The sequence below is a fragment of the Brassica napus genome, chromosome C3 (assembly GCF_020379485.1).
Source record: "Brassica napus cultivar Da-Ae chromosome C3, Da-Ae, whole genome shotgun sequence".
NCBI lineage: Eukaryota > Viridiplantae > Streptophyta > Magnoliopsida > Brassicales > Brassicaceae > Brassica > Brassica napus.
Genome location: NC_063446.1, coordinates 54119232 through 54239803, shown reverse-complemented (window position 1 = coordinate 54239803; position 120572 = coordinate 54119232). Strand labels below are relative to the sequence as shown.

The following is a 120572-nucleotide window of genomic DNA, read 5'->3' as shown; positions in this document are numbered from 1 at the left end:
ATTTGATTTTAATTAATATATAAAATTCGTAAATAAATACAAAATTTCGAAAATAAATAAATAAAGTTGGTCAAATTGTGACCAATGAACATCTAACCTCGATGTAAAGTGGTCGTTACATTACGACGAATAAACATCGACATAAGAGGTAAATTGGTCGTAAATTTACGACCAATGTACATCTAATATATGAGACGTAAATGTGCGTCACTTTTACGACTAATGCTTTTACGATTAACTTACGACCAATTGTCTGAGTCGTACATGTACGTCTGATTTACGACTAATTCATTTAGTCGTAATATTACGACCAATGTGCCTCTAATAATTACTTACGACCAGCTTCTAACAACCAATCGGTTTTCGAAGTTAATTGGTCGTAAAGCCCATATTACGACCAAATAGCTACTAATACCGTAGTCGTTTAGGTGCTCCTTTCTTGTAGTGACATAAATCACAAAATTGCCTCTCTAAAGATACCATTGCTATCCCTAAGATTTTCTTATAACTTCTTGAACGTATATATATTGACAAACACTATAAGGATGTTCCAAGTATTTCGTAATTGTTTCTACGCGCATATCTTTCTAGTATCCTAAATATTCTGAGTTTTGCATGCAGTTTGAGAAAAAAAGAATCTGAATAACCTGTTCCAACAATCTATCTACATTGATGTAATATTCCTTAGTGATTTAGCTCATATATTAAAAATACAAGTTGAAGAACTGTATATTTCTAAGAAATAATTATAGTATTAGATATCGTAAATGCTTCTCACGTTTGAAAAAATTACATCTCATGACACATTCTAAACTAGACGCAACACAGAATGCTCAACTATAGTTCTCTGCCAATTTGAAAATATCATTTCAGATATAAAATTAATTAAAAGATATATATGTATATATATATATACGTCTTTAATGCAAATTGATCTATTACCAGCTACTAACATGTTTACGAAAATATAAGGAAATTATTTGTAAGCACCATAAAATTTTCAATGATCGAAAAGAGTTATAGTATATATTTAGGAGGAATTTAATAAGTATAGATGGCACTAGACATTAAAATTAAGTAGTGAAGGATTAGATATTATCATAAAGGTTTTGTCAAAAAGCTTAAAGTGCGAGGTTGTCAGTTGTAACCAGCTGAGCTTTTACAGATAAATTACAACTTTCTTCATTTTCTTGGACCACTTGTCTCTAGCCTTATAATATACTTCCCTATGCTCAAAATGCACCAAAAATAGACACATAGAGCTGACCAATATCTCATATGATAATTTGTGTTACAAGTGAAATTAACGTATAATAGTAATTCGAATAAAATATAAAGGTATGTGTAATGCTAAGTAAAATAAAAATGCTATGATAAGCATAATAAGCCAATTAATATTTACATCCATGTATTTTAACAATTAAAATATCAAACCAAAATTCTTATAAATACTTAGGAATTTGTTACTCTCATAAAAAAAACTCGTAGTTACATACTCAAATGTAAAGTCGCAGAATGTATGTGAATGCAAAGCAAATATAAAACAGCTTTTTCGTTTTATTATTTTTTTTAACTTTTTTTGTTTTTTTTTATGAAATCACCTTACGTTAAGATCTCCTTATATATATAATAGTAATCCTTAACTAAATCTATTACATAATGATCTAGGAATCTTATATCTATCCTAAACCTAATAGATCTAGTTATCCAAGTTTCTTTTATGAATAACTTGTTTGCTAAGTAATCTTCGAAGCGTATCCAACATTCTCCATTTTAAGCTTCAAATCATCCTCACTAAGGTCTTGAACTTGAATCTGCTCCCTCATCTCTTGATTCTTGCTAAGACTTTAGTTAGGATGTCCGCTTTCTAATCTGTTTCGGTTACATGTTCCACGCCAATCTCGTCTTGCTCAATTCGTTCACGAATGAAGTGAAACCGTTTGTGAATGTGTTTGCTTCGACGGTGAAACACATGATTCTTAGTTAGTGCAATAGCTGATTTGTTGTCAACACGAATCATCGTCTTCTCCATCTTTGTACCTGTAATCTCTCACTTATCAGATCTTGTAGCCAAATGGCATGTTTCACAGCTTTCGTTTCAGCCATGAATTCTGCTTCACATGAGGATAGAGCCACTGTGTCTTGCTTCTGAGAACACTAGGTGATTGGCATTTTTCTGAGACAAAACAAATGTCATGTTGTACTTCTTCTATCACCAGGATCAGTGTTGTGACTACTGCCACTATATCCAATGAGCTTCTTAGATTTTCCTTGCTTGAATGACAATCCATACCGGACCGTTCCTTTAAAATACCTCAACACTTGTTTTAGTGCATTGTCGTGTGATGCTCTCGGCGAATGCATGTATCTACTTAAGATACCAACCGATAACGCCATGTCAGGCCTTGTGTGCATAAGATATCTGAGGCATCCAATTCTTCTTCGGTAAAGCGTTGCATCGATTTTGGGTTCGTCTGATCCTTTGGCGAGTTGCAGACCAAACTCTATTGGTATATACGTTGAGTTGCATTCATCCATTGCAGCCTCCTTCAAAATACGCCGATCATAAGCTTCTTGATTGATCATAATGCAGTTTGAGCTCTGTCTTACTTCCAACCCAAGGTAATATGTCAATAAGCCCAAATCATACATCTCAAAGTTCTTCGACATGTCCTTCTTGAAGTTTTTGATCTCCTTAACTGAGTTTCCAGTAACAAAGAGATAATCGACATATGTAGCCATGATTAGTAGCTTTCCTCCATCTTCCTTTCGATACACAAAACTTTCTGTTGAGCACTTTTTGAATCCAAGTTGTTTGAGAATTTGATGGAGCTGTGCGTTCCAAGCACGTGGAGCTTGTCTTAATCCATACAATGCGTTGGAGAGTTTGAAAATCTTATGTTCTTCTCCCTTCTTTTCAAACCCTTAATACTGAGAAACATAGACATCTTCATTCAGTTCACCATGTAAGAAAGCCGTTTTGACGTCTAAATGATGAATCTCCCATTTATTTGCAGCAGTCAAACCAATCAAAAGTCTTATCATCTCTAGTCGAGCTACTGGAGAAAACACTTCATCAAATTCAGTTCCATGCTCTTGTACATATCCTTTTGCTACAAGATGTGCTTTGAATTTGTTGATTGATCCATTTGCATTTCTTTTTATCTTAAATACCCATTTGAGACCGATGATCTTGACTCCGGCTGGATTTTTGACTAACGTCCAAGTGTTAGTCTTGCTGATAGAGTCTATTTCATCTTCACATGCGTTTGTCCACTGGTTTATGTTTTTTGCTTCATGGAAGTTAACGGGTTCATCGTTGATAGAGAGAAGTAGCAACTCACATTAAATCTATGAAAGTAAGATGCAGTCGTCAAGATAACTTGGTTTGCTTGTTTGACGAGTTGATCTTCTTGATCCCTGTGTTGCAGCTTGCTCGCTTTCTTCTTCTGTATGTGTTGATTTTGAGTTCGCGTCGAGGTGCTCTGTTTCGTCAGTAGTATTCTCTCCTTGATATATGCCGATCACAAACGGTCCATTCTCTTTGTTTAGTGTCGATCCCCAAGTCATACGAAACATTCTAGAGTTGAACTGCTCGTCTTTATCGGCTCCCTTCCAATTCCAGCAAGCTTGCTCATCAAAAATCAAATGCCTACTTACGACTATCCTCTTGAAGTTTGGAATATAAAGCATTTAAGCCTTGGAACCCGGTTCTATTCCTATATGAACCAACGTTTGAGAGCGGTCGTCAAGATTCTTGAGGAGGGCCGAATCCACCTTTACATGTGAGATACATCCAAAGACTCTAACATGACCGATGCTTGGCTTTCTTCCTTTAAGACATTCATACGGAGTTTTATTCTCTAGAGCTCTTGTAGGCACACGGTTGATAAGATAAGTTGCATGACGAACATATTCGCCCCACATGTAGTCTGGAACAATCATTGCTTTCAACATGCTTCTTGTCATCTCCATCAACATATGATTCCTTCTTTCGCCCACACCGTTTTGTTGTGGAGTGTAAGGTGCAGTCAAGTGACGTTTGATACCTTCCTTGTTGCGAAATTCTTGAAAATCCTTTGAGGTAAACTCTCCACCTTTGTCCGTACGAAGAGTTATGATTTTCTTGTCGACTTCTTTCTAAAGAAGACTCTTGAAAGTTTTAAATCTTTCAAACACATCACTTTTCTCTCTTAATAAGATGGATCACATGTATCTTGTATGGTCATCTATTATAACAAAAATATATTTGTTATGTGATGGGGTTGCAGGGGATATCGGACCACAAAGATCAGCGTGTAATAACTCCAACGCATGACTCGATCTATACGCAGTAGCAGAAGGAAACGATTGTCTAGTTTGCTTGCCAACCAAGCAAGAGTTGCATATCTGCCTTCTTGTATTTCAGGTAATCCTTGAACCATCTCTTCTGCTGCATGGATCTTATGGTTTTGAAGCTGATGTGTCCGAGTCTAGCGTGTCATCTCCACGGTTCTTAATTAATCTTTGTGAGTAGACATGTAGGGCTTCCGACCTTGAGAGAGACTTTGTAAAGTCTGTTCGAAGCCCTTAAAACTTTTATTAGCAACCTTCCACTTGGATCACGTAACATTAGATAGTTATCTTTCATACGAACGCCACAGCCTTGTTCTGTTGCCTGACCTAAACTGAGTATATTACTTCTCAACTTAGGAATACAATATATATCTCTTAGTAGTTTATGTTCCCACGTTCTACCTTGGAGAAGTATTGAGCCTTCGCTGTTTATATCCACGCACGAACCATCTACGAATTTTACTCTCCCTTTAACGTTCTCATTGAGCTCTGAGAAGTAAGACTTCTCACCTGTCATGTGATTACTTGCGCCGTTGTCCAAGTACCACATTCTGTTTTCTTTCTTACTCGGCTCAAGTGACTTTAGTAAAACTTTCTCTTCGTTAAGAAATACCGCTTCATGCATATAGAGAGCAACATCAGTGTCCTCCATTCATCTTTGTTGAGTTCTTGATCGTCTTTCTTATCGGGACAAACAGAAGCAAAGTGACCTTTCTTTTTGCAATTGAAACAAGTGATTTGAGAGTAGTCCTTCTTCTCTTTGCTTCTCTCGTATGAACCACTTCTTCCTCGTCCTCTTCTTATGTTGCCTCGACCACGTACACGATTCCATCCTCTGCCTCTTCATCTCAAATTGTTTGATCCACTTTGATCATACGAGCTCTCAGAGTTTGAGAATAAAAGATTACCTTGCTGCTCATATGATTCATCATCTTGAATATGTTTTTCGTAGGCTTTAAGTCACCCAACAATATCCTCAAACCTACTAGTATTTAAATCTAGCACTTGTTCAAGAGAGACTATGATCTGAATATACTTGTTTCGAGGAAGCCTATTTAAAAACTTCTTTACGATCTTAAGTTCTTCAATACTATGTCCCAACGAGGCCGCTTTAGATGCAAGTTTAGATAGCTTTTCTGAGAAGATATCTATAGAATCCGAGTCATGCATCCTTAGACGTTCGAATTCGTTCATCAAGGTCTGCAGCCGAGCTTCTCTTACACGATATGCGCCAAGATTTCTGGATTTTATAGCTCCCCAAATCTCTTTGGGAGAACCTACTTCACCAACTTGCAATATTAAATTCTCGGGAATTGATTGAAACAAAAGAGCAGTAGCGATACCGTTCTTGTCGTCTTCAGATGATCCTGGTTCAATTGCTTCCCATACCTTATGGACTCGTAGAAGAACCTTCATCCTCATCTCCCAAACCGTGTAATTCATCGAGCTTAGCATCAGACAGACCACTGCACCGGGCACAACTTCTCGAGTCTTCAGCAACGCATTTGTATCCGCCATTGAACGTTTTTAACAATGCACTCACAATAACCTGGCTCTGATACCAAATAAAGTCGCAGAAAACGTATGTGAATGCAAAGCAAGTATAAAACAGTTTCTTCGTTTTATTATCTTTCTTAACTTTCTTATGCTTTCTTATGAGATCACTTTACATTAAGATCTCCTTATATAGGTAATATGGATCCTTAACTTAACCTATTACATAATGATTTAGGAACCTTATCTTTATCCTAAACCTAATAGAATTAGTTATCTAAGTTTCCTTTATGAATAACTTGTTTGCTAAGTAATCTTTGAAGCTTATCCAACAAAATGTGTATTCAAATTCAGAAATATATTGATTACGCCATTATGTTAAAGAAAAACAACCAAGTGTGAAAACTGAGATTAAAACCGAGCTAACGAAACATATAGGCTAAAAGGTTATAAAAATTTTAAAAATTATTTATCTGAATGATGATTTATTAATGTGACAATAATAAGTCATGTAGTAGTCCTAACGTTAAGCAGTACACTTTGAGGGAGTTTTGGTGGAGACAGTTAGCTAGAGGTTGATTTGGCATCTTTATCAATATCAGTTCGATTTTTAAAAAACCTATTTAATTCATAAGTTCAACAAAGAATAAAGTCTGGTTTATTAGAAGATAAAAGTTAACGATGAAAGAGACATCATAAGCTTGCATCCATAATCAAAGGAAATCGTATTTGATCGATCAACAAGTAAGGATGATTCAGTCTAGACAGTATTGAATGCCTTGAGACGAGAAGAACTGCACTCGGGTCGTAGAAAACATGTGATCTCATATGAGAAAACCGAATATATGACTTTATCAACATGGACGACGGGCTGTTTTTCTATCGCATTCAGACCACTCTCTGATTATAAATTAAAGGTTTAATCGACTGAATAGAAAACCATTTTTTATTTCTATAGTTTTTTTGTAAATCAAGAGGTGTATGAATTTTCAGTCCAAATAATTTTTCCAGGCCCGGGACTAGCCGGCGGTAAACTGATGACATGGTGTAAAACATTCCTTCCGAGAGGAATGAACTACAGGTGCAATAGAACTTATTCCAAACACCAAACCAATAAATTTTGTAAACATAAGTGAGTTCAGTCCTTGTTGTATAACGAACTCGATTCCTTAATCGAACTCACTTTTCGATTCCAATTTACTTCTAATATAAACAAGATTTTCTACCTGTTTAATCCTTAATCTATTTTTAATCACTCACCTAAATTCCACGTTCAGAAGAAACGCAGTAACATGCATACAGCGATTGGTAAAGCTGGCGGTTTGGTTTGTATACATAGCGTTGCGTTTAAAGAGACCACATGGCGTTTGCGGTATCGTTTGCACATAAATGTGGCTATTGATATAGACATCTTACCATTTAACATTTTTGCCAGAGGCTCTAGTGGCATCTTTTGTCCAAACGTTACACCTTTAATTTCTACTAGATCCTTTCTCCGCGCGGATAATATATTTAAATTTATTACATTTATCATTTTTATTTGTATGTGAATTTTTGTATATTAAATTATATATAACTAATTTTTAAATTTGTTTTTTTATTTATTTATTTTTAGTTTGAAATAAGTATTTCTATTATATGTAACACAATTAACTAATAAAATATGAAGAGTCAAGTCCGAGATTTTAGAGTTATGTAAAAAAAAATATGTATAGAACATAAATTATCTTAGTTTAAAAGATCGGAATCTCGTCTCGAATAAATTCACGAAAAAAGTACTCCAATAACCTACTTAAAATATAAAACCCCCTTTTCAAAAAAAAAAGCGTACTTAATAATATTTTTTACGTGTAATAGTTAAAAACTGACAATTGAATATCGATCTAGAATATTATTTTAATATATCTAACGGTAAAATATTAATTGTAATAAACAAATTTTGAATTTTGTAATATTACATGAATTAGAAGTCTTTAAAATCTAAAATCTATTTTATTAACATAATATATTTTCTATTCATTTATTATTTTGACGTTACAAAATATTGCTTTAATTTTATTTGTATATTAATTTTTTAATAATTTAGTTTATTTTAAGTAATTTTAAAATTATCAAGAATATAATATATTTAAAATTATTTATTTAAATATATCCAAAATGATGTCTCATTTTTATGTGTGTTTGCATTGAGCATATTTAATTTGTAGTTTGTATATTTAATAACACTTTGTTGTGTGTCGTTCTTGTTGTAAATAGAGAGTTTAGAGACTGAATTCTTCTGTGTTATTATTAATGATCAAGGGGGTTTCTTTATATAAGGATTACAAGATGAAGATAAAAGGAAAGTGTGCATATCCTTTTCTCTAAGCTTTGTGGTCGTATTTCTCTCTCCTGAAGTCGGCTCTCTCTCTCCTCTCTCTAGGCTTCGGCCGTCCCTCCATCTTCTAGGTATTGGACCGGTCATGGACCAGGCCTGGTTAATGGCAATCCACTCCATGATTTATAACAGTTTTATGGTTTTAATAAATGTGTTGTCATTTCATTTTTATTACTACTAACATGATTTTTTTAGTGATCTGTGATAATGTATTTTTAACGTTATGTATTATATTTTATTGTATATTTTCTAACTCTTCATGCTGGCATTTTTTTTAGAATCATTTTAATTAGATAATAAGTTTAAAGATGTAAATAAAACTGTGTATGTTGTAAATTTAGACTTTTTAGTGTAACTGGGAATTATCAATTATGGAAATTATATTATGATTTTATTTTACTAAATCTTTCTTTCTGTGTATATTTTTTGTTTTATTTTGTATTTTTACAATTTTATAGCCTTATTCTTTAATTGAAGAGAATTGCTATTTCCAATTTTTGTTTCATATACCTTAAAATTCTTCGGTTGATTTTTGTTTGTTTTCTATCTCCAATTACAATGTACAGTTCGTCCGTTTCTTTTTTTTTGAGATCAAACTACTAATATCATCATATAGAAAAGTTTAAACTCTAAGAATGAAGTGAGTATTTGTGCTAGATAAAACTGATTTAGCCACTGATATAGTGAGATATTATAATATTAGAAAGTATGAAAGCTCTTCTCTCTTGTCCTACGCTGAACATAATTAAGTTGTTGTCAATTGATTCTACATTTGTGATAACTGGAAACACATCTTTACATCTTCCTTACATCATCCTTAATTGGTTTACGGTTCGATAATTTCTAATATACTAAGAATAACATAATATTAGGTGTTGATTATCTCCTTTCAATTAGGAATGCACAAAATGAGAGAAATTCAAGGTGAGACCACTTTTCAATTTTGTCCTCATATCTATATAGAGTTAGTTTATATATTACTTTATCTGTTTCAAAATGTAATCAGTTTTAATTAAAATCTATAATATTTAAAAGTTATTACTTTAGAAAACTGTCATTTAATATATAAATTTAATCAATTACACAGTAATTTACATAATTTAATTGGCCACACAATATCCAATAAATATAAAGTTACATTGAAATATAAAAACAATTTATATAGTGAAACAAAAAATACTTTTACACCATTATATTATAAAACAAAGGAAATATTCAAATTATATTGAAACATTAGAATAGTAAGAATCAGAAAAGCTGAAATCTCAATGTCGATCCTTTACGTCGGTCATGCCTTAGACCATCTCCAATGTATTCCTCTATTTTTTTTCTCTAAAATAGAGGAATTTCATAATATAGATGGATTTGTCTCCGGTGTATTTTTCTATTTTCTCTCCTAAAAAAATATATTCTTGATATACTCTTTTCCAAGTTTACAAATAATATTTTTTATTTGTGAAAGTTGAAAACCAGCCCAATTTATTTTAGTATTTTACAAAATAATGATATTATTTACAATAAATATTTCTTTACAAACTATTATGTAAATAAAAAAAATAAAATTATATTTATATAAATAATATATTTCACAAAAAAAAAAAAATTTGGTTATAATTGTTTAAGTAAAAAGTTAAAAGATCATTTTGTAAAACCAAATAGAGGAGGTGACATGGAAAAAATAAAGTTTCTCATTGGCCGATTATTTTCGCCTACGTGGACACTCTATCTAAGGCTTATATCCTCCAGTTTTAATTAAAATCTGTAATATTTAAAAGTTATTACTTTAGAAAACTGTCATTTAATATATAAATTTAATCAATTACACAGTAATTTACATAATTTAATTGGCCACACAATATTCAATAAGTATAAAGTTACATTGAAATATAAAAATAATTTATATAGTGAAACAAAAAATACTTTTAAACCATTATATTATAAAGCAAATAGAATATTCAAATTATATTGAAACATTAGAATAGTAAAAATCAGAAAAATTGAAATATCGACGTCGATCCTTTACGTCGGCCATGGCTTAGACCATCTCAAATGTATTCCTCTATTTTTTTCTCTAAAATAGAGGAATTTCATAATAGAGATTAGGGGTGGGCATATCGGTTTAGTTTCGGGTTCGGTTTGGTTTGGTTAATTTGGGTTTTATAAAACTCAACCCAATTAAAACCAAAGTAGCTTTAGTTTGGGTTCGGTTTGGGTTTACTTTAGTTCGGTTTGGGTTTACTTTAGTTCGGTTTGGTTTAGATTTAGTTTGGTTTTCTTTAAAAATCTATGAAACAAAAAACAATTTAAAGCTCGATGACAAAACTCTTAACCACGTCGAAAGAAGAAATACATAATAAGCAAAGATCGGACTATTTGTAATCTAATTCATGTAACAAAGACTTGTAAGCATTCCAAAACCTATTAACTAAAAGACTATTTGCATCTACATTTTTGTTTTTATTGATCCTATAATAACTTTGTTACATAATTTAGAGAATGAAAATTGGAGAAGATGAACGAAACGAGATGGCAACGATTTAGATGTTTATAGTCTTTAGGTTTTGTTTTCAGTACAATCTTTAGGTATTAGGATTATTTGAATCATATTTGGATTTTTTTTAAAAATATATAGAAGTTAAGAAAAAATGAAAAACGAAATTTTGACTAAAATTTACAATATTTTAACACACACACACACACACACATATATATATATAGGTAAAAATATATTGGATTATTGGTTTAGTTCGGTTTGGTTCTGTTTGAATCCAAACCAAACCAAACCATTCGGGTTGAGTAAAACATGAACCAATTGGGTTATGTAAAGAGAACGGTTTGGTTTGGATCGGTTTAACTTCGGTTGGTTCGGTTTGGATCGGTTCGGTTTGGGTTTTTTGCCCACCCCTAATAGAGATGGATTTGTCTCTGATGTATTTTTCTATTTTCTCTCCTAAAAAAGAATATTCTTGATATATTCTTTTCTAAGTTTACAAATAATATTTTTTATTTGTGAAAGTTGAAAACCAGCCCAATTTATTTTAGTATTTTATAAAATTATGATATTATTTACACTAAATATATATGTTTACAAACTATTATGTAAAGTTAGCTAGAAATGCACGTTCTTTGCATAGACCTTTATGTTTTATTGGTTGTTTTATTCCGGTCTGGCTTCCCAGACCACCTCAAGTTTGAGTAATAAAATATCTGTTTGCTGCAAAAAAAAAATATTATGCAAATAAAAAAATATAATTATATTTATATAAATAATATATTTCACTAAAAAAATATTTTCGGCTATAATTGTTTAAGTGAAAAGTTAAAGGATCATTTTGTAAAAACAAATATAAGAGGTGACATGACAAAAATATTGTTTCTCATTGGCCGATTAATTTCGCCCACGTGGACACTCTATCTAAGGCTTATATCCTCCTTTTATTACTTATTCTAAGGCTTATATCCTCCAGTTTTAATTAAAATCTGTAATATTTAAAAGTTATTACTTTAGAAAGCTGTCATTTAATATATAAATTTAATCAATTACACAGTAATTTATATAATTTAATTGGCCACACAATATCCAATAAGTATAAAGTTACATTGAAATATAAACAATTTATATAGTGAAACAAAAAAATACTTTTAAACCATTATATTATAAAGCAAAGAGAATATTCAAATTATATTGAAACATTAGAATAGTAAAAATCAGAAAAGCTAAAATCTAAACGTCGATCATTTACGTCGGCCTTGCCTTAGACCATCTCCAATGTATTCCTCTATTTTTTTTTTCTAAAATAGAGGAATTTCATAATAGAGATGGATTTGTCTCCGATGTATTTTTCTATTTTCTCTCCTAAAAAGAATATTCTTGATATATTCTTTTCTAAGTTTACAAATAATATTTTTAATTTGTGAAAGTTGAAAACTAGCCCAATTTATTTTAGTATTTTATAAAATTATGATATTATTTACACTAAATATTTCTTTACAAACTATTATGTAAATAAAAAAATATTATTATATTTATATAAATAATATATTTCACTAAAAAAATATTTTCAGTTATAATTGTTTAAGTAAAAAGTTAAAGGATCATTTTGTAAAAACAAATAGATGAGGTGACATGGCAAAAATATAGTTTCTCATTGGCCGATTATTTTCGCCTACATGGACACTCTATCTAATGCTTATATCCTCCTTTTATTAGTTGTTTGATTCTTTTTCTTTATTTTTACTACTTTTCATTTTCAGCATAAAATATCTATATACACTAATAAAAATACACCGTATAGCCACGAAAAAGTCACTAACAAATCGTTGGTACATAAGCCAAAAACCGTGGCTATCTGATTACCAGCCACGATTCTATGTCGAGAAATTACCGTGGCTATAGCTTCTTGACTATGAAAAACCGTGGCTTAGCGTGGCTTATTAGCCACGGTTTCACCACGATTCTTTCGTGGCTTTTTTAACCACTGTTTTACCCTGTCTGGATCGTGGCTATGCCTAGCCACGAATATTGCCACTATCTTTTCGTGGGAATTTTTAGCCACGAAGATTGCCACTATAATTTCGTGGGAATACTTAGCCACTGTTTTTTCTTGTTGGTATCGTGGCTATGTACTCACGGTTTTGTCGTGGCTAGTGTTAATCATGTTTTTTTTTAATTCTGGTTCTAATTCAATTTCTATTTCAATTTCAATTTCAAATTTTAACCCTAAAACACAATTTAAATTAAACATGAAATTATAATCATAAGAATGTTGGTTTACAAAAGCTAAACATAAGAAAATTAGATATTAAAGTCTTAAGAACAAAAGGATGGTACATAAGAGATCAAAAGATGCTACACATGCATCTAAAAGCCAAAAGAGAGTTTTAAGATTAGATAGAAAGATGCTAAACATGAATCTAAGCCTGAGTCGAAGGGTCTTGAGCCTGAGTAGAAGGGGGTTGTTGCTGAGGGTTAGCTTGGGGTCGAAGTGATTGGATGAGCTCAGTGATTGCAGCCCTTGTTGCTGCGAAGTCCTCCTTCATTGTTGCCACATCCTCCTTCACAGCACCTACATCAGCCTTCACTGCACTTACATCAGCAGTCACACTTTGCAAGCTTTTCTCTAGTCCACTCACACGCAACTCCAGCTCCAAGTTGCGGGCCAGAGAAGCAGGGACTCTTGCAGATGGTGGATGTTCCCTGTACTCGGCACTGCCGAGTCCGTAGACATGCCTCCTCTTACCTTTAGCATTCTGAGAGCAAACACAAAGCATATTCAGTCAAAAACAACTCCACATACAACAAGATGAGTCTATAGAGGAACCAGACTCAGACAACACCTAATTCCAACTCCACAGACAACAAAACTCCTAATTCCAACTCCACAGACAGCAAAAATCATAATTGCAACTCCATAGACAACAAAACTATCAACAACAAACACTTGATATATTTTTATTGGAACCTAATTCTATAGAGGAAACAAAACACATGACAAGAGTTTGAAAACATACCTTCAGATAAGCTTGGTTTAACAAAATGCGAGAAGGAGCTGAGGTTGCTGATGGACTTTGAGGTGATCCAGCTTGAGTTACCAGTTCTTCCGCACGATAGTCCCCAAAAGTCCCATCCTTTTTCGCGTGTGTCCTCCTGACAAGGTCTGTGTAGGATGGAAGTTCACCAGTCTCAACCGTCTGCCAAAAAAAAGGAAAAAAAATTATTTAGGCAAATGTGTAAGAAATAAAGGCAAGGGAAATTACCATATTGTATTCAATTCTTGCAAAACCAACCGGTCCTGCATTGTGCTTGTATACCCCTTTACCCAGAGGGTCAGACTTGCGGCTTTTAGCAGCGTCTTTGCTCTTCTTCTTGGCTGGTTCTGTCGCCCAATACTCCATAAGGGTCGTCCAGTCATTCTCATTGATGTACTTTGGCTGCTTGTTTTTCCTCTTCTTGGTGCTAATCCGTTCACCAATCGAAGTCCATGTTTCCTTCTTCCAGAGAGCATAGACCAAGTCATTAAACTGTTGCTCCCAGTAGAAATTTTGCTACAAAAGGAAAACAATACAGTCGGTGTTATTATTATTTTTTTTTTTGAAACACAATACAGTTAGTGTTATCAAAGAACAATTTTAGAGGTAAATTTAAGTTGGTAAATCACTTACCACAAACGTCTGCCACCATGAATCCCTCCTTTCGTCAGGGACAGACCTCCAACTCTTCCAAGGTCCCATGTAGTATGCTTGCCATGTTGCACGGATGAAAGCATTCACTGATGGGTCAATAGAGAACCTAAAAAGACCACAAACATCAGAGATATCAGAGAGAAGCCTAAACAATCTAATGACAGTTAAACACTAAGAGAGAAAGCTTACCATAAAGCTCCATTGAGCTTATCAGGATGGAGGTGTGGCTGGGATATCCTAGCAGGAGCATTGAACATGGCATTGAGAGACATTTGAGGATAGCTATTTGAACGGGAGGATGAAGCTTGTCCGGTTGCAGCCACTCCCGTAGCACCAGGAGGCATAGGAGGAGATGTCCCTTGTCCTCTTCTTGAGGTCATCTGCAGTTAACAGAAGAAAAAGTTAAAGAAAGTATAAGTTTAATCGAAAACCCACAGAGACAAAGAGAAATTGAAACAACAAAGACACATAAGAGTGTCTAACAAAACTATGAGACAGAGACAATACTGCTAACTAAATCGCTTTGGCTTAATCGAACAACTCTATCATAGAAACAAACCCTAATCGAACAACTATGAGATGTAGAAGAACCATTAGTTTGAATGTTATACAATCGAAATAATAAAGGCAGAGAAAAAAAACAAAATAAGAGAGGCAGAGACAAAACCGAAAGAAATTGAAACCCTAAGAAACAGAGACAACTCTAAGACAGAGACAATCGAGAGAAATTGAAACCCTAAGAACATTCAAGTGACAGAGACTGAACGACGTGATCGAAACCCTAGATCGAGAAGACTAAGGAAAAAAAAAAGCAATCGAAAACCTAGATTGAGACGAGACGATTCTCGAAGAAGTAATAGAGGGTTACCTTGAGAGCAGAAGGGAACGAGAGACGTCGCGGCTTGGAATCAGAGACTACGAGTCTTCGAATCGGAGAAGACAATTGCTTTCGTCGGTGGCAACTCGGGAGAGAGTTTGTTTTTTTGTCTAAGTGTTGAGAAGAAAGGGGAAAGGATTAAAACCCTTTCAGCATAGCCACGATCAAACCGTAGCAAACCGTGGCTCGGTTTTAATATCAACCGCGGAATGAAAAACAAGTGTGGAGTCAAAACTAAATAAATTGGAGGTAAACCGATTGGATTTGTCATCGCCACTGTGTAGCCACGAAAGTTAGCGTGGCCTTGTTTAAATCACCTTCGCGAAACACCAAACCTCTAACCCCTAAACTATAACCCCTAAACTCTTACCCATCAACCTCTCCTCCTACAACAACAACATATCTCAACCTTTATACATATTCCATAATCTTACAAAAATATTATACAACCTACCAAATTATTTTTCATCCTTACAATATATTTTACAACCTTACAAATTATTTTTCATCCTTACAATATATTTTACAACCTTATAACTTATTTCTCATCCTCACAACTTATTTTTTTTAATACATTCAACCTTACAACATATTTTACATATTTTACACTCTTAGAATATATTTTTTCTATTCTGAACCATCGTCTGAATCACGGTCTGCTTCTACATCACCATCTGATACATATTCATCGTTTGGAGGATTCACCGGAGCAATATCATAATCGGACACATCATCAACAACATGCGTTTCCACCCGTAACAATGAACTTTCAGCAACCTGATCACGTCTATCATCTTGCCATGCCGTTAAAGCAATTTCAGACGTTTCTCGGATTCCTCGGGGAAAATTTTTGGCGCAGGCCCACCAGTCATGGACTGATTGTTGACGTACCCGTGGATAAGAAATAAAACATGCTTGATCACAGTTACCTGTTAGTGGTACAAAAATATCATAGTTTCCAATCATGGCTTTTCAACAATAATCAAATCTCAAAAAAATAAATATTTTTTTTCACTTATCTGGTAATACAAAAGGATCATATTTTGCATACTGTCTTCGTGGTGAGACATCAACAAGACCAAATGGATGTATTCTCATACCGCGATTTTCCGTCGTGTCAAACCACGAACATTTAAAAAACCATAACTTTAAAGCCAACATCACCATGATACTCCACCATCATAATCTCTTGTATGAGACCATAGTAGTCTGTCTCATTTGTTCCAGGTACACATACACCATAATGTTGAGTTTTCTTATTTTGACCATGGTTATGAGTGTGGAAAGTATATCCACGGGTGTGGTATATTGGCCAAAACCTATAACTACGCCTAGGACCTTGTACAAAATCCAACATCCACATAGGAAATGTGTAAAACTGAGTCGCATCATTAATCTGCAATACAATAACATTTTTATAAATAATAAATTTAATTAAATGAATTCTGGAACTTAATAATAAAAAAAAAAATAACTCACATAGTCTTTGCACCACTCAGCGAATTTGGTGTCTTTCGCTTTTTGCATTACAGCCGGAGTAATGTCAGAAACACTTAGAGTCATATATTCTTCAAACATCCTGCACACATTTAAATCTTAATTATGTAACTAAAAATATGTATAAATATGTATTTATATTAAAATTTTTATAATAATGAACTACCTTTCATATGGAGCAAATGTATCACAGTTGAGCATCATAAATGTCTGAAGAATGGTGTTATCTTCATCATTCAACCAACCAGTTGAGCATTGACCACTGATTCGCCCTTCATGGTAAAACAAGGGTGGTATATCCGGATAATTGTATGAAAAGCGAATATCACTCGGACCTTCTGGAATGCTCATGATTTCAGGATGTCCAAAAAGGGTAGAGGAAGCATTTGAAATCTCCTCGTTTATCCATTGTGCAACTATCAAACCTGCAATGTGTCCTTTGTTTTTGACAATCTTCTTCAAATGATACATGTATCTTTCAAATACATACATCCATCTAAAATGGACGGGGCCACCTAAGGCTACCTCATCTGGAAGGTGCACAAGAAGATGTTGCATAACATCGGAGAATGATGGAGGAAATATCTTTTTCAAATTACAAAGCTTTACACTGATATTTGCCTTTAAAAGGCCAACATCTGACTCTTTCAAAATCTTCGAAGAGATATCTCGGAAGAAGAGGGCAATATCTGTAAACAAAAAAATAAAATTAATTATAGCATAAATTATAGTAAATTATAAAATGATACAAATAAATAAATACCTCTAATCGCTGTGTGAACATGTTTTGGAAGGAGTTCAGCGAACGCAAATGGATATAGTCGTTCCACTATGACATGACAATCGTGACTTTTCAGTCCATGTAGCTTTAAATTGCTTTCGTCAATACATCGACTAAATTTAGAGGAGTATCCATCGGGAAATTTTATGTCATTTTTCAACCACAGAAGGAATGCTCTTTTTCCCGCATTTGGCAGCCTGAATATTGGGATGGGCATCGTTCCATCCTCTTTCATCTCTAAATCTCGCATTTTGCATAGTCCTGGAAGATCCAATCTGCTTTTGATATTGTCTTTCGTCTTTCCAGGAGCATTTAACACTGTGTTCGTCAGGTTATCGAAGAAGTTTTTCTCAATATGCATGAAATCAAGACTATGCCGAAGTAGATGATTTTCCCAGTACGGTAACTCCCAGAAGATACTCTTCTTTACCCAATTGTGAGTAACTCCATATCCAGATATTTTCTTGGATGGATTATCATGTCCATTCCCTCCACAATCAACAGATTTTGATAAACCTTCTATATTGTTTATCCTTTCACGGAATATTTCTTTTCCGGTCAACCACGGAGGAGGAGCATCTAAAACTGTTTTCCCCCGTCTAAATGCTTGAGTGTTTTTTCTGTAAGGATGATCCGCATCTAAAAACCTTCTGTGGCAATCAAACCAACTATGTTTCCTTCCGTTAGTTAACCAGAATGCACCAGTCTCATCTTGACAATATGGGCAGGATAACCGACCATGAGTCGTCCAACCTGAAAGCATCCCATAAGCTGGAAAATCGCTTATCGTCCACATCAAAACTGCTCGCATTTTGAATATATCTTTCATTGAGATATCATATGCCTCCACACCATCCTTCCATAACATCTGTAATTCTTCAATTAATGGCTGAAGGTAAATATCTAAGCTTTTTCTTGGATGTTTCGGCCCCGGAACTAGCAACGAAAGGTAAAGGAATTCTCTTTTCATACACATTCCCGGAGGCAAATTGTATGGAGTTACAATAACGGGCCAAAGGGAATGTGCTTCTCCATTCATACCAATCGGATTAAACCCATCTGTTGATAAGCATAGATATATATTCCGGCTTTCAGCAGCAAATCCAGGATATACCTCATTAAAGTGTTTCCACGTTATGGCATCAGATGGGTGATGCATTTCGCCTTCCGGAGTCACATGCTCCTTATGCCACCGCATATTGGAAGCTGTCGCCTCGAGTTGGTACAGACGTTTCAGACGATCTGCAATAGGCAAGTAAAACATTCTCTACTTTGGCTTGTTTTTTTCCTTTTCCATTGTTCGGATAGTAGCGATCTTCTTTAAAAAACTTACAACTAACCAAATTCGCATCTTCCTTCCAAAATAGCATACAATTCTTCACGCAAACATCAATCTTATGTAGGGGTAACCCAAGCCCTCGTGTCAGTTTCTTTGTCTCGTAATATGTTGCTGGAGCATTATTCGGCTGCGGAAGCATTTTTTAAAAAACTTCAGAAATCTCATCTACACAAGCTTCCGCCAAATTATAATCCGTCTTCAGTTTCAGCATCCGCGAAGCAAGAGACAACTGAGTTATTCCGTCTGCACACCCTTCGTAGAGAGGTTGACTGGCTGCTTCAAATGCTTCAAAAACACTATCACGATATGGCTCTGCTACCTCCGTCTCTTCTATAGGTTCCGGTATGTATGGTGGCGCAATGTCCGCTGGTACTTCCGGATTACTCTGGTAGTGATCTTCATGAGCATTCCAAGTAGGATTCTCCCACATTTCCTCTTCGCGCCGTTGAATGATTCGCTCCAGAACTCTCACCAACGGTGTAGAATTTCTCTCCATGACTTGTCCAAACGTAGTAATTTCCCTTAAAACCATATAAGAATAGATGTCTTGAGACAACTTTTGCATCTCGTTGCTTCACATTTGCAAATCGAGCACACGGACACAATAACGTTTGCCGCTCTACGTAATCCGCTTGATTACACGCAAATTGAAGAAATGCATGCCTCCAAGAAACACTTCTGAAACGGAATTACTCTCAGAATCAATCCTTTGATACATCCATTCCCTTGAATCAAAGTAGAAAGACATAGTTTTGTTTAGAAAATTTGGTTGAAGAACAAAAGTTATTAATGTCTCATGGGAAGTGTATATATTTCAGAAAATAGCCACGCTACAGCCACGCAATCTTCGTGGCTAGTTAAAAATATCACTGACACACGAACCTTTCTCTGCTTTGAACTGTAAAAGCTAATACTAGCCACAGTTTAGCCATGATGAAAGCGTGGCTTCGTACATTTATTCGCTTTTTGATGTCGGCAGAAAAAAAACAAAACATAGCCACGAAAAATATAGTGGTAAATTCGTGGCTATGGCTCGGCCACGAAAATTTTGTTGCTATACCGTGGCTTTTCTAGCCACGAAAATAGTATCGTGACCAGTTCGTGGCTAGATTTCGCGTTTTCTGTGGCTCTGTTTCTTTCATGGCTGTAACGTGGCACGTTCGTGGCTTTTTTTATACAGCCACAGTTTTGTAGTGGCACTGCCGTGGCTATGCCGTGGCTATGCGGTAGATTTTTATTAGTGATATTGATATAATTCCCTTATATGAGTAACTACATTGTGAGTTGTAGTAATGCGTGTGTTTTTAAAGTCTCAAGAGCATCTATATATTTAAACTAGATTATATATATATATATATATATATATATATATATATATATATATTTGTATGTTTGTATGATGCTTAGGATGAAAATATGGAGGTAATTAGTAGATTTTTCCGTCTACTCTTAAAGAACCCTAGCTTGACACTCAGTGATTAACTATCTGAATTTTATTCTCAGTTACATGTGCTATATTTTTAGTGACAGCATATATAATAATAACATTGTCAAGTTTACAGCACTGCGGTTAATTTATAACAAAACAAAACAAAATATGTGTATTCTATGGGTTCACAAATGAAAACAATATAACAAATACATTTTTCAAAAAAAAAAAAAAACAATATAACAAATACGTCTGCATGTGTGTGTATATATATAAATGAGCTAGTTTCCCGATTTTCTGGTAGGGGGCAGATGGAATCTTTTCCATTATAAGAAGTCATGGGTGGGTGACGTCATAAATATTCTTCAATACTATTATATTTAAATTAAAGGAGATTTTTGATGAAAAAGGTGTGGATAACAAAGGGACTTGTGTCGCATCATATCAATATTGCTTTTCTATCGACCTTACCACTATTCGTTACTTATTAAGGGTGGAGGATTGTTTATTGTCTTAATCATAGTTATAATATTCATTAATAGTTTAATGCCGTATCTATATTGCTTTTGAATTTCACCGTGGGTAGGTGGATTTAATCAAACAGCGCTATAATTTGCAAAGTGCTACCTTTTGGTAGTTCAAGAAAAAATATTTCTTATGATGTCATACCGGGTAAAATTATATATACATCAAGTATTTATTCATAACATTATAGATTGATCTCAATCTTACAACAGTATTTCTTCTATCTACATAAGTACATATAGGCTATATAGCCTATAGCACATGTATTTATTCATATACGCAAAATAATATTTAGAGATTAATTTTACAAATGTGTTTTATGATTTAAGTAACTAACTTTCATGTATATTCGAACATATTCTATTCCTCGTGGCGACAAATTCAAAATAAAACCTAAGGGCATGATTAACCCCCGTCTCTTAGTCGGAGTTCTTAACTCATTATCTGATATTTTTTTGTTTTGTTTTTTTTTCACATTTTTCGGTTAAAAAATAGTTTTTATATCTCTTATTTAAGAGACGTTTCTTAGCTTTTTTAGTTAAAATCTAAAAAAGCTAAGAAACGTCTCTTAACCGAAGCTAAAAACCCACCTAAGAGACCGGGGTTAATAATTGTCTAATAAATGCTCTTTAAACCAAAAAATATAGATATACATACATAGTGCTATGAGAAAAGGATATTGATAGGTGGGAACACATTACACGTTGAGACGAATAATCTTATCTAAATAAAACCGGGAGAATTTAACATTAGCCAATTAAGTCAAGCCACGTAAGCAAACGAGTGATCAAAGCTACCCAAACACGTGATTCTTGACCGACGGCTTATCAGCTATCTTTCATCCGACGTGGAGTCAACAAGATAAATATTGTTCGAGTTTTAAAACTGAAGAAGAAAGTAAAGTATCCGGTTCGGTAAACCGGAGACCATAAACCGGGACTTGTATATAGAAAACTGAAAACAAAAGAATCAGTCGTAATCTAAGGAACACTCACCACCATCTTCTACATGAAGCCCATCGATTACTGATGATGGATCGGCTTGTAAGTACTTAAGTTCGCTCCTGTCATGTTGTACCCTTCCTGTGATCTCCAAACACAACCCGTTCCTGTTTTTCTTGTTGTCTCGCTTGGAGGCGCTACCAATGTTTGTCTTCTTCTCGGTTGGTCCCTGATCTAAGAAGATTGGAATGAGTTTTGCCGTTGGATTCGGTTTTATTCTGTTCACGGGTCTAGTCTCGGGTGATCCCAAGATCCTGTTCCCAGATTCTAGTTCTGATATATCATCTTCGTTCAACAGTACCTGTGAGTCAAATCATGAATCAAGACTACTTCAAATGAATCATTCGTCAATGCAGAATAACCAGGACAAGCAGAATAAATGAATGGTAACATTGCAGAAAAAGTTGAGTCAGTGAAAATGAAGTTCAATGAAACATTTCGATGCTAGGGCCTTACTATGATTTTATTTTATGTCTAAAATGTTACATCCTAGTTTCAAACGAGTAGTAAGCATGGCATGGGACTTATAAGAAATACCTTACGGCCGACTAAATCGAATGTCATAACCACTTTGCTCTTTTTGGCTCGTTCAGCTTCTTCAATCTCTTCTCGCTTCTTCCTCAACAGCTCTTTCTCCTGAGAGTAAAACAACCCACATATATTAAGTCAATGGGAGAAACAAACACACAGTGTAGTTTACCAATGGAGACACTGTATATACCTACCTCTTGAGAAACCCATTTACTACCCTCACTTTCATAGTAATCACTCTGGTCATCGATAACCGTTGTACGTGCGGCAGAATTTCTATCATACTCCACAAGCCTTTTCGCATAGGCTTCAGCTGCCACATCAGCATCAGATACTGGAGTAAACCCTTCCTCCAGCCCAGCGTATGTACTTCCTTCTTTAAGCACAAGCGCTCCGCAGAAACTGCAAGGCCCTTCTCCTTCTTGTTCGCACACTATTTTCCCACAGGACAAGCAGTTGCTCACTAATCTGTGCCTGCGAGCTTGGCAAGCACACGGTTTGCCTTGCTGAAACACTATCGATCCTTTAGCTGCATCCGCCAGTGAAATCACTTTCCCCCCTTTCTTCTTCTTAGGGTTAACTTTAGGGGCCGGAGCTGTTGGTTTCGCAGTTCCAGGTTGCTGATTATAAGAGGTTCCCTCTTTCGGTGTTTTCGACGGCTTCTTGGTTCCAGTAGAAGCGCCATAATCAACTTTTGGTTTAACATACATCTGCAGTTCAGGACCTGAAGCGTTTGCCACATGAGTGGATGGTTCTTTGTATCCTCTTCGCTGTAGATATTCTGCAATGATGCTTTTGCCTTCTTTTCCAATAATATTCTGAACAAAAACATCAATCAGTCCTACTTACTTACTCTGGACTAGATAACTTATGTTCTCAATCAGACTTTGGCGATGCACAACTCTCCTTAAGCAGCCTCCCTCAAGTACTGCATTCCCATCTAAATTACTCAATGTTTGCGTTAATAAAAGCTAGCTGCTACATTCTTTTCAATAATAATGTCTGTATCCTAAAGTTATTTCAACAACACTAGCAAAGAATGGTGTTCAAGACATGTAAAGCTAGTACCATATCTAAAGAAAAGATTCAAACTATGTAACTCATTCAAAGTCAAAGCTTGTTCACCTAATCTGGTTCAAGCGTTTCTCTTCCATACTAAATGAAAAAATTCGATTTAACAGACGAAATTGAACGACCTATATCTACAAAATCACTAATTAATTTCTAGAAACCCACTAATCAATTTGGAATCAAATCGGCGAATCCGAAGAACCCACGAAAGCATTAAGGGAGAGAAAGATTACGTCGAGATACTCCTTGGCATCGACAGGCTGAGCGAGATCGCAATAGGAGACTAGACCGGAGATTACATCGCGATCGAAATTCAAACCGGACTCCGGTTTCTGGCAGAGATCAAGCAGCGATTCCTCTAGCCACCGCCCCACCGCCGTCCCCATCTTCTTCTTCTTCTCCAATTGATGATCAAAAATACTCTTTTATGATTTTATTTATTAACTCTAGGCCCATTGTTTCAAGTTTAGCCCTTCTTAAGCTCGGCCCAAAATTCAGGTGGGACGACCAAAAGCAATTTTAAGTAAGGTTTTTTGAATCGGGAATTCGGCAAAAAAAACACCAACTTTGCTGGAATTCCCAAAAAAAACTTGTACTCGAGCCTGCCCAATAAAACCCTGAACTTTTGTTGACTTTTTTAGTTTATTAAGAAACTTACGATTGACTGACCAGATTAACACACCGTTAACTGACAGTTACGACAGTGTTAACTCACCGTTAAATACTGCCGTTTAGTGAAACTACGTCGTTTCATCCAGTTGTTTTGTTTAAGACAAAATCTCAAGTCGCTGTCGTTTTGTTTAATAAAAATTGTTTTTGGTTGGACTCGAACTCCTGCACTCGTGGTCCTTAGGGGGGTTTTTTGTCACTGAGCTAGTGGACTTTTCGGAAGAATACCATACATATTTAGTTTTATTGATCAAAAGATGTGGATGATCGATTTGGGGATTAATCAAAACGTAACCCTAATTTCTTAGAAACTCAAATCGATTTGGGGATTTTTCTTTGTCTCTGTGGATGGTAAAGACGAAGTTCACAAGGAATGGAAGGGAGGTAATGATTTGGGGAGCGATGAGGAATTTTGATTACGGGAGTGAAGAAGCGGTTCAACAGTTGAAGAAGGGTGAAAAAGGTGGTGATGGAAGTGTGTCTGAACCAAAGGGAGCGGCGAAGAAGGGTGGAAAAGGTGGTGATGGGAGTGTGTCTGAAACAAAAGGAGCGGCGAAGAAGGGTGGAAAACGCGGTGCTTCTGTGAGTTTGCCATCGCCGGAGAGATCGAGGAAGAGTAAAAGAGTTGAAGGGATATCGATGTTGGCATCTACAGAGGCGTCGAAGACAAGGCGTGGGACACAATATGGGTCGCCTGTGTCATCTCCGGAGAAGGTTACGAGGCGTGGGACACCATATGGTGGTTCAACTCCGTCTCCTAGACAATCAAAGAAGCAGAAGGTTACTGGTGTTTTAACTGTGTCTCCTCCTCCTGGAAACTCGAAGAAGAAGCGGGTAGATGGTGATTACAGAGAAGAATGTCCCCAGAGGGAGACAAATGAAGAAGAGGAATTTGGAAATATAGAGGGGACAATTGAAGAAGAGGAATTTGGAAATATATAAGATGATGGTAGGCGAGAATTAGATGATGGTCTGCTTGAATTAGAGAATGAGAATGGTATTGGTGGCATTGAGGAAGAAAACTGTAGAGATTTGGGTCTATTGTTTGGTGATGAAGCAAGAAATGATGACTGTGAGGTTGATGAAGACGAAGGGGATGATGATGCATGGGATGATGATAAAATCCATGATCCTGTGTCATCAGATGATGAGAATGAAGAGGAGATGATACCTGCGCAAGCTTACAGAGCAGACATTGATCCAGAGGAGCTCCTTCAGCTTGGCAAGACATTTTCAGATGCTGAGGACTTCAAACATACTTGTCTGAGGTATACACTCAAAACCATATACAACATCAAGTACTACAGATCTAGTAGCTTGAAGATGGGTGCAAAATGTGCTGCTGAGATGAGAGATGATGAGGATCCATGTCCCTGGATGGTCTATTGTTCTTATGATTAGAGGAAACAAAAGCTGATGGTAAATACATATGTCAATGACCATAAGTGTGAGAAAACAGGGCAGTCAAGGATCTTAAGAGGTCAGCAATTGCAAGTCTATTTGCTGAGAGGTTAAGGCTGAATCCTAAGACCACAGCGAAGGAGATACATGCTGAGATCTTGAGGGAGTATCAGATGGAAGCCAAAGAAAACTCGTGCATTAAGGCCAAGACGAAGTTGATGAGAGAAATGAGGAAGACACATGATAAACTCTGGGATTTACCAAGCAGAGATCTTCAGGAGCAATTATGGATCAACCATGGACATTGAGACCATACTAGGAGCCACAGTTGGAAGCAAGCAGAGGTTCTACAGGCTCTACATGTGTTTCCAAGCACAAAAAGAAGCATGGAAGAAGACTTGTAGGCTAGTTATTGGCTTAGATGGAGCTTTTTTGAAATGGCACATCAAAGGACAGTTGTTGGCTGCTGTCGGAAGAGGTGGAGACAATAGGATTGTCCCTATTGCTTGGGCTGTACTGGAGATAGAGAATGATACAAACTGGGATTGGTTTTTGAAGCGTTTGGCCTTGGATTTGGGATTGGAAGATGGGAAAGGATTTGTTATAATGTCTGACAAACAAAAGGTAAACACTTTGCTTTCTTGTTTGATTCTGTGAATGTTTGATTCTTGTTTCTGATTTTTTTTTTTTGTTTCTGATCTTGTAGGGATTAGTGAAGGCAGTTCATACCCTCCTTCCAGAACCTGAGCATCGGCAGTGTTGTCGACATATATACGAGAACTGGAGGAAAGGTGGAAAGGATCTAAGGTTACAGAGGTTCTTCTGGTTGATTGCAAGGAGCTACACTCCTGGTATGTTCAACTACCACATGGATGAGCTTAAGAACTATGATCCCGGCGCACATGCATCTATGATAAAGACAAAGCCAGAGACTTTGTCTAGAGCTTTCTTCAAGATAGGCTCCTGCTGCAATGATAATCTGAACAACTTGTGTGAGTCCTTCAACAAGACCATCAGGGAGGCTAGGAAGAAGCCTCTGCTCGACATGTTAGAGGAGATAAGGCGCCAATGTATGACTAGGAACTACAATAGGTCTAAGATGGCTACCGACAGGAAGACTAGGTTCACCATGAAGACACATAAAGCGTTAGACAGGGTTGAGAAGAAGTTGAAAGAGTGTATACTGCGTTGGGCAATTGGGCCAGAGACTGAGGTGGAGCATAAAGATCAGTCATATGTTGTGAGTTTGGAGAAGGAGACTTGTGCATGTCGAAGCTGGCAAATGAATGGTATTCCATGCATCCATGCTGCTAAGGTCATCCTTGGTGCGAAAAGAAAACTTTCTGAATTTTTTGCTCCTTGCTACACAACTTCTAGGTGGCGTGAAACGTACAGTTATGGGATCAGTCCGGTAAATGGGATGATAGAGTGGCCTCAGACCAATAGATTAGGTGTGATTCCACCACCTAATCGAAAGGGCAATCCTGGTAGGCCTAGAAACCATGATAGAAAGAAGGGAGCTAATGAGACAGTGTCTACTACCAAGCTGAGCCGTGTGAACAGAGTTATAACATGCTCTAATTGCAAAGAAGAAGGCTACTACAAAAATACATGTCGGAATGCTTCTGTTAAGAGTCCAGCTAAGAAACCGAGAGGCAGACCAAGGAAAAATCAGGTTATGTTCTTAGTTTTTTAGCTATTGGTAATGTGTCTGCGTTTTTTGAGGTTATTGACAATTCATTTATATGGTACAGGGAATACATTTTAAAGAGTCACAAGCTGAATCCTCACAAGCTCACTCTTCACAAGCTCAAGCATCACAGACAGGAGCGTGGGGAAGATGGTTTTAGATCAATTTAAATGCTTTTGAAACTAGAACTACTCTTTTGTTTATCTATGTTTAAATGCTTTTGTTTATCTATGTTTACTCTTGTGCTTTTGGAACAAGATGGTGTCTCTCTCGGAATGCTTTTGTATGATGGTTTACTCTATGCTTTTGTAACAAGATGGTGTATTTTGGTGTGTTCAATGGTGTCATGTTTAAATGATTTTGTTTATCTATGTTTACTCTTGTGTTCAATGTGTTCATGCTGGTTTCTTCTTGGTGTGTTCATGATGTTGTTTTAACTACTATCAATTTACATAAACCATAAGTCGAAATCTTTAGAATAACATAAACAGTCTTACAACATTAGACTCACATAAACCATGAGTTCAAATCACTGAAACCATTACAATTACATAAACAGAGTCTCCTAGTAGCTATTCAAAGACAACCCATTTGCTTTATCAAACATGATCAACACAAGACATGTGACAATGCTTAAGAAAACCATCACAAAACCCACTTTCATGATCACATTCAGCTTCTTAAGTTCATTGCTCACCTTCCTAACATCTTCTTTCAACTCTTCCTCTGCAGTTTTGAAGCTTTCGATCTCCATTTTAATTTTCATGAGATCCGATGCAAAGCACTCAACTTTTGGCAATGCATCCTGAACCTCTTCGTAGATAGCTTCATCTACCCATTTATACAAGTGATCCTGGACAAATAGAATCATGACTGACTATTACATCTCACTACCTAGCCATTGAAGCTTTTATGTTCAAACAATTTCTTAAACACAATCCATTGCACCCATAATCAAATAAAACACTTACATTTCGAAACGTTGGGCATCTAAAGAAGGTTCTTCCTGGATTCTGCTTCGATTTTGATGTGTATATCGCAGTGCTTTGACCACAGTCGTATTTCTCCGGAATACCACGAATACCCATCACATTGACAGACGAATCCTCACAACACGAACTCATCATGCGATACTCGAAGAAGGAAATGTGAGAATCGAGCTTGAAGAGGAAACACGATTTGAGATTTTGGGAATTTAGGGTTCGTGTTCGTTAAAAGATTGAAGACGAAGGAGAAAACGTCGTCGTTTCTTTTTGATTCAGTTATCATATTTCAGAGTTTAAAAATAACTATGTTCGTCAATCCCTTGAAAAGTCCACTAGCTCAGTGGCACAACCCCTACCATTGATCACGAGTGCACGAGTTTGACCCGCGGGAAGCACATATTTTTAATAACAAAGCTACCTAAAACGACGTCGTTTCATTCATTTGTCTTTAATCAGACAAAAAGATTAAACGAGGTCGTTTTAATTAACGCCCACAATTAACGTCGCTTAATGCCGTCTAAAATATCTGTTAACTCTGCTAACGGTGTGTTAGTCTAGTCAGTCAATCCTAAGTTGCTTAATAAACTGAAAAAGTCAACAAAAGTATGGTGGTTTTTTGGCTAGCCAATATGTTCAGGTTTCTTTTGGTTTTTTTTTGAATTCCCTTTTTGAATCATATTTTTCAATCTTTGTACTTATACATATTCCAATAGTTTTTATAAATTTCTTTTTTTTTTAATCATTTTAATCCTTAAAAAAGTAATACAAAATATATAACTAACATTAAATCAAATATTACCAAAAAGGTAATATTACATCAAATAAGTATAATATAAAATAAAATAAATGAAAAAACATAAACATATAAAATACTACACATATTACAATAATACTAATATTTAAGTAAATTTGATCATGAAACTCCGGAAAAGAACTTTTTTAAACAAGACAAAAGCATGTCGTAAATATGTTAAACGTACCATTAGAGTTTTATTAGGGCAACATTATCGGGGTATGATAGAGGAAGTCGTTAGGATTTATTTGATTTTATCAAAATAAAAATTGTATAATATCGCTGGGACGGACGCGGTTTGTCGTTGGCTAACATATTTTTTTTTTCGTCCTTAGGTGATACGTGTCGGCAAGGGAATGGTGGAAGCGTTTTGGTTTGGGCAAAACCGAAAAGAATCGAGAATCAACTTTTCACTTCTTTCTCTTTCTCTCTCGCGGTGATCGAATATGCGATAGAGCTCTCATCAACGGCGCATCTCCTTCCCGCCGACGGATCTCCCCCCGATTCGATAACAGAACCACAGATCTCCTCCCGAGCGTCTCCTCTAGACGGTTTGCATGTGGAGCATCTCTTCTGGACGCATCTCCTCCCGAGCGTCTCCTCTAGACGGATCTCCTCTCGATCGTCTCCTCCCGACCTTTATCGCTGCGAATCGAAGGTGAAAGGGTGATTTTAGGGATTTGCATGTATTTATACTTTGAATCATTTGCTTGATTTTCTATAGATTTAGGGATTTCGTATTTATATTTTCGTCTCTTTAGTCTTTGATGATAAATGATTCATTTGTATTTTGTGATGTTATCGTGTAGATTTAGGGATTATGATGTAGATTGTGTACGTGAGATGAGATGAGTTTATCGATTCAGTAGACGTGTAATGTGTTCTTCGCATCTAGTAAATGTGTTCTGTTATAGACGTGTAACGATTCAGTAGATTGTGTATTGTGTAACTATTTGTTGTTTAACTCTTGAAACTGAGAAGTGTGTTCTTATGTTTCCGAGTTTATTAGGTGAGGTGAGGTTCGATCACGAGGATTGTATTAGCAAGGAGATCAAAGAGAAACAAACATTTCCTCCACACTTGAAGGTAAACTTATTTCTCTTCAGCTACCAAGTAATGTAGTTTGTACAATAGTTAAAGGCGTCTAGTTTGTTTGCAAGGCCACACTTTTTTGGTAGTGTCGAGTCTGTTTTGATTGTGACCATAGTGTCGAGTCTGTTTTGATTGTGACCAAAGTGTCTAGTTTGTTTGCAAGGCTAGTTTGGAAAGTAGTTAATGCACTTGTAGATAGGTATTGTGGTTGTGTAATATACAATAACTGAGATGTACTTTTGTAGTTAGGTGATTATGGGAGTTTTAATTATCATTTTCAACTATTTAACCCTTCTTTCACGAGTTTATCTCCATCATCTTCGTTCTCTTTTTTCTCTGGTATAACTCTGTCACATTCCTTCTTCTATCTTCTTTATTCTGTCACATTCCTTCTTCTATCTTCTTTATTCTCTCACATTCCTTCTTCTATATGGATCCAAGGAATCCGTATAGCCAGTCTGTTGGTTATACGGGCCTTCTTTACAGTCAGCACGAAAGTGTTAATGATGGGAACTCTCCTTATGAGAGTTTTCCTTCTGGATCTTCACAGATCCCTCAATTCAGTTCTCAACAGTCTGTTGCTCCAACTCCACCCACAGATCCACCCGTGGAGCGTGGGAGGAGACATAAATGGACCCCGGTCGAGGACGAGATGCTGATAAGCGCTTGGTTAAATACCTCTAAGGACGCTATAGTCGGCAATAACAAAAAATCAGGCACTTTCTGGAAACGTGTAGGAGATTTGTTCTTCGCAGCTCTTTGTGGTGGAGATTGTGTTGAAAGTAGCCAGCATCTCCACTATAAACAGAGGTGGCACAAAATCAGTAATGACACATCAAAGTTTTGTGGTGCATATGCGACTGCAGAGAGACAGATATCCAGTGGTGAACATGAGAACGATGTACTCAAGGTGGCGCATGACATTTTCTTCGCGGATCAGGGGTCCAAATTCACACTGGAGCATGCGTGGTGTGTGTTGAGGTATGAGCAGAAATGGCTCAACCTCAACAGCACTAAAGCTTCTGATAGTTCTAAGAGGAAAACCGTTGAATCAGATTCCCAAACTGAAACCACAGGTGTTGGTGAAGAAAAGATACGTCCTGAAGGTGTAAAGGCTGCAAAAGCTAAACGTAATGGGAGTGGGAAGTCTGTTGATTACTATACAACGGTACTTGAACTGAGGAAGGTGGATTTGGATAGGAAAGAAAAGCTCCAGAAGCTTGCCATATTAGACACACTCCTGGCCAGAACGCAACCACTCAGTGAGGCTGAGGAAGCAGCCAAAAACAAGCTCCTCGCCGAGTATATTTAGAGAAATATCTGCTACAACCTTTGTGTGTTTTCTGTCAATTTGTTTTGTCTGTTTGGTTATTAAATCTAGGTTGGTTATTATGCTTTAAATGTGTATGGTTTCTATGTTTACTTGCTTGTACTAAACCCTTTATCAATTAATCTAGCATTGTATGTATGTTTACTTGCTTGTTAACATGTTTACTTGATCGTATGAGTGTACATGTCTAATTCTTATCTTGTATTTTTTTGCAGTTTTCGGATTACACATGGGTCTTCACAGCTATTCACAACCTTCACAGGATGAGACATTTGGTGGGGCTGAGTCGGACAGTGACTACAACGAAGTAGAGTCTCTCATTCAGCAAGACCAAGCGCAGTTAGACCAAACTCTCATTCAGCGAAACCAAGCTCTCATTCAGCAAGACCAAGCTCAGGCGTTTGTGTATCCTCCGCAGCCGGAGGTTGAATTCGGATTTCCACAGATATGCTACTGTGGGAGTGAACCGAAGATAGCTACGTCTCGCATCGAACCAGGTCGCAGATACTACACATGTACAAATGCAAATGATGGAGAGTGTCATGTGTGGAAATGGTGGGACGAGGCTGTAATGGAGGAGATGCGCGCCAGGGACAGACACATACTTCAGTTAGCCGAGAAGGTAGATTCTCTGACCTTCTGCAGTCACCATGATACTGAGCAGAAGCTTGTTAGGTTAGAGAACATGGCGTGTGAGTTGTCCAATAATAAATCTAAGTCTACCTTTGATTACTTAGTTGCGGGTATGATTTTGGTCTTAATTTTCATAGGTCTCATCCTTGTATTTCTCTAATGGCTTTGATTATGGTTATGTGTTTGTAATGACTTTCTTTGAGAGACAATGTCGCCAATATGCATGTTTGTAATGACTTTCTTTGTAAACAATATGCATGTTTAAAATTCAGAAGAAGTGTATCTAAAAAGTAGTTGAAAGGTTCACATGTTGTGTACCTAAAAAGTTGTTGAAAGGTTCACATGTTTAAAATCACAACTCCTCTAACTTCATGAGCCTATAAATGTGACCAACATATTCTCGTTAAAATTACAACTCATCTACTTCCTTCTCATATTAAAAACATTGCCTTTTTTTTCATTCGAAATGGCTTCATCTTCACATTATCATTATAACCAAAATGACGATGATGATGATCCATTTGAAAATATTTTTGAAGATTTCTTACAAATCCCAAATATTATTCCCGTACCGAGAGAGCGAAAAAGACGTATCTTTATTGAGAGAGAGCGGGAAGAAGGCCAAGACCAGCTTTGGAATGATTATTTTAGCGATACTCCAACATTCCCACACAATGTTTTCCGGAGACGGTTTCGAATGAACAAGACATTGTTCTTGCGTATTGTTCATCGTCTCGAGCAAGAAGTGGATTATTTTAAACCATCACAAGATGCAACCGGTCGGTCTAGCCTAACCGCGCTCCAAAAATGTACCACAGCAATTCGTCAGTTGGCGTATGGTGGTGGTGCTGATACCGTTGACGAATATGTCCGACTAGGTGAAACCACGGCAAGAAAATGTTTGCACCATTTTACCAACGGAATCATCCACTTGTTTGGCGATGAATACCTTAGACGTCCTACACCAGAGGATCTGCAAAGACTACTATATATAGGAGAACAACGTGGATTTCCAGGAATGGTTGGAAGCATCGACTGTATGCATTGGGAGTGGAAGAATTGTCCATCCACTTGGAAAGGAATGTATTCACGAGGAACCGAAAAACCAACAATTGTGTTGGAGGCGGTGGCTGATTACGACCTCTGGATATGGCATGCTTTTTTTGGAGCACCAGGTACGATGAACGATCTTAATATTCTTGATCGATCTCCAGTTTTTGATGACAGTATTAACGGAATAGCACCAGAAGTTAACTTCTATGTTAATGGTCATACGTACCATTTGGCCTATTATCTCACTGATGGGATTTATCCTGACTGGGCGACTTTTATTCAATCTATCCGTCTACCACAAACTGAGAAACATTCAAGAAGCAAGAAGCTGTACGGAAAGATGTTGAACGTGCCTTTGGAGTCCTGCAAGCTAGATTTGCCGTCGTCAGAAATCCATCTAATTTATGGGATAAACACAAGATAGAAAATATTATGAGAGCATGTATCATTCTCCATAATATGATTGTGGAGGATGAACGGGCATCAAGGACACAATATGTGGTTCCTGGATTTCAAGAAAGTGATATGGAAAGATTTTCCGTCAATATGCCTTCGCCGGTCGGCAATACAATGGATCGTCGACGAGCGTTCGCAATATACAAACCCATCATAATTTAAAATATGATTTGATTGAAAATATATGGCTAAAATTTGGACATCGTCCAGATAACATGTAATTTATAAGTTTTTAGGAATTTAATAAAATGTTTGTTTCCATTTAAATTTTTTTTTGTTGTAATTCTATTTTGCTTTCAATTTAATGCTAAACTTCTTTTTTATGTTTTATTTAAAATGTATCTTTTATATCTAATCACACATTAAAATAAATGTGTGAAAATATGCTAAGGATTTTTTTTGTCCTACCAATAATCAACAAAATTAAAAAAATCCTTATGCATTTGTCCCTAACTAAAAAATAATACTAATTTATTATAAGGACAAAATTTTGTCCAACCAATAATGTTGCCCTTACTAAGGTGCGATTGAGTGGCTACAGATTTCTTTTAGTGCATTTTAAAGAGTATTCTTTTTTTCGGAGGTTCTCCATCTATACGATTTGTTTGTTCCTTGATGTCATAGAAAAAATCATGTCGCTATTGAAAAGAAAAATTGCAATACCATGACAATATGCATAATAGCAGATCTCATGAACAAAACATCTGAACAAAAATGTTATAATATATTACAAATGTAAACAATATATTTAAAATGTTTATTATAAAATCAAAGAAAATTTAAAAATGAATTAAATATTAGCATCGATAACCATAAAATTTATCAAATGACAAATGAGTTACATTATGATAAAATCTGGCTTGAAAATCCAACAACGATATACAACACCATATAGAAATGAAAAGCACGGACATTCTTATATTTGATTATCGAAAAATGAAAAGACACTAGCACGGGAGTGCGGGTTAAACTTGAAAATGTATTAATTGATCATATATGAAATCATTATAGAAAATAATTCTAATAAATAATTAAGTAATCTATTTAAATTTAATGATGTAGTTTTTATTTTTTCATTTATATACAATGTTTTACTATAATATAATACTTTATTTATTAATTTTTTTTAATAATATTTAGTTGTATATTTTATAGTCATTGTATAAAATATATGCTTTTAATTAATTTTGGTAATAATAGGAGCTACCATGTTAAATATAAAAGTCTTAAAGTTTTCTTTTGAGAACATAAAAGTTTTAAAGTTCAAAATAAAGTTTTTCTTTACTCAAGGTGCGTTGGGCTAGTGGTTTAGTGCTTGGAGTAGGTTCCATTGCACCCCTAGTTCGATTCCCATGGGGAGGGGTGCTTTACGCCATGTTCACGGTATCAGCGCCGGCCGGCCCCGGGCCTAGGAGGGGATTAAGGCCGAAGGCCCGAAACCATCCTGGTAAAAAAAAAAAAAAAAAATTTCTTTTGAAGAATTTGACTTGTAATTATAGCTAGTGTGAGAATACATGCAAGGATATATCACAAAGAGCTCAGATTTGTTAATGATTTTGCAGCTAATCAGGGGCACATCTAGAAGTCTTCTTAACTGAGCCACTGAAAATTTACTGTTTTTACATGTAAAATGTTTAATATCAAAACAACTATGGGTGCACGTGCCACCACACTCCGTAACGTAGCTTCGCCCCTGCAGCTAATACAGAGACAACATAAGAATGTCTCTTTTCCAGCATTAACTCACCTAGCTTCTTGTAATAATCAGTCATTGTTCGCTGTATCTTTCTCTTGATGGTATCATAACAAACAACAGAGAATGGCAGTTTAAAGGGATGAATTAGTTATAAGAAGCTTGCTAAAGTGACAATGTTCAGAAGCACACAACAAAATCACTTGATGAAAAGAACTCAGACACAAACTGCTCCGTACATATATTTATCATCCAGACAACTCTTGTAACCTGCTTTGCCACTATTAGCATAACTGATTGATTAAAAGTTACAAAAAAAGTTAAGCTTTCAGGTCAGATCAAGCTGCTTTGTCTAACTTAGCTAGAAAAAAAAAGAGCAGAACCTGCGACCTCCGTTTCGAAGCTTTGCAGATTTCACTAGATTATTAGGACTCTAGATTGTTCCCTATTTGCAGTCCCTTTAAAACTTATCTTGATCATCCGGAGTGAAAACCCCATATTGATCACTAAGGGGAAAAAACCATTAGCATAGAAAATCAGTATTTTGGATTACCAAAAACTGAGATAATGCAAATAAAAGTCGAAATTAAAAGGGGACATTGAAAATTAGCAATGATAAAGAACTGCTAATACAAGGTTAATCTATTGTCTGCAAAAGACATAGTATTCAAAAACAATATATTCTGCAAGCATAAGTATGTTTAATAGAGTAACCACAAATTATGAAAGAAGATATTACATAGACCTCAGATATAGTTGCAAATTTTGAAGAGGAAACAATAATCATTTCAACTTCTGGCTCAGAAAAATCTCTCCTTGATCGAGTTTAAATCTTTGACAACTTGAGTTATTGCCAACCGGTTTGCAGGAGATTCTTCGCAGCACCTAAGTCCCACCTCCAAAACCGATGCCAAGCACTCAGCATGAGGGAAACCGACTCTAAGACCGCTGTGAAGAATCAATTTGTCTGCAATGTCCAGTACTTGCTCAGGCAATGCAGACTTGGTGTAACTGTGTAGGGTAACATTTCCTCCAAACAACTCATTGGTTGGTCTTTTCCCAGTGAACATTTCTAAAAGGAGAACTCCAAAGCTATACACATCACCATGTACTGATGGCTGTCCGCCTAATCCATATTCTGGACCATAGTTCACATAAACAACAAGAACAAGATTGTAATGAACAAAGAACATACTGATCTCATTCATAGAAACATGTGTGACAGTTTTACCTGGTGCGGCATACCCGATGGTTCCTCTCACACCAGCCGAGCTGAGATAGTTGAGAAATGACTCCTGGTCGAACTTGAGGAGAAGACGGGCGAGACCAAAGTCGCTAAGATGGGCGGTTAGATCATCGTTTAGAAGGATGTTGCTTGGTTTGAGATCGCAATGAGCTATAGGTTCATGACAATGAACATGTAGATATTCCAAAACAGAAGCCACATCTACGGCAATGTCAAGTCTTTCAAGAAGTGTCAAGGTTCTTGAGGGCCTGTGAATCTCTTCCACTTCCTCCGGGTGCAGCCACATATCGAGGCTTCCATTAGGCATGAATTCATAAATGAGAGCTCTGAATTCGTTACCTTGGTAATCAATACTCGAACAAGCCGTCAATAGTTTCACAAGATTACGGTGTCTTATGTCCTTCAAAGATTCACATTCTGCCAGAAAGCTCTTCATTGCTCCACGTCTCTTCAGATTTAGAACTTTCACCGCAACTACATCGTTCTCTGCTGGGAGCAGTGCTTTAAACACAGTACCAAAACTGCCTGATCCAATACAGTTGCTCGAAGAGAAGCCATTTGTCGCATTTCGAAGATCTCCATAACTTATCTTCTCATGGAAGACCTCCAAAGTAGAAAAAGTTGTATTATTGGTCTGCTGCTGCTTCTTCTTCTTTCTTTTCATGAACCAACATAATGAAAGTAAAACTATGAACACTAAGAAAATAAAACTTATGCCTAGGCAAACCCCGATCACAATTTTTTTCGAAAGAGAGGAATGCTTCTTCATCATTGATGGTGCATGCACAATGCACGGATCTAGTTTCAGTTCCTTGATGTCTCCACATAGATTTTTGTTTCCATATACCAAAACTATAGTAGAGTTTTGAAAGTTTCCTTCTGTTGGCACCCTTCCTTCGAAATTGTTAATGGATAGATTGAGATACTCCAGCTTGAAAAACTTTGAAAAATACTCAGGTATACTCCCAGTGAGATTATTTTTTGACAAATCAACTCTTCTAACACCCACTAATCCTCTGATATCTGGAATGGTTCCAACAAAATAATTTTCTTGCAGATAAAGTTCTTCCATCGAGAGGCATTTTCCCAAGGTTTGTGGGAGTTGTCCTGATAAGCTAGTATTTGCAAGTGATAGTATAACAAGACTTTGTAATCTTCCAACATTGTTTGGTAAAGAACCGGTCAAAGGAGTATCTTCTATGAATATGTGAACAATGGATGAGATTTGCATGATTTCCCGAGGTATAGTTCCATTCAACCTATTACATCCAATATATAAATATAGCAGGCGCCTACAATTTCCAAGACTCGGAGGAATTGGTCCTTCAAAACTATTGTTGTTCAGATAAAGTGTTTCTAACTTAGTCATGTTTCCTATAGAGGATGGTATGACTCCTGACAGCCTATTTGAATCTAGACTTAAATAACCCAATTCCAAAATCATCCCAAGGGAGTTTGGGAGTGTTCCTCTCAACATATTACCATACAACTCAAGTTTACTTAGGTTTATGAGATTCCCAATGTCATGAGGAATGCTACCAGAAATGTGATTCATTTGAAGCTTCAACTCATTGAGGCTTGTGGACAAATTTGCAACGGAGGTAGGCAATTCACCCCCAAGCCTATTGAAACCCACACTTAAGATAAGTAACTGGGTGCAATTGGACAAGGCATCAATAAAGTCAAGGTCTCCAAAGGAGTGATTTCCCAGAGAGTTTCCATGAAATAATAAGACTTCCAAATTTTGTAATTTTCCGAAGCTCAAAGGAATACCTCCTGTTAGATTGTTGAACTCCATTGCCAATATTTCAAGAGTAGAGATATTGGAAAGCGTTGTTGGAATGGCTCCTAGGAAATGGTTATTTCCCATATATAGCTCTTGAAGATTTGGTAGCAAAATGCCAATATCAGGGTTGGGTCTACCCGAAAAACCGGTACTGAAGATGTTTAACATCTCAAGTGAGGACAAATTGTAAATGGAGGGAGGAAAAATTCCTGAGAAGTTGTTCATTGATAACGAAAGAAAAACCATTTGATTCAGTCTAGCTACCTCACTCGGGATTCCTCCTTCTAATTTGTTACCGGTAAAGCTAAGTTGCATGAGTGATGTCAAGTTTCCTAGAGATGCAGGGAGCTTTCCCTTCAAGTAGTTTCGACCAAGATATAAATAAAGAAGGTTTGTTAATGACCCTAGTTCTGAAGGAACACCTCCTTCAAGCTGATTTGAATCTAACTCAAGGTCAAACAATCTAGAGCAATTGAACAGATTGACTGGAATCTCTCCTTTAAGAATATTAAAGCTCATATTCAAGTACTCAAGTCTAAACAAGTATCCCACTTCTTGAGGGATGGTTCCACCAAAAGAGTTACTAGAAAGATCAAGTGACATGAGAAAGGAGAGGTTACCAATAGATGGTGATATCACTCCGCCTAATTGCAATCCTCCAAGGTCAAGACCAGCAACTCTTTTGTGTTTGTGGCCACATGTAACTTTGTTCCAGTTGCAAAGAGGGACTGAATGATTCCATGAGGACAAGAGAACTCTTTTGTCTTGAGAAACTTGAGACTTGAACTCCAACAGTGCTTGCATATCAGTTTCATCGGTAAACTCATGTGCTTCACGTAATATGAAAGCATTGAAAGAAAGTAAAATAAATATCCTCATCATTCTCCAATTGTTTTTTTCTTCTTTTTTTGTTGAAGTATGTTGGTGTTTCTAGTATTTTGCAGGAAAGTGAATATAAAGGACGAAGCAAATGCAAGATGCATGTACCTTGTGTGTTACACTGTAGCTTAAAGAAAAATAGAGAGAACAAATTGGCTCACAACCGCACATAGTGGTAGCTCCAAAAAATGGCGTGGATTCTTACCGTGTGGACCCTTGATATCTAACTCAATAAGTCTACCGTCTAAAAGGACAAAACAATAATTTGTTTTGTGACTTTTATATAGACATCATGTGGATGTGGTGGCTGACTTATTTGTCCCGTGATATGTCTGTAATATGGACAATTGCTTCAAACACACAAATATTACCATCACAAAGCAGTCATCATTTTCCTGAAGACATAGCATTAATTTTGATATTCAGCCACCATAAATGTGACAAGCTTTTTACTGGATGCAAACTTTGTAGAGGAAACCGATAAGAAAAACACTTTAGCCTCTGCTTGTATATGGCTCGCATCAAAAGACAATACTATAACAACAGTTCCATTGTACAGTCAGGTGAGAACCATTAGCTTGAGGAAAGATGACAGAAAAGTAGTCCTAAGTCGTGACATCACTTTGTAGTCCAGTAGTTTACTCATCAGGTAGAGCAACCATAGAAATAGATACAAGAAAGGTTGAAGCTTCAATAGAGTCCTGATAACTGAAAAAAAAAGAAGAAGAGAAAATTAGCTAAGATAACCCAAAAAAAAATATGATTGGCTAAAACAACCTATAAAAACATAAAAACAGAACATGTTCACACTATCAACTAGTTCGACCGTTGTTGAAACAATGAGCACTCTTTTGCTGCATAACTTCCATTTTGCACCTCACAATTCTCTAAATTACAAAATCTCCCCTCTTCCCAGAAGATTATCTTTCACCAATGCTCGCCTTTGCATCAAGAACAATCAAATCTCCTGCAACAGTTTGAGAATGGATTCGTCTGCGAACATTTCAGGTACGTAGGAAAAGTCGATTCCATTTTTGTCACAAGATTCTGACTTTTGTTATTTTCTCTTTCATTCGCAGCTTTTGCACAACAACAGAGAATCGAGATTCCGAATAGCCACAACGAGAAGCTCGTGGGTCTGCTTCACGAAACCGGGTCAAAAGAAATTGTTATCTTGTGCCATGGATTTCGATCGAGCAAGGTTAGCTTTGTGATTTAAACAGAATGTTGAAGGCAAAGACTCCTCAAAGCTGTTTGCTTTATTCCAGTTAGATAACAAAGTTTGTTGCTTTCTTGAAAAATGTTAATTCCATAGACCATTTGGCTAGTTAGAACTTTGTACTGGTTACATATGTTGGTAGGAGTTATGTTTGAACTAACTTGTCTTTGGCCTGTGAACATGTATATGCAGGATAACCAAATCATGAAGAATGTGGCTGCTGCTTTAGAGAAAGAAGGGATCAGTGCTTTCCGTTTTGATTTCTCTGGAAATGGGTTTGTTTAGATTGCTTTGCTTTATCATTGATAATAAAGTTTATTGATTTCATTTTTTTTTTGGGCTGTGACTGCGGCTGTACGTTCTTGCAGAGAGAGTGAAGGGAGTTTCTATTATGGTAACTATAACTATGAAGCTGATGATCTACGTTCTCTTATCCAACACTTCTCTGACTTGAACCGTGTGGTTCCTATCATTCTTGGGCACAGTAAAGGTTAACTAAGACAGGTTTCGTCTTCTGCCTCGAGACTTTCAACTTACTCTTTTGATGGTTAAAACTTTTTAAAATGAATAGGAGGTGATGTGGTCCTCCTCTATGCCTCCAAGTATCATGATATCAGTAATGTAATCAATCTCTCGGGACGTTATGATCTGAAGAAAGGCATAAGAGAGCGCCTTGGGGAAGACTTTTTGGAAAAAATTAAGGAACAAGGATTCATTGATGTTAACAGTGGTATTGTTATTATAGCTCTGTTGATTTTTCTGCTTTGTCTCTGATAAAAAGACTCTAGTGTTTCTATCAATATGCTTTGTGTTTTACAGGAAGATCCGTGTACCGTGTTACGGAGGAGAGCTTAATGGAGAGGTTAAACACTGATATGCATGAAGCTTGCCTCAAGATTGACAAAGATTGCAGGTGAGTTTCGTCCAGTTGTCTCTAACTCATATTTGGATGAAGTTGGTATATAGACATTAAACTCATGATTGATTGTAATGGCAGGGTCTTGACGGTTCATGGATCGGATGACGAGGTAATAACTGTTGAAGATGCTAAGGAGTTTGCGAAGATTATACCGAACCATAAGCTGGAGATTGTGGAAGGAGCTGATCATCGTTATACCGGTCATCAAAGTCAGTTGGTTTCTATTGTTATGGAGTTCATAAAGACAGTCATTGTGAAGAACTAGTCTTTCTTTTTTTTTTTCTTTTTTTGCCTTTGAGAAATGTTCATGATACACATTTAATACTTTACGTTTTCTGCAATTAAAAGGGAAACATTGATTGAGTTAGTAACAATGAAGCTCGTACATTGTCTGGAAATAGCAAGCATAAGTATATGTTTAAAAGAGATAAAAAAATCACAAATTGTGAAATGTTCTATGACCTCAACGTTTGGCTGAGCCTTCTGGATCTCTCTGACTGGGACTAACTCCTTTGTGGTTTGACTCATTCCCAACCGGGTCTTAGGAGATTCTACTCAGCACCTAAAGTGCCACCTCGAAAACTTTAGTCAAGCACTCAGCAAACCACGCTGAGACAGCTGTGATGATAGTGTCTTGTTAGGGAATTTAATTTAGAACAATTATCTTAAAGAGATAATTAGCCAAATATACATAGTGAAGACCCAAATTGGGGAATTACACATCGACTACCGTTAATGGCCGAATGGCCTGTGTCATGCCCATCGTTGGCTTGAGCGGACGATTATACCCCGCGTTATGAGGAAGAAACCAGATAGGTACTCTATCGATGCAAGGAGTAGAAAAACCTTTCTTACGCTCTTTTTCTTTCTACAATTCTTTCTTTCATTTGACACTCTCTTTCCTCTGCAAATTCTCATCTCCGTTGACATTCTCTTTCTTCTTACTTCCATTCATTTTCTTTTTGTCTGATACATTTTTTTCTTCATCTCTTTCGTTCATTTTTTTTTTATTTTCGTTTCTTTCCTCTTATCCCTATTCTTTTTCTTCTTTCGATTCTCTTCGTTTCTTTTTTCTTTGTTTCTTTTGCTGCTTCTTTTTCTCCCTCTCTTTGAACATCTTCATTGATTCTTCATTTTTTTGATAATACATGATAGGGTTCGAATGCGGCTTCGGATATCGGGTAAAGTGCCCATCCCTAATACATAAAATTTTGGATGCCAATTTTCTGAATCTACGGAAAAGTTCAAAAATGATTTGACACCAAATCTAGATAAAACCAATAAATTTCATGATAGTGATTCCATTGATTTTGAAGGTTAGTAATTCTTATGTTTGTATTTCTAGTGAATCATAGTTAGGACACATTTGTTACCATATATTTATAGAAATGTGATAAAGGTCAAAATGTTAACACTATATACTATAGAGATGTTAAGATAGTCATTTAATTGGCAAGTTAAGTGTTACATGTGGCGCGTTAAACAAATCAATAGCATAATAATAATATTTATAATTTAATATTAGTTATTAATCTAATATATTATTTATCCTGTAATAAATAAGTTAGTTACTAAAACTAAATTAACTAGTAAAATAACAAAGTTAGCATGCAATAATCGTTATTGTAGGTTGATAATAGTTGATGTATCATTTAAAAAATATAGTACCTGTTAACATATATATTAGTTGTTACTTATCATGTAGCACATATAATAAACATACATATTAACATAGATCTAATATTTTGTTTCACACAGTAACATATATATTAGCTGTTAATTCTCATGTTGCTTTTCACTGGAACATAGATCATATTTGTATGTGGTAACTGGTTATTGCCTATCTATCATTATAACACATTAAGCTTTGCTATTATGCATCAAACAGTTTTAATAGCGAAGAATTAAATATAATATTTTTAAATTAGTTGATAATTTAAATATTATTTAGCAAAAAAAAACAAAAGTTGCTATTAAATTCGAGTCATTTAGTTGGCTTACTTGTCTAATATCACGTATTTTCAGGAGAAACAGAAGGGTCTCATCGATTGGTTTAATTCGTTGGATAAAGTCATGTTTCAATGGCTTTTCTCTTCAATTGACTGATATTTTATAGACATCATGCAAATGTTAGGTTATAGGGGTAAAAATGAAATCTAAATAATTTTCTACTTATGAAGGATAATTCTCTAATTATGGTCACATCCAATGCTATGGGAACCAATTATCTATATCTTAAATAGTATTTTAGCTGTTCCAAAAATCTATATTTTAGTATTTTCATACTTATTAAGAAAACATATAAAATTTTAGTTACCAATGCATTATTCTCGTAAGTAAATATTCTCCATAATTTTTAACCAATAAAATTTTAACAAAAATAAATATATTTTTAAGTTTACAATTTACCATTAATTAATATACTGAAAATATGAAAATGTATCTTTTTGAAACAATTTTTTTTCTAAAACACATATCTTTTAGAACCGAAAGAGTATAAAATAGATTTATCACAAAAAAAACAAGAGTATCAAAATATCATTTATTAAAGAGAAAATAATTAACTTACGATTTACCAATAATATATTTAGCATAAATAAGCAATTTAAAATATTTGAAATGTTTTAAAATATTTTGAAAAATAAAATAAATATTAAGTCTGTAACTCTGTATACTGAATCATAAATCCTAAACTCAAACCTAATCTCTAAATTACTATTCCCAAACTTAAATTATAATTCTTAATCCTTTAGTTTTAAGAATACATCTGTTTTTCTACTTTTTGAATTTATTTTGTAAATTTTCTCCCCTTATGTGTTATTTATGAAGGGAATTTGCATCAGATAACTATAGAAATATATTATATTAGGTTGATATAATTCCCTTATATGAGTAACTACATTGTGAGTTGTAGTAATGCGTGTGTTTTTTAAAGTCTCAATTGAGTCTTCTTGAGGCTAGAGACCAGATTCATCGACTGAGGGAGGACAAGAAATCCCTTTACAATAAAATCACAGAACTCCAGAAGCAATTGACCGTACAAGCAACCGCCGAACCGGCTCACCGCCCTGCTGAAGAAGAAATCGATCTAAGCACCACGCAGAACTCTGTTTACAGTAACCGTGAGAAAATGTTGCGCCAGTCTTTCTTAATTTCATGGGGAGGTTGCATAGCAACTACTGCCATCATGCTCTATTCGTTGAAGCCATATATCTAATGTTCCAGTTGTTTAATGTTTGAAATCGTCGTTCCCTGTTCACTATTTATGTTTGTGATGTTATGTATCGCCTTTGTAAAAGTTCTAATCTAATGTTGTTAACTGTCTTAATTAATGCAATTAAGTCAACTTCGTGTGTACGCGTCATACGGTGGCCTAATGTGAAAGATATAAAACATGACTAATGTATTTGATCATATATTTTTCATTACGTCACGTTCCAAGAGTTTTTTTAAATATAAGCCATTTACATATAGAATACATATGGTACCAACTATAAGTAAATTTTTTAAAAAATTAAGCTCCATATGACGTCTTCCCAACACCTCTCTAACATTATCTCTGCACAAATCTGCATACAGTGGTGCACGTAGAACGTCAAAGAGGGCTATTTTGGCAAAGCAAACCCAACCCAACATTATTCAAAATCTGCAAATAAATTCAAAATCTGCATCCTTATCTAGTTACCGGCCACATTTTGTATATTCAGCTATATATAAGGTTAAATCTCCAAAATAGCAATTTTCTAAGTTTATATCACAAAAATAGCACTCAAAAACTAAAATGATCAAAATAGCACCTTTTTAAGTTTATCCTTTGAAAATTTTAATTTTTGTATTGTTCAAAATTTGAAATCTTATCCCCAAAACCTCATTTCTCAACTCTAAACCCTAAACCCTAAACTCTAAACCCTAAACCCTAAACCCTAAACCCTAAAATTTAAACCCTAAACCCTAAACTCTAAACCCTAAACCCCACCCTTTAACTATAAACCCTAAGTTTGTGACTTTTGATAAAACATTAAGTGTTATTTTTGTGACTTTTGATCTTGAGTGCTAGTTTGGGAACAAAAACTTGATTTAGTGCTATTTTTGTCTTTTTCTCTATATATAAATACATTTTATTATTATCGTATGATACTTTTTTAATTTGTATTAATTAATTTCTGTTGACGCACCCTATACAGTCTATATCCCTGTCAAGTTTTTTTTTATATAAGTACCAAAAGCATATTATTATTGGTAGTCTATCAAAAAAGTTTTCACCAAACATTTATATTAATATAGATTTAGTTATTTATTTGTAAATTTTCTAAAGTCAGGATATTAGTGTTCAATGTATTTTGATTTTGAAAGCAAAGAAAAAACATGTAGCTTTAAAAAATATTTTATAATTGGAAAAAGTTAGTGCTTAAGAAAAAAAAACAATTTTAGCTGCATAAATATTCTACAACACTTGGAAGAGTGAGTTTGGTGTCAACGTTGAGATTCACTCACAGTTTACCAACCATAACCTGGAAGAAAGGCAAACAATTAGAGAATGGATTCGTCTCAGGGAACTTCAGGTATGTAACAATGGGTGCCGTCTCAGATCGATTTGCCTTAAGATTCTGACTAATAAGTTCCTGTTTCTTTTTTCAGCTTGTGCAGAAGAACAACAGAGGATCGAGATTCTGAACAGCCACAACGAAAAACTGGTGGGCCTGCTTCACGAAACAGGATCAACTGAAGTTGTGGTCTTATGCCATGGATTTCGATCAAACAAGGTTTTGTATAAATTAGATGATTTAAGCTGTCTTGTCACTTACCCTCTATCCAAATTTGAATCTCAAATGTAAATCTGCAAGCTTTCTCTGTTTTCTAAGCTGAGAGATCTTAGATCAAAATTATGTATGTTGAAGCCAAAAACTCTTCAAAGCCTTTTTTTTACTTTTTTACAAGTGGATAGTAAGAAGACTTCAAGGGGGGTTTCATTGTTTTAGCTGACTCTCATCGTTTCATATTTAATAGTAAGTGAACTGAAAACCTTACCACAGTTTCCTCTTCCTGTTTTTATTTATAACTGGTTCTTGAAGAAGTCATTGACCATTATAACTTAGACACTTCATGATTGCATATGTCTGTATGAATAAACTTGTCCTTGGCCTTCTGAAACTATGCAGAATGACACAGTCATGAAGAGTGTGGCTGCTGCTATTGAGAAAGAAGGGATCAGCGCTTTCCGTTTTGATTTCTCTGGAAATGGGTTAATATGTTTCTCTTTCTTCCCCCCCCTCATCCTTGATTGGTGAATTTGGATTTTGATTTGATTTTCTTGGAGATGCCTTCCATTGTTGCAGAGAGAGTGAAGGCAGTTTCTATTTTGGTAACTACAACCATGAAGCTGATGATCTACGTTCTGTCATCCAACATTTCTCTAACTTTAACCGTGTGGTTCCTCTTATTCTAGGCCACAGTAAAGGTAAGTAGAACCCTTCCATCTTCTTCCTCGAGCAACAATGATACTCATCTTCTTATTTTGCTCAACTTTTAAATGGATAGGAGGTGATGTGGTCCTCCTTTATGCCTCCAAGTATCACGATATCAGTAATGTAATCAATCTCTCCGGACGTTATGATCTCAAAAAAGGGATAGGAGAGCGACTTGGGGAACACTTTTTGGAAAGACTTAAGCAACAAGGGTTCTTCGATGTTAAAGATGGTATTGTTACATTTGTCTCTGATATAAAAAAAACTCTAATGTCTCTATTAATGTGCTGGTGTTTTAAAGGAACATCCGTGTACCGTGTTACTGAGGAGAGCATACTGGAGAGGTTGAACACTGATATGCATGAAGCTTGCCTCAAGATTGACAAAGATTGCAGAGTCTTGACGGTTCATGGATCAGAGGATGAGATAATACCTGTGGAAGATGCCAGGGAGTTTGCTAAGATCATACCGAACCACAAGCTGGAGATTGTGGAAGGAGCAGATCATTGTTATACCAAACATCAAAGTCAGTTGGTAACAATAGTAATGGAGTTCATAAAGACAGTCACTGTGAAGAACAACTAGTCTTCTTTTTCTTTGTTTCCTTGAGAAAATGTTCATGATACATGTTACATACTTTTTCTACGCTCAATCCTACTTCTGGTTTGTAGTTTTCGATTTACTAATAAATGTCCAACACTTGCTGTGGCAATGCGAAAATGGTGCGTCTGTGGAGCTTAAAGTTTCATCCAATAAGAAAGATTTTAAAACATAGTTTTGCATCACTATTTGAATAATATGTGAGATTATGTTTGAAATATAAAACTCTTTTTAAAATCATAAAATAACACACTTAAAAGGGATAACTGAATATTAAATTTACTTTTATTAATGTTTTTAACCGTGTTTTTCTTAATATTAACTTAAATTATAAAAATCTCTTTTTCAATTAGGGCTACGTTTTTTTTCTTGACATCAAAAAGCTGTTTTATCACTCAAAGTCTCAAATTCGATGTGGTCCAGAAATACAGAACAACCAACGATAACTAAATTCCTATGAAAACTAAATTAGGTTAGGGCTAGCCCCTTTTTATCAATTATGACTATATATATATATTAACGTTCAGTTAAGCAACTTCAGACAAACATTGTTTCCCAAAATAACGTATACCAGATGATAACCCGCAGGCATACGCGGAGTGAGTTCTTGTAATAATGTTTGATTTATGAAATGATTTTAACATTTGGCATGCACTAAGATCTTTATCGATTATAAAATGACGAATATAAATGTTGGTCTCTTAAATATATCATCGTTGTTGAAGAGTTAACGTATAACATCTCATTTTAATTATTTTTAAGACTTCATATGCACAAAAGGAAATTATGTTTTGCGTCTAATACAAATCACCAAAACCAAATAGGCAACACGGATTGTATAATGACGAAAGGAGATTAGATTTTCTGCTCTCGATTTGTTTACTATTAACTATCTATAAGTGATTTCATTTTCTACCTCTATAGAATTGTGTTTTTGTTTCGTCTTTGTTTCATTGATATGAGCTAACTTTTTTTTTTTAACTTCTTTCATGAATTCAGTGAATTACATAAGTGTCAATTAAAAAAAAATGATCATCTCTAAAAATTAGTTTCACTCCATATACGTATCTAAAAATCAAAATTTTGAAAAAAACAAATCACCGGTAAACTATATTAACAGATTAGTAATCAAATCTAATATATCAAGCTGTTATAAAATATAAGTGCATACTCGAAATAAAATGTTTTTCTAGTATATATTCACCACCTCTGTCTAAAAATTATCTAATTAGAACAACAAACAAATTATTTTTTTCACCAGTTCGGGTAATATCTGAATCCGAAGGGGTAATATCCGAATCCGAATGGATATCTGAAGATAACCAAACATAAGTATACTTAAATCTATATTTCTAGTTTATTTCTCTCATTTTATTCAAAATATTTATATTAATAATTCTTATTGCTAATAATTAGATAATATACATATAATTATGGACAAAATCATGTGCTACTCACTTAAAATACATATCAAATTCTTGTTTCTTGCATTAACAAAAGTTGCATCTAAAATTTCAAAACAACAACTAAATTAGTGTCTTTCTATTTTTAAAATTTTATCTCCAAACCTATTAATAGTTTAATCTTTTAAAAATTAAAAAAAAAATAGTTAAGTTAAAATATATTTTAAATACAAAAAACTTAAACAATGAATAATTTATTTATTTTTTCTTCAAAATTTAAATATTCGAACCTGACCCAAAATATCCGAGCCAAAACACAAAATACCAGAACCCAACTCGAAGTGTAGAAATACCCGAACAGATTTTATACCTTTGTACTGAAATATCCTATACAAACCCGAACGTGTATCAAAATGCCTACCCCTATGATACATGATCATTTGTATCTTGTTTGAACAAAAAAAGTTAAACCATTGATCACAAAATTTTTAATGTGAGACTTTTACCATTTTTAGTAATTTATAGTCGTTTTTAAAAATTCAAAATATAACATATAAGAAAAAATCTAATTGTTTTTATTATATGCTTAATATGATTGTTTAATTTATTTTAATAGTATAAAATTAAACAAAAAAGAGAGAGGTTAGAATTTTTTTATATCAAATATGTATTATTCATAATCATTAATTGTCATATATATGTTAATCATATTAGGTAATTCCGTAGGTTTTATGTAAAGAAAGAAAAAATCTTATTTTGTACACTATTAATTAATTTGATAGTTAGTTTAATAGTCCATATAAACATATACTATTTTTTTTTGTCAAAAAAAAATAAAAAAATAGTATATGTTTATATGGACCAACTTATTTTTCTAACAATTTTAAGAATCATTCTCGTGATGACACGTGGCTACGAAAACATGTTGTAATGTTCCAGGATTAATATATAGGGGATATCAAACTATACATAATCTTATGAATACAAAACAATAAACCGAATTAAATGTAACTAATAAAATTAATCGAATTTTAGTTTATTTAGAACATGAAACATTTATGTTCAGTTGAGATGAAAACAACCAATCTCGTATATCTAAGAAAATAATTGATTAAATTATTTATAAGCAAAATCAGGTAGGCTTGGACGTTTGGATCTTTAGGTTGAATTCAGATCGGTTCCTTTCGGATCCTAGACATTTGGATTCAACTAGATATATAAAAAAATTTGGTTCAGATTCGGGCTATAATTAAAATACATGTAATTTTCGAATCCGTAACGTGTTCGAGCCGGGTTCAGATAATTCAGAAAGACCAAAATAACCGAATTCCATTAAAATTTTGCTGAAATCCATCATATTTATCTTAAATTTTGTAAAATAACCAAAATAAACTATTAATAATTTAAATTAAACATTTTTAAACTCTAAATTTGACATTTAATATTACTTGAAAATGTTACGAAAGTAATAATGGAGATTGCTAATAAAAACATTTCAACTAAAATATAAACTAAAATATATAAAATAGAATGAATAAAATCATAGTTTTGGATATTAATGTTTTTAGGTTGGATCCATTCGGATCGGTTTTTTCAAGTCTGGTTCTTTTCGGTTCTAGTTCTTTCGGGTATAAGAATTTTGGAGCCAATTAGATACTTATAAATCTTTGTTTCGATTTATGGTTGGATATTTCTGGGTCAGTGCCAATTCTATTTTTTCGGATCCGCGTAAAATTCTCAGGCCTAAAATTAGGTGTTTGTTTTTTTAAAAAAATATTATTTTTGTTTTTTCATACTTATAAATAAATAAATAATATTAAAATTAATAAAATAAAATATTAATTAATTATTATAAATGATATATTTTATAAATATTTAACTCTTAAATATTATTTGACCATGACTTGAAACTGGTAAGCTTGCAGCCTAAAAAAGGTACGTTCAACTCTCAAGTATTAAGCCCATTGGGCTTTACACATCGTATGAGAGCCCTGAGTGTGATGCGGTGCCAGTAGAAAGTGGAAGTCAACAATGAACTACTACGAAAAAGGAAACTGAGCATCTTCTTCGCTGCTCGATGGTGATGGAACCAACACTCTAAAACTCTTCGTCTCTTTAGAAGAGGCTAAACATGAATGTTACATATTTGACAATTAAGAGGCATTATCCTCTTTTTATCTTCATGATATATGTATGGAGCTGAACGCACTGTTTAGATATTATAGACTAAATTCATACAAGTCAAAGTCATGTAATCATGCAGAAACAAAATAAAAATGGTTAAATCTTAACTTATCTTTTGTTTGTTTTTACTGTTTCCATTATATACTTTTGGTTTGCGTTCTTCTTCTATGGTGCCCAATTCACACGGGTCAAAGGTCTTCGTTGTTGTACATGCACCACGGTTGCTTTCATTATTAATTACTTGAGCAGTTGAAGGAAAGCACAAGAGAAAGCACTAGATTCGTTGTGTATGTGTGTGGGAGAGAGAGAGAGAGAGAGGTGTGCATGAACCTGACAAGAGCTTCTGATTCTTGAGAGAAAGAAAGAATGGATTGAGATCTGAAACGCTTCTTTTTTGCATTTTTCCTGTTTCAAATCTATGGATACATAGTTGCTTCTGCTTTCCACCATGAATTCCCTGTTGCATTACCTAATTGCATAGACCAGTGCAATCGTGCTGGTGTTCGTGTTCCTTACCCTTTTGGGATAGGCAAAGGTTGTTACAAGAGCAAATGGTTCGAGGTTGTCTGCAACCACTCATTACACCTCTCTTTTCCTTTCCTGCCAAGCATCGGACTGGACGTTATTTCGTTTTCCCTTACAGATGACTTTATCTATGAGGACCGTTCACACAAGAGCAACGGGTTTCAAATTCAGAGTCCAAGGAAGACTTCAGGCTGTTCATATGGAAAAAAAGATGTCCAATCTTTGAATCTAACGGGGAGTCCATTCTTCATATCAGACAATAACAAGTTCACGGCTGTTGGATGTAACATCAAAGCGATGATGGTAGGAACAGGGCCTCAAATTGTTGGATGTGAAGCGAGATGTGGGAAAGAGACTCGGTATTACAAAGATGCTGACAAGAGCTGCGTCGGATATAAGTGCTGCCAGACCAAAATTCCTCCGGGTCTTCAAGTGTATGATTCAACCGTGGAGAAACTGGAACCTTGTAAAAACGTATGTCAGGAGGCCTACTTATCACAAGAGGACTTCTCTACGTACACGCTCACCTCACCTGATCTAACAGAAAATGTTATAGTGACCATGGATCTGGAATGGCGTCTTGAAGTTCCCCCCAACATCGTTCCAAAGAGTTCACATTGCGAGATAAGTACAAGCGTAATTCGCACGGATGATCAGTATAAGTATCAATGCAGGTGCAGATCTGGTTATGAAGGAAATCCTTATTTACCTGGTGGATGTCAAGGTGTGTATAAGCTTCCTATTAAATTCAAGTTTATTTTGGACTTCAACTTAAAACCAATATTAGACATTTATACCCGGTGTCGAGGGTTAAGTACGACAGTTATATCCAGTCAGAATGTTTATATTAATTAGGAGTTTATGGTGTTTAGGATATGAGCTCTGATATTATATTAAATTTGGAATTATTATGAGATTCCAACTTGAAATCAATTGTTCACGCATGAACGTGAAGCAGAGTATTAATAAATAAATGAAGTCTCACATCGATAGTTGGAAAATAATTAAGTAATATATATAAGATATTTGTGCTACTTACAAAGTATTTTTAAATTGGAAACTATGACCCGAATTTTACATTTCATTGTCACTTTGGATACAGAGCTTGTCTATAGCTTCTATCCAATACTTATGATAATTTAGTTATGTATTGTTTTGTCCGTAGACATTGATGAGTGCAGAACTATATATGGGGTGTGTGGAAAGAACAAGTGTGTGAATGTGGCTGGATCATTCAGATGTGAAAAAACGTGGCCTGCCATTCTAGGCAAGTTATTATAACACTACTGTTTTCTGCATAGTCCCATCGTTTTCTAGATTGAAAAACTCTGAATAGATAAACTTACAATGCTCAAAGAGTTCTTCTGCAGGTGGAACTCTAAGCTCTGGATTGTTTCTTATAGCTGTTGGAACGTGGTGGCTATGCAAGGTTAATAAAAAGCAGAAAGCAGCCAAGCAGAAGAGGAAGTTCTTCAAACGAAATGGAGGTTTGTTATTAGAGCAACAAATGTTCTCCCTCCACGGAAATGTCAACAAAACCAAACTGTTCAGTTCCAATGACCTGGAGAAGGCAACAGACAGATTCAACGCGAGCAGAATACTAGGGCAAGGCGGCCAAGGCACAGTTTACAAGCGAATGTTGGAAGATGGGATGATCGTCGCTGTCAAAAAGTCCAAAGCATTGAAAGAAGAGAACCTTGAAGAGTTAATCAATGAGATCATCCTTCTATCGCAGATTAACCACAGAAATGTTGTTGGGATCTTAGGATGTTGTCTTGAGAGGGAGGTGCCTATTTTGGTGTATGAGTTCATCCCCAACAGAAGCCTTTTCGATCATATACAAAACCCATCAGAAGATTTTCCAGTGACTTGGAAAGTACGCCTCTGCATCGCCTGCGAAGTAGCTGATGCACTATCCTACCTGCATTCAGCCGCCTCTGTTCCAATTTATCACAGAGATGTCAAGTCAACAAATATCTTGTTGGATGAGAAGCACCGCGCAAAAGTATCAGATTTTGGGATTTCAAGATCCGTTGCTATAGATGATACTCACCTGACCACAATAGTGCAAGGAACAGTTGGATATGTAGACCCGGAGTACCTCCAGTCAAGCCACTTCACAAGGAAGAGTGACGTCTACAGCTTTGGAGTTGTGCTCATTGAGCTCTTAACTGGGGGAAAACCCGTCTCCATTCTGAGGCCACAAGAAATAAGGATGTTGGGAGTTTACTTCCTCGAAGCCATGAGGAATCACAGACTTTATGAGATTCTAGATGCTCGCATCAAGGAGGAATGTGACCAAGAGGAAGTCCTTGCAGTAGCCAAACTTGCAAGAAGGTGTTTGAGCTTGAACTCAGAACATCGCCCTACCATGAGAGACGTCTTTATCGAACTGGATAGGATGCAATCCAAGAAACAAGGCGCTCAAAACCAAGCAGAAAATTGCGAAGAGCACACACACATCCAGATCGCAATACCCGAGTCTATGTCTCTCAGTTACTATTCTCCGTATACAGTCGTGGAAAACAGCTCATTCTCACCGGACTCAAAACCAATCATGATTCACAAGACACTGTGACTGGAAATGCAAAACCACTTATAATACTTCAATAAACTAATGATATTCACAAGGTCTTATTACTTGTGTGAACCATTTGTATAACTCTTTCATTTTCTCTTTCACGTGTTTGGTATATACACATGATAGACCTCTGTGTAAGAGAAGAAGACGCATAACAAATTATAGATTACTAACACTCAGTACACTGTAAGAAAACATGAACACTTACTTGAGATATTTCGGATGTATACAAGTCCAAGTTCAATTCCAAAACTAAGTAATGCACTTATGGCACGACTATCCACTGGTAACCTTTCTTGCAGTGTCATCTCATAGCATGGCATACTAAACTCACTTCACATAAAACTGTTTGTATTCATTTCCTGTGAATTTAATAGTCGAGCAAACAGTCAACAGTTTTACCAGATTAACATGCCTTATGTCTTTTAAGGATTCACAGAGAGGAATTAATGTTTCTTTTGTCGTCAATGTTGACGTTTACTTACAGTTTGGTCCTAGACCGGTAAATGTCTCTGAGACGACATGGGTTATGGCGGTATTCCAACGCTCAATATTTCTGGAAGATCAAAGAAATAAACTCGGATAACATAAGAGCAATGAAAGCAAGTAAAGGAAACTGTCTCATCTTTCTCATTTGTCAGGAAAATATAATTTTCAATGTTCAAAAATAAAATTAGTAAGCATTAATTTTAAAGTTCATTCTATAAGTTTTTATAGTTTACAAGATTTTAAAATTTGATATCATTTTTATGAATTTCTCTGTCTGGATTCTAAGCCCTCTCCAACATATTTTAGATTCTGTTTTTAATAATTTGATCATCAAAATCCATTAGCCTTCATTTCAAATTGACTCAATATATAAATGATTTTGGGTGACACCAAATTTTAACATTTATGAGGCATGATTTACAAATAAAAATCTAACAAGACGATCTTTTAAAGCATAGTTTCGAATCCTTAATTGAATAATATATGGGATTATGATTGAATTTAAACTCTTTTAAAATTATGACACCCCCTTAAATCGATAACTGAATATTAAATTTACTTTTATTAGTGTTTATTTAGAAAAAGATTCCGTAACATTACCTCAACTAGATTTAGTTAGGCTTTTTAATACCCAAACTTTTTTGCTACACAATTTATCACACTAACTAATTATTTTGTTCATTTTAATACACAAAATTTTAAAATGATGCTCATTATAATACCTAGACTGTGTTTATTTTAATTAAAAATATTAAATTTTTCAAATTTCTAAAATTCACAAAAGAATCTTTAAAATTATAATTTTACCTTGAGTCTTAGAAATAAAAGTAACTAAATTGTGTAATAAAAGTTTTAAGTTTTATATATCAAATTTATTTTGTTTTTGGAATAGAAAACAAATTTATTTTTTTCCTTCAAAATTAGTTTTTTCTAAATTTCAAATTTTCAGTAATTTAGTTACTTTATTTTCTTTAACTTTAAATAAAAGTAGAAATTTTTTTAAAAAAATTCTTAGATTTTGGAGTTTTTTTTTAAATTTAGTTTGAAATTTATTAATATTTTTAATTAAAATAAAAAAAGTTTAGGTATTAAAATGGGCATAGTTTTAGAAGTTTGTATAATAAAATGAGTGAAATAATCAGCTAAAGTATTAAATTGGATAGCCAAAATTTTTGAGTATTAAAAAGCTTAAAGAAAATAAGGGGGTGATTGATAGCGTCTGTAGAAGCTGTGGACAGTTGTTTTAATTTCTAGAGCCATCTTTTAAAGCTATCATGCTTTTATTTCAAAAGTTGTAGACTGTTGTAAAAACGAAGGTTTTAGGTCTGAATATTTCTATGTTTCATTAATGAATAAGTGTTCCCTTATATAGGGGATTACAAGATAAGTAAAAAAGAAAGTATTCAAAACCTAAACCCACTAGTATTAGGAAAACTACTAATATATAATAATGGAAAGATAACAATTACAAGGAAAGAAAAAGGAAAGATGATTTCCTTTTCTCCAAGCCGCCTCTCTCTCTCTCTCCATGTCATGGCCGACTCTCTCTCTCTCTCTCCAAGTCGTGGCCAACTCTTTCTAGTTATATGGGCCGGTTATGGACCGGGCCGGTTATGGACATCCACTAATTAATTTATAATACTCCCCCTTGGATGCCATAACCATTCAGGATCGTAGTACGCTTCATGTTGCCTCATTAAAACCTTATCAGGAAAACCCAGTGGGACAAAACCATGATGAAGGAAAAAGAGTACAACACGTACTACTCCCCCTGATGTGGACCTCAGTGGAGGTTTCTTCAGTCTACGCATCTGATGTGTGATCTTTCATGAACGTGCAGGTAGGGAGTAAACAAATCGGCCAAGTTCATTACGGAACCGCAATTGGATTACTTTGACCTTTCCGGTCTCTTCTCATGTCTTCTGACATCATGTGTGCGTGGTCAAGAAGTGGACTTTTGACTGTCGACTACTCTTAATTAGGTCGGACAGACTAAACACACTATGGACAATATATATACTGAGCATGGTACTTATGAACTTATAGTCTCAGGTCGTAAACCTATGTTCCGGTGTATCTACTACACGGATGTGTACCAATGTCCCTGTCCATAGATCTTTCTTTATTATCATCGACTATGCACTAATCTGATCGATCCATATTGAGTCATAGACTTCTTCTATACATGTTTATAACTTGTCTCATGAGTGTTCTAGATCAAGATGTGATCAATGATTATTGCTGTAATGAGTTTTATAATCTCATCAAGCTATGGCTCTTCGGCCGAACACACTCATGGATCTCGATCAGTAATCTCTCTTGCATTCGGTAATGCTATTGCAGTCTTTTATCCATACTTTGATGGTGTCCCATGACCTTTGTTGCCGTGGATCATACCACGCACCGGAAGATCTATTAGGTCATGGACCTCGACTACACGAGCTTATGGACGGCAATCATGATGGCTGATCTTTCTTTTCCACTAGCCATGATCAAAGAAGAAGGGCCGGACACCTCTAGCCAGACACCCACACAGATTTAATAAATAATATGTATCAACCAATTAACCTCTCTTTAGGCTGGTTTAGTATAAAGTAAACACAAGGAATTCAAATCTCTTTTATAAGTATATGTATGGACTGAATTTGGATTGTCCTTATACAATTCCTTTACTAGTATTACATACTATATGCAGCTGCTTTGTTTCAATCCATGAACAGCTTAGGAACAATACTGTTCTTTATTCATGTACAGCTTAGGAACAATGATGTTCTTTATCCATGAACAGCTTAGGAACAATGTTGTTCTTTATCCAGTGATCCATATGCTGCTTACTACATCAGTATCTAATTTCTTTCTTATGACCAGACCTTTATCAATTTCGAATTTGTGTAGCAGCATCCACCACATAGGAGTTTATCTCCTTATAATCTGTTCTATGGTCTCTGTGAGTATCCTTGTGTAACAAGCTATGATCTAATGTTGTTAGTAGGAAAACATGAACACTTTTACACCTTGTGATCATGTACCATCTCTCACGGTTTCTTATTCCTCACAAGACTCATCTATTTCACTGGTTTATCAGATGGCGTTTCTGTATATGTGTATGGCCAATACGCCTATCTCTTCTTTAGATACTTTAAACCCCACGTTTATCTTTTCAATCTAATCTTTAATCCTTATGAGTACTATTTCGTGGGTTCATGATCCTCGTTTATATCTTAAAACTCAAGTGCTACTCTCTTATGTATCTTTATACAAATATATCTCTTATGTGTCGACACTTATGTATATGGTTCCATTGTGTTCCAGACATGATCTAATCGATTTGAGATTTCATTATCCAGGACCTTTGTCACCTAGAAGCTTGGCGTCCCAAGCTACATGGTTTGGCACATTAGGTGTGTAGCTGCGCAGCCTTTTCTCAATGTCTGGTATGGTTTCTCTTATGACCTCGGATTTGTCATTCTATGCACCTTTCTCTTTTCTTTCCGAGGTTCCTTTATCTTATGGAACACATTGGTCTATCTTGTATAGACTCTGTAGCAACTTGATTGTGTCTCTTTCTAGGACATCAAAATCGTTTCGTGCTAAGCTGGTTATGACTTAGTCATTCTTTTCTTTTCTTTTTGGGTCAGTGTCTGGCATCTCGATTAGCTAGCTTTATATAATCTTTTATCTTCTTTGTTTGGACGTCTATAATCATATTCTCTAGTCCGAGGATCTTTGCCAAGACAATGATGGTTGATACCATACTATTTCTCTTTATCATTCTTTTCTTTGTACCAGCTTATAACTTTCTCCTTCTAATGTTGGATAGTCGGATTCATTGGTCATGCAATCCGTGTACATGGCCACAATCTGATCACCCATATTTGGCTCAAGGTCTCTTTAAGACTCGTGGGAGAAAGTCATTCTTTTATCCAACATATATTCTCAATCCTCTTCTGAGGTTCCATCTTAGACGGCACATATGTATGTGGTGGTTTATTCAAAGTCTCTTAAGATGGTGTATGTCTGGTTTATGACCCGTATTCAATCTGAGATGGGAATATCTATGCTCACTTATATGGCCTGATGCATCTTAACTTTATATACTTGTAAATTCATGATGTCCCTAAGCTTTAGGATGGATGTCCGAACCTTATAGGTAATGGCCTGCACGGCCAAGCCGTTTATAGCATGGTCATAGACCATGGTACACGAATTTGTAGTGTGGTCATGGATTTAGGGTTTTATCCTCTCTCCCCCTCATGAACATACTATAATTTCGTGATGCTTAGGACAATCAAGCCTAATGAGTTTCCCTTGTGTACATGTTTCACAACGTGAGAAATTTATGGGATAACTCTGTGTGCCTTTCAAAAACAATCTTTGCATCAAGTTTTAGACTAGGATGGCTAATCCAGTCGTGCCATAAAAGTATATAATTTCGTGGGATATATCAGTATGGTCACCACGGCTCTTGCCTCTTATCATACTGATCTGTAGCATAGTTTTGATTAGTAGAGTACGTAGGTATAGTCTTGACCACTTTCTTATAAGGTCTTAGGCGTTTTCTTTCTTTAAATATGAAGGAACTTGTTTCCTTTTGCCCATTGTTTCTATTTGGAAACCATTTTATTATAACTCAATAGGTCATACATTCTTGGATGTATATAATGCCCTTTAGGCAATGCCTTGGCCATAGATTTCTTACTAGGCTACTATACCCGTACTATAATGCCCTTTAGGCAATTTCTTTATCAATAAAATCATTCACATTATCAAGCAAAATCAGGCAAGATATAATAGCAATGAACTCAAAGCATTTCATAAAACAATAAGACAAGATGTCGATTTTAGTCTTTGAGACAATCAGAAGTCTCAAAATCCAAGAGGTCCTCCTTTTCAAGGTCGGAATCATCATCAGCATCATACCCGGTATCATGAACCATATGGGCTTCCGGGTTCTTGTTCTTAAGGCTCTCTTGATAGAGCTCACATAGATGTTAAGGGGTTCTACAATTCTTGGCTCAATGGTTACTCATCCCGCATCTGTGACAAGCTGATTTGGTCGAGTTAGACGGTTTGGATATGCCGCCTCGACCACGGCCATAACTGCCTCGGTCACAGCCATAGCTGGAACCCCGACCACGGTTATTGTTGTTTCCTAACCGGCCATATGAGTAGTTGTCACGGCCACGTCCTTTGTTTCTACTACGGCCTTTGCCGTGTGATCTCTTATCATCATGGACGTGGTTGCATTCTTTGGGATCTTTCTTTTCAGCCTCATTGGCTTCTGGTAATGATGTTGTTCCGATGGGTCTCATCTCACTGTTTTTCATCAGGAGTTCATTATTAGCCTCGGCCAAGAGTAGGCACGAGATCAGATCAGTGTATGAGGCGAAGCCTCTCTCTCTATACTGCTGTTGCAGCAACACGTTCGTCGAATGGAACGTGGAGAATGTTTTATCAAGCAACTCTTTCTCGGTTACTTCCTCACCACAAAGTCTCATCATTGAGACTATCTTAAACAATACTCAATTGTATTCATCCACAGACTTATAGTCCATGAATCTGAGATTCTTCCACTCATGTTTAGCCTTTGGTAATAGCACCATTTTCTGGAGATCATATCGTCGCTGTAAAGCGGTCCAAAGGTCTAGTGGATTCTCCATTGTGAGGTACTGATCTTTTAGACTCTCAATGAGATGGTGGCGTATAATACTTATAGCCTTGTACCGATTCTTATCAGTCTCTTTGTTGCCCTCGATGATAGCATCACCGAGTTCCTTTGACCTCAAGTTAATCTTTGTGTCAAGTGCCCATTGCAAATAGTTGTCTCCGGAGAGATTAAGGGCAGCATAGTCTAGGTTTGAGATTTTCGACATCTGAATCACATTATCATTCGTAATTTAGGGTTTCACAATGTGATCATGTGGCCGCAAGGCAATCAATAATTTTCGGCCACAATCAAGTCTTATACAATCATGTTTCAAACAATCTAATCGACCATGGTGCGAACAATCATTAGATTATATATGTGACAAATAGATCAGGCCACACGGCCATACAATTTTATGATGCAAACTATTCAAGTTTATACGATCTATATGTCATGCTGGTTGATAATTAAAACAAGACGAATGCAATTCATATTCAGTTATATATGTTATGCAAAGAACCTTAATCAATTGGTTTCAATTATGAAATCTAGGGTTTTGATTTAAACAATACTAGAACTCGATTTTAGCAATATGTGATCAAGGTTTCAAGGCCTTTAGGATTTAATTTCGAGATTCAGATTATACAATCAATCTATCAATCCTACAACCTCATATCATCAATCATTCAATCAAAACAAGAAAAATCTAGAAACCTCAATGATCAATCGATCAGATAAGGACATCAAACTAAACCGATTTAAGCTTTAGGGTTTCTAGGGTTTCGATTCCAGATTTAGGGTTTCTTAATTCAGATCATAACAATCAATCATGTTCTAGGGAATCGATTTCAATCTAGTGATTATGAGATGATCAGTTTTAGGTTATACCAATTTTTAGGGTTTTATCAAGAACATAGGATTTCCATAATAATGGATTAGGGTTTTAGGGTTTGATCATTATGTTCTCAGATTAAACGGTATACCTTTGTTTGTAGGGTTGAAACCGGACCACCAAAGAGAATGGATGAACCTCGAGCTGCACACAGACGGACGCGAGCTGGCTGTCGTCGGATGCGAGCTGAACGGGACGGGACGCGTCTGCTTCCAATCGGGTTCGCGAACTGCTTCCTATCGGGTTTGCAAGCGGCTGATCAGGATTGCTAGCTTGTTAATCGGGAATGCGAGCTAGCTGTGATGCGAACGGGAAGCTGAGGTCGTCTAGGATCAGGAACACCTTAGGGTTGGAGCTGATCGGATGCTGACGAGTTGGAACGCGAGCTGGGACGAATTAGGGTTCGTCGGGATTAGGTTAAAGTCGCCGGCTAGGTTAGGGTTTAAGGGGTTGGCGATTTTAGCTTAGATTGCAGAGAACAATCGTGCTGATAACGTGTTGTAAAAACAAAGGTTTTAGGTCTGAATATTTCTATGTTTCATTAATGAATAAGTGTTCCCTTATATAGGGGATTACAAGATAAGTAAAAATGAAAGTATCCAAAACCTAAACCCACTAGGATTAGGAAAACTACTAATATATAATAATGGAAAGATAACAATTACAAGGAAAAGGAAAGATTGTTTCTTTTTTTCCAAGCCGCCTCTCTCTCTCTCTCTCCATGTCATGGCCGACTCTCTCTCTCTCTCTCCAAGTCGTGGCCAACTGTCTCTCTAGTTGTATGGGCCGGTTATGGACCGGACCGGTTACGGACATACACTAATTGATTTATAACATAGACATAATTTTAATTTCTACAACCATTTTTAAAAGCAATCAAGCTTTTATTTCTACATTAAAAAAAGTAATATGTTAGCTTTAGAAAGCACTTTCTCTAGAGTTTTTATTTAGTGCTCTGAAAAAATTTCTACAGCAAAATAAATTAAAGCCAAAGCTAAAAATTTAAAGCTTAAATCTTAGAGCAAAAAATAGAAAGTTACAGCTTCAACCAATCAAATCTTAAGTTTGAGTATTTTTATTGAATTTTCCTTTTATTTAACAACGATTTTCCTTTTTCTCGGTCTTAAAATTATTTAAGGAAGCGATAAATATCCTTTTTCAATTAAGTTTAGTCTTTTCGGCGATTATGACAGTATGTATAAAGTATTCTTAGAGCATGATTATCGGGGTATTTAATAGGGTCTCTTAATTTAATTAAAAATTAAAAAAAAAAGGAAAATACAAATTAACATAAGCGACGTCTCTAAATTAGGGTACATAGGAGACGTCTCTTGTAAGCCACGTGTCAGGGTGATAGCAGTTTTGTAGCTTCTTCAATGGCGTCTTCTTCAACTACTCTCATCTCCTCCTCCTCCTCCTCCACTAGGATTCTTCTCCCAGCCAAGTTTTCGCTTCCATCTCTCTCCCTCTCTTTCCTTCCAACTCTCTCCTCTCCTTCCGCACTCGCTTCTCTCCGGTTTGCTCGACCCTCTTCCCTCACCTCAATCCGCTCCACTTCTAGCCGGAGCTTCGCCAGACCGTAAGTTAATTATCTAAATGTCGATACTTTCTTCGTCGGTATGATTGGGTTCAGCCTCCATGAGCTTATCATAAGACTTGGCTCTCTTCCTTGGTCCTTAGCTTTATGTATCCAATTTTATTGGCGATTCATAGTCTCTGTAACTATGTTTTGTGTAGATTTCACTTAAAGTCCAGAACTTTATCGACATTTTGTTCATAGGATTGTTAGTTTTATTGGCTATTCACAGTTTCTTTTAACTCTGTTGTGTAGATTACAGTAAAATTCCAGAGAATCTATTGAGAACCTTTTTTATTTTTTGTATGGTCTGGAACAAAGTTGGAATGTTCCTTTCTTAGCTGTACTAGTACCTGCTTAAAACAAGAATAAAATTGTAAAGCTTTGTTGTGGTTTCTCTGAATGTTGAGCTGATTTTGGACGAGACTAATGGTGTGTGTGTATATGATAATCAAGCTTGTGGCATTGTAGTTTGGATAGACTGATTCAGTTCTTTCTTTGTTTTGATCTTTTTTTGCAGGAGCATCATGTCAAGATGCGATGGTTTAGTTTCAGTTGTAGTCTATGGAGACCAAGAGAAGCCAGCATTGATCACTTACCCAGATGTAGCATTAAATTGTAAGAGTAGTGGTGAAAATATGAATTGGTTTATATTCACTTTCACATAACCTGATGTTAGATTGTTATGTTTGGCTAGACTTGTCTTGCTTCCAAGGACTGTTTCTCTGCCCTGAAGCAGTGTCTTTGCTCCTCCATAACTTCTGTCACGGAGTGGAGGAAGTCTTGTAGTTTTCTGTCTTGTTGTCTTGTAGCATTTGGAGTAAGTCTTGTAGTTTTCAGTCATGTTTGATCACACACATATTCTCTCATTCTCAACCAACCAAGATCATCTTGTGTAGATATGTTTTTCATAAAATGTTTAATTTTTTTTAAAGAATTCTTAATTAAGAGACTTTGCATTGGAGATGGTAAATATTAAAATCTCTTATCTATGTCTCTTAAGTCACTTTACTACGTAAAAACTATTAAAAAATAATTAAGACACTCTAATAAGAGCTTTGGGATAATGATGCTCTTAAGGGTTTTTCACTTTTTCGTACGACGACACCTTTGATTTGCTATTGATCCAATAACAATCAAACCAGCTCGTCCAGCAAAGCAAACAAAATTGAGAATGGATTCATCTCCCAAGGGAAACTCAGCATGTGCGCAACAACAACACAAGATGGAGATTCAGAACAGCCACAACGAGAAGCTTGTTGGTCTGCTTCACGAAACTGGGTCGAGAAGTTGTGGTCTTATGCCACGGATTCAAATCTGACAAGAACAACACAATCCTCAAGAATGTGGCTGCTGCCATAGAGAAAGAAGGAATCAGCTCTTTTCGTTTTGATTTCTCTGGAAACGGAGAGAGCGAAGGAGGTTTCAACTATGGTAACTACAAGTACGAAGCTGATGATCTACACTCCGTCATCCAACACTTCTCTAACACCAATCGCGTCGTTACTACGATTATCCGACACAGTAAAGGAGGTAACGTGGTGCTCCTCTACGCCTCCAAGTATTGCAATGATGGTAACGTCCGCAATATAATCAGTATATCTGGACGTTATGATCTGAAGAAAGGAATACGTCTTGGAGATGGGTAGAGTTGTCAACTGGGAGGGCCGACCATGGGCTAGGCTAACGTAACCATGTCCAATTCATTTTGGGCGGGTTATGGACATCCACAATTAATAAATGGTCCAATTGGACAAAAGACCAATTGGTACATGGTCCAATTGGGCGAAGACCAAATGGACAATGGTGTCTATGGGCTTCCTAAATCATACTTTCATGAGTTTAACAAAAGAAAGCGTAGATAGCTTTACAATTTAACCCAAAAAAAGTTTTATCGTTAAAAAATATTAACGATTTTGACGGAAAACATAATTTCACAATTTTGACGGAAAAATGTATTTCATAAATTTGGCAGGAAAATGCAATTTCTCGGTTTTGGCGGGAAACAAAATTTCTTGGTTTCTGCGGGAAACAAAATTTTTCGGTTTTGGCCGAAAAAACGCAATTTCTCAGTTTTGCGGAAAAATGCAATTTCTCAATTTTGGCGGGAAAACGCAAATTTTTCGGTTTTGACGGGAAAACGCAATTTCTCGGTTTTGGCGGGAAAACGCAATTTCTCGGTTTTGGTGGAAAAACGCAATTTCTCGGTTTTGGTGGAAAAACGCAATTTCTCGGTTTTGGCGGGAAAACGCAATTTCTCGGTTTTGGCGGGAAAACACAATTTCTCGGTTTTGGTGGGAAAACTTAATTTCTCGGTTTGGGCGGGAAAACGTAACTTCTCGGATTTTGGCGGAAAAACGCAATTTCTCGGTTTTGGTGGAAAAACGCAATTTTTCGGTTTTAACGGGAAACACAATTTTTCGGTTTTAACGGGGAACACAATTTTTCTGTTTTGGCGGAAAAACGCAATTTCTCGGTTTTGGCGGAAAAATTGAAATTTCTCGGTTTTGACAAGAAAACATAGTTTTATAGTTTTGACAAGAAAAAAAATACTTTTATAATTTTGGAAAGTAAACATAATTTCAAAATTTTAGAAATCTATGCTAATAAAAGAGACTAATCGAGGCTCCAGAGAGCGTCCACATCGTTTTAGAAACCCTCTTCGAAAATAAGACACGTGGCATGACTAATATTATTACCTTATTACATTAAATCACATTACCATACTACATATTATTACCATATATACATTAAATCATACGAAAAATATAAGTAAATATAGATTTAAATATGTAAATATATAGTATACAAATTATATATACAATAATAAGTAATTACACAATTTAAGAAAATATATAATATACGAAAATAATATTAATAAGTAAATATATAAATAAAAAGGACTAATCGAGGCTCGAGAGAGAGTCCACATCGTTTTAGAAACTCTCTTCGAAAATAAGACATGTGGCATGACCAATATTATTACCTTATTACATAAAATCACATTACCATACTACACATTATTACCATATATTCATTAAATTATACGAAAATATAAGTAAATATAGATTTAAATATGTAAATATATAATATACGAATTATATATACAATAATAAGTAATTACACAATTTAAGAAAATATATAATATACGAAAATAATATTAATAAGTAAATACATAATTTAAAAAATATATAAAGCATTAAAAATTTATCTTAAAATGTAAATACACAATTAAAAAAAATAGAAAAAGTACATTAAACCTTAAAAATCTATCTTAAAATGTAAAATATAAATATTACGTTAAATCTATCTATACTAATAAAAGGGACTAATCGAGGCTCCAGAGAGCGTCCACATCGTTTTAGAACCCTCTTCGAAAATAAGCCATGTAGCGTGACTAATATTATTACCTTATTACATTAAATCACATTACCATACTAAACATTATTACCATACTAGATAAGGCCAGTGCGTTGCAACGGGTTTTATTTGATGTTTTAGTAAAAACATAAAAATAATAAATTATTTTATTATAGATTGAGGATTTTTTTTTTTTTTTGCATAAGCTGTGAGATATTTATTTTATAATTACAAACTCATTTACACACATAAATTCCTATTAGTATTTGTATTTATAATCATGGTGCATAGGTAAATTGTTATCAACTTTGTATTTAAGGCTAGAGAAAACACTCATACCGTATTTAAGGCTAGAGAAAACACTCATACCTAAAAATTTAAACTAAACTCAACCAAAGTAAAAATTAAAATGAAAAAATTGAAAGCTAAATAAGGTCAATCTAGTTAGTGACAATATTATACGAGAAATTACTAAAAATACCACATTCTTAATACCACTTTTATTTTCACTTTTAAAAAGAAAAAACACTTATAATCATAAGGTTAACTAATCTAGACTAAGAGTTTAGAATTGAGGGGGTGAGGTAGGTTTTAGGAATATGAAATTTAGGATTCTAATAAATATATAAATAAATAATTATCTTTTAAAAAAAAAATTATGTTAACTAAATATAGTTAACTCATATAAGTTAACATAAATATATATATGTTAACTAATATCGAGCTTCATAAACTTAATTATTCATTTAAGGATTTTCAATCATATGGCCAAGATTAACCAAGCAACCATCATCATAGCTAAAACTAATAGAAATAATACAAATTAGTATATTAAATTTTCTTCAACTAATTAGAGTTAACTAATAAAATAAACATCCAAATTTTTTTATTAGAATTTAGTTCAGAAGATGCTGATAAAACAATTACACCTGGATATCTCTTGATAAAAGACTTTCATGATAATAACAGTATTATCACATTTCACAGCGCAATATATATCTTCAAATAGTTCTACTTGTCCGGCTCAAAATGTTGCTTGTATTTCAATTTTACTATATAGAATAGAGTTTTTGTAGAAAAAAAAAAGAAAGAAAAACTGAAATTGCTTAACGGAATTGGACTAATAATTCATAGAGAAAAAGTGCTACAGTTATTTATAAAAAAAATACCTCCTTAACAATTAAGTTAGAGTAACTATTTGAACATCAGCTTTTTCATATTATTGATATATATGTAACAAAAAAAGTTATATATATATAAATGCATGAATATTATCATCTAATCAATAGTTTCTTGTATCTTTAAGTTGAGCAAAAATTTTATAGTTGAAATCAAATTTTTTTCAAAGAGTATTTGAGGTAATGGTTATTTCACAAATATGCAGTTGTTGTTCTCTCAATCACTCTTATCTGAAATTTATGATCGGAGATTTTATAGTTCTTACTGCAATCTTGCACATTATAAATAGAAGATGTCGATAATAATTCCTTCACATAGTTCGTCTCCAAGCTTTTCAAGAAGAGAATGATGCACACAACCCTGATTGTATTTTCCTATATAATAAAAATCAATTTGAATAAAAATTTATAAAAGATTTTTTAAAAAATTACCTTTATTAAGTATGAGATATTCCTTCCTATAAGTTCATTATTCTTTTTTCAAATTTCTTATCTTTTAATATTTTTAACTGATTTAGTGTTAAATAACCTTCTCAATTCATTGTTTCCTTGATAATGCATGATAGCAAATTAAATAACAATTTCAGTTAGAAAATAGTAAATATATTTTTTTCAAACATAGTCTTATTGTAAGAATTGTCTAGTTAACCTTTTGACTAAACCCTGATTACAATCAAAATCATAACACTTGTTGTTGATTTTAAAATTATTATCTAACTCGCATAACCATAATAAACCGTTTATACTGCATTGATCAATCGTTGTTGACGTAACATAATAAATTGATGTTGACATTGACTTACTATGACAGAATAACCAATTTTATATCGTCTATAGGAACTAACACACATAATTGTGCCAATAACTTACGCATAACAATATCATATTTTACGATAATTATAAAGTTATATAATAAAAAAATGTACCTAATGTTTTTCTTGTATGAGAGAGTTTCTGATTTTAATCAATTATGTTTGGTGACAAAATATTGGAGAGTTTAATCTTATATATAGATGTGAATAATCGTAATCCTTTCAGTTACAAAAAAAAAAAAATTGTAATCCTTTTTGGATTATGATTTCTTAAACATAAAATTTACTATTTAAATAAGAAAGTTTATTATTATATGGAAATATTTGAAATACTTGTTTTACATTTTTTGTTTAGATTTGAAGAAAAAAGAAAACTACAATTAAACATTCTTTAACAATTTTATTTTGTAGAAGATTTTATAAAAGGATAATTACTATCAAAGAAATTTTTACAATTATATTTTCTTTATGATTTTAGAAAACGAAAAATTAGTATTAAGTAAATTATTATACATATTTTTTTGTTTAAGAATTGTAAAAAGGAAAAAAATTAGAAAAAATGAAATTATTGTCAACTAAAAACTATCAAATAATCTTTTGCTATTATCTTTGTTTAGGATTTTTAAAAAGGAAAATTACTATTAAATAATTCTTGTGTTATTATCTTATTATACTTATATTATTAATTATGATATATTAAGCAATTATGTTTGGTGATAAAATATAGGAGAGTTTAATCTTATATATAGATGTGAAAAATTGTAATCTTTTCAGTTACAAAAAAAAAAATTGTAATCCTTTTTGGAATATGATTTCTTAAACAGAAAATTTACTATTTAAATAATAGTCTATTATTATATGAAAACATTTGAAATACTTATTTTAATTTTTTTAGATTTGAAGAAGAAAAAAGAAAACTACAATTAAACACTCTTTAACAATTTTCTTTTGTAGAAGATTTTATAAACAGATAATTACTATCAAACTAATTTTCACAATTATATTTTTTTTTATTTTAGAAAACGAAAATTATTATTAAGTAAATTATTATACATATTTTCTTTTAGGAATTGTAAAAAGGAAAAAAAATTATAAAAATGAAATTATTGTCAACTAAAAAAACTATCAAATAATCTTTTGCTGTTATCTTTATTTAGTATTTTTTAAAATGATTTTTTTTAAAAAAAATTAGTATTACGTAAATTATTATACATATTTTTTGTTTAGAAATTGTAAAAAGGAAAAAAAATTAGAAAAATAAAATTATTGTCAACTAAAAACCATCAAATAATTTTTTGTTATTATTATCTTTGTTTAGTATTTAAAAAAAGGAAAATTACTATTAGATAATTCTTTTGTGTTATTATCTTATTATATTTATATTATTAATTATGATAGATTTTAACACATGTCATCATCTTAAATTTTTAATTGTCATGTGTCATCTTCATGTTAATTGGCAATTTTGAATAACCAAGCTTTATATAATAAGATATATACATTAAATCATACGAAAATATAAGTAAATATACATTTAAATATGCAAATATATAATATACAAATTATATATAAAATAACAAGTAAATACACAATTTAAAAAATATATAATATACAAAAATAAAAATTAATAAGTAAATACATAATATAAGAAAATAGAAAAAATATATTAAGCATTAACTATTTATCTTAAAATGTAAATACACAATTTAAAAAAATAGAAAAAGTACTTTAAACCTTAAACATCTATTTTAAAATGTAAAATATAGATATTAAGTATACATATAATATATGAAAATAATATTAATAAGTAAATACATAATATAAAATTGGAAAAAGTATATTAAGCACTAAACATCTATCTTAAAATGTCAATTAAAAATTTAAAAAATAAAAATACTACATTAGACATCTATCTTAAAATGTAAAAATTAAATACATTTAAATATGTAAATATGTAATATATAAAAAGTAATAATAAGTAAGTACACAACTTAAAAAATGTAAATACTACATTAGTCAAAATAGAGTTGGTATAAATTAATCTATCAATAATAGGAATCTAAAAGAATGTGAAAGAATTATCTTTTCATTGTAACATTGCATTAGTTTTTATGAAATTGTTAAATTTATAAGGATTTATCATTTTACAACTAATTATATGTTTTTCATATTAAAAACTAAGTGTTTTTCATATACCGTCAACATAAATATAAAAATCTATTTTTTCCAAAGAAACCACATGGTATTACAAAATAGACGAGAAATAAATATAAAATATAATAAATAATAAATAAATATATAATATCAGAAACATAAATATTACATAAAAATTCTATCTTAATATTATCATTTAATATAAGAAAAATAAAAATATATAAGAAGTAACTATTCAATATAATAAATATAATTATAACATTAAAAATCTATCTTAATATTATCATTTAATATAAAAACAGGAAAATTAGAATAAGTAAATGTATAATATAAGGAAAATAATCAATAAATAAATATAAAATGTAAGAAATAAAAATCTTATATTAAACATCTAGTGTAATATTAAAATTATTAAATATACATTATAGAAAACATATATATATATATATATAATATAAGAAATAGAAAAATTACATTAAAAATATATCTGCAAAATATATAATAAAATAAATAATAAGTAAAGATTGCATTAAAAATCTATTATAATATTATCATTTGATATAAAAGCATAAAAATTAGAATAAATAAATATACAAAATAAGAATAGTTAGATAATTAACATTTGAAAATCAATATAAAAGCTAGAAAAAAATAAACAATAAGTAAATATACAATATAAGAAATAAAAAAAACTAAATCACACATCGAACTTAAAAATATATAGTAAAATAAATAGTAAGTAAATATAAATATTACATTAAGCATCTAGCATAATATTAAAATAAGAAAATATATAATATAAGAAAAAATCAATAATTTCGAAATATATAATATAAGAAATATAAATATTTCATTAAACATCTATCATAAAATTATAATTTGATATAAAACAAGAAAATTAGAATATATAAATATATATATACAATATAAGAAAAAAAAACAATAAGTAAATATAAAATATAAAAGTGGAAAAACTAAATTAAACATATATATTAAAATGTATATTAAAAAATAATAAATAAATATACAATATAAGAAATAGAAATATCACATTAAGCATCTATCATAATATTAAAATAAATAAATATATTATATAAAAAAATTAAATATACAATATAAGAAATATAAAAACTACATTAAACGCATATATCAAAAAATTTGAATATATACAGTATAATAAGTAAATATACAGTATAAATTATACACATCTATCATATTAGAATAAGTAAATATACACATCTATCATATTATTAAAATAAATAATAAGTAAATATAGAGTATAAAAAATAAAAACATTAAATTAAACATTTATCATTATATAACCATTAGATATAAAAGTAATAAAATTAGATTAAGTAAATATACAATATAAGAAACAATAAATAAAGCCCTTTCTAAAAAAACAAGAAATAAGTAAGAAAAAAAATATAATATAAGAAATATAAATATTACATTAAACAACTATCGTAATATTAGAATAAATAAATATGCAATATAAAAAAACAAAATTAGTAAATATGCAGTAGAAGAAATACAAATATTACGTTAAAATTGATTTTAATATTGTTATTTAATATAAAAGAAAAAATATTAGAATAAATAAATATATAATATAATAAAAAAAACTAAACAATAAGTAAATATACAATATAAGAAATAAGAATATTACGTTAAACATCTAGCGTAATATTAGTCTAAGTAAATATACAATATATAAGAAATAAATAATAAAAATATATAATATAAGAAATAGAAAAATTATATTAACTATATATCTGAAAATGTTAAATAAAGGGGATAATTTGAAAAATACTCTATTTGCAGTTTGAAATTTGAAAATTACACCTTTTATTTTATTTTTTGAAAACTACATATTATTAGATGTGAAAAACAGTTTTATCCACTTATATATTTTAATAAATAAAATTAAATCTGAAAGTAATAATAATAGTATAATTATTTATATTTAAGATAAATCTATGTTTGAGATGAATGTGTTATTTATTATTTAAAATTTTAAAATAACAAATTGTTTTCTTATAATTGATTTTAAAAATAACAATGATGTTATGAAAGAAACAAATTATGATGTGTTGGTATCTTTATTAAGAAGTTTATATGTATAAGCTTTAATTTTTTTTAATCTTAGACAAACAAAGTTGCACAACAACCCTAATACCCCATATACAAAAGTAATCACGTCATTTCCTACATATATATATATATATATATATATATATATATATCTTTCGTAAATTTATTTCTCTGATATTTTTTTTTTAAAACGTTTCTCTGAATTTTAAACAGAAAGATATGCTTTGTGCAAGAAGAGAAAATGAGAATTTAAGAAATTGAGTTACACTTAATAGATGAAAAAACAAAAAAAAACTTATGAATGAAAAGAAGAATAAACTATGAAACAAATAGACAATGCTTTGTTACAGAGAAGATACTAACCTACGAGAAGCTGGTTTTCTTTTGTTTTCAATAAAACTGTAAGATATGCAGTGGTGTGTAGATATATTATTAAGATTTTGATTTATCTTATTTTTTGAAATTATTAAGTTTGATTAATATTCAAATTGGACAATTTAGTCAATTTTCATATACAAAAGTGTAGTTTTCAAAAATTATAAAGAATGGTGTAGTTTTCAAATTAAAATCTCATATAAGTATATTTTTTCCAAATTTTCTCTAAATAAAATAAATAATAAGTAAATATTATTAAAATATATTTTAGTATTAGCATTTGATATAAAACAATAAGATTAGTTAAATAATTAATCTTTGAAAATCAATATAGTTCCGCGCGTAGCGCGGATTATTCCCTAGTAAAATCTAAACTAATAATTGAAAAATAATTATAAATATTATTGGGTGTCCATGGACATGTCATCTCTATTGGTTTTGGACATTTGTTTGGACCATTACTATCCAAAACTGAAATGGTCCAACTGGTCAAGCCCAATTGGGCCCTGGACGGACCATTTGACAGCTCTAGTGTATCATGAAAAGCAACTTCCGCAGCAGCTAGAGCAGCTGCTACCTGATATCATAAGAAACATTGCATTGTCTTTGTCTGTTGGAATTAGCATTCTTTTTTACAGTTTTAACAGAGACGAGCATAAAACTAATCCTTCAAAAAAAAAAAAAAACATTAGTAGCAGAGCTATTATAGCATTCACGTTCATACATGGATGGATCTAAAATGGCTATTAACAGGGAACATTGATTTCATTTGTACGTATAATAAAACATCATTCATTCATAACATTTTCTGCAAACACAAATATGTCTAGTATTAGTATAGGAATTGAAACCACAAATTTTGAAAGACCATAAGACATGCCTCTTAGAATGAGTCGTTATTTCATAGGGTACAAATATAAGAGGGGGGAAATCATGAACGCTTCAATGTCTGACCCTTGTTAAAGAACCTCTCTTTGATTGAGATTAACTCCTTTGCGGCTTAACTCATTGACATTCGGTTTGTAGGAGATTCTTCGCAGCACCTAAGTCCCACTTTGAAAACCCAATGTTAAGCACTCAGCAATCGGGAAACCGACTCTGAGACCAACCGGTTCATCAGCCGCATGCATTACTCTTTCAGGCAAGACAGATTTGATGTAGCTGTGGAGGGTAATGTTCCCCTCAAATATTTCATTGGTTGATCTTTTTCCAGTGAACATTTCCAAAAGGAGAATACCGAAACTATACACATCACCATGTATTGATGGTTGTCCTCCCATTCCATATTCTGCACCATTATTCACATAAACAACACCATGCAATATAATTAATTACACAAATTTTCTTCATAAATATTACATATGTATGATATTTTTACCTGGTGCAGCGTAACCAATGGTTCCTCTAACTCCAGCCGAGCTAAGTTGGTTTAGGAAGGACTCTTGGTCAAACTTGAGTAAAAGACGAGCTAACATGGGCAGTTAGATCATTGTCTAGAAGGACGTTACTTGGCTTAAGACAGTGAGCTATAGGATCATGACAATGTACATGAAGATAGTCTAAAACAGAAGCCACATCTATTGCAATTAGGTGATATCACTCCACCTAAATGCAATCCTGCAATGTCCAAACGAGTAACTCTCTTATGACTGCGGCCACATGTAACCCCATACCAGTTGCAGAGAGGGAATGAGTGATTCCGCGAGGACATGAAGACAACTCTTTTGCCTTGAGAAAGCTGAGACTTGAACTCCAACAAGGCTTGTCTATCAGTTTCATCGGTAAAATCATATGCGTCAAGTAACGTAAGAGATGAAAGGAAGAAGTAAAAGAAAGATTCTCATGTTTCTGAAGGAATATGATTGATAAGGGACTAACGAAATGCAAATGGTGGTAGTTCAACTTAAAAGGAGAAAAGGAGCAAGACTTTTGCAAAAATGGAAGCCAAGTCAAGTGAAGTCAAGTGAAGTCAGTCCACTATCTAAAAAGAACAGAATCTTGCCACTAAAGTCTTCATGCTTTTAGTTGTCAAAAGTGACAATCTGGGTGTTTACCGGTAATAGCAACTATGAAGCTCCTCTATGCCTCCAGTAGTATCAGCAATATCTTATGATCTTTAGACAAAAGGCAAACGCCATGGAGGAGCCTGATGAAGAGGTTAAAGACTGATAAGCATAAAGCTTGTCTCAAGATTGACAAAGGGGGTAGTCTTGACAGTTCAAGGTTCGGATGATAAGAGGAAGATGCCAAGGAGTTCGCAAATATTTAACTGAATCTGGCGTGTGGTTCATTTAATCAAAAACTTATTTACTTGGTTCTTCTTTGTCTTGCAGAAAAAATAACCATAATAATAACAATAATAAGACTGTACATAAGATGCCTTGAGAGCTTTGACAACATTTGGTAGAAGAGAAGTAACAATTTAACAGATTCAGAGAACACAAACATACTGAGTAAAATGATAAAACATTTGAAGAAGAAGCATAAGTAGGTGGAAGTTTTGACAACCAAGTTCAGGCTTTTTTTGGTATTAATAGTCTTACCGGAGAATCATTGCTGGGAGAGATCAGACTGGTGTTGGGTTGGATATTGGCGGCGGCTGCTCTGGTGCTACAGCAAAGTGTAGTCCCCTGCGTTGTGGCACACCACCGTGTATCATGAAGGCAACTTCCGCCGCAGCTAGCGCAGCTGCTTCCTGATATCATCAGAAACAAAATCAGCATTTTTTTTTACAATGTTAAAAGAGTTATACAGAGCATTTGTCATGTTCATACCTGTCTTTGCCTCCGGCGCTGGAGAATACCGATGGCCCATGCCATGATATAACATGGGAGGAGAAAACCAGCAGCACGAAGAAGGAAAAGCTGTTGTGTTGAAACCAGAGAGAGAGAGAGAGAGCAAAAAGAATAATTGAAGGTTAACAAAGATACACAAAAAAGAAGTGAATTCAGAAAGGGTATGAAGTAAAGAGATGTTCATACAGAGAAGAAGGCAGTGGGATCGTCCTCGTCATCTGGGTTAGTTGTGAGGTTTAGTGCATCACGTAACAGTAAAAGTGCCATCAGCTGCCATAACAGTGGAGCGCGTCACAGTTAAAAAAGAGATGATTGGAGAAACATCAACAAAAGAGAAGTGGGAGCTTACGATGAGAGCAGCAGAGCGACAGAAGGCAGCACCGCTAGAGTTAGACTCAGAGTACTCGTCATAGTCAGCTTCCAAGAAATGTCGTTCCGCCGCAGCCATTGCTAGAATGCGCGGGTCGCTCAAGTCCAAGTGAACTCCATTCTCCCAGTCGTCACTACAGTATAGCGTTTCCAAATCAAGAGAAATGAGGGATAAAGGATGAAGGAGGTAATCAAAACGAGATTAAATATACCCAAAGATAACGAGAAATATGATGGCAGCAGTAAGGAAATCTCAAAAGTATATTATCCTTCTAATTGTTTAACCAATAAACAAACCACTAATTCAGAAAAAAACTTACCCAATGTGAATTATAGTTTCATCAGGAGGAGGAGGTGGAGGTGCTGTATATCCAGATTGATAAGGCTGTTCATAAGAAACAAACAAACAAACAAAACAAAAGAGAGCTTTTTACAAGTGGTAATTGGTAATCCCTTGTAGTTAAAGCACTTAGAGCATCTGTAACAATATGGAACCTTGTAAAGTGGATTTCATTGCTTCATCAAAGCTTAATATGAGATTTGCATTTGTATTGACATATTGAAATTGATTCATTTTCATCAACCCAAAGTTAAATCTAATTTGCATTTGCTGCACCTTATAAAGTATGAAGCCTAGATCTTTATACTGACACAAAGATTTAGCAGATTAATGATTACCTGGTGGCATATTTCGCAGATTATGTCGCCTTTCTCATTACACCAACGCTGAACACACTTGCGGTGAGCATACTGTGTAACCAAGAAAGTAAAAAAAAAAAACAAAGAAGAATGAAGCAAAATGGATTTAATATTAAAAACTTATAAAAGAAAATCGAATTGTTTTTATACCTTCAAACTGCCATTGCAAGCACAAGGAGTCTCCAAGTTCTTAGTGATATCTTCCTCCTGGCAAATACGGCACTCAACAGATTGCAGAAGCGGCTCCTCTTCTGCAACAACAGCATAGTACTTCCTAGCATCTTCAGCTTCATCCGCAGATGAAGAAGAAGCCACATCTTTGCCTTGAAGCCTGGAACTTTCTCCAGAATCCTTTTCTGATTCCAAGCTCTCGGCCGTTATCAGACGATCGGTACATAAACTCAAATGATCCGACATCTTTAAACTTCAACACCAATGATTGTTGATCTGTAACAAGAAGCTCCGATACTTTAAGAAAATCAAAAACCTCAAATTCTAAAAACAAACAAGGAGAGATTAAACGATTCGATCTACAATAATGAAACCCTAATATTCTACAAATGAAAATCAAATCGCACAAGACAAAATCGAACAATAAATAATAGAGGAGAGATACAATAATCGAGAGAAATCAACATTACCTAGAAATGATTCTTGAACCAAAAATTAAAAAAAAAAAACTCTTTCGAAATCTGGAACCTTTAACCTCAGACGAAACTCTTAAACTTCGTGTTTTGTTTCCGTGTTCGGTCAGAAAAAAAAAATCAGAATCAATGTAAATATATTATGGGAGCGCGTGTGTATGTATAAAAGATCTCTCTCATACGTGTGTATTGAAAAGAGGTTCGGTATGTACGAGACGGAGCTTTGGAGCTTCGTCTGTGATAACGTCTGTTAAACGGCTAGTTAAGAAAAAGAAAACAGCCTTGTTACTTTCTCATCTCTCGTCAATTTAACCAAACGGTGACGGAAGTCATTGGGTTGAAATTGTTTTTACATTCATGTCTGTAATCATTTATTTACGTATTCTCATTCCTTTTTTAATTTTTAATTTAAGATTCACTAAAATCAGATTTTTTTTTTGAACAATGTCTGAAATCAAATTACTCCCTTTTCTAAATCTGTTTCTAAACGTAAGTAGTTTTATCAAAAAGAATTTGTTTCTCAATATAAATAGTTTACATATTTTAATGCATTTTTTTATTTATTAGATATTGTCTGACCAATAAAATAATATTAAATTTTTAATAATTGGTTGAATTAATTGGTTAAATGATATATTTTTTTAAATAATAATTTTTTAAATATTCGTGTTTTTGATTGTAAGCAAAACTAATTATAATTAGAAACGGAGGCAGTATTATTTTTAAATCAGATTCGCATTATCTGATTCACTGAAATCAGATTAAGTAATTAAATAATCGGTCCATTCAACGGCTGAAATGAAATAATGTGACATTAAAATAATTTATTTTGCTTCTTTTTCAATAGAGTTGGCAAATTGGACCGACCCAAGTTGGATAGCTTTTAATAAGTTGAATATTCTAGAGACGTTCCCTGATTTCTTACTACAGAACTGTTTTGACTTTTGACCTTTTCCTTTTTGGCTAATTTGGCGGATTAATTTATCCTAGACAATGTTTTAGCATCAGCGTAAGAAATCTATAAATTGCTGGCCGAGATCAAGCAGAAAATCACATCGGAACTGCACAATCTTGATTCACAAGAAGATAAGGGACACAGCGTTGACATGCCATAGCGAGAGAGCTAGCTATTGAGTAGCGACTCCACCAGGAACAAACATTAGAGTGACCAAGAATCTACTAGCTTGTGTTTGACTGTCACAACATCGCAAAGTTTGTGTATGATCGCTAGAGACCTTCCCTGTTCTAGTTCTCTTCATTATATATGTCTGGCTAATGTAATGAATGATATTCTGGGTTTTAAATGGCGTGTGGCGAGCCAATGCGATTAGGGGCTCGACTCTCGCCAAGCGCCGTGGCGAGGCAAATCGATCGCCATGTGTAACACATTTAAAACGGTGTTTTATTTATTTATTTATAACTCCATGTTATGACATGGCAATAACAAAAACACAGTAAAAGATAAATTAAAACAACAAATTCATTGAGTTATTCTTCTTGGACGATCCTCCGGTCTCATACATAGTGGAAGTTCAAAGTAGAAGAGAATAGTCTGAGATAAGGGAAGAATGATGCGAGAGAGAATAGAGGTTTGCTTGATAGGAGAAAATAGTATATGAGAACAGAGAACTAACCGCGAAAAAAAAGAGCTAGGGAGAAGATTTGTAAGGCCGTGAATAGAGAAGAATAATATCAAAGAAAGGCTGATGAAAACTTTTGGGAATTATCATATAGTAGATTGAGTTAGGGCTTGTTGATAGATTATATTAGACGGCAAAGCTTCATGTTAAAAGGGCCTCGGTTTAATAACCTAAATCTGTACAAACCAAGTTGGTTTGTCTAAAATCAATGAGGTGATGAAGCGACGAGGTCACCGCTACACCTCGCCTCGCGCCATGGCGACCAAAGCGATCGCTATTTAAAACCAAGATGATATTTGGTGTGATTCATCATAAAATCTGATTCAATGTCGTGTATCCAACATCTTCAGAACCGAAGAAGCTAATACATTCTTTATTCTACAACCAGAAAATGTCTCGCCGATGCAACAAAAATAAAACAAAACAAAACTCAAAATGATCAGAAGGAAACTGTTATCCTCTCGAATGTAGAAGCATGTTTCTCTCAGATGAGATCAAAGATCTTAGTTAGCAGGTTTGTTTGCGAATGCAACACCCTTTTCGATGCTAGCTTTCAGTTCTGGCTTAAGAGCTTCTAGTGCCTTCTGCTCGTACTCAGTCAGCCCTTGGAGGTCAGACTCAATCACAGCTTCAACTCCGTTCCTCCCAATCTTGATCCGTGATGCAAAGAAAGGAAGATCAGTGAGAGTGGAGTCCACGAACGAGCACTCGTAAACATCTCCATCTCCGTCAAGAGCACGAAGAGACGACTCCACAAATCTCGCTGCGGCATAGGCCATCGACAAAGTAGCCGAGCCAGCACCCGCCTTAGCATCCACAACCTCGGTTCCAGCGTTCTGAATCCTCAGAGTGAGTTTCTCGATCTCTTCGTCAGTGAAGCTGACAGAAGGCTTGGTCTTGGATAGAAGAGGCAGAATGGTGATTCCAGCGTGGCCACCGATGACGGGAACATCGACATCGATGAGCTTCAAGTTCTTTTTCTGAGAAACAAAGGTGTTAGCCCTCACAACATCCAAAGTGGTGACACCAAAGAGCTTCTTGGGATCATAGACACCTTTCTTCTTCAACACCTCAGCAGCAATGGGGACGGTGGAGTTAACAGGGTTGCTGATGATGTGGATGAACGCGTTAGGACAGTTATCAGCGACAGCCTCAACAAGCGTCTTCACTATACCGGCGTTGATGTTGAAGAGATCGTCACGGGTCATACCGGGCTTTCTCGGCACACCAGCAGGGATGACAACGACGTTGACATCTTTCAAACAATCAGCCAGCTCAGCCGGTCCGGTGAAATCACGAACCTGAGAGGGAGTGTTGCAGTGGCTCAAATCAGCGGCGACTCCCTTGACGTTGGCGATATCGTAGAGGTGGAGGGTGGAGACGAGAGGAGACATTTTGATGAGAAGTGACAGAGGCTGACCGATCCCTCCGGCAGCACCGAGGACCGCCACTTTGTACGATGCGTTGATGTTCAATCCGTACGGCTTCGTGTCGGTTGATTGGGATTTCATTACGGAACCGCGGAGAGACTTGGCGAAAGATGAGGATTCTGGTCCAGAGAGGAGAGTGGATGATCTCAGAGCGGTGAAACGAGGGAGAGAGTAGTTAAAGTTAACAGCTTGTGCCCTTGAGGAGGAGCTGGTGGCTCTGGAAAGGTTTGATCCAATTGAAATCGAAGAAGCTGCTGATGTTGCTGCCATCTGTTTTCACAAAGATAACAGCCAGCAATAATAAGCAAAAAAGGCAGAAACTCTAATCTAATCCACAAGAGACGTAAAACCATAAGACTGAGAGTCGGTTCTAAGAAACGATTCAGATCTAAAGAATGGGGGAATCCAGTTACAGAGATGATATATGTTCCAATACAATCTGCAATCTAATCGTAATATGGACTGAAAAGAGAGAGATTGAGAATCTATACCTTTGAGGAAAGCTCAAGACGAGAGAGATAGAGACGCTTCAAGAGTTTTCTTCGCAGGCTTTCGAGGGTTTGAGTGAGTGAGAGAGAGACAAATGAGATTAGAGGTAGGTAGGTTGGTGACGATGTAGAAAGGAAGAAAGAAAGAATAAATACCTAATTTTTAAATATAAATAAATTAAAGAATAAGAGAGAAAAGTTTTTTAAGAGTTGTGTTATTCTATCAGATCTCTGAGTGTTTGGGTTGGGGTGTCTCGTTGGCTCCGCCAAGAGGTGATGCGAAATCTACAGCGCGTCTTTTAGTTGTGTCCGTACGACACCCCCACCCCCACAAAACGCAGCGTAAACACTTGACCCCTCTTTTCTTTCTCTCAGTCCTTTTTTTGCAAAGATCGTGATAAAAATGATTAGCAGGCTTTCTGCGCCATACGCAGTTATAAAATAATAATTTTAATCAATACTAAATATAATTAATTTCTAAATTTATTGGTTTAAAAGTTAAAACCATTAAACCAATTATTTGTAATTTATTTTAACTATTAAATTTAAATTTATTTACACTTATATAAATTTTATTAAGATTAGATTTTTATTTTCTAAAAAAAAAGATATTACGTTTAAATAGTATATTTATTTTAATATCTAAATGTATAAATACTAGTAAATATTATTTTTTGCTTTATATAAGATAGATTAAACTAATAAAATAAATCTATTAATTAGCCATCAATCGTCCAATTTAGATATTTCTTCCTGATATTTCTTTGCGATTAAACATGAATAAATTGATAATTTGAAAACTTAAATTCACACTGCTTAACATCTTTTAGTTAAAATCTCAAAAAATTAACAATATATAATATCATAATTTTGTATATGTTAACAAAACAAATTGACGGACAAGCTCGCAAGTGGTGCGAAGAGTTCTCTTTCACCTATGTTATATGTTGAATCATTTCCTCCGGTTTGGCTCTCCAATCCGATGGTTTCTTAGTAGAGTAATTTTTGTTGTCAAAAAAGAAGTTAAGATACTTCTAATTAATTTTGACAAAATAGTGTATATATATTTTTCTATATTTTATAACATGAAAATATTGCTATATTTTTAAATATATTATTAATTTATTTATATTAATGTTAATGATGATATATGAATCATTATCATATTTAAAAACTTACCAAAAAAATAACTTTAGATAAATAAAACTGTACATCTCACAATTACCTTCTTGTCTTTTAATTTTTAGAAGCCATATCATATTTTTGTGAGAATTAATGTGGTTATGACATGTAAGCAAATTTTAAAAAATCAGTTCACAAATAGTGTTTAAAACCAAAATTGCCGCTGGATCTAATTTTTCCTTTTCCTAGATCTCCTATGTGTTTTTGTTGACGACGCCGTGTGACTCAGTGGGGATCCTTATCCATCTTCGATCTACTTTCCTTTGGGGCGGTGTGGCGAACCGATGAGTGGCTGACGAGCGGCGGATTTTGTTTCTTCTCTCCGGCTCTTGGAGGCAATGTGTCGCGAGGGTTTACCATTAGCGTTGTCTCCCGATGGTGGAAGCTTTGCAGTGGGTGCACAGGGGGACCCTTCTTCCTAGTGCTAGCAGAAGCTTATCGTTTTCTTTATGTGGTCGAATTTCACACCTTTGAACCTTCGGTTTTTATGTTCCAGTCGCGTTCGATGTTGTATGGTCTGCTTTATGTCCTTCAGGCTTTGGTTGGTGTGTCAGTGTGAAGGTAGTGTGTTTTCTCCTCTGGTTTATATCCACCTACTTGTTGCATTGAAGCCGTGTTCTTTCCTATCCATGGTAAGGCTCCTCTCTCCTCTATTCTCTCTGTTTATGGGTGTCTATCATTTTTGTCGACTCATTTTTTCCTCGATTGCAAGCTTTGGTCTTCTCTTCTTTCGTATGTGGATTATGGATTGGTGAATGTTGTGATTTGGGCAGTTTGACGCAAAGGTTAGTCCATGTTCTTGCGCTTAGGCTGAATTCCTTGTCTAGTTGGGGAGTTGGTAACCTCGGTGCACTGTTCAATCAGTCTATGCTTATGGGTTCAGAATTGTCTAAATGCTGCAATTGTTATTTCTCGTCTAGTGGAGACTGCCCAATGATGCTATTCTCGGATGAGTTCTTGAGGTTCTAACAATCATTTTAGGATGGGCTCATGTGTCATGCATTAATCTTGGCATTCATATCTTTTTATCTTTTCATGAATTTGTTGTAACATGTGGTTAGACTTAGGTGTATTTTTGTTCTTGTTTCATTTGTCGTACTATTGTTGTATTCTATTTTAATTAATGATTTTTCTTTTTTAAAAAAACTGTTTCCGTTGAGTTTAGTGGACTCACAATATATAGGCTGTAACTGGAATGTTTTTTTTATGAATTGTTCATGAGTATTCTAAAACCAATTATCAGTTGACTGAAAAAAATCAAAATTTTTGATCCCACACATTCCTATGAGAAAATAGAAAAAGTTTGTGAATCACGTTTTAAATCATTCATGATAACAAGAAAAAAAAAGAATAAAAGGAATGGATGAAATGAGATAATTTTAATATAATTAAAAATATATAAATATATCATTCCCTTAATTTTTCAAATTATTACTATTCAATTCCATTTTATTATGTTGATTCTAGTTCCATTTGTTCCATACATTCCTATGAGAAAATAGAAAAAGTTTGTGAATCACGTTTAAAATCATTCATGATAACAAGAAAAAAAAGAATAAAAGGAATGGATGAAATGAGATAATTTTAATATAATTAAAAACATATAAATATATCATTCCCTTAATTTTTCAAATTATTACTATTCAATTCCATTTTATTATGTTGATTCTAGTTCCATTTGTTCCATACATTCCTAAAATGGTTACCAGTTACAGCCATAAACACATGCTTTCAATAAGTTGTAGCCTAATCAAATCTAAAGAATCCTCTAAGTCAACAATTTGAAAGGAAAGTGTAGGGTTGGGCAAAAATACATGAATCCAAAGAACCGAACCAAATCTGATCAGAAAAAGTATTACGATATGTACATATCTAGAAAGAATATATTGAGTTATCATTTGATATGTTTTTATATTATGTGTATCTCCATTTATGGATAGATACTCTTGTATAAATAAGGTCTTGGACCTAAGGAATGAAGACGGAAAACGATTTCCATATACTTTGTTTTCTGACATGGTATTAGAGCCCTACTAGGGTTTCATCCTTGACGGCTAAATCATCATTATTCTTTGATCAAAGCTATCGTTACTTTCTTGATTGATCAAACATTCTCTTTTGATATTTTGTCAAAGTTTCGTGTGATACACAATGACCAACGGAAAGACAAGCGATGGAGGAATCATTCCAACGTCATAAGAAATCATTAGAGTTCAAAGGAGAACTATATCCCCTAACTTGAGACTCTCCCTTGTAGCTCGTAAGAATTTTGGTTTCGTGGATGGTAGTATTCCACAGCCAGACAAGAGTTGTCGGATCTTGAAGATAGGTGGACCAACAATGCCTTGGTGGTCTCCTGGATGAAGTTGACTATAGATGCGAACATCTGCACAAATATGTCGCATCATCATGTAGCACACAGCTTATAGGAACATATCCAGAAGAACATATCCAGAAGAGGTTCTCAGTGAAGAATGGTTCAAAGATCTAGAGAATCAAAACAAAGATTGCAACGACACAACAAAGAGGACAACCGATTGAAGTTCACTTTGGATATTTGAACAAGTTGTTGACTACGTTGACTGACTATCGACCCCTAAAGAGATTCAAGTTTGGATCTTGCACTTGTAATTTTTATCTGGCACGTAAGCAAGAAAGTGATGAGGATTGAGCACATGAATTTGTACGTGGACTTGATGATGTCTACATACTGACTCGATCAGCTCTTATTTCTCGGGTTCGTTTCTCAACTATGGATAATGTTTACAATGTGTTGACTCAAGAAGAGGATTTTTGTTTGGTTGTACTATCATACACCGAGAAGACTATAGGTGTAAGCTTTGCGGTGAAATCACAGCCGTGAAACAAAGGTGCTTCAGAAGATCGAGACAAGAGTCTAAAGTGTGGAAGATGTGGTTGTACGTGACACTCTGCTGATACCTATTTTCGGAAGATTAGATATCCTCCATGGTGGGGAGATCGTCTAAGGAACAAAGGACCTGGAAACCGAGGAAGTTCAGGCTCCGACGAAAAACAGAGGAAAGGAGATAGCTCTAGTCAATGCAATGAGAGCTCTTGGTGTCGGTTCTCAAGGATCCAGTTTGTCTGCAATCACTGTAGCAGATCGGGTGGGGTTCAGTGGTCTGAATGAGACACAGTGGCGCACACTTGTGTTTATTTTGGAGGAAAGAAAGCAACCATCACCAACACATTTATCTGGTAAGTTTTTCTTTGAAACTTGGATACTTTACAGTGGTGCTACGAACCACATGACATGATTAAAGGGATATATTATGGATATTTAGTATATGACACCTATAAATATTAAGTTACCAGATGGTAGGTTTACGGTTTCAAATGAGAAAGGTGTGGCCTCGATGGGAACACATATTGAACTGAAATATGTCTTCTTGGTTGATGGATTAGATTGTCATTGGATTTCAGTCTCATTGTTGACTCTTGATAGTTACTGCAACTTCCAGATATATGATAAGCTTTGTACAATTCATGACCGCATCACGAAGACCCTGATTGATGCGGGCAAACAGTTGAATAGACTGTACTTATTTAGGAGTGTGAATGTGGCTGCTGAGTTGATGACTGGGTGCATGGATCGTTTGTCACGGGATACGTCGACGTTTGTCACGGGATACGTCGACGTTTGGGACATCCTTCTCCTAAAGTTGTACATAAGCTGTATATTTCTAGTTTTTCTAGTTCTGGTCTTTTAGACAATAAAGCGTGTAAAATTTGTATCCGCACTAAGCATTCTTGAGATTTGTTTTCAAACCGTTTGAATAAGACTAATGCTCCTTTTGAATTGATACATTGCGACTTGTGGGGTCTTTATAGAACGCCAGCTCTGCATGGAGCACAATACTTTCTTACAATTCTTGTTGACTATTTACGTAGTCTCTGGCTTTACTTGTTGCCTAATAAATAACAAGCTCTGACGCGAATACACACAGTTTTTTCACCTAATTTAAAGGTAGTTTGACACTCCTATAAAAACATTTCCATCTGACAATGGTAGTGATTTTATCTATCTTACTGATTTCTTCCGTGATTTAGGAGTCATACATGAGACTTCATGTGTTGAGACACCCCGACAGAATGGAAGAGTGGAAAGAAAACACAGACACATACTGAATGTCGCTCGTGCATTGCGTTTTTAGGGATCTCTACTGATTGAATTCTGGGAAAAGTGTGCATTGGCTGCTGGATATTTGATAAATAGAATTCCATCGGAGGTGCTGAAAGGGAAAACACCTTTTAAGATGTATAATCGACCACCACCGGTACAACATCTGCGTACAATAGGTTGTATATGTTATGTGCACGAACAAAGACATGTAGGAGATAAGTTTGCAAGTAGGAGAAAAAGAAGTATATTTCTTGGCTACCCTTTCGGGAAGAAAGGCTGGTGAGTTTTTGATCTTGAAACCAGAAAATTTCAGTCTCTAGAGACGTGATATTTTTTGAAGATGAGTTTTCATTCTCTACTCTACCATCGACTGAGGAGGATGATAATGAGTTTATCATATCGGCTCCTGTTCTAACTACACCAATCGAATAATTTGAGCTGCATCAGCCGAACGGTAATGTGTCTACACCACCAATAAGCGCTGAAACTGAGTTGGAAACCGAGACAGCACAACATGACTTAGATGGTGTTGTGCTGGAGCATGATGAGGCAATAAATGATGATGGCACATATGGTTCTGATCTGAATCAACCTGATGTGGTTTCAGTACCTATAGAAGAGGAACTGCTGGGTAGAGAACATAGACAGAAAAAAAAGTCGACAAGAATTAAAGATTTTGTGGCAAATACGATACATATGACATCGTGTTACCCCATTGAAATTTTTTTCTCATGTGACTGATTCTCTGAGAACCATACGATCTACTTAGCCGCTGTCACAGAGAATGTGATTCTACAACATTATTCTCAAGCGATCTTGGATCCAAATTTTTGAGGAGCTATGTAACATGAGATAGTAGCTCTCGAGGACAGTGGAATATGGACAATGGAAGAATTGCCTCCGAGGAAAAAAGTTCTCGGGTGTAGATGGGTGTACTGTATCTAGGCTGGTGGTGTTTGGTAATCACCAGGTTGAAGGAGAAGACCATAGAGAAACATTCCCACCAATGGCGAAGATGACGACTTTTCGATGTTTTCTTGAATTGGTGGCTGCTAGTGATTGGGAAGTACATCAGATGGATGATGCATTTTTGCATGGTGATCTTGAAGAAGAAGTCTATATGAGATTCCCACTGGGATTTCATGTAGATGACAAGAACAAAGTGTGTTGATTGCACAAGTCTCTTTATGGCCTTAAACAAGCGCCGAGATGTTGGTTTGCTTAGTTATCGAAGGCATTAAGGGATTATGGTTTTGTGCAATGCGTCGCAGACTATTCTTTGGTTGTGTGTGAAAGTGATGAGATTCAGATCCATGTAATGATTTATGTGGATGATTTGATTATTACGGGAAGTTCTCCAGAGGTGATTGCAAAGTTCAAGTGTTATTTGAACCAGTTTTTTTAAGATGAAGGATCTTGGTCTTCTTAAATATGTTTTGGGTATAGAAGTGGTTTGTAATGCTTCGGGTATATGCATATGCCAACGGAAATTTGCGCTAGACATTATCACTGAAGAAGGACTGCTTGGAGAGAAACCGGCATCGTTTCCGTTGGACAAGATCATCAACTTGCGTTGGCTACGGGAAATCATACTTTCTAATCCAAAACGGTACATGCGGTTGGTAGGAAGATATATATACTTAGATGTATTAACTATTTTTAGATTTAATATATAAAAAGTATCCAAAAAATATTTTAAATTTTTCAAAAGTAAACGTTTAAAATAGCTAACAATAGACAAAACACCAAAAATACTTGAAATAATTATTTAATCTCTATCCAAATATTCAAGTCAAACCAATTTATATGTTAAATTAGGTATTTTGCATACATTATTCAAATTTATATGTAATATATTATTTTATGTTTATATTTTGAGAAATTAAAAATATATATGAATTAAAAAATTTAAAAATAATTTAAACTGGTTATCTGAACTCGGACCAAACCCGGACGCCCACTCCTAGAAAATATGATACTATTTTTTAAAAGATGTGAATGAAAAATCTCAAACTCCGTTCATAACTATATTTATGTTTATATTTTGTATATTTTGTGATGAAAATAAAACTATATATATATCAAATATTTTTGGGCCTTTTTTAATTTAATTTTTAATTTTTTTTTATTTTTCTGTATAAAAATATAGATTTATAAAAAAAATTGGACCCCTTCACTATTAATATACGGGGAGACACGGGTTTTGGCCCGGAGCGGTAGCACCGCTTGTTTCCCCTGAATAGCCGGCCCTAGCAAAAAAAAAAAAAAAAAAAAAAAAAAAAGAGAATGAGAACTAGCACCGGTCCAAACATTGTTAAAAATTAAGGACCCTCAGCCAAAATGAAGAAAACAAATTATGTTCATATAGAAAAAAATTATTCTTTTTAAATGCATAATGGAAAAAAAATTATACATCCCTGTGCCCCAATCAGTCCATCCGGGTGGAAGGGGAGCTAGGGTGTAGATAGGGAGTGTCTGTGCACCCATATTTTTTTGGACTAATGTATTCTTTCACAAATTTTTTTATGTGCATACATAAAATATTTAAATCAAATACTAGTGCATCCATGAAAATAGTTGTCTGGATTCGCCCCCTGAGTCCATCCATGTTAATAAAAGAGTTACATCTAGTCAAGTTGGTAATTCGGAATCCAATAGATTCAAGATAGTGTTTACAAATCGAGACAACAAGTATCATATATATCGCACACCAAAAAAAAAAGTATCGCAAACCAATGCCCTTTACTAGCACGTGGTGTATGCTATGTTTGTCTGTCCTAGGAGAATATGCAATGTAGTAAGCTTATTTATACTTACACCGCTCTGCTCTCTTACACACTATCTCTATTACAGAAATGATTTCTTACTTCTAGCTTTCTCTCAAGTCTCAAATCCTTTGTCTTTAATAAGACATACTGCTTTAGGGTTTCTCATTCATTAATTTGATGTGATGACAAACACGCTCTTGAGTCATGCCCATAATGTACTCGTGATGCGTTGGACAGGCAGCCAGAACTTCATTATGACTGTTAAAATACAAATGCAGCTTCCGTTATTTCTTCAAATAACCTTTAGCTTAATTTTTTTATTTATTTTTTGCTAAAGTATAAATGTTCTTTTTTGGTATTTCTAATTATTTTTGTGATGAATCAATCGAAGATCCAAGTTTTGAACCTAGATTCTACGCAATCGTACGTGTTTGTTTTCTCGCCTCACTCGATATCTCGTTTGAAAAGAACAACTAGAAAGTAAAAAGACACACGATTTTTAACCCAGTTCGAGTCTCGTTGTGAGATATCTAGATTTGGGTGCTTGACGACACTAGAAAATACATCCACTAGAATCAGCGCTTGAGATTACAAAGATCAGTTCCAAGAGCTAAGAATCAAGATACAATTCTAGCTCTCAACTTCTCTCGATCTTCCTTCTTCTTCTCTCTCTCTCTCTCTCTCTCTCTCATTCTTTGATGAGTTCTTTCTGTTATGGATTGATGAGATGTTTCTTTCTCAATCCCTTATAAAGACGAGACCCGGTACACGCTGAACCAACAAAACTCCAACGACATCACCGGTTATCTTCAATTGCTTCTTGTACCAAAACATAAACTTAACCAACCCGGTTTAAGTTTAATGATATATGATGTTGTTTGTCACAAATCATAACAATCTCCACCTTGACGTCAACAGCTCCGCACTCATCCCTTATGTCGTCAAGCATAGTCACTCTTCTAGCACTTGGCTATTCCAAGCTCATCAAGAGCTTGTTCAAACTTCAGACATGGAATAACTTTTGTCAACATATCTGTCGGATTCTTCTTAGTCGACACCTTCTGAATATTCACTTCTCCAGCATCGACCATGTCCCTCACAAAGCTCATCTTCAATGCCACATGCTTAGACACTGTTACATGCTTCGTACTGTCATGGAACACGTTGTTCTTGGCGAGACAAATCGCACTTTGCGAATCAAATCCCACAGTAACTTCTTCTTGTTGATAACCCAGCTCCTCTATTAGCCCTCTTAGCCACATACCCTCCTTGAATGCTTCCGCAAAAGAGATATACTCTGCTTCAGTTGTTGATAACGTCACAATCTGTTGAATTCCTAACTTCCAGCTGACTGTATTCCCTCCTACCTTGAACACGTAGCCTGTTGTTGACCTTCTTCTGTCAAGATCACCTCCAAAGTATGAGTCTGAGTATCCTTCCACTCTGAATCCTTTGTCGTCGTTTTGTTTCCGGAACATCAAACTCACATCTTGAGTCTTCACCATATACCTCAACACCCACTGAACTCTTGCCCAATGTGTCGCATCTGGTCTACTCATGAACCGACTTACAACTCCAACAACAAACGCCAAGTCTGGGTGTGTGTCAATCATAGCATACATAATGCTACCCACCGCATTAGAGTATGGAAATCCCTCCTCTGTCCCAACACTCTGATTGCCTTTTTTACTGACACCAACTTGATGTGAGCACCCAATGGAGTTGACACTGAATGTGCTTGATTTATACAAAACACCTGCAAAACCTTCGTGATGTATCTCGATTGAGAAAACTTGAGAACTCCACCTGCTCTGTCTCTCTTTATGTCCATCCCCAAGATTCTGTGTGCTGGTCCTAAGTCCTTCGTATCGAATTCACTTCCCAACATCTTATTCACTTCGTTGATATCAGGCATTTCCTCTGAAACAAGTAGCATATCGTCTACGTACAAAAGTAAGTAGATGTATCTCCATTCTCCAAGTTTCTTGAAGTACGCACACAAGTCGAATTCACTTTTGACAAAACCATATTTGATCATGCATTGATCAAAACATTTATTCCACTGTCGGGGAGCCTACTTCAAGCCGTACAGGGATTTAACCAATTTTCATACTTTATCTTCTTTTCCTCCTACTTCATATCCTTGCGGCTGATCCATGTAAATATCTTCTTCTATTTCTCCGTGTAAGAATGTCGTCATCACATATAACTTCTCTAGTTCCAGATCTTTGTCTACCACCATGGACAACATGAGTCTAATTGACATATGCTTCACCATCGGCGAGAAGATCTCTTGATAATCGATCTCCTCCTTTTGAGAATAACCCTTCGACACCAGTCTTGATTTGTGTCTTGGGTCTTCTACTCCGGGAATTCATGGCTTGTACTTGTATATCCACTTACAGCCTATCGTCTTCTTCCCTTTTGGTAAGTCAACTAGAACCCAAGTCTTATTCTTGTCAAACGACTTCATCTCATCATCCATTCATGCATTCCATTTGTCCGAGTCTTGGCTTCTCATAGCTTCCTCATAACTTCTTGGCTCTTCACAGTCTATCTCCTCAGATACCAATAACGCAAACGCAACTTCTGAATCCTTTGTGAACCTTTCCGGCTTCACAATTTCTATTTGTACCCTGTCTCTAGCAAGCAACTAATTTCTTAAGTCTTCAGTGACTTCTTCGGTTTTGTCATGATTCTCTGACTCTTGTTGAGCTGCTCCACCTTAATCCTGACACTGTGTTGTAGTTCCTGAGCTTTTAAAAACCTCCACTGAGTTTCTGATAACTCCATCAACCTCTGATAACTCAACCACTGCTTTCTCTCCATTTCCCCGAACCAAATTCTTATACAGATATTCTTCTCTGAACACCGCATTTCAACTGATCACAACTTTCCTCTCCTCAAGTAACCAGACCTTGTAGCCGTTAACTCCAACTGGATAGCCTATAAAGACTCCCTTCAATGCTCTCGGTTTCAATTTCCCTTGATCCAAATGTACGTAGACCACCGACCTGAACCTTCTGAGATGTCTATAACCTGGATTTTTTCCGAGCCAAAGCTCCTCTGGTATGTTGAAGTCATTTCCTTATGAAGGTGTCATGTTTATGATATAAACATATGTTGCAGCTGCCGCTGTCCAGAACTTTTCTTCTAGACCTGATTCACTCAAAAGACAATGCACTTTCTCCATGATAGTCCTATTCATACGCTCCGCAACTCCATTTTTTGCGGTGTATATGAACAGGTCCTATGCCTCTCAATACCATGCGACTTACAGAAATTATCAAAAGCAATGTTACAAAATTCTAAACCGTTATCAGTCCTAAGACATTTTACTTTCCGGTTTACCTGATTCTCTACTAAGTTCTTCCATTCACAAAACTTACTAAAAGCTTCATCCTTAGTAGATAAGAAATAAATCCAAATCTTCCTAGTGTAATCATCTATTATAGATAGAAAAATATTGCTTCTTAGAGATAGACCAATGGACATTAGGGGAACCCCAGAGATCAGCGTGTACGTACCTCAGCACATCGTCACTGTTGTGCTTACCTACTTTGAAGTTGAGCCTCTTTTTCTTACCCATAACACAACTTTCATAAAAGTCTATCTCACTGATCTTCTTCTTTTCAAGTATTCCTTTTTCTGCTAACACCTTCAAGTTCTGCATGCTTGTATGAGCTAGACGACTATGCCATAATGCAGTGTCATCTCTCGCCACTGCTGCATTTGTAGATGGTTGAATCGTATCTCCATCCAGAAGATATAGACTCCCACACAAGACTCCTTGTAGAGCTAACATGTCCTTCTTGTAGAAACAAGTTTTTCTGTCTCCACCTTCTTGCCTAAATCCATGCACATACATCAAGGGAACTAACCGATTTCAGATTCCCCTTGAGATTAGGTACATACCTGACGTTAGCAAGCCTCTTGACGGTTCCTCCTCATGTGTTTATACGAATGGATCCAATCCCTTGAACCGAGACTGCTCTGTCGTCTGCGAGCAGAACTTGTCCTCCTGTGATTTCTTCAAACTCACAGAACCACTCGCGTCTCGAAGTCATATGGTACGAGCACCCAGAGTCTATCACCCATCTATCTCTTGGATTTTGATCAGAGATAGCTAGAGCATCTATCTCTTGCAGCTTGTCTACCATCACCGCTGCTTCGTCATTATCTTCACTTTCCATTCTTTTCTTCCTAGCATAGCAGTCTTTCTTCATGTAACCTTCTTTCTTGCAATATCAGCACGTCACTTTTGACCTCGACCTCGATCTTGATTTGTTGAAGTTCCTGCCTTTAAAGCTTTCTCTTTTATCAGGTTTTCCACGTGTGATGTGTGAAGTGCTTAAATCCTTCACATCCTTCAACTCAATCTCCTTTGACTTAGCAGCATTCGTCACATCCTCAATGGTCAAGGTTTCTCTACCGTACTTCAGTGTTTTCTTGAGCTGATTGTACTGAGACGGTATTTAACTCAGCAACAGTATTGCTTGCACCTCCTCTGAAACAGAAATATTGACACTGCTTAACCCGGAAACAAGTTTCAAGAAATCATCTATGTTCTCATCAATTGATTTACACTCAATCATTTTGAATGTATAGAACTTATGATGTAGATGAATTCTATTAGATAAGGTCTTAGAATTATACAACCTTTCAAGTGCAGACCATATCAATGCTGCTGTCGTACAATCTTCAAGTTTCCTTAACACATGATCTCCAAGATTCAGGATGATCATGTTCATCGCCTTCTCGGCCTCCTCAGACTTCTCGTGCTCGAGCTGTTTGATCCGCTCCTTGAAGTCCCCCTCCTCTTCACCTTTCTTGATCGCAATCCCAGGAACTGTTGTTGGTGGAGGCTCGACCAATGCATCCTTCAAACCGAGGATCGAACGATGAGTTAACATCCGCTTCTTCCACATCGTGAAATCGCCTTTCCCGTCGAAACATGCTATCTTGATCTTCGCCATCGATTCCCTCATTTACGCCGAACCTGGCGCTCTGATACCACTTTGTGATGAATCAATCGAAGATCCAAGTCTTGAACCTAGAATTCTATGCAATCATACGTGTTTCTTCTCTCGCCTCACTCGATCTCTATTTTGAAAAGAACAACTAGAAAGTAAAGAGACACATGATTTTTAACCCAGTTCGAGTCTCAATGTGAGATCTCTACATCTGGGTGCTTGACTGCACAAGCAAACACATCCACTAGAATCAACGCTTGAGAGTACAAAGATCAGTTCCAAGTGCTAAGAATCAAGATACAATTCTAGCTCTCAACTTCTCTCGGTCTTCCTTCTTATTGTCTCTCTCTCTGATTCTTTGATGAGTTGTTTCTGTTACAGATTGATGAGTTGCTTCTTTCTCAATCCCTTATAAAGACGAGACCCGGTACACGCTGAATCAACCAATCTCAAACAACATCGCCGGTTATCTTCAATTGCTTCTTGTATCAACACATTAAAGTTAACCAACCCGGTTTAAGCTTAATGATATATATGTTGTTGTTTTTCACAAATCATAAAAATTTTGTTGTTATATTCTTGATCGATGTTCACCTTTGTAAGATAATTTTTGGTTGATCAATTCAGTTTTTTATAAAAAATTGAAATAAGGTATGTAGTTCTTTTAGCATTCTTTAGAATATTATAATAATCAAATTTGTTAAGCTATTAAAATAATCAAATTTATCAAGGTATTAAAATATAAAATTTTAAATATGTACATATTTTAAAATACTATATCATATATCATTAAACAAAGAACTCGACTAAGAAGCATAAAACTTGGCATCTCTGGAATAAACAACTGGAATCCATAAAAGAAGAAGAAAAAAAATTCTTCCACTAAATAGTGTTGGCACTAGATAGTGTAATTTTTAGTGATGGGTTGAAAACATTTAGTGTGAAAATCACACCACAATATTGTTTTGGAGTTGAATTGGAGATTAAAATTTTTTAGTATTGAAATCACATTAAAATAATGTGATTTTGATACTAAAATAGTGTTATTGAGTCGAGATGTTTTAGGGCATCTCCATTGATACACAATAATGTTTTCTTTATTTTCTTCTAAAATAAAGTAACTCTATTATAGAATTGGATTTGCTGCAATGGTTCACTAATTCTATAATAGAATGGAATATAGAGTAATGTTGTTTTTACTCCAAATATAAAGTAAAAAAATTAACATTACTCTATAGAATTACTCTATTTTCGAATGAAATTTAGAGAAAATTATTTTGTATCATTGGAGATGGTCTAGGGCAGATCCGCTCCAAATTAAAGGTATTGATTATTTCCATTAGCATGATTGGCTTAGATATAGACAGTATTAAAAGCACAAAATTACAAAATTTTCTAGCTAAGAAATCCAACATAAATATTTGATGTGATACTCGAGTTAAATGTTATAAATCATATGATGCATGTCCATAACCGGCCCGGTCCATAACCGGCCCATATGTTAGAGAGAGAGAGAGTCGGCGCCCTAGAGAGAGAGAGAGCTGGCGGCTGGAAACCCTAGTTTCCCTTTTCTTTATTAGTTTATGATTTGTACTATTTCCATATTCTAGACTTTCCTTATTTGTAGTTTTTACTTTTCTCTCTTTGTAATTCTCATATATAAGGACACCTTATGTTATAATTAATAAGATAGAAACATACAGATTCTATTCTCTAGTTTCACAACACGTTATCAGCACGATAGAATCTAAAACCCTAAGCTAAAATCCAAATCGATAAACCCTAAAACCCTAGCCGGCTTGAACCCTAATCTTCTCGGCGAACACCCTTACCGATCGCGAACCTTCCCGATCCAAGCTTCAACCTGTTCGCATCCTGACCTAAGACGATCTCAGCCTGCTCGCGTTCCCGAAGGACAGCTTGCATCCAACGATCCAGCTCGCGACAACATCAGCTCGCGATCCGATAACTCAACGTCCAGCTCGCGTTCCCGATACCAGCAAGAACAGCAAGCAATCCGTTCGTGTTCAGCTCGCGGTTCTTCTCTCCTCGGTGGTCCATTCAACCCTACTTGAGGTTAAGGTAATTCGATACCTTAAAAAGAACCCATAATCGAATTTGGTTGCTTGATATGAATTGAAACCATAAAACCCTAATAATATATTACATGTTATGAATCAAAATCTTTAATTAATCCTTAATGATCCAATGATCAAATCAAAACCATAAGGTAATAGATCCAAACCCTAATCGAGATTGATTGTTTGATCAATTAAAATCGAAACCTTAATGGTTTTGAATCTCAAAACCCCAATGAGTAAATCGAAGCTCATAATCATAAGTTTGATTCCCTAAACCCCATGGATCTAATGATCTAAAGCGAAACCCTAATATATATTACCCTAGCCGCATACATGCTTATTGCATAAATGCATGAAATCGATTAAAACCCTAAAGCTAATGCATAATCAATTTTATCCAAACCATAATTAATCTTTGAAATCGAAATTGATTGTTTGAATGATTGTATGTTTGGATATAGTATGTTAATCTTGATTAATTAAAATCGTATTGCTAGTTTTGATAGATTGAAATTCGAAACCCTAATGTCTTCGAATAAAATCGAACTTGATTGAATTTGAATATGATCACAATCCTAATTTGAATATGATCACATAGAAATCCATATGCTAGGATTGCTAAATTCATAATTGAAATTGATTATATGAATTGAATTTGAAATCGTATTGATTGTTTGATCAAAACCCTAAAAACTAAAATAGAAATCGATTGCTAGCCTTGATAGTTTCAATTAAAATCGAATACTAATTTGATTGCTTGATCCGTTTTGAAATTGAAACTGCATTGCTAGTTATTCACACGTTTTCAACATTGTTTAAAACCCTAAATCTAATTTGATTGATTGAATATATTGCTTGATTGATTGAATTGCAATTACGCTTAGAAATCAAACGCTAGGATTGATCATATCTTGTAGCCGTGTGGTTTTGGTTGCATCATGCATACATATTGAATGAATATTGCTTGATTGCTTGATCACTTATAAACCGATTACTAAGATGTATGAAAAGATTGCATTAAGATCATATAGAAACCGCCTATGCTAGGATTGCAATCATGAATGAACTGAATGCATAATACGAATTGATTGCATCCAGTAGCCATGCGACTTGTTCCTTGTCATAGCCGCGAGGCTTGTTTGTACACTGCATATCCGTTAGAACTGATTGCATCATATCAACCTGATCGAATGTACATATAGAAACTGAATGCTAAGCTTGAATATATTGATTGCATGAACACACTTTTAAAAACCAAATTATATAACATATGATTTCAGATGTCGAAAATCAATAACTTGGATTTTGCTGCCCTAAATCTCTCTGGAGATAATTATTTGCAATGGGCACTTGATACTGAGATCATCTTAAAATCCAAGGGACTCGGTGAATGTATCACCGAGGATAATAATGCAAGTGAGAAAGATAGATACAGTGCGATATTAATTATACGCCATCATCTTATTGAGAGTCTCAAAGATCAGTATTTAACTATTAAGAATCCTCTAGACCTTTGGACAGAGTTGAAATCGAGATATGATTACCAGAGAACGGTGTTATTACCAAAGGCTACATATGATTGGAGGAATCTCAGAATCCATGACTTTAAGTCCGTGGACGAGTATAACTCGGTCCTATTTAAAATAGTTTCAAAGTTGAAACTGTGTGGTGAGGATATAACGGATAAGGATATGCTTGAGAAAACCTTTTCCACCTTCCACACAAGCAATGTGTTGTTACAACAACAGTACCGTGAGAAGGGCTTCTCTACTTATGCTAATCTGATCTCTTGCCTTTTGCTTGCTGAGCAAACCAATGAACTATTGATGAGGAACAGTGAATTGAGACCTCCTGGAACAAACCCATTACCTGAGGCACATGCGACTGTAGAGGATAAAGAAGAGTCGAACCATGTCCAGAGTGATAGCCAACACGGCTGTGGTCGTGTAAAATGGCATGGACGTGGTGCTCGAGGCCGGAACTCGTTTGGTCGAGGCCGAGGCAACTCATATGGTCGTGGCTCCTATGGAGGCCGTGGACATGGCCGAGGCCGTGGTACATCATTCAAGCCACAAAACTCGACCAAATCCGTGTGTCATAGATGTGGTATGGATAATCATTGGGCTAAGTCATGTAGGACTCCCAAACATCTCATTGACCTCTACCAAGAGAGTTTGAAAGGGAAGAATCCTAAAGATCATATGACTTATCAAGATGGTGAAGAAGATTTCAATCATGAACAAGATGATATTATAGATTATGAAACTTCAGATTGTTTAAAAGATCAAAGTTGATTTCGGCCATCTAAGTCTTTGTATTATTTGCTTTGTGTTTTCTATGTTTTGATTTCTTTGAACTTGTTTTCTATTTATAAACTTAATGAATGAAATTTTTTATAAAAGTCTCTAAAGTTTAGATTTATAAAAGACTATACGTCTTGATAATGAGTTCACGTCCCAAGCGTTTAATGATTACTGTATGTCCATGGGGGTAAGTGTGGAACACTCTGTGGCACATGTACATACACAGAACGGCTTGGCCGAATCATTCATAAAATGAATTCAGCTAATAGCTAGACCATTGCTTATGAGGTCTAAGCTTCCGGCCACAGCTTGGGGACACGCGGTCTTGCACGCGGCCGAACTGATTCGTATAAGACCATCTAGTGAACACAAATATTCCCCATTACAATTACTTACGGGTCATGAGCCAGACATATCCCATCTTAAGACATTTGGCTGTGCCGTTTATGTTCTGATTGCTCTACCACAGAGAACAAAGATGGGACCTCAAAGGAGGATGGGGATATATGTTGGATTTGATTCTCCCACGATTATAAAATACCTTGAGCCAACTACGGGTGATTTATTTAAGGCCAGCTACGCGGATTGTCATTTTGATGAATCCGAACATCCAACATTAGGGGGAGATAATAATAAGCTGGTAAAAAAAATTACATGGAATCAAACATCCATATATCTTGGCAAGATCCTCGGACTCAAGAATGTGATTTAGAAGTCCAAAAGATAATACATTTACAAAAGCTAGCTAATCAATTGCCAGATTCCTTTGCTGATCCAAAAAGAGTGACTAAGTCATATATACCAGCTGCTAATGCACCAATTCGAATTGATGTTCAAGAGGGACACAATCAAGTTGTTATAGAGTCTAGACAACGTTTGAAACGTGGTAGACCAATAGGTTCCAAAGATAAGAATCCTCGGAAAATAAAGAAAGGTGCTGAATCTGAGGTTGGAATACTAGACACAGCCGCGGCCGATCCTAAATCCCGAGATGAGTTCACGGCTGATCATAAGTCCTTAGACATGGACGACGGTCCTGATGTCCCAAAAAATGGGGCTTGGGACGCCAAGCTTCATGGTACTGATGGTTCAGATAATAATGAGATCTCAATAAATTATGTTTTGTCTAGGATACAATGAGATAGAAAGAATGTCGACATTGATGATATATTTGCATACAAGGTAGCACTTGAACTTATGGATTTGAATGAGGATCATGAACCCGTGTCTATTTATGAGAGCACTCAACGATCAGATTGGATCAAATGGAAAGAAACTAAAAACGTGGAGTTAAACCCTTTAAAGAAGAGAGATGTATTCGGTCCAATAATAAGGACACTGTATGATGTTATACCAGTCGGATATAAGTGGGTCATTGTGAGAAAAAGAAACGAACACAGTGAGGTCGTTAGATATAAAGCACGGCTTGTTGCACAAGGATTCTCACATAGACCATGAATAGATTTTGAGGAGACATACTCCCCTGTGGTGGATGCTACTATTTTTAGATTCCTGATAAGTCTGGCTATAAGAGAGAAATTAGACTTGCGGTTAATAGATGTTGTAACTGCATACTATATGGTCCACTGGATAACGAGATCTATATGAAAGTACCAGAGGGTATAGAGTTGAAAAACAAATCGAGTACTCGAGAACAACATTGTATAAAATTGAATAAGTCACTTTATGGATTGAAACAATCAGGTCGAATGTGGTACAACATGCTAAGTGAGTACCTAGAGAGAGAAGGATACAAGAATGATCCGATCAGCCCTTGTATCTTTATAAGGAAATTCGGCTAGGGCTTTGTGATTATAGCAGTGTATGTTGATGATTTGAATATCCTAGAAACCTCTGGAGAGATCTCCTAAATAGTTGAATATCTTAAGAAAGAATTCGAGATGAAAGATCTTGGAAAAACAAAGATTTGTTTGGGATTACAGCTTGAGTACATTAGAGATGAAATCCTTGTGCATCAAATGACATATACAGAAAAAGTACTCAAGAGATTCAATATGGTTTAGTCTCACCCATTGTCTAGCCCCATGGTCGTGAGGTCTCTAGGCTTGGACACTGATCTGTTTCGTCCTAAGATGGACGATGAAGATGTCCTAGGTCCCGAAGTGCCATAGGAGCTTTAATATATCTGGCTGGTCACACACGGCCAAATATATGTTTTGCCGTGAACCTACTATCTAGGTTTAGCTCTTGTCCAACCCAAAGGCACTGGAACAGGATTAAACATATTCTTCGTTACCTGCAAGGAACGAAAGACTTGGGTTTATTTTATACTAACGATAACAAAGAAGGGTTAGTTGGCTTTGTTGATGCAGGTTATCTCTCAGATCCTCACAATGCTAGATCACAGACCAGATACGTCTTTACTCATGGTGGTACGACCATATCATGCATTCCATGAAGCAGACGATCGCGGCCACATCTTCAAACCATTCGGAGATCTTAGCCATTCATGAGGCCATCCGCGAGTCTGTACAGTTACGGTCCATGACCAACCATATCCGAGTTGATTGTCGGATGTCCGAAGTGCAAGGACGCACCGACCGTGATATATGACGACAATGCAGCATGCATTGCTCAGCTTAAGGATGGCTACATCAAAGGGGACCGGACGAAGCACATATTGCCCAAGTTCTTCTTCACGCATGAGCTTCAGAAAGCCGGCGAGGTCCAAGTAGTCCAAGTGCGTTCCAGCGACAACTCAGCCGACTTGTTCACCAAATCACTTCCGACTTGCACATTCAGAAAGCTCACGCATCAGATTGGGATGCGTAGGTTGAAAGATCTTCAGTGATGTTCAGAACAGGGGGAGTAATACGTGTTGTACTCTTTTTCCTTCACCATGGTTTTGTCCTACTGGGTTTTCCTGGTAAAGTTTTAATGAGGCAACATCTAAAGCGTATTACAATCCCTGTATGGTTATGGCATTCAATGGGGGTGTTATAAATCATATTATGGATGTCCATAACCGGCCTATATGTTAGAGAGCGAGAGAGCCAGCACCCTAGAGAGAGAAAGAAAGCCGGCAGCTGGAAACCCTAGTTTTTTTTTTCTTATTAGTTTATGATTTGAACTATTTCCATATTTTAGACTTTTCATATTTGTAGTCTTTACTTTTCTCTCTTTGTAATTTTCATATATAAAAGCATTATGTTATAATTATGTTATAATTAATAAGATAGAAATATACGTATTATATTCTCTAGTTTCATAGCATTAAAAACTTTTAGAAACATAATACTAGAAACTAATTAGATATAGGGCCTTAGAATATATATTTTTGTCCAAGGGCCTCCGATAGTATTAAACTGGCCACGTATGTACCTCGATGTTAACTAACTGAATTAATTCAGACGTAAGCTACATAAATTTATCGATTATAATTAAGTTTTTTTCCGTCAGGATTTCCGACGGTAATCGGTTTGTTTTTTTTGTATTACGTTATTATTCTTCTTTAACTTTTATCAGCAATCGATGCATCCTCTTCCACGTGGCAAGTGCCGGTTGTTGGCACCGGAGCCTGGATAATCATTTAACTCCATCGTCACCCTTTCCTCTACGTCCTTCTTCACGTCCTAACAAAACAACAGCAAAGGGATTAGTATTTTTTTTTAAAGGGATTAAGTTTTTGAAGCTATAAGCTTTTTGAGAACAAACCAGTATTGTATCTTGTTGAGGTAGGAAAATTTGATCAGGCCTCTCCATCAAACTCCCAAATCCTACATAAGTACACAAGAAAGAGATATATATTCAGGAATATACATATATACTCGAGAACCAACCAGTAGTATATCTTTGTTGTTAAATCATTTGATGAACATATTTATAACATAAAAGGAAAGAATAAAGAGACGACGATCTTACTCGAAGCATTGGTAGGGAAGAAGAAAAAAAACTGAGATAGAGTTAAGCAGAAGATCATGAGTAGATGGAAGGTAGCTTTGTTGGCCATTTGAGGATAATGATTTATGACAAAATCAGTATAGTAAACCCTTTGTCGTCGGTTTGTCTCTCTTTTTTCCCCACAGTTTGCTATGAGTTTTATCTTTGTATTGGTTTCTTTTAGTCTCTTCTTCCAGTTTGCGCAATATATATACAAGTTTCATGTCGGATATAGCCTTTTTAATTATTAAATTAAAATTGGTGAATCAGATATGAAAAAAACAAGTGTTGGACACATTTTCACTTTCCATGGTTTTTTAGATCAAAGACCTAAATACCATTCAATATTCATTAATTTTTCATGTTTATTGCAGTTGTTATGGTTTTATGATAGTATTTTAGTCACACAGTATAATAGAAATGTGTGTGTATTAGTGTATATATACTCGATCACATGTTCCTGAACAACAAAGTGTTTTAATGACATTTTACCAAAAATTTAATTACGTTTTACCCCAAACAAGCTGTTTTAATGAACCGTATAGCCAAGAAGAGACCTTCAAGCTCATATTTTTGTTCACTGTTTATATCACTCTGGTTAACTAACTCCTGGTGTATAATTAATGACTACTAGGATAAGACCTGCGCAAAGCGCAGGGTGGATTTATTTTTATATATTATCGATAGTTTCTTTTATATATTTGATCATTTTATTTATATATATAAAATATTTTTTGTTGTTATTATATAATTTTTTTCCGGTGGATCAGATCAATTTTTATTAAAAATAATGGAACAAAACTATAATTAATACATCATGGGTTGATCGGATTGGACATTAAACAAATTATGATATAAAAACCTTATTTTTTCCATCGAACACATTCTTGAAAAAAGTGAACAGTATTGTTTTCACAGTTGAATTATTTTGACTTTTATCTTTCATATGGTTTTGAAAGCTTTCAAATCAACCATCGAATTGATACATGTCATTTTAATGTTTTAGTCGTATACTTAAGAAAAACTTACATTTTTGTAATTTAAAGTCGTTTTAAAAAATTCAAAATATAACATATAAGAAAAAATCTAACATATAAGAAAAATATAACATATAAGGTGTCCTCATTTTTGTATTTTAAAGTCGTTTTAAAAAAAAATATATAACATATAAGGTTTCCTCATTTTTGTAATTTAAAGTCATTTTAAAAAATTCAAAATATAACATATAAGAAAAAATCTAATTTTTTATTATATGGTTAATGTGATTGTTTATTTTTTTTAATAATAAAAAATTAAACAAAATGAAGAAGGATGCAAAAGTTGTTATCAAATCTTTATTATTCATAATCATTAATTGCCATATATATGTAAATCATATTAGGTAATTTCGTAGCTTTTATTTAGGGAAAGAATACACACTTCTTATAATTTAGATTAATATAATGTTCTCTAGTGGATATTAAACAAATTATGACATAAAAACCTTATTTTTTCCCTCGAACACATTCTTGAAAAAGTGAACAGTATTGTTTTCACAGTTAAATTATTTTGACTTTTATCTTACATATGGTTTTGAAAGCTTTCAAATCAACCATCGAACTTATACATGTCATTTTAATGTTTTTAGTCGTATACTTAAGGAAAACTTACATTTTTGTAATTTAAAGTCGTTTTAAAAAATTCAAAATATAACATATAAGAAAAAATCTAACATATAAGAAAAAATCTAACATATAAGAAAAATGTAACATATAAGGTGTCCTCATTTTTTTATTTTAAAGTCTTTTTTAAAAAAAATATAACATATAAGGTTTCCTCATTTTTGTAATTTAAAGTCATTTTAAAAAATTCAAAATATAACATATAAGAAAAAATCTATTTTTTTATTATATGGTTCATGTGATTGTTTATTTTTTAATAATATAAATTAAACAAAAATGAAGAAGGATGCAAAAATTGTTATCAAATCTTTATTATTCATAATCATTAATTATCATATATATATGTAAATCATATTAGGTAATTCTGTAATTTTTATTTAAGGAAAAAATACACACTTCTTATATTTTAGGTTAATATAATGTTCTCTAGTGGACATTAAACAAATTATGACATACAATTCTTATTTTTTCCATCGAACACATTCTTGAAAAAGTGAACAGTATTGTTTCCACAGTTAAATTATTTTGACTTTTATCTTCCATATGGTTTTGAAATCTTTCAAATCAACCATCGAATTGATACATGTCATTTTAATGTTTTTAGTCGTATACATAAGGAAAACTTACATTTTTGTAATTTAAAGTCGTTTTAAAAAAAATCAAAATATAACATATAAGAAAATTCTAATATATAAGAAAAATATAACATATAAGACGTCTTCATTTTTGTATTTTAAAGTCATTTTAAAAAGAAATATATAACATATAAGGTTTCCTCTTTTTTTGTATTTTAAAGTCATTTTAAAAAATTCAAAATATAACATATAAGAAAAAATCTAATTTTTTTATTATATGGTTAATGTGATTGTTTAATTTTTTTTTAATAATATAAATTTAAACAAAAATGAAGAAGGATGCAAAAATTGTTATCAAATCTTTATTATTCATAATCATTAATTGCCATATATATGTAAATCATATTAGGTAATTCTGTAGCTTTTATTTAAGGAAAGAATACGCACTTCCTATATTTTAGGTTAATATAATGTTCTGTAGTGTTATATAATTATGGAATAATGTGACACCATTAGATTAAACTATACTTTATATTAGATGCTCTAGAATTCTTTGAAATGGAATTTAGAAGGCATTTGGAGTGCCACCTAGGATTTGAGGGTTTTTTTTAATTAATACAAAATTAAGGTTCTAATTTTTCAAATGCTTCTCAATTAATATACAGGGGATGTCACTTCTCCTATCATGAAATAAAATGTTTCCTTCGTAGAAAAATTACTCGACCATACATAAGTGAAACTACTAACTTCAATGTTTGAATGTTTTTGTTTTTTTTTTAAAAGGGCTTCAATGTTTAATGTTTGAATGTTTAATCTTATTACACGATATTTCATAGTTTTGATTCTATCTGGAGGTGCTTTTATTGCTTGTAATCTGAAATACAAAGTTTAAAGTGTATAGAGAGTACGACTTCTATAAAAGTATATAGAGTTTGGGGAAAGTTTATCCTCGTTGAAATACTGAAATGTTATACATATATAGATATTAATTGTATTTCATTTTTAATAGTTTATATATATATGCAGATACCTTTGGGAAAGTTTCTCCCCGTTTAATTATGATCAATTAGAAATATCTCGAGACGTGATTAAAGTGGTGGAATTGTGGTACCCAATGGGCAATGGCTACCCAATGGACAAATGGTGGAGTCAGTGCGAAGGGAAACTTTGTCAAAGTGTCGAACTGTTATTATTTTCGAACATACCGCCGCCTACCCGCATGTATGACTCATTGTAGACATTTTAATTCGATAACTAGATTCTGATTCGTAGAAATAAATATAAGAGTGCATACCTATATTTTTGTTTTACATTTTTTAGTAATTTAATTTTTATATTTGTGTTTTAGTCATATTTGTGTTTCTTTTTTTGGTATAATATTTCTATTAAATAATTAATAACTTTTTAAAATAATTGTATTAAAATACGTGGACCACATTTATGAATATCTCATGTTCATGTTTTAATAGCGCTAAAAAATTCTTAATTGTGCGATGAGTTAGACTATTGGACTATATTATATGGGTGATAGAATTTTTCTCTTTTTTTGTAATCGGTAATAGAATTGCAAGAAACAAAATTTTATTTAATAGTATATATAACTTCTAAAGACATGTTTTCACCTGAACTTAACCTCTCTCATTCAATCTTTATGTAATCTCGCCAACATGAAATTAAACCACAGTTAATTAAAAACTTTATTTAAATAGTGAATTCATAATATTATCGTCATATAGTGGATAATAATTGTTTAATCTATGGAATATACTGGTCTATGACTTTCTTAATCTCCTCATTTTCATCCAACTTTATGATTATCAAATTTATACACAATATAAATCGAACTCACAGTATGTCCAGTAAAGCAAAACTATCTGAATATCAAATTTTGCTTATGTTTACTATTAAATCTCTAATGGCAGGCACTATAATGGAAGACAGCTAAGCAGACAATAGCGGGAAAAAAACTCTGTCAATTGTTTTATCATGTTGACAAAGTATACATATCTATGCATACTTTAGTAATCCATTTAAATTAAGTTAGAATATAAGTAAGTGCCGATCTGATTTATGCTTGTCAAAGTCATGGCACTAATTCTAAATGATGTTTTATGATCACTTCACGGATGTGGCTTCTATAGTGGCTAATTCATCATACCGCTTTGTTATTTCAAATATTGTACCAATCATTTTTATTTATATACAACTTCCGCTAAGTTATGAAAATTATGGACTAATAAAATATAGAATGGGCAGAAGAGAGAAGGTTATAAATGTATTTCATCGCAGTGGATTAACTTTTCTAGTTGAAATCCACTTAATGATGAAGGTAGCTTTATGGTGCATATGCATGCACTGTTTTATTTTTTCTGCAAATGTCAAAATATATAACAATTATGGCGTTGATTGGTAGCACTTGCGTAATTGCGTAATGGCGGAAAAACGTGATTCCGCAAAAAATTTACCAATCAAGAAAAAATATGGAATGCAAAGTAAAACGCCATTCCATAGATGTTGAGTTTTTGCTTAATTTTTTTCAAGTAAACTTGCAATAAGTGAATAAGTGTGTTTTTCTCATTTATTTGCTGAAACTTAATTATCTCTCTACCTCAGTTACATAAAAGCATTTGTATACAACCATCAACAATTACCTTTGCATGAGAAATTCAACTACGATCTTCTTTCATCTTCTTTCACGTAGGTAAAATTAATTAACCAATAGCTATTATTGGTTCAACCACCATCAATCACTTAATGCAATATTTAAAACATACTGATTTGTTTGGTTACATATTTAATGATGTGTTTATAAATTAGATTTGTATCCTGGAGTGAAAACACAACAACAAAATAGAAAAAAAAAGTTTCTAGCAATTTTATTCCACAACTTTTATCCAGCAAGTTTTAGATTACACCAATTTTATTCCGTAATTCCGTTGTTCCGCGATTAGGCAAGTGTTACCAATCGAAGCCTATGTCGACAAAGTTCACAAGCACACCTGTAACAAGAAAATGTTCTTGGAAGTTTCTCTTTTTGTATAATGTCAATAAGAAAACATAAATTAAATGTCAATGGTGTGCTTTGCCTATCACACACCACACATTTCTCCAAGTTTCTCAATATTATAAACTAAGAACATCAATCGGTTACAAAATATTAAATTCTTTCAACAAAATCAATACAATATTAAAAAGCAAATATAAGCCAAGAAAAATGTGTCCACGTAGGATAGAAAAATTTAACTAATAAAAAAGTCTGAAATTGTCACGTCATCTCATTTATTTTTTCGTAAAAAATGAAAACAATGCAAAGAAAAAGATTGAACCCGGGTTAGTATGACATAAATATAGGACAGTTACCAATAAGTCATTGAAACTTTCTTGGGCACATATACAAGAATCAATAAATATGTAATCACAAACTCTTATGTACAGTTACAATAATATGAATTCAACTTTCAAGACTCTGATACTTTGTTTTGTAAAAAAAAAAAGTAAGTGACTAAGCTAATATATTCTTTGAAAATGTGAAAACATTGACAAATATGAAAAGACAGAAATTTTTGTTTTCGTGACAAAGTTAAGAATTTTGTAAAAGTAAGTTTAACATAAAAATTTTCGTGACAAATATGAAAAAGCATAAATATTTGTACAATTTTGACAAAACAACTCAAAACATAGTTCTCTAATGTCCTAATAAAATATTATTTAAAGGTGCAATAATTAAATATATCAATTCAATAAATTTTGCAGCTACCACTAAGCCATTGAAACTTTATTGGACACATATACAAGAATCACAAACTCTCATGTACAGTTACAATAATATAAATTCAACTTTCAAGACTCCGATACTTTGTTTTGTAAAAAAATAAGTAAGTGACTAAGTTAATATATTCTTTGAAAGTGTGAAAACATTGACAAATATGAAAAAACATAGATTTTTGTTTTCGTGACAAAGTTAAGAATTTTGTAAAAGTAAGTTTAACATATAAATTTTCGTGACAAATATGAAAAAGCATAGATTTTTGTACAATTTTGACAAAACAACTCAAAACATAGTTCTCTAATGTCCTAATAAAATATTATTTAAGGGTGCAATAATTAAATATATCAATTCAATAAATTTTTTAATTTATAGACAAAACAATAACACAACAAATTTTGAAACATTTGTTTAACCTATCGATTTCTTTTCATGAGAATTCAACTAAACAAAATTAAAAAACAATTAGATTTACAAATATTTAATTACCATTTTATTCAATTTTGATTAATTTCAAATTGTAATAATGTATCTTTTTGAAGTTACAAAAAAATATTGTTCTTTCTTTATTACACTAGCATTATATATAGATTCAATATACACAAATGAATATAATATAACAACATAAGCTTGCTTTCCCCGATTCATATGAAAACTTTTTAAGTTATCCACCAAAGTAAATTAATTAAATCAATCAAATTGTTAGAAAACATCAAATTAATATAAAGTTTTATTTTAAATTAAATTATTTAAAAGTGTATTTTCATTAAAAACAAAATAATAAATAAGTAAAACTGATTTGATGGTAATTTTTATGACATATATATATATATATCAATTCTGTGAAAGAAATAGAAGCTTAATATGGAAAAAAAATCTTAAATACAAAAAACTGTAAAAATTAACAAAAAAAACTAATAAAAATTAAATTATGATATCACTTGAAAGCTTCTTAGACAATATTAATAAAATATTTAAGCGATAATTAGACAAGTTTGGTTTTTTTTTTGCCAGCCAAAAGTTTATTATTAATTAGCATCAATTATTTCAAGATGTTTAAGAAAAGATGGAAAAAAATAGGATGGACATAAATGGTATATGAACTATGAATAGTACTTTGTAAAGCTGACTTAGATAACATATCTGCACATCCATTTACAGTCATTTTTGATGTCTAAATTCAATTTCTTCAGAGCAGTTATTCCACAAAGAGATCGTATGAGATATTGTTTTGATATTCAGATTTGTTTCTTGACTGTTAAAAAGATTGATAAATGTAAAAATGTCTTCTTCGAATATGATATGTCTATAACCGAGTCCCCAACATGAGACAAGTTTGTTTAAAAATTAAATAATTTCATTTTTCTTATATTATATAATAAATATATATTATTAACTGATAATAAAAATATAGTTATTCATCTATCACAAATATCTATGCAAATATGTTAATCAAGTACAACAACCAAACAACATAATGATTTCCACAAAGAAAATTTTAAAAATATATTTATGTTATGTAGTCTTATTTTATATTCTTTAAATAATGTAATACAATATTATACATTATTTTTTTATATTGAGAAATACATATATCAGTTAGACAAATTAAGCGATAATTAGACAAATTTGATTTTTTTTCCAGCCAAAAGTTTATTATTAATTAGCATTAGTTATTTCAAGATGTTTAAGAAAAAATGGATGGAAAAAAAATAGGATAGACATAAATGATATATGAACTATGAATATACTTTGTAAAGCTGACTTAGATAAAAATCTGCACATCTATTTCCAGTCCTTTTTGATGCCTAAATTTAATTTCTTCAGAGCAGTTATTCCATAAAGAGATCGTATGAGATATTGTTTTGATATTCAGATTTCTTTCTTGACTGTTAAGAAGATTGATAACTGTAAAAATGTCTCATTCGAATATGATATGTATATAACCGAATTTCTAACGTGAGACAAGTTTATTTAAAAAGTAAATAATTTCATTTTTTATATTATATAATAAATATATATTATTTACTGATAATAAAAATATAGTTATTCATCTATCACAGATATCTATGCAAATATGTGAATCAAGTACAACAATCAAACAACATAATGATTTCCACAAAGAAAATTTTAAAAATATATAGTCTTATTTTATATTCTTTAAATAATGTAATACAATATTATACATTATTTTTTTAGAATTGAGAAATACATATAATATCGCGCGGATAAAAATTCTAGTAGTGTTAAAAATAAAATGATTAGAGAGCGGGTAGAAATGAGAGAACCTTTTCTCTATGAAAACTCCTATTGAGAAACCCTGGTGTCATTTAACCTTTTTAACTAGCACAATTTTAACATTAAATTTTATTAAAATATTCAAAATAGGAGAGAAGAGGTAAAATGATAGAATTGTTTTAAAAAAAAAAAACTTTTAAACGAATCTGAAAAAAATCTTCTACACATGTCTTTATTTTAGTGGCATACTTGAGTTTTAAGCGTTTATTTTAATGCAAAATAAAATCATCTTAAATTACAAATTTATTATCTAGAAACTAAGGTTGAGACTTTGCCTATTATAGATGTTCTTAGAGTATTTCCAACATTATGCTATTTTTGCCTCTATACTCTATAATAGAGTTAAATCTATTCCAATCCACCTTTAATTTTTTCCTTAAAATAGCAATTATTATTTTTACCTCAGTTTTTGGAGAAAAATTAGCATTTCTCTATAATGGAAGCATATTTTTTTTATTTACAAAACAATTTTTTTAACTTTTTAAGATTATAACTAAAATACATGTCCATGGAAAATTACATTTTATTTTTACATATAACACAACAATTTTTTTTTTACATAATCATTCTTAAAATTTCACAATTATAATAAACATAAATAAAATACTATTATTTTCTTTAAAAGGAAAAAATTTATTTAACAAATGATATTTAAAGTTTATTGTAATTAAAATTTAAATTAAATTAATTATTAAAAATTCCACATAGAGTTTTCATATTGATATTTATTAAAGTTTTATTTTGTATTATATCTTTTTCGAATAAAATGTTTAGTTTTAACAATATTGTAATTTTATGAAAAAAATCAAAAATTGCAATGAATGGATTAATTTTTAACATTTATAAGTAAAATATGTTAATTGTAAAATAAAAAGGAATCTTGTAAGAATAATTTTTTTAGAGAAAAAAATAGAACAATACATTGGAGAGGAATTCATCTATGTTATAAAGTTCTCCTATTATAGAAAAAAAAATAAGGGAATACATTGTAGATGGTCTTAGAGCACTTCCAACAATAGAACTTTACCAATTATTTCAACATTTTTTTAAAAAAAGATAGAAACTAAGGTTGAGAGACTGGCTACTAATTTGTTTTTGGATAAATAAATAGTAAAATAGGAGAAAGAAGGTCAATAATTTCTCTGAAAAAGAATTTTGAGATACCTTTTAGATACTTCTCTTACAGGTGTTGATGCGCAATTGGTTCTGGTTTTTTTATAAAAACTAAAATTTAATTAGATAATTATACTATTAAAGTATTAATAATTTTTAGTTTAAATATTCACGTAAAGCTATGAACCGATGGGGATGCTCTTATAGACTCACTTTGAGGAATTATATTATATTGATGTGTACTGGATTTATGATTTCAGTTTCCTTTTCATACTTGATACTAGCTTAAGATCCGCACAATTGCACGGGATAAATGTAATATATAAAACTAATTTTTATCTATTATTATTTATTTGTATTTATTTACGTATTATGTATATAATTAAATTAGAGTAAACATATAAATTAAAACAATACATCTTGTTTATTTACGATACTTTTTTGGTAAATAAATCAAAATAATCATTTTATTTATTTTATATGGTATATAACCAAATTTCAATGACATGGACACATATATATATAGTATATTTTAATATAAATGTTTATTATTGAGAATTCATACTCATATGATAAACATAAAATTTCTAATGTGCGATTTTTTGAATGCAAATTTAAAAATTAAAATATTAAGGTTTCAATACTTTTTCAATACAAATTTAGAAATTATCATATTTAAGTATTTTTATATGTTATATAGTTTAATTTTAAACTATATTAATATATAATATGAATGTCTAGTAAATGAGACTTCATATTCATACGATTAATGATCCTTTGTATCTTGTTATTATCGAAAAAGTTAAATCATTGATCACAAAATTTTAGTGTGAGACATTCAATTTTTTAGTAATTTATAGTCGTTAAAAATTCAAAATATAACATATAAGAAAAAAAATTAAATTTTAGTATATGATTAATGTGGTTGTTTAATATCTTTTAATAATATAAAACTAAACAAAAAAAGAGCTAAGATACAAAAAATATTATCAAATATTTATTATTCATAATCATTGATTGTTATATATACGTTAATCATATTGGGAAATTACGTAGCTTTTATTTAAGAAAAGTGCGAGAATATTCTTTTGTACACTATTTATAAATTTAATAGTTAATTTAATAAAAAGTATAATATAAGTTAAGATGGACCTACCTATTTTTCTAAGAATTCTTAATTTCATTCTCGTGATGACATGTGGCTACAAAAAAATCACTATAAGAAAACACAACATTAACGACGGCGAAATTCGTAGTAAGTTCGTCGTAAAATCAGCTTTACGAGGAATTAGCGAGGAAATACGTTTCGTCGTTATTTGTTCGTCGTAATGCATATTTTCTCGCTAATTCGTCGTAAACTAGCGAGAAAACGTTTCCTCGTAAAGACGAAGCAAATTATTCTTCGTAAAAACCACGTAACGTAAGGGGGACGCTACATTTCCTCGTAAATACCTCGAAAACATTTCCTCGTAAATAACACGTAAATGTTTCCACGTCAAATACTCGTTAATCTTTCCTCATAGTGTTGACGTAAATCTTTTACTCGTTAATTCCTCGTAAAATTTCCACGTAAGGTTGTCGTAATTTAGATACGAATTTACTTCGACTTTATATTTTCCAAATTAAAAAAAAAATTATTTAATTATTTAATAAAATCTAATTTAAAAAGAATATTAAATACGAAAATAATTCATACATAAATAATTTTTGAATTTATAATACAACCAACGAAAAGAAAAAAAAACTAAGGGTCGTTCATCCCCCGGTAGAATTCCCCACTCCTCCTCTCTACATCCGCGTCGACATGTGTGTCGGATGGTGACTCGCCTAAAATTAACATCAACAATAATTAACAAATTCTATAATTAATAAATTCTATAAATCTAACTAAGTTCCCTACATTAACCACCTAATCAACACTAATTAACATAAAATCCGTAAAACTATCTAAATTCCCTACACTAACCACCTAATCTACCTAAACTAATCAAATTAGAGAGGAAATAGAGAGCGTACCATAGCTAGGAAAGGGAGAGGAAGTTGAGACGAAATGGGAAGTGAGAACTCCCGTGTATATATAGGAAATTATGAAACGTCGTAAATTCCTCGTAAAGTTACGAGGAACTCGCGAGGCCCGTGTTTTTATTTACGAGGAACTCAGGAGGCCCGTGTTCCGTTTCCTCGTAACATCGTCGTTAATTTACGAGGAATTAGCGAGGCCCGCTTTTATTTTTACGAGGAATGAACGTGGCCCGCATTTTTTTATTACGAGGTCTTTACGACGATTTCTGCTTACGTAGAATTAACGAGTGCCGCGTTCTTTATTTTAAGAATCGTCGTAAGTTCCTCGTTAATTTACGAGAAAATAACTATGTTTATGTTTAAATCCCTAAAATCCGAAACCCCAAACCCCATCTTCCTTATCTTCCTTATCTTCTACTTCATATATTCCAAACTCCAACCCCATCCTCCCTTTAACCTCAATCTCTTCTATCCATTCCAAATCCCAAATTCTAAAACCACAATTCCTTAACTAATAATCTCAAACTCTTCTTTCTAATTCAAACCCCATTACTCAAAATCAAATTATATAAAATAGATTTCCATGATTAAATCCATCAAATCACATGCCTTAAGTCTGAAAATCAATCATATTAAAACATAAATACATGAATCGGTTACATCGACATTCTCGTAATCACTAGAAACATCATCATTTTCATTAAATTCGTCTTCAACAGCTTCGTCCGTGGCATCGTCGGTGATATCTCCGTACTCATGATTATGCGGATCAATGAGAAGGATGTCATCAATTTGTTGTTCAGGTACCTCGACTTCATCTATATGTTCTTCTTGCAATGGTGGTTCTTCTCCACTGATGATTCGTCCACGAGGTGTAACTTGGATCACGGCAAACCAATTTATTCCCGTTTTGTTTCCCCGTAACATCGTCGTTAATTTACGAGGAATTAGCGAGGCCCGCTTTTATTTTTACGAGGAATGAACGAGGCCCGCGTTTTTTATTACCAGGTCTTTACGACGATTTCTGCTTACGTAGAATTAACGAGTGCCGCGTTCTTTATTTTTAAGAATCGTCGTAAGTTCCTCTTTAATTTACGAGGAAATTACTACGTTTATGTTTAAATCCCTAAAATCCGAAACCCCAAACCCCAAACCCCATCTTCCTTATCTTCCTTATCTTCTTCTTCACATATTCCAAACCCCTACCCCATCCTCCCTTTAACCTCAATCTCTTCTTTCCATTCCAAACCCCTAATTCTAAAACCACAATTCCTTAACTAATAATCTCATTCTCTTCTTTCTAATTCAAACCCCATTACTCCAAAATCAAATTATATAAAATAGATTTCCATGATTAAATTCATCAAATCACATGCATTAAGTCTGAAAATCAATCATATTAAAACACAAATACATCAATCAGATACATCGACATTCTCGTCATCACCAGAAACATCATCATTTTCATTACTCATGATTATGCGGAATTTAGTAAGGTAGCCGAAACAAAAAATGTGTTACAATTACAAAGTGGGTGGACTCGAAAATTCCTCGTTAAGTAAACGTAAAATATTTCCTCGTAAAAAAGACGTTACTTTTACGTCGAGCTTACGAGGAAACAGTTTTTCCTCGTAAAAACGAAGTTACCTTACGTGGTTTTTACGAGGAAATCGTTTCCTCGTTATTTTACGACGAACTGACGTTGATTGTAAATTTCCTCGTAAGATTCTCGTAAAATCGACGTAAATTTACGAGGACAAATTTTCCTCGTAAATTTTCGTCGTTTATCTTGTGTTTTCTTGTAGTGAATGTTGTAATATTTCTTAATTAATATATAAGGGATCTAATATTTACACGTATTAAACATTACCTTAATTCCCTTCAAAATATTATACATTTTAACCTTGGTGACTACGTTTTTCCATTTTACATATGTACTTGCCGTGATAAAATTATTTCGAACTCTCTATCAAGTAAAAATATCTTTTCTACTAATAAAAGGAAAACATAACATAACAATTCCTGTATGTAAATCTTCTTCTGTGATATTGCTTTATCTATTGTACATTAGGTTAACTCTCTCATTTATGAAATAGTTACTCATCGACATTAGATATTTCTTAAACCAAACAAATTCTACTGTCAATTTGTTCGGTTCAATTTAAACCTACGAACTTATCATCAAACCAAACGAACACAATAAACAAACCGGCCACCTTCTTCTCTATGCTTCGGTATATCGATACCAAACTTAGGTCACATGTTCTTCGATGCCCGGAGATGGTTACGTTGCAACAAATGTTGAGACTGAATTATTAACATACGAACTAAAGATACATTTTGCCACAATGGTCTTTTATGAAAAGCAAAGATCATATTTTAACGGTGAACATATTAATCCCATCACAAAACTGGTTATGTTGCAACTAAGGTTGACACTGAATTGTAAACATACGAACTAAAGATACATATAGCCATATAGATACTAATTTGTTAAGGGTTCACGTGCTCTTTTCTACATTTCAAAATTTCTTCCGAGTCATGTGTGTTTGCAGAAAGAAAAGATCTCTAAACGAATTAGAAAAAGTTTGTTCTTCAATCGTAGTGATGATTCCTTTTGGGTGGGAGTAAATAATTAAAAATGATTGTATGTTCAAAAAAAAAGATACATATGGCCACGTATTTGTATTAACGATAATCTAAAGATACATATAGGCACCTTGCTTTAGTTAATATGATATGATATCATATAGTTGTTATTAAATGTTTCTAGTGAGATATAAAAATCGAATTGGACCAACATGTTTTTCAATTTCAATGTGAGGCTGACACGTATGACTAATTAACTAATTAATTGACTGACATATAAGCAAGAAATTTTTTTTTAATTATTACAAAATTGAAGTTACATCTTTTCAAATGTTTCTCAATTAATATATAAGTGATTGAAGTTACATCTTTTCAAATGTTTCTCAATTAATATATAGAGGATTAGCAAGGTGTGGTTTTTGAACTCCAACGTAGAAAACTCTTTTTTTTTTTTTTGAGCAACTCGTAGAGAACTCTTAAAGAACTAGATCGCGCTGAAGTGGTCTAATGGTTCTAACTCTTTTTCATTATTTATCGGTTCATAGTTTTTATAAGGTCAACTGACTATTACAGAAAAATTAGTTGCAGTTCAAACAACTTAGTTCAATTCTTACTCTCCAGTGTTTTACCGCATAAAAAGAGTTATTACAAAAAGGTTCATTTAAAAAAAATTAATATCAAGTAAATAAAAATTAAAATGAGATATATATATATATATATATATATATATTTTAACTAAAAATTATTTACATTTTTTTCAAAAAAGATAGTTTCAAAAAAGTTATGTTCAATTTTTGTATAACAAAACAAAAGTCTATACAAAATTCAAAAGTTCAAGCCGGCTTTGATGGTTGTAGATTTATACAATTCCGGCCAAGCTGTGGCGTTTCTTCGCTGCGGTGAATTGGTGAGGTTGTATTTTTATACTTTTTAAGCAAAGATGCGGCGATTATTCTTTGTATGGAACTAATGTGAATGGAAGAGGTATAATTAACCTTTGGTAGCCGTGGAGCTAATTTGTCCCGGTTGTTATTCCTTCTTTCGCAGTTGAGTTACGTTATATATTACCCTCTAGTGATAACTGCCTATGAAATTACTGCGTTTGAGGCGGCTATTAATACTATCAAGAGAGTTTGTTGAATGAATATTGTGCATCTTTTATCCTTGAAAATTGTTTGTCTCGAAATAAAGACCAAATGCTAGAGATGTTTTTAGATACATCTTTGTCATCATCCACACAGCACGGTCGGGTGGTACGGCGAGCTCGAAAAGGTGTTAAGCACCTGAAATTCAAAATCTTCCATTCAGATAAGTTGCGCGCATGTGAAAGCAGAAAATATTTTACATGGTTTATCTCATGGTCTCCGAAATTAGTCAAGTTTTCAAGTCTCCCAGAAAAAAAAACATCTTTGCCATCTGATTCTCCAAATAGCCGCTACAAGCCAGTCATTGATCTTTTGCTTGTTGGAGAAAGGTTCTTCTCAATTATTCTTAGAGCCGGCCATATAATTATCGTGATAAAAACAGATATAAGAAATTGTTTATTGATATTCAATTTGTCTCCCTTTTTTAAAAGAAACTTGTTTTAAATCCAACCTCGTATGCTTTTGAGGATTTGATCTCATCAGTTTAATTTTTAAATCCAACCTCAAAGCATATGAGATCCAACATTTTCAAATCATTTGATAAATTAAAAAATATTTATAACAAAAGAGGTTGGATTTATAACAAACCATATGAAAGCAATAATTATATTGCCAATGTTTTGTTTTATCTTAAATTTATAACAAATATAAGTTTTTGCTTACTCTTATAGATTTACTTCCACCAACTATACTTCAATTACACCTAACCAATAACACAAGATTAAAAAAAAAACAATTGTGGCCTTATATAAACATGCACAATTTCGTTCAATCTTTTATTATATAACATTTAATATTTGTGGCTATGATTGTTACCTTTCTAATGCCTATAGATTAAAAGTTACCAGATCTTGACCCGCACGACCGTGCGGGATTATTTATCAAGTTATTAATAATTTTTAAAATTTAAAATAACTAATTCTATTACTCATAATTTAACAAACATTTTCTTTATATTTATGTGCATAAATTTTATGAATAATTTGATGCATGGTGATATATGGAAAGAAATTAATTATGTTTTGTGATTTATTTATATAATCTATCTTTCTTACTTAAAATTAAAGGAATTATTTTTTATTTTTCATTTGATTAATTATTTCGACCTAATTTAAAGATGTTTGGTATTAATTAATATTGTTAATAGCATTGATCTGTTTGGACCAATTATTTTAGTAAAATGGCAGTGTATAGTATTTAGTAGAGGCTAAATTAAAATTATTTCAATATGATAATTGGGCCACTTCTAATATCTACATTTTATTATTTTGTGTTTCTACTACACACGCAAGCCCGCTTAAAAAACATCTAATTACTAACAAACATATTTATAATGAACAACAAAACATCATTTAATTAAATATAAGTATTGCCTATTTTAAATTCGGACCCGCTTAATGATTCCAGCAGAAAGCAAAGTATAACTTATGAATTTAAGTGGGTCTAAATTTATAAGAGGAGGTGTATTAAATTTAAAAACTTAGGAAACAATATTTAGGTCCAATGTAATGTTTCTGTTTTAATAATATAGATAATAATTTCCTTTAATCCATTCACTCTGCGCTCTACGCAGATTATCACTTAGTTACTCTGATTCGAGTGAAAAACAGACAGAATTACTCTGTTTTGGTGAAAACAGACAGAATTACTCTGTTTTTGGTGCAAAAACAAAACAGAGTTCTTTCTTATTCCACAAGCTGAGCAGTTAGGAAATGCAATTTTTCATCGACATCCATTTCCTTGGTGTATCATTTATATATGAACAAAAGTACATAATCCTTCAAAAAGGCATAATAATTTTTAACAACCCCACCGACAGCCTTATATCTCTAATGGAAAACGTAGAAATATGTTTATAAAAAATAATCAAAATGTATTGTAAAATTGATCCAGAATAACCAAAACCAAATTCAAAGACAAAAGTTTAGAACACAAAGGAAAACAAACCTCTCTCTTATTTCCTCTATCTAAGAAACCTCTCAAAGAAAAGAAACCCTAAATCCCTTCGTTAGAGTGGCCGGCGGCGCTCCTCCGCTTCCTCTCGCTGGTCGCCCACCTCTCTCTCTTCTTTTCTTTCCCCTCGCCTTTCCTCTACCTCCTTTTCTCCGTTTTCTTTTTCGGTGCTCTGTTCCTTGCGCCACCGCGCGGTCTTGATCTGGCGTGTAAGTCTCGGATCTCCAGGGAAGCATGGTCAAGGAGTGGAGTACGCCAAACTCTACCGGGTCCAGTTCTTGCAATCACTGTGGGTCGATTCTACGGCAGGCGACTGTTACTCTCCGCTGTATCCTTTTGTGTGCTGCGGATTTGCTTGTAGTCAATCTTTGTTTCCTTAAGTCTGAGTTTGTGTTAGTATGTTTGTGTTAGTATGTTTTCTTTTGTTCTGTTACTTGTTCTCCTTGTAATTCTGTAAAAAATTTGAAAACTTGTAATGAAATCTTAACATTTTTTACCAAAAAAAGTTTAGAGCACAAACAACATCAAATTCTAAAGTCACTTCACTATTGTATCCTCAAAGATGACAAAATATATGATAATACTAATGACTTAAATTGTATGATTTAGTCAATTTACGTATGTTTTAAAAAATCAAATATAGTGTAGTTTTTAAATTAAAATCACATATAAATGGATTTCTTTTTCAAAATTTATCCTTTTCATTAGTGATTTGTGACCAACAAAAATACTTAATTTAAATATTTATATTTATAATTTATTGTTTAAGGTTTATAGTTTTTGAAGATTTGTTAAAAGTATAATAGATCTATAGTTTAGGAAAAATTCCGGTAATTTTAACAGATCTGTTGTATATGTTATCAATAACAACAAAATAATTTATAGACTTGTATCAACAAAACTCAATAATGCATAAATTCTAATAAAATAAACTACTGTTTGCGAGCCTTTTAAGATTATATTATATTAAACTATCAAAGATAAATTTTGATTTCAACTTGTTTTTTTTGTAAAAATATTAAATATACTGTTTTAATTTTATTTGGGAGAACTCTAGAGACAAACAAACATGATGACAAAAAAACAAAAAATAGAGACAAACTAACATATAATAAAAATATAAAATAACTTTATAAGAGAGAACTCCATGCCATGAAAAAACAACCAACGGAAATTGATTTCAAAAGACACAAACAACAAAGAATCTAGTAAGCGCGATCACCATTTCTAATTCTCAACTATCTGCAAACCATCAAAGTTTCCACTAGCAACCATAAGTTTACACTAGCAACCATAAGTTCCAAAGACATTATAGAATCACAAGTAATAAGAAATCCTTCTCTTATTCAATTACAAAGTTCTCAAATCACAAATCATATGTTATGCAACACAATATATATCTCTCTATATATAT

General features: G+C 33.7%; 15 protein-coding genes and 1 pseudogene across 17 annotated transcripts; 6 read left to right on the top strand and 10 right to left on the bottom strand.

Moving 5' to 3' along the window:
- Positions 1 to 2193: 2193 nt before the first annotated feature.
- LOC106392953 (uncharacterized mitochondrial protein AtMg00810-like) lies at positions 2194 to 2742 on the bottom strand. Its single transcript, XM_013833716.1, has one exon. The coding sequence runs from the start codon at positions 2740 to 2742 to the stop codon at positions 2194 to 2196; it is 549 nt and encodes a 182-aa protein (XP_013689170.1).
- Positions 2743 to 12935: 10193 nt separating this feature from the next.
- LOC125583593 lies at positions 12936 to 14787 on the bottom strand. Its single transcript, XM_048750783.1, has 5 exons — positions 14579 to 14787; positions 14369 to 14495; positions 13964 to 14251; positions 13718 to 13897; positions 12936 to 13456 (listed from the first exon to the last, which is right to left on the bottom strand). The coding sequence occupies exons 1-5, from the start codon at positions 14767 to 14769 to the stop codon at positions 13121 to 13123; spliced, it is 1122 nt and encodes a 373-aa protein (XP_048606740.1). The 5' UTR covers positions 14770 to 14787; the 3' UTR covers positions 12936 to 13120.
- A 6658-nt stretch (positions 14788 to 21445) lies between these two features.
- Positions 21446 to 23895, bottom strand: LOC106451094 (activating signal cointegrator 1-like). The gene is made up of 4 exons (XM_013892957.3): positions 23674 to 23895; positions 22564 to 23187; positions 22376 to 22474; positions 21446 to 22139 (listed from the first exon to the last, which is right to left on the bottom strand). The coding sequence occupies exons 1-4, from the start codon at positions 23824 to 23826 to the stop codon at positions 21807 to 21809; spliced, it is 1209 nt and encodes a 402-aa protein (XP_013748411.1). The 5' UTR covers positions 23827 to 23895; the 3' UTR covers positions 21446 to 21806.
- A 22-nt stretch (positions 23896 to 23917) lies between these two features.
- Positions 23918 to 28913, bottom strand: LOC106382283 (uncharacterized protein At1g43920, Chloroplastic-like). The gene is made up of 2 exons (XM_013822281.3): positions 28172 to 28913; positions 23918 to 28053 (listed from the first exon to the last, which is right to left on the bottom strand). The coding sequence occupies exons 1-2, from the start codon at positions 28325 to 28327 to the stop codon at positions 27766 to 27768; spliced, it is 444 nt and encodes a 147-aa protein (XP_013677735.1). The 5' UTR covers positions 28328 to 28913; the 3' UTR covers positions 23918 to 27765.
- Positions 25751 to 27360, top strand: LOC106411103. Its single transcript, XM_013851791.1, has 3 exons — positions 25751 to 26134; positions 26217 to 27185; positions 27265 to 27360. The coding sequence occupies exons 1-3, from the start codon at positions 25751 to 25753 to the stop codon at positions 27358 to 27360; spliced, it is 1449 nt and encodes a 482-aa protein (XP_013707245.1).
- A 1588-nt stretch (positions 28914 to 30501) lies between the features above and the next one.
- On the top strand, positions 30502 to 31383 carry LOC106363047 (glutathione S-transferase T3). The gene has a single exon (XM_013802858.2). The coding sequence runs from the start codon at positions 30502 to 30504 to the stop codon at positions 31381 to 31383; it is 882 nt and encodes a 293-aa protein (XP_013658312.2).
- A 4439-nt stretch (positions 31384 to 35822) lies between these two features.
- On the bottom strand, positions 35823 to 39245 carry LOC106395617 (probable LRR receptor-like serine/threonine-protein kinase At3g47570). Its single transcript, XM_013836024.3, has 2 exons — positions 36468 to 39245; positions 35823 to 36374 (listed from the first exon to the last, which is right to left on the bottom strand). The coding sequence occupies exons 1-2, from the start codon at positions 39148 to 39150 to the stop codon at positions 36037 to 36039; spliced, it is 3021 nt and encodes a 1006-aa protein (XP_013691478.1). The 5' UTR covers positions 39151 to 39245; the 3' UTR covers positions 35823 to 36036.
- A 274-nt stretch (positions 39246 to 39519) lies between these two features.
- LOC106395642 lies at positions 39520 to 41659 on the top strand. Its single transcript, XM_013836041.3, has 7 exons — positions 39520 to 40155; positions 40227 to 40348; positions 40559 to 40641; positions 40735 to 40856; positions 40938 to 41096; positions 41186 to 41279; positions 41364 to 41659. The coding sequence occupies exons 1-7, from the start codon at positions 39948 to 39950 to the stop codon at positions 41548 to 41550; spliced, it is 975 nt and encodes a 324-aa protein (XP_013691495.1). The 5' UTR covers positions 39520 to 39947; the 3' UTR covers positions 41551 to 41659.
- Positions 41660 to 45690: 4031 nt separating this feature from the next.
- LOC106395664 lies at positions 45691 to 47522 on the top strand. The gene is made up of 6 exons (XM_013836059.3): positions 45691 to 45847; positions 45924 to 46048; positions 46445 to 46527; positions 46622 to 46743; positions 46824 to 46982; positions 47052 to 47522. The coding sequence occupies exons 1-6, from the start codon at positions 45823 to 45825 to the stop codon at positions 47333 to 47335; spliced, it is 798 nt and encodes a 265-aa protein (XP_013691513.2). The 5' UTR covers positions 45691 to 45822; the 3' UTR covers positions 47336 to 47522.
- Positions 47523 to 49656: 2134 nt separating this feature from the next.
- On the top strand, positions 49657 to 54139 carry LOC106411138 (wall-associated receptor kinase-like 8). The gene is made up of 3 exons (XM_048750782.1): positions 49657 to 52186; positions 52628 to 52729; positions 52833 to 54139. The coding sequence occupies exons 1-3, from the start codon at positions 51760 to 51762 to the stop codon at positions 54038 to 54040; spliced, it is 1737 nt and encodes a 578-aa protein (XP_048606739.1). The 5' UTR covers positions 49657 to 51759; the 3' UTR covers positions 54041 to 54139.
- A 5234-nt stretch (positions 54140 to 59373) lies between these two features.
- LOC125583176 lies at positions 59374 to 59844 on the bottom strand. Its single transcript, XM_048749778.1, has 2 exons — positions 59559 to 59844; positions 59374 to 59501 (listed from the first exon to the last, which is right to left on the bottom strand). Exons 1-2 carry the CDS (start codon positions 59842 to 59844, stop codon positions 59374 to 59376), a joined length of 414 nt encoding a protein of 137 aa, XP_048605735.1.
- Positions 59845 to 60054: 210 nt separating this feature from the next.
- On the bottom strand, positions 60055 to 60405 carry LOC125583175. Its single transcript, XM_048749777.1, has one exon. It carries the CDS (start codon positions 60403 to 60405, stop codon positions 60055 to 60057), a length of 351 nt encoding a protein of 116 aa, XP_048605734.1.
- A 1787-nt stretch (positions 60406 to 62192) lies between these two features.
- LOC125583592 lies at positions 62193 to 66504 on the top strand (annotated as a pseudogene).
- An 8443-nt stretch (positions 66505 to 74947) lies between these two features.
- Positions 74948 to 77400, bottom strand: BNACNNG15100D (uncharacterized LOC106395675). Of its 3 annotated transcripts, none has more exons than XM_013836068.3 (8): positions 77125 to 77400; positions 76634 to 76930; positions 76463 to 76534; positions 76105 to 76169; positions 75765 to 75918; positions 75602 to 75685; positions 75395 to 75484; positions 74948 to 75315 (listed from the first exon to the last, which is right to left on the bottom strand). In XM_013836068.3, the coding sequence occupies exons 2-8, from the start codon at positions 76898 to 76900 to the stop codon at positions 75187 to 75189; spliced, it is 861 nt and encodes a 286-aa protein (XP_013691522.1). In that variant the 5' UTR covers positions 76901 to 76930; positions 77125 to 77400; the 3' UTR covers positions 74948 to 75186.
- A 1644-nt stretch (positions 77401 to 79044) lies between these two features.
- On the bottom strand, positions 79045 to 80985 carry LOC106395698 (malate dehydrogenase, chloroplastic). The gene is made up of 2 exons (XM_013836085.3): positions 80689 to 80985; positions 79045 to 80467 (listed from the first exon to the last, which is right to left on the bottom strand). Exon 2 carries the CDS (start codon positions 80465 to 80467, stop codon positions 79271 to 79273), a length of 1197 nt encoding a protein of 398 aa, XP_013691539.1. The 5' UTR covers positions 80689 to 80985; the 3' UTR covers positions 79045 to 79270.
- Positions 80986 to 101341: 20356 nt separating this feature from the next.
- LOC106421481 lies at positions 101342 to 102244 on the bottom strand. Its single transcript, XM_013862323.3, has 3 exons — positions 102019 to 102244; positions 101812 to 101873; positions 101342 to 101729 (listed from the first exon to the last, which is right to left on the bottom strand). The coding sequence occupies exons 1-3, from the start codon at positions 102104 to 102106 to the stop codon at positions 101619 to 101621; spliced, it is 261 nt and encodes an 86-aa protein (XP_013717777.1). The 5' UTR covers positions 102107 to 102244; the 3' UTR covers positions 101342 to 101618.
- Between the last annotated feature and the right edge of the window lie 18328 nt (positions 102245 to 120572).

Bases quoted from the DNA above. Each gene is read 5' to 3' on its own strand.
- LOC106392953 (XM_013833716.1), bottom strand. From the start codon at position 2,742: ATGGCTACATATGTCGATTATCTCTTTGTTACTGGAAACTCAGTTAAG.
- LOC125583593 (XM_048750783.1), bottom strand. From the start codon at position 14,769: ATGACCTCAAGAAGAGGACAAGGGACATCTCCTCCTATGCCTCCTGGT. The intron at 14,252-14,368 runs GTAAGTGATTTA...TTCCTTTTGTAG, and splicing joins CATGGTGGCAGACGTTTGTG to CAAAATTTCTACTGGGAGCA. The intron at 13,457-13,717 runs GTATGTTTTCAA...GTTTGCTCTCAG, and splicing joins TAAACCAAGCTTATCTGAAG to AATGCTAAAGGTAAGAGGAG.
- LOC106451094 (XM_013892957.3), bottom strand. From the start codon at position 23,826: ATGGGGACGGCGGTGGGGCGGTGGCTAGAGGAATCGCTGCTTGATCTC. The intron at 22,475-22,563 runs GTAGGTATATAC...TTTTACTCTCAG, and splicing joins GTAAATGGGTTTCTCAAGAG to GAGAAAGAGCTGTTGAGGAA. The intron at 22,140-22,375 runs GTATTTCTTATA...TTTGACTCACAG, and splicing joins TCGATTTAGTCGGCCGTAAG to GTACTGTTGAACGAAGATGA.
- LOC106411103 (XM_013851791.1), top strand. From the start codon at position 25,751: ATGATAAACTCTGGGATTTACCAAGCAGAGATCTTCAGGAGCAATTAT. The intron at 26,135-26,216 runs GTAAACACTTTG...CTGATCTTGTAG, and splicing joins TAATGTCTGACAAACAAAAG to GGATTAGTGAAGGCAGTTCA. The intron at 27,186-27,264 runs GTTATGTTCTTA...TATATGGTACAG, and splicing joins GCAGACCAAGGAAAAATCAG to GGAATACATTTTAAAGAGTC.
- LOC106382283 (XM_013822281.3), bottom strand. From the start codon at position 28,327: ATGATGAGTTCGTGTTGTGAGGATTCGTCTGTCAATGTGATGGGTATT. The intron at 28,054-28,171 runs GTAAGTGTTTTA...CTATTTGTCCAG, and splicing joins GATGCCCAACGTTTCGAAAT to GATCACTTGTATAAATGGGT.
- LOC106363047 (XM_013802858.2), top strand. From the start codon at position 30,502: ATGGATCCAAGGAATCCGTATAGCCAGTCTGTTGGTTATACGGGCCTT.
- LOC106395617 (XM_013836024.3), bottom strand. From the start codon at position 39,150: ATGATGAGGATATTTATTTTACTTTCTTTCAATGCTTTCATATTACGT. The intron at 36,375-36,467 runs GTAAAACTGTCA...ACTATGGTCCAG, and splicing joins CATCGGGTATGCCGCACCAG to AATATGGATTAGGCGGACAG.
- LOC106395642 (XM_013836041.3), top strand. From the start codon at position 39,948: ATGTTCACACTATCAACTAGTTCGACCGTTGTTGAAACAATGAGCACT. The intron at 40,156-40,226 runs GTACGTAGGAAA...TTTCATTCGCAG, and splicing joins TTCGTCTGCGAACATTTCAG to CTTTTGCACAACAACAGAGA. The intron at 40,349-40,558 runs GTTAGCTTTGTG...ATGTATATGCAG, and splicing joins ATGGATTTCGATCGAGCAAG to GATAACCAAATCATGAAGAA.
- LOC106395664 (XM_013836059.3), top strand. From the start codon at position 45,823: ATGGATTCGTCTCAGGGAACTTCAG. The intron at 46,528-46,621 runs GTTAATATGTTT...CCATTGTTGCAG, and splicing joins TTTGATTTCTCTGGAAATGG to AGAGAGTGAAGGCAGTTTCT. The intron at 46,983-47,051 runs GTATTGTTACAT...GGTGTTTTAAAG, and splicing joins GTTCTTCGATGTTAAAGATG to GAACATCCGTGTACCGTGTT.
- LOC106411138 (XM_048750782.1), top strand. From the start codon at position 51,760: ATGATGGTAGGAACAGGGCCTCAAATTGTTGGATGTGAAGCGAGATGT. The intron at 52,187-52,627 runs GTGTGTATAAGC...TTTTGTCCGTAG, and splicing joins TTTACCTGGTGGATGTCAAG to ACATTGATGAGTGCAGAACT. The intron at 52,730-52,832 runs GCAAGTTATTAT...GTTCTTCTGCAG, and splicing joins AACGTGGCCTGCCATTCTAG to GTGGAACTCTAAGCTCTGGA.
- LOC125583176 (XM_048749778.1), bottom strand. From the start codon at position 59,844: ATGAGACCCATCGGAACAACATCATTACCAGAAGCCAATGAGGCTGAA. The intron at 59,502-59,558 runs GTAACCATTGAG...AGCTCTATCAAG, and splicing joins TTGTCACAGATGCGGGATGA to AGAGCCTTAAGAACAAGAAC.
- LOC125583175 (XM_048749777.1), bottom strand. From the start codon at position 60,405: ATGTCGAAAATCTCAAACCTAGACTATGCTGCCCTTAATCTCTCCGGA.
- BNACNNG15100D (XM_013836068.3), bottom strand. From the start codon at position 76,900: ATGTCGGATCATTTGAGTTTATGTACCGATCGTCTGATAACGGCCGAG. The intron at 75,686-75,764 runs GTAAGCTCCCAC...CTGTTATGGCAG, and splicing joins GTCGCTCTGCTGCTCTCATC to CTGATGGCACTTTTACTGTT. The intron at 75,485-75,601 runs GTATGAACATCT...TCAACACAACAG, and splicing joins ATCCCACTGCCTTCTTCTCT to CTTTTCCTTCTTCGTGCTGC.
- LOC106395698 (XM_013836085.3), bottom strand. From the start codon at position 80,467: ATGGCAGCAACATCAGCAGCTTCTTCGATTTCAATTGGATCAAACCTT.
- LOC106421481 (XM_013862323.3), bottom strand. From the start codon at position 102,106: ATGGCCAACAAAGCTACCTTCCATCTACTCATGATCTTCTGCTTAACT. The intron at 101,874-102,018 runs GTAAGATCGTCG...GTACTTATGTAG, and splicing joins CTTCCCTACCAATGCTTCGA to GATTTGGGAGTTTGATGGAG. The intron at 101,730-101,811 runs GTTTGTTCTCAA...TTGTTTTGTTAG, and splicing joins CTCAACAAGATACAATACTG to GACGTGAAGAAGGACGTAGA.